At 31.6% G+C, this 135,736-nt stretch overlaps 17 protein-coding genes, 1 non-coding gene and 1 pseudogene across 24 annotated transcripts; 7 read left to right on the plus strand and 12 right to left on the minus strand.

Moving 5' to 3' along the window:
- Window positions 1-6,317: 6,317 nt before the first annotated feature.
- On the minus strand, window positions 6,318-7,056 carry LOC114375509 (basic form of pathogenesis-related protein 1-like). Its single transcript, XM_028333304.1, has one exon. The coding sequence runs from the start codon at window positions 6,987-6,989 to the stop codon at window positions 6,504-6,506; it is 486 nt and encodes a 161-aa protein (XP_028189105.1). The 5' UTR covers window positions 6,990-7,056; the 3' UTR covers window positions 6,318-6,503.
- Window positions 7,057-13,035: 5,979 nt separating this feature from the next.
- Window positions 13,036-17,563, minus strand: LOC114377314 (probable pectin methylesterase CGR3). The gene is made up of 7 exons (XM_028335765.1): window positions 17,407-17,563; window positions 16,562-16,708; window positions 16,278-16,317; window positions 15,227-15,265; window positions 14,104-14,478; window positions 13,735-13,790; window positions 13,036-13,459 (listed from the first exon to the last, which is right to left on the minus strand). Exons 2-7 carry the CDS (start codon window positions 16,682-16,684, stop codon window positions 13,307-13,309), a joined length of 786 nt encoding a protein of 261 aa, XP_028191566.1. The 5' UTR covers window positions 16,685-16,708; window positions 17,407-17,563; the 3' UTR covers window positions 13,036-13,306.
- A 3,416-nt stretch (window positions 17,564-20,979) lies between these two features.
- Window positions 20,980-25,174, plus strand: LOC114374429 (DUF21 domain-containing protein At4g33700-like). The gene is made up of 11 exons (XM_028332065.1): window positions 20,980-21,488; window positions 21,970-22,046; window positions 22,136-22,219; window positions 22,526-22,639; window positions 22,771-22,857; window positions 23,125-23,264; window positions 23,366-23,453; window positions 23,893-23,966; window positions 24,082-24,206; window positions 24,433-24,692; window positions 24,776-25,174. Exons 1-11 carry the CDS (start codon window positions 21,311-21,313, stop codon window positions 24,818-24,820), a joined length of 1,272 nt encoding a protein of 423 aa, XP_028187866.1. The 5' UTR covers window positions 20,980-21,310; the 3' UTR covers window positions 24,821-25,174.
- Window positions 25,175-27,415: 2,241 nt separating this feature from the next.
- LOC114373323 lies at window positions 27,416-30,186 on the plus strand (annotated as a pseudogene).
- Window positions 30,187-30,461: 275 nt separating this feature from the next.
- LOC114373476 (arginine/serine-rich coiled-coil protein 2-like) lies at window positions 30,462-33,222 on the minus strand. Its single transcript, XM_028330938.1, has 4 exons — window positions 33,046-33,222; window positions 32,115-32,291; window positions 31,133-31,535; window positions 30,462-31,022 (listed from the first exon to the last, which is right to left on the minus strand). The coding sequence occupies exons 2-4, from the start codon at window positions 32,281-32,283 to the stop codon at window positions 30,707-30,709; spliced, it is 888 nt and encodes a 295-aa protein (XP_028186739.1). The 5' UTR covers window positions 32,284-32,291; window positions 33,046-33,222; the 3' UTR covers window positions 30,462-30,706.
- Window positions 33,223-34,434: 1,212 nt separating this feature from the next.
- LOC114374663 (squalene monooxygenase-like) lies at window positions 34,435-38,229 on the minus strand. Its single transcript, XM_028332333.1, has 8 exons — window positions 37,831-38,229; window positions 37,190-37,301; window positions 36,855-37,029; window positions 36,566-36,734; window positions 36,076-36,294; window positions 35,707-35,982; window positions 35,168-35,446; window positions 34,435-34,783 (listed from the first exon to the last, which is right to left on the minus strand). The coding sequence occupies exons 1-8, from the start codon at window positions 38,074-38,076 to the stop codon at window positions 34,670-34,672; spliced, it is 1,590 nt and encodes a 529-aa protein (XP_028188134.1). The 5' UTR covers window positions 38,077-38,229; the 3' UTR covers window positions 34,435-34,669.
- Window positions 38,230-43,812: 5,583 nt separating this feature from the next.
- Window positions 43,813-47,674, plus strand: LOC114374786. Its single transcript, XM_028332474.1, has 10 exons — window positions 43,813-44,053; window positions 44,151-44,215; window positions 44,318-44,379; window positions 45,074-46,075; window positions 46,161-46,242; window positions 46,331-46,420; window positions 46,512-46,628; window positions 46,731-46,829; window positions 46,920-47,086; window positions 47,171-47,674. The coding sequence occupies exons 1-10, from the start codon at window positions 43,894-43,896 to the stop codon at window positions 47,424-47,426; spliced, it is 2,100 nt and encodes a 699-aa protein (XP_028188275.1). The 5' UTR covers window positions 43,813-43,893; the 3' UTR covers window positions 47,427-47,674.
- Window positions 47,675-50,141: 2,467 nt separating this feature from the next.
- LOC114376024 (receptor-like protein kinase 7) lies at window positions 50,142-54,223 on the minus strand. The gene is made up of 2 exons (XM_028333921.1): window positions 51,383-54,223; window positions 50,142-50,952 (listed from the first exon to the last, which is right to left on the minus strand). Exons 1-2 carry the CDS (start codon window positions 53,925-53,927, stop codon window positions 50,603-50,605), a joined length of 2,895 nt encoding a protein of 964 aa, XP_028189722.1. The 5' UTR covers window positions 53,928-54,223; the 3' UTR covers window positions 50,142-50,602.
- A 6,856-nt stretch (window positions 54,224-61,079) lies between these two features.
- Window positions 61,080-62,796, minus strand: LOC114377508. The gene is made up of 3 exons (XM_028336050.1): window positions 62,629-62,796; window positions 62,207-62,539; window positions 61,080-62,101 (listed from the first exon to the last, which is right to left on the minus strand). Exons 1-3 carry the CDS (start codon window positions 62,716-62,718, stop codon window positions 61,286-61,288), a joined length of 1,239 nt encoding a protein of 412 aa, XP_028191851.1. The 5' UTR covers window positions 62,719-62,796; the 3' UTR covers window positions 61,080-61,285.
- Window positions 62,797-63,030: 234 nt separating this feature from the next.
- Window positions 63,031-63,104, minus strand: TRNAV-AAC. Its single transcript has one exon. It is a non-coding gene; the product is annotated as a tRNA-Val (tRNA).
- A 3,833-nt stretch (window positions 63,105-66,937) lies between these two features.
- LOC114374688 (transcription factor bHLH25-like) lies at window positions 66,938-70,175 on the minus strand. 2 transcript variants are annotated; one of them, XM_028332362.1, is made up of 5 exons: window positions 69,997-70,175; window positions 69,644-69,736; window positions 68,878-69,426; window positions 67,755-68,126; window positions 66,938-67,490 (listed from the first exon to the last, which is right to left on the minus strand). In XM_028332362.1, exons 2-5 carry the CDS (start codon window positions 69,692-69,694, stop codon window positions 67,416-67,418), a joined length of 1,047 nt encoding a protein of 348 aa, XP_028188163.1. In that variant the 5' UTR covers window positions 69,695-69,736; window positions 69,997-70,175; the 3' UTR covers window positions 66,938-67,415. The 2 variants fall into 2 exon arrangements, with proteins under 2 accessions (XP_028188163.1, XP_028188162.1); XM_028332361.1 differs by lacking the exon at window positions 69,997-70,175 and adding an exon at window positions 69,856-69,958.
- Window positions 70,176-75,634: 5,459 nt separating this feature from the next.
- On the plus strand, window positions 75,635-78,792 carry LOC114376358 (soluble inorganic pyrophosphatase 6, chloroplastic-like). The gene is made up of 6 exons (XM_028334451.1): window positions 75,635-76,137; window positions 76,895-77,055; window positions 77,456-77,556; window positions 77,651-77,832; window positions 77,989-78,087; window positions 78,532-78,792. Exons 1-6 carry the CDS (start codon window positions 75,907-75,909, stop codon window positions 78,622-78,624), a joined length of 867 nt encoding a protein of 288 aa, XP_028190252.1. The 5' UTR covers window positions 75,635-75,906; the 3' UTR covers window positions 78,625-78,792.
- Window positions 78,793-79,243: 451 nt separating this feature from the next.
- LOC114376357 (probable sphingolipid transporter spinster homolog 2) lies at window positions 79,244-86,034 on the minus strand. Its single transcript, XM_028334450.1, has 16 exons — window positions 85,677-86,034; window positions 85,301-85,432; window positions 84,742-84,843; window positions 84,229-84,333; window positions 84,039-84,114; window positions 83,838-83,912; window positions 83,125-83,227; window positions 82,976-83,038; window positions 82,564-82,645; window positions 82,389-82,486; window positions 82,101-82,177; window positions 81,809-81,922; window positions 81,115-81,234; window positions 80,374-80,502; window positions 79,983-80,061; window positions 79,244-79,602 (listed from the first exon to the last, which is right to left on the minus strand). The coding sequence occupies exons 1-16, from the start codon at window positions 85,781-85,783 to the stop codon at window positions 79,466-79,468; spliced, it is 1,599 nt and encodes a 532-aa protein (XP_028190251.1). The 5' UTR covers window positions 85,784-86,034; the 3' UTR covers window positions 79,244-79,465.
- Window positions 86,035-87,470: 1,436 nt separating this feature from the next.
- LOC114377561 (peptide methionine sulfoxide reductase B5-like) lies at window positions 87,471-90,163 on the minus strand. The gene is made up of 3 exons (XM_028336130.1): window positions 89,805-90,163; window positions 88,357-88,513; window positions 87,471-87,869 (listed from the first exon to the last, which is right to left on the minus strand). Exons 1-3 carry the CDS (start codon window positions 90,101-90,103, stop codon window positions 87,717-87,719), a joined length of 609 nt encoding a protein of 202 aa, XP_028191931.1. The 5' UTR covers window positions 90,104-90,163; the 3' UTR covers window positions 87,471-87,716.
- Window positions 90,164-92,137: 1,974 nt separating this feature from the next.
- Window positions 92,138-96,346, plus strand: LOC114376585 (protein RMD5 homolog). 2 transcript variants are annotated; one of them, XM_028334757.1, is made up of 2 exons: window positions 92,138-92,267; window positions 95,015-96,346. In XM_028334757.1, the coding sequence occupies exon 2, from the start codon at window positions 95,038-95,040 to the stop codon at window positions 96,193-96,195; it is 1,158 nt and encodes a 385-aa protein (XP_028190558.1). In that variant the 5' UTR covers window positions 92,138-92,267; window positions 95,015-95,037; the 3' UTR covers window positions 96,196-96,346. The 2 variants fall into 2 exon arrangements, with proteins under 2 accessions (XP_028190558.1, XP_028190559.1); XM_028334758.1 differs by having other exon boundaries at window positions 92,169-92,282.
- Window positions 96,347-96,537: 191 nt separating this feature from the next.
- On the minus strand, window positions 96,538-97,316 carry LOC114376588. Its single transcript, XM_028334762.1, has one exon. It carries the CDS (start codon window positions 97,313-97,315, stop codon window positions 96,713-96,715), a length of 603 nt encoding a protein of 200 aa, XP_028190563.1. The 5' UTR covers window position 97,316; the 3' UTR covers window positions 96,538-96,712.
- Window positions 97,317-97,916: 600 nt separating this feature from the next.
- LOC114376586 (phosphoglycerate mutase-like protein 1) lies at window positions 97,917-102,907 on the plus strand. 4 transcript variants are annotated; one of them, XR_003658998.1, is made up of 11 exons: window positions 97,920-98,170; window positions 98,597-98,682; window positions 98,834-98,941; window positions 99,074-99,153; window positions 100,150-100,312; window positions 101,391-101,465; window positions 101,620-101,708; window positions 101,944-102,063; window positions 102,384-102,425; window positions 102,505-102,610; window positions 102,694-102,907. XR_003658998.1 is itself a non-coding variant. In XM_028334760.1 (10 exons), exons 1-10 carry the CDS (start codon window positions 98,044-98,046, stop codon window positions 102,524-102,526), a joined length of 912 nt encoding a protein of 303 aa, XP_028190561.1. In that variant the 5' UTR covers window positions 97,920-98,043; the 3' UTR covers window positions 102,527-102,842. The 4 variants fall into 4 exon arrangements, 3 of the variants coding, with proteins under 3 accessions (XP_028190562.1, XP_028190561.1, XP_028190560.1); XM_028334760.1 differs by having other exon boundaries at window positions 102,505-102,842; XM_028334759.1 differs by having other exon boundaries at window positions 97,921-98,170; window positions 102,384-102,842.
- Window positions 102,860-111,207, minus strand: LOC114376584 (fatty acid amide hydrolase-like). 2 transcript variants are annotated; one of them, XM_028334756.1, is made up of 21 exons: window positions 111,028-111,207; window positions 110,776-110,902; window positions 110,591-110,700; window positions 110,331-110,391; window positions 109,936-110,123; window positions 109,707-109,836; window positions 109,509-109,586; window positions 109,287-109,434; window positions 108,494-108,606; window positions 108,333-108,408; window positions 106,957-107,028; window positions 106,691-106,742; window positions 105,860-105,940; window positions 105,691-105,774; window positions 105,491-105,594; window positions 105,242-105,334; window positions 105,046-105,114; window positions 104,668-104,732; window positions 103,858-103,919; window positions 103,408-103,503; window positions 102,860-103,253 (listed from the first exon to the last, which is right to left on the minus strand). In XM_028334756.1, exons 2-21 carry the CDS (start codon window positions 110,852-110,854, stop codon window positions 103,191-103,193), a joined length of 1,824 nt encoding a protein of 607 aa, XP_028190557.1. In that variant the 5' UTR covers window positions 110,855-110,902; window positions 111,028-111,207; the 3' UTR covers window positions 102,860-103,190. The 2 variants fall into 2 exon arrangements, 1 of the variants encoding a protein (XP_028190557.1); XR_003658997.1 differs by lacking the exon at window positions 103,858-103,919 and having other exon boundaries at window positions 103,234-103,253.
- A 6,446-nt stretch (window positions 111,208-117,653) lies between these two features.
- Window positions 117,654-119,395, plus strand: LOC114376391 (formin-like protein 20). Its single transcript, XM_028334484.1, has one exon. The coding sequence runs from the start codon at window positions 117,840-117,842 to the stop codon at window positions 119,160-119,162; it is 1,323 nt and encodes a 440-aa protein (XP_028190285.1). The 5' UTR covers window positions 117,654-117,839; the 3' UTR covers window positions 119,163-119,395.
- The last annotated feature ends 16,341 nt before the right edge of the window (window positions 119,396-135,736 follow it).

Raw genomic sequence — 135,736 nt, forward strand, 5'->3', positions numbered from 1 at the left:
ACAAAATTCGTTTAGCTTCATTTTTCTCTCATTTCAAACGAGGAATTATTGAAGTGCACCTCCAGAGATTCAAATTTTCTGTCACATGGAATTTTTTTTCTTCCTTTTCTTAATCTGTTGTTCCAAAACATCCTTTACAGTGAATACCATTAATTAAATTCAAATAGGAAAAAAATTATAAAAACAAATGACAATGTAGAACATCAAATTAATACACATCACATCGTACGTACGTTGAAGACTAAATAACATTATTATTGATTATATGTGAGTTAATTATGAGCTCACATGTATTCCAATACATTGAAAAATTATCATTACGTGAATTTATATAAATTCATGATTTTATTGTTTATTCTTAATATGTATGGTATATAAGTAATCTGAAATGATAACTAGCAGAGCTCGCTGCTACAATGAAACAACTCAGTAGGGTCTTTGGCCAATATAGTTGCCACGAGGAACATGGTTGCTAGTGATGAAAGTGTTGGAGTAAGTATGATGTTAAATTTCATATTGAGTACAAGTGAAAAAATTGAGAATTATATAAATGAGGAGAAGATTCATAATCCTGAGTCTTAAAATTTTATGTTAAAGTGTGATATCAAATTTTTTTATATGATTATTGATGGTTCATATGAGTAAGATGGCGGCGGGATCCTTAGCCACTTAGGTCACCCGTGCTCATTGCAAGATTCTCCCCGTTGGCAATCACCTTTACGTTGATTAGCATAGTTCTGTGCAAAAGCAGCAACAGTATCATCCCATGCCAAGTTTTGAACACCCACCTCTGATCTTGCAGCGTTGTGTGCATTGACGTAGTCTGATGGTGAGTCTAGAGCATAGGCTACGTGACTCACAATCACCAACCCCAACACACACAATACAGAAAATGAAACCTTGCACAACCCCATTTTGATTGATTGATTTCTTGATCAGCTATATAGAAATTAATAATGCCGAAAGGGAGGTGTTAATTTGATGAATAAGGTAGGAGCTCCTGTGAGGTATTTATAGGGTTTTTTTAACATGGAAAATTGTTTGATGAATAAGGTTGAAGTTTTCTCTTTCAACCACTCAATGCTATATATTAATGAAATATTTATACCAATTTAAGAATGAATATATTTTTTCTTATAAAATATGACACATTTTTGTTAATTAATTAAGAATTTACAAAAATCATTTTATCTTATAAATATATTTGATATATATATATATATATATATATATATATATATAATATCGAAACATTTAAAATTGAACACGAAATTTTCAGATAAATTCAAATAGTCTTAATTTTTGGCTTAAAAAACGCTCATCAGACTATCACCATTTTAGATGGTCTATGAAAAAGCTTGTCATTTGCTAGTGCAGATGGAGCACAGGACTCAGTCAAAAAATGAACAAAAAAATCATAGTCGACATCAATCGTAAAATAAACACGACTGATATTTATCGAGAAATCATACCAACAAATCTTTACTCAAGAATAATTATTTTTTGACCGATATTGTGCAATGTTTTCTTTTTAATGTCTGATTGAGACTCACAATATATTGAAATGCTCGATATTGAATAAGGACATTTCAGACAAATTAGTTAATTATTTGCACCTTTCAAAATACCGGTTCAATGATTTAATATATTAATAATAATAACAAATTAATAAAATAATATAATTAAATATAATATTGTAACTTTAATTATAACACTAAAAATTAGATAAAACATCAATTTATAAATTCTTAGCATTCAAAATTCACATAAAAGTCTAAATCAAATTTATAGAATATGATCCAATAATTTAATATTAAGAGTACTTCTCGTGATTGGACCAGTACTTACTGGATTTGGTTCGAGTTTCTACCTAAATAAAATACATAAAAAATAGATAGAATTATAGACATCTTTTTGCAACTTTTTTCAACTAAGATTAATCATCATCTTATTATTAACAACAATTAATCAAGGAATAATGGAGTGAAATATGTATTTTTTTTTTCTTTTTCACCGTGTCTGCCTCCTCTATATTAATAAGACCTTTATAATAAAGTAATACTCCTCTCCAATAAAAGTATGAAATAGTAGTGTCAACCATAGTACTGATGTTAGTAGCGTCGGCCTGACTGACACATAGTGAAAGTAACATCCTTAATATTTTTTAAATATTAAAATAGTTATTTAAAAAACTTATAAACATTACTTGGAATGAATGTTAACAAAAATGTTTACTTTAGCATCGACCTAGCTGACACTGATGGAAAATTAATGAACTTGATTGTTTGATTTAACTTTTTGATTAGCATCAACACAAAATGTTCATTAATGTAATTAACGCAAAAATAGTTTTCAGGAGAAAAAACTAAAATAAGACATAAATTTTTTTGTTAATTAATAATAAGTAAAAATAACTTTGCTGAAGCAGTGCATCTTTGTTTGAATCTGTCTTGCATCTGCTATTCATTCGATGTTTAAAAGAGTTCAAGATATCCAAGTGTTGCCAAGAATTCCAGTGAGTTGTGTCTTTTCTCATATTTTTAGAGAACATAGCCAAGTTGCTGATATTGGCTAAGAAGGCTCTTTCCTCATGTCTCACTTTTCGGTTTTCAGTGCTATTCCAGATTTTATTTTTAGCATGCTGCGTGCTGATGCAACCTGCTGCTTTGTTTCCTAGTTTCTGTTTTGTTTGGGCTTTAGCCCCTTGCATTCGGAAAAAAAAAAAAAAAAAACTTAACAATAAAGGGATGCTTACAATTAGTAAGAATTTTCCTATTAACTTACAACAATAGCAAAATCTTAAAGCAATATTTTAAATGCCACGTACGTATTTATGTCCTATAATGTGAGAAATCTATGAAAAATTAAGAAAAATTCTTTTTCGTATAAGAATATTTAAGTAATTTTACAATAATGGATAATATATAGTGGGTACCTACAGACACAAGTACCATAGTACTTGCCTCTTCCTCCCGACTAGCTATCTCATTAATAAATAAAAAAAACCACAAGTAGTAAAATTATTTATTTAAACTATTTGTAATTAACCATTTTAATTATTTATCTTCTATACATTACAATTGATTTTATCCTCAAATAAGTGCAGAGCATACAAATATTTTTGAATCTCTAATTTTAATCCCATTAATTAAGTAACTTTAAATAAAAAAAATAAAACATTTAATATGTTAGACCTAAAGTGCATAAACAGTGAAAAATAATAAATTATTTAATGAATTTATTAAACATTCTTTAATGATTCCCCTGTGAACTTTAGAAAAACTGAAAAGTAAAATAACATCCTAGCTAGACTACTCTACCTGCAGGCATTAGAAAAGTCAACCTACCCCTTTTCTTAAATAAAGACCTTAAAAAACTATTTCTCAATGGGACCCCAACAGTTAAATACACCCGTCTATCCGTTTTGTTTATGCCCATAAGTCTTGCACTCAGCACAAATTAAGCAGTAAATTCTGCCAACTTACCTGAGTGGATCCCAGCATTTTTGTGTGTGAATGTAGTATTGGAATTTATTATTAAACCATTCAACAAATTAAAAGTGTTACTACTATTATTTATTTGTATTAATGTATTGTACGTTGAAACAACATAAAATGAATTCTAATTCCTTGTGATTATTCTATTTCAATGTGCTCAATCATGGGTTGGTTTGAAAGGTGCAGAACCAATTAAAATCTTGCGAGCCATTGTCAGCCACCGCAAAGAGAGCGAAAGGGAACATGCATGTGTTGCTTAGCACTAAAGTGATTCGTGAACACATTTTGGCATTACTCTAACTTCCATATGCCAAGTGCAGAAGTGTGAAGAAGAGCTTATAAATTATAATTATTTATTTTCTTCTAACATATACATCTTACCATTTTAATATTTTTAGAGAGGTATATTAATTTCTCACCCATGATTGCATATACTCGTCTGATTTCATCATTTCCATTAATGAGCAGGTTCTTTTTCTTTTTCCTTTTTTACAATAGCTATAACATAAAACTTTTGATTTTAATAGTATATGGACTATTTTAAGGAAAATAAAAATATACTCCTGCCACTAAAAATGTCCAGCTATTTTAAGGATAATTGCGACAATAAATTCTTATCTACGCTCTCAAAATAAATTCCAGCAAAATCTTATTATTACGGGCGCAACATAATATACTTATCCTCAAAAAGGCTGATAAAATATTTAAAAAAAAACTTATCCTCAAAAAGAGACAGCCTATATACTTGAATAATCCTCACAGTAGAGGCACTCGATTCTGTATAATTATAAGATAAGATTAAAGAAAAATATGATTATTAATCTGACATAAATAAGATTTCAGATATATTGGATCAAAATATTTAATACATTTATTAAATATTTTGATTTTTGATTATTTAAAAATAAGTACTACTATTAAATACCTTTTTGACAAGACTATTATTTACTTTTATAGTAATGAATAGTATTTATCTTTTTTATTAAATGATTTTTTATTTTCCTTGATCCTTATCCTATGACATTCATTAATATTAGTTTGTCTTATTATATTTAATTTATTTGGTCCAAAATAGGTAAACCTGATTAACGACTAACTCTAATTTTGACTAATACCGATGGGCATTTGGCCAGGCAACAGACACCTACCTAATTTTGAAGTTGGAGAGTAATTTAGGAATTAATTTCAAATTTATTCCGGCTTCCAATAGTGTGTTGTTGTTTCTGCTACTATTTGTCACTTGGGTCTATTGTTATTTGTCGCACTTACAGTTAGGAGAGTTACACAAAATGTAACTGCCCTTACTGCTCTACAATCAATGTTTATTTGTTATTCCTAATGTTAAATGCATAAATTGCCACTTGACAAGTAATTCTGTCCCTTTATTTTTTTTTTCAGAAATCACAAGGATATTTTTTTTTTTACTGGTGATGATCTTATTTGAATCTTGACACTTCCATAAAGTTAATTGTAGTTATGAATATTTAACACATATACATGTTTTAAGACTGAAACTCAAATATTATTTTAAATTGCGTTAAAATTTGAATAATTTAAGAAAAATTAAGCTTTATTATATTTTCATTATCTATAAATTTAGTGTTGTAATAATTTAATATAATTTATTTTGTATTGCTTATTATTTTTTAACTAAACTAATTAATGTATCGACTCAACTAATTTATGAATGTCATATTTTTGTAATATGTGAAAGTATAAATAAAACATAATAAACGGGGATGAATATTTTTCACGAAAGAATGAAAAGAAACACTAAAGTCATGGAATGATCAACTTATCTTAAATTATGTTAATATTTGAATAATTAAAAAAAATATGGATTATTATAATTTTGGTACTTTTAAATTTATTGTTGTAATAATTTTAATATGAATTTAATTTTGTCTTTCTTATCATAAGATTATGTTTGTTTGACTTGCAGAATTTATCAATTAAAAGTGAGTTTCTTGGTTTCCTTCTACTTTTTTGTATTTTTTTCTTTGTTGATTGATTTAAATTTATATATAATAATCATGAATTTCTATTTTAAAATTTTTTCTAACTGAATATTAAGGAGTCAAGAAACTCACTTGAATTGTAATCTCTTGTCTAATTGGACTTTGTAAAGAAAGGAATGGAGTTTTGTTAATCAATGTTTTGAATTGGAGCAACTTTATACACGTGGCAGTTTCACAGTCCTTCTGTTCATTCTCAATTTTTCGAATACCATACCACTTTTAGACAAAATCTTGGCATTTGGGTATTTATCTATTTCTTTATTTTATTAGTCGGAAAAACAAACTAAATGAAGGTGGGACCAACTCAAGTTTCTGATTGTTTTGTATTCATATTTATTTTTTATTTATATTAATATAAATAAATTAATTCTTATATAATTAATTTTTAGATTGAAATGAGACAAATGTCTATCATTTTTGTTGATTCGTCATCTATTAAATAATTTTTGGATAAATTTACTTTTTTTAATATGTTGGTCATCTTTATACAATATAACATGACATTTTTTTTCTATAAAATATATTATAAATCATTCTTAAATAATATTTTAAAAAACCGTGTATTGCTCGGGTGTATATATATACACGAGAAAGTTTTTGCATTGGTAGGCACACACCCAGCAAGTAAGTCTTGGACCCAACAAATCAGGAATCAATACGCATTAAATAAATGAACAAATGAATCCGCATTTCCCTAATTTAGCTTTGTGCTCGTTGAATGCATCCAAGGGTGACAATCCAAGACTTTCTCTATATATATGGTGGTTGCATCATTTATTTTGGAAAGCAATACCATAACCAGTTTTACCCAGTTTATCAAATAAGACCACAAATGGTGATTTCTTTACAAATTATATTGGAAATATCATGCACTCATACTCATGAATATATATTAATATCACACATGGTAATTTCCAAATTAACAATAATAACTCAAAGACAGTACTACTAGTTCATTTTTCTTTAATACTACTAATAAGAAAGAGAATCAATAAGGTCGTTCCCCTTCAATGTTCCCCGGTGGGGAATAGCTGCAAATAACAAACACCCAATCATTGTTACACTTAGCTCTAGCACACCCAAGATGAACAGAATCACGCCACACAATCTGAGTATAATGCAGGCACTCATCATGGACACAAGCGTTGGAGTGGTGGTCATAGTAAGGCTTCTCAGTGAGCCAGAATTTGACAGCATCTGAACCCTTCATTTCGGCGTACCCTTCGGCGATGTTCTCGCCGAAGGGTCCCATGGAGTGTTCGAGGTTGCAGTCTGGGATTCTCTTATTGGCATAACTTTGAGCGTAGGCTTGAAGGGTGTGGTTCCATGAGAGTGGACCCACGCCAACCTCGGCACGAGCCTGATTGTGCACATCAAGAAAGTCTTGAGGGGTGTTCTGGGCTAGGGACAGTAGTGGTGTTCTTGTACACACCAAGAAAAAAATGGATAGGATCACATTGCATGGGGACATCATTTTCTTTTCTTCTTTCTATACTCTATTGTTTTGTTCTTTCTTTTGAAGAATCAATGAGACTGAAGGGGATGTAGGTTAAGCTACGTATTTATAGTGAGAGTGGAGGAGCACTTGAGGCCATACTTAAAAAAATCTCAACAAATAATGTTTTTTAATCAATTTTCTGGTATGAGCCTCTCATGAATCTCACCCCCTTCCTCTGCTTTTCTAGATTCCCTGAAAAGGAAGTATTAACAATAGATAAGTGATAAAAAAAATTAACTTTAAGTTTCATCAGTAAAAATTACATTAACAACCAATTAAAATTCATCTTAAGTGTAATTTTTAAGTTAACTAATCTTATCATTCGTGACAAATAATGATTAAATGACAGTAGTGTTAAAAAATATTTATAATATGAATACATTTTAATTAAAAATAATAATTCTTAAATCGTTGGTATTCAAAGTGAGTTTAATTTTAATATATTTTCAACATAAATATCTTCACACCATCAATTAATTAATAATTACCTTATAAACATAAATTCAAAATAATTATTAAAATATAAAAAACATTACCATACATGTTAATTCATAATTAAATATCAGTTTACTACTAAATTCTTCAAATATGTAAAAGAGAAAAGTAAATTCTTCAAAATTGATATTGGATCCAGTTTATTCAAGCCAAATAATTAAATTAATTACTCAAAGAAAAAACATTTAAATATTTTTTTCATTTATTGAATTCAAGATTTGAAAGAAAATCAAATTCGCTACTTGAACTATGGTAAATAGAATTATATTTGCACACTATAATACTATATCACTTTAGAAATTTTTTATTTTAGGAAATGAAAATCTATATATATATAGGAGATATCTTAAATTATTTTAAAAGTGATGTAAAATTTATATAAAAAATGGTCAATGTCACTGTAAATAAAGAAATATACCTATTTGATGATCTCTCATTACTTTAATTAAATGAAATGATAAGATAAAATAAATCAGCTGAAAAAAGTAAAAGGGGAGAAGGTAAAAGGATAAATTAGTGTATCAGATACCGGATACAGACAAAACGCGCGTGTGATTCTGTATGGCGATAAGTAAAAGTATAATTAAAAACATTATATTTTATTGTCCACTTATATATATATAGTTATCTCTTTTGTCAAGATGCCACTGTTTTTTATTTTTATTTAATGGGCTAAATTAATTATTAATTTTTTTAGTACAGAGATTTAAATTTATGACCTCTTCACTTTTTCTTTTATCATTAATCCAACCTCATATATAACCTTTTCTAGATGCTACTGTACGTAACAACTGGGATTTTCTTTTACTAGTTATTATCTTTCCACTAAATTTAATTCTACAAAGTCTTATATTAGGGAAAGCTATATAATAAATTATAAATTCTCTCCTAAATATTTTCATACAATAATCTTTTTTATTATTATTTTAAGAAGGATTTAAATGTATTATGTTCTTTCAACATTGACTTTGTTTATGAAATAGTAAAAGAAATAATTAAAAAGAAAAGGTGCTTTTATAAAAGTAAAAATATAATATAAAGTGATAAAAAAATATATAAAAAATATAAATGTAATATACATCACATATTTTATCCTTATAAAATTATAGAAAATTGTTTTTATTGGTTTTTCACTCAGTGTATGGCTAAAAATAATTATAGAAAAAATATAAATTTAATATACATCACGTATTTTTTAATATATTTTAAAAAAAAATTAAAGAACACTATTTTGTTTAAAAAAGGCAAAGAAATGATCCTAAATAGCTATTAAAATGATTTTCTTATTTTCTTTATTATGGCAAGAATATAATCCATGCATATATATCACCAGATATGTAGATCAATTGGTGCATATAATAATCATATTATGTTCTAATAACATTGTCGCTAATAAAAAATACATATCGTTTAAACTAAAATGAATATAATGCAAACGTAAAAAAATGTGTTTAAAATTCTAAATATTTTATATATGAAAAACGTTACCATTTAATACTTGCTACATGAATCCATTTTATTAGAAAAATATACATAAGTATTCAGTGGACAATACATACATGTGGTATATACTAAAATGAACATAATGCATACGCGAGAAAATTTGCGTATAAGATTCTATTAATGACAAATATCTGTTTAATACTTGCTGCACGAATCCATTTTACTATTTAATGGTAGTTGACAAAAAGGAATATACATGATAATTCAGCTTTCAAATTAATTTGGATAAGTGTGCGTTTTCTGTAATCAAGAATTCAAATGAATGCTTTATGTGATCAAATTTTGTTAAGTTGAAAATCATGTATGAAATATGATCGTTTTCCATTATGTGTATAACACAAAATTCAATAAACTTAAACAGACAGTACACCTTTTTATCAAAAAAAAAATATTGTTGCATCATATTATTTTTTTATCGGCCTTGTTGCATATAATTAATCTACATTTTGCAATTTTTTAATAATAATAATAATAATATATATTTTGGTTAGTTATTGAAGCAAACGTTTAACAGTAAACTCATGCATGTGACTAACTAGTACTCTCTTCATACTATTGAAAGTAGGACTCAAAATATCACTATCACGTACTTATCACTACATGTAATGTAATTGATACATCACATGTTATGAATCTAGCAATATTATTATGGGGAGAGGAACCCAAGACTTCACTCCATGACTTCTGGCCATAAATTTCGGAAGCCCCTGATCATTTCTATAGACCAGAAAATTAAATTTGGTTACTAATGTCTCAAGGGCGTCTGAACTTTCTTGTTCTCCTTTTGCTTTTGGATTAGGCTTGAGCTTTGAGACATTATATTAAAATGTTGTATGAATTTTTATGGATCTGATTGGAATATACACAAGAATGGATAGGAAAATGGTATGGAATGATTGTCTTTCTTTTGTTAGCAGAAAAAAAAAATCAATGATTAATTGTATATCTCTTACAACTGTTCTTGAATATTTTCTGACTGTTGTTCTTAACTTTCTTATGATAACTTCTGTTTATCAAATAATTAAAGATGCAGATATCACCCACAGAATAATATCACATATTTTATAGTTGTCATATCACGATTCACACTAAATTTATTTATTATAAATAAGAACGGAAATAATATTATACATAGTGTACAAGTTTTCTCAATATAATTTTTTTGTTGCGTGTAAAAAAACAATATCAAATTTAACTTAAAGGTTCAAATTTCATGCTTTCACCGTATAAAGATTTTTATGTCTAAATATATAATTTCGTAGAGGTTATTTTTCATATATTATTAGTGTAAAAAATTATATTATTTATCAATTAGGAGTTGCTCTAAATACGACGTTGTAAATTAATTATAAGAATAATTGTTGGTTGAAGTGATAATATTAAACTTAATTTCTTTAAATAAAATTTTGTGTTTGAATAGTCAGTATCAATGCCATGATAAGAAAAAAGTATTAATGTAAAATATTTTACATTCTTACTAAATTTTAATTAAATTAAATTACAGTTGGCCAATTTGATTTGTCTAATAAATTAACGTATGCCATATACTCTAGTGTAGATTCATAATGTCTATTGCGAGAAGCTAATAGTTAGTTAGTTAATTTTATATATGTAGTTAACTTTCTGTTTTCTTTCTTTTAATTTACGTGTGTATATATGATTCAAAAAATTTCTAGAAATAAGATTAATGTTTTCTTTCACAATTGATTGATAACATAAAATCCTTTTATTCATTGCTTTTGCAGGAAAGAATTAAATTTGAAAGAATTAATCTTCTGTTCATTGCTCTTTCTCAGTCTTTGATCCTTTACTTTCACTTCCCCTCCATCATCTCGTGACCATCTTTGCGGCGGAAGTTAATCCATTAACTTCGTTAAACTTTTCCTTGTCACTTCTGTTTTACGACTAGCTTTAAGGGAATGGTTGTAATCCTTGACAGTAACAGTTTCAATATATATATATATATATATATATATATATATATATATATATATATATATATATATATATATATATATATATATATAGTTTTAACTAATTAAAAATTACAATAAATAATTATTTTCATTTCTAAAAGTTTGTAGTACTGACAAATTTGTTTCTAAAAAATAAAAATAAAAATAAAATTTAGTTCATAAAAATAAAAAAAGTAAAATAAATTCATCTCGATGTTAATTTTCGTTTGTTAATCTTAAGAAACTCATCTCCATGATACATAAAGACGGAAATGTTAAAATTAATGCTCACATAAATATATGAACTAAAGTTACTAACAAAATTGATTTAACAATCTATTGTCATTTTCATCCTTTAATTATATAAATTATTGACAAATATATCCAAGAAATATATAAACTTAATTAGTTGATATCAACAGCAAAATACATGTACTAACAACACATTACACTTAAAAGTTTCTGATTTTGTTATCGTAAATATTTATTATAATGCATTATAATTATATTTATAATTTCAACTTATCACAAAGGAATTAAGACTTAAGTGGAGACAAGACACGAGTAAATGATCACTAATAGAGCGAGAAAACTATAAAGCATTATAATTTTGGTTGATATACCTCTTATGCTTGTTTTATTCTACTTGTAAATGATTTATTTAAGATTTGGTAAATGGATTTTTTATTTGAAAACATATCTCTATTTTGTTTCCTCTTGAGTCTTGATTCTTTTATGATTAGTCGATATTATAAATATAATTATAACTAGCATTGAAACTTATGCCCTACATGGATTTAAAAAAAAAAGAGTAGATAAATGAACAATAAATTAAAAAAAAAAAAACTATCGAGTCTACACATGGAGGTGACTGGACAGTTTTAATAATATTATTGATTATAATATCTTATAATAAATATTTGTAATAATAAAATCAGAAACTTCTAACTCTAATGTGTTGCTGATGCATGTATTTTATTATTGATATCAACTATTTAGGTTTATATATTGTGTGAATATATTTGTCAGTAAGTTATATAATTAAATGATGATGGAAATATCAATAAGTTGTTAAATTTTGGAGCACATTTGTAGTAATTTTAGTCCATATGTCCCTGTGAGCTTCAATTTCATGACATTTTTTTGTTCATGCGGGTAGGCGAGTTCCTTAACATTAACAGAAGAAAATTAATTGTAGGATAAATTTGTCTCACTTTTTACACTTTCGAGAATTAAATTTTGTTTTTTATTTTATCTTTCAGAAACGAATTTGTCAACGTCACACACTTTCAAGGACGAAAATGATTATTTATCCTAAAAATTATTTTAAGATAATTATTATAAAAGTCAAAATAATTACCAAACATAATTTATAATTAAATGACACTAAAAACTTCTATACCATCAATACATATATTATTTATTTTATTAACAAATTTATACTATAACTCAAATTAATAAATTTATACTATAACTCAAAAGATTGGTATAAAATTTTATTGTATTCAAATGAGTAGGAGTGAAAAGGATCAATTTAACAGAAAAACTCATGTTCAATTCCTACTATGTACAAAATTTTCTTACGCCAGCGATTATCATATATCGCAACAGAAATTAATCTCTTACCTAATGGATTAGGAGACACTTATGATCTATCTATATATATATATATATGGTACAGTTTGTGTCATAAATTTGATCATAAAAATCATTGAAATAAATTAAAAACTTATAAAAATCATAAACTATTTTCATGAATTTAAACAACTTTTGTAAACCTTTTGAAACACTTACTAAACAATCAACAAAAGTTCTGCTGGTTTTTCTATGGAATGATGCACCCAGTTAGTGTCCAAATTCTTTTACTCAACTTCGAGGTCTCATGGAATCACAAACAAATAGTCACACACTCACTTATATAGTTTTTTATGTAAGGTCATTATTAATTGTGAAAGTATACGTAATTTCTGGAAAAATATTGAATCAGTGTACAATGAGCTACTACAACTACTATATATAATACGCAAAAGGACTTGAACAAATATGGTTCCCCCATCATATACTATAGATGAATTAAATGTGTCAAATCAGAAAGTTTTCTAAATAATAAATAGCAGTTGTGAATACAAAACATGTGGAACACCATCAAGACAAAAATAGTTTACAATCGGTTGCCAATAAAATACATTAATAATTGAATCTAAATAAAATATGTCATCACCATCGAACTACAATTTCAACAGAATATATGAAACTTTGCCCTTCGGGTGCTGACGATGCCTATCTCATCAGCATGACTTCTATCCATTAAGTGGAGTATACAAATAAGACAGTGAAATTTCAAGGGTATGATTTGAGGTGAAAAACTTGGCATGCTGGCTTGTATGCCTTCTTGGTTGAAGCCTGTTCATACTTCTTTCCAGCAGTATCATTTTCATCTAAACTAATCTGAACGAAAAACCTTATCCACCAAGATGAACTGCGCAATTTGGCCTTCATAAAAAAAGAATATCAAATACCAAAAAGGGAGAAGCTGAATTAATGACATTATTTTGAGTAATACTTAACACTAGTCAATAACTTCCCATTATTACTATGACATGTGCAATATGCTTAGTTCTTGGCCATCCCAAAAAAAATGCACAACGGGTAAATTTGCAATATAGTTGATGATGGAGTCACCCGTCATTAACAACATAATTGCATGTAGTTTAAATGCCCATGTTGTAAAAAAAGCACCAAAATTCAATAAAAAAACAGTCACTTACTGGACGACCAAATTTGGCCACTTCTTCACCTCTAGTTTTCTGCTGACCTGGATAACCTACACATGAAAATGAGAAATGAGGAGACAGAAATCACAAGTGAATCACTGGAGAACTCAATTTTCTATCACATTCAACATGAGTTGTGGTCTTAGGAATGATAGTAAAAGATCATGATTTGTAGACAATAAAAAACTGTTAAGATCTTCAGTTTATCAGGACTGCAATTGCCCACTAGGTCCTGGGGAATATGAACCTAAGCAGCCAAATAAATATGCCCTAATAAATGCTTAAGATAAATCAAGTTTTTTACTAAATTCAAATGAGCAAAAGTTTGAACCAATAGAACAGAAGCTTCATGGGGGAATGTACCTGTAAAGATAACAACACCATCAGCAGACACTCTCACCAACTCTGGCAGGGTTTTATTCAGATATCTTGGAGATAAGTAATCCAATGCATCTGACACAATAACCAGAGAAAATGACTTTGCACGATATGGTAGAGAAAACTTTATATCAGCCACACGCACAATGCCCTTGCGTACAAGATTTTTACACTTTGCACCAACATCATCTAACTCGTATGGTTCTATTCCCCAAGCCTCAGTATCCCCTTCTTCTAACAAACTAGATACCACAGAACAAGAGTCAGGGCCAACATGCAAAACCTTATGCATGCTGTCTCCATATGCTTTCTTCAAAATGGGCAATGCTTGTAGGACTTCCAATGAGCACGATGCGCCACCTGCATAGGCACACTAGAGCTGTTTGAATTGCTAAGAATTGTACCAAATTTTAAATCAACAATTCTATATTAAATATCAATGAATATGCACTGACTTATAGTACAAAAAGATGCTTATAATGTCTAAGATACAAATTGTGATGCAATATCATCCAGTTCCCAGTAAGACTGCAAGAGTATACACAACAACCACACAGATAAAAATGCAGCATCATCAGGTAGCCTAATAATCTTTATTGGCTCATATGTTTAGGACAATAAGAAGCGCTAATTTGGTTTCTGCATTTTCTGTTTCCATTTTCATTAAATATAGAAAATATTGACGAAATTAATGTTATAGGGTTTAAGAGAAAATTTTATATACAAATTTTCTAGATTGGATTGGAAATGGGAAATATAAATTCCATGCCCCTTGCTCTTTGTTGGTTTTATTTCCTCTTGATGTTGACAAAACTTGAATGGATACAAATTTAAGGAAATGATAATTGAACATGTTTCCTAAAATCAAATATACCATAAACCAGCAAAAGTTATTAATAAATTGAAAATGTGCTTGCTGATGGGAGACACCGACAAAAATTAAAAATTAAAAAAATAAAACAGAAAGCATTAATTTTTTTTAAAGGAAATGAGAATTTTCAATAATTCTTTGCAAGTTTGCCATAGTTTCATATAAACATGATGTCTTACATGGAGAATGTTCTGTAAACATATTATTTTTCAATGACAAAAAGACAGTTTTATTTACCTTCAAGTTTTACATCCTTAATACCACCGCTAGCTCCACCTGCCATGTGACCAAACAAATCAGAGTGAATATCAGTATCAATGGAATTTTATAGCGAGTTCACAAAACAGAATATCTTCATTGTTAATTTATGCAGTGACGTCTGCCAATATTCTTTGTATTTTACATAAATATTTTCTTGCTAAAGTTGACAAATTGAGAATGACTGAATGATCAATGACAGGAAGACTAGGTCTAGGATCTATGAGGCAAGTGCAATATGTATTGATCAACATGCCAATGTAACTAGTATCTGTTTGGTTTCCTATTAAGACATAACTTACATTAAAATCTTTACTGAATTATACAAGGTGATAGAGGAATTAACACAGTTCCCTTTACAATTTCTGGCTAATTCACCGAATCTGGTGGATATAAAATAAAAAAAAATAATCAGCAATTCAGCCAAACTCAGAAGAGGATTTGTGTTCACTCTTCCAAACTGGACTACCATGTCCGTTTGCCTTGCTTATGGGCAAGGGTGGCACATAGTTAAACAACGGAAGGGATTTAGCCACCTCAATATTCTTTCAAAATATGAAAGTTTACAAAGAACTTTTATTTATTTTTCACTTTTAAAGCATGGCCTCTGCAAAACTCTACAGTCTTTTCCCCCTCTAACTCTGCTACTGCTTATGGGTAAGTTGTTTTATCACTCCTTGTGTATAGCCTGAGGCCAGAGCTGCTATACATATGTTCATTTGTATTGCTCATTTTTTTCAGTTACAATGTTACATTGACTGTATTCATTTTGGGTACTCCACTGTGCTGTTTGGTTGTTCCTTGACTGTAGCATTCTCTTAATACACATAGTCTGGATTCAAACTTCTTAAACCCAATGAAGTTGTAGGTCTAAAAGACTATATCCAGAGTCCGAAGTTCACATCATTTGGTATTTTAAACACAATATTTGGATGGTGGCAGATTCAAAATCCTTCTCTTATTATTTGATTAAAGATTTTTTCTTTATGAGGGATTCAGACTTCCAAGTTAATAGAGCTTAGTTACAAACCTGAATTGCTGTAACAATAACCAATCAGGAGGATTGCACCCTGAAAATTTGTAAATATCAATTTATTAAATACATTATGTGTTGACCACAAAGCATTGATGAATATACTAAATAAAGTAAACTGAGTTAGAAACAGAGGGAGGAACAAGTAGGAAATATCTCAAATGCAGGATCTGTCTGGTGCGCACACAGTACATCAAACAAACACAAAGAAACATTGCACATTAAAACAAATGATATCAGACTATTTCCGTATTGAGATACATATTTCAAAGAAAATATACCACAATGACAAGCCCAATAGATAGTAGGGGAGAGTTTTGAGATTTGGACTGGATAGATGCAACAAATGGTATACTTCCACCATCACCTAGCCGACGCGAAGGATTTACTGGCCTCCTTGACATGATAATGGCAATGAGCCTTCAGACCTATCACAAGTTTTGGCAACAAGCTCAGTTGTGGTGCTTCAAATAAATATAATTGTTTCTGGTGCCAAAGTAGTATGACTGTAAGTATCTGCTGCCTAAGCTGTTTTCCAAGAGATAATTTTTTTTATTGAGAAATAACTAATAAGCACCGAATAATAATAAATGCTAAAAGGCTCCACATAGCATGGTCAGTTATTAATCCAATACAAGATACTGTATACTTGTAACAAGAATCTGGGGCTATCTCTCCACAGATCCAATTAAACCGATGCAATTAGCATAAGGAAAAAAGTATATTCTGCAGTGCCAAGTACCAAAGTTACACACAGCAAAATTCGCCTAACAATTCCATCAAACCCTGTATGGCAAAACGTTTTTTAAAAAAAAGGTTTCATATCACTTCCCACAGAACACATAACGAGGGAAGTTGCTAATCCTATTTAACGAACCCATCATTCATGTATTCAGAAGACGAACAAGTAAAAAGCAAATCGATCCAAAGGAACTAAATCCAGAAAAAGGGGTTAAGCTGTAATCGAGTATAGATCGAATTGAGTAAGTGATATACCTCAGAAGGAAGTAACTAAAAAATTGAGCAAGTGTAATCGTTTAGTACATAAGATAAGAGTGCATCATAAGCAAAGTGTGGTAAGCATGGAGAAAGGAGAAGATTGAAGGAAAATAGGAAAAGATGTTACCTAATAATAATAGTGATGAGAAGTGAAAGAGTCACCACTCAGATCTGTGCAGTGTGCTCTTACTCTCTGTCTCTGCTGTGACTGGAAGAGACTCTCAAACCGGTGGATTCGGGTTCATGCACTAATATATAATTTTTCTTTTCCTCTTTTTTATTTGTTTTCTGATTATTTCCCTGTTGGGTTTGTTATTTGTGCACTCGCTACTCGCTAGTTACTAGTTTTCCACAACTTCATTCTGGTTGTAAATCTAGTTATGGTCCTTCGAAGGAACTTTACTTCTTAATTTTATCATATGTTAAAATTGAGTTTCTCAAATCAATTAACAAAAATTATTCATATATATATATATATATTATTTTTACTATCAAAAAGTTTAGCACAAATATAAAAATAAATGCATCAATAAGACATTTAAGATTTTTGAGTTTAAGAATAAGATGATATGTTTGGTAAGTTTTTTTAGAAACACTTCTAAAAAAAATAGGAAGAAAAAAATAAAATGAATTTTTTTATAAATTAAAATAAACTCACAATTAATTAATTTATAGAAATTATTTCATATAATTTTTATAAAAAATAAGAAGATATTTATAAATTAATTAATAATTAACTAATAAAAAAATAATTTTAACTTATAAAAAATATTTGATTTTTCTTTCTCTTATAAGTATTTTTAAAGAAACTTACACCATGCTCGAATATGGGTCTACGCCTTTTAGTTTGTTTTGTTAGCTTCGGCTGGCCTTTTAGCCCGATGGGCTTATGCTATGCAAGTGGCAAACGCGTCTGTTGAGGTGTTGCTAGGTGCACCAGCATTATTGCTGGTGCATCCAACACTTAAGATAAAATGACGAAAATACCCTTTATCTGTAAGCCTTTTAAGTTGATCCGTATCAACCTTATGGATCAACTTGATCCGTACGATTTACGAACCACCCTCACGCATACCTATCACAAATACAAAAATAACACAGGGACAGTTTTGGTATTTTAAAAAATGCTAGGTGCACCTAGCAACACTCCATCTGTTGACAGGCCCCGGTGCATGTTAGTCTGTGACTATGGATTGAGTGATTTAGGATGGAGACAAATTAGAGGCAGTGAAATGAAAATTTGAGCAAGAAAGGAAATAGGAAGGAGAGGTTTTTAAATTTTGGAATGATTTATGGTGCATTTCTTTTTAAAAAAAAAAATATATTTTTAATAATATAAAAAATAAATGATAAATATTTTTTTTGTTAAGAAAAAATAATAGAGTAAATTTTTAATTAATATAAAATATTATTTACATAATTGATGTATTTATTTATTTTTATTCATTCAAACTAACAGAGAGAAATATTTTTACTTTCTTCTACTTATTTCTGTTCATATAAATAACACATTTTTTCCATTCTATTTCTTCTCTGTTCTTCTTCTTCTTTTTTCCCTTTTTATATCACTTCTAATCCAAACAAAAGTTCGAAAACCTACTCCAACAATCATGAACCGTTGTAATGGTAAGAGGAATTCAGGAAAACCTCTTACTATATATATTGATATGAAACTTCGTTCTAAAGTTTTGTTACAGCGATAGGAATAAATCAACAGCAAAATATTTCAAGCCAACTTTTTCAGTATTTAAATCACTTTTCAATGAATAGGTAAGTAAGGCATTAAGTACACATAAACAAAAATAGAGGTCCTACTTGTACTAAGGGGGAAAATGACTCTTTAAATTTGGAAGGGTCATCCACGAAAATATAGAGTACCTAGAAGGGTTAAATATCCAGCAGCAATAAGGTTTTAACTTATATTGTAACTTTGACACTATTTAATATTTTTAGTAAATAATTTTATTAAAATTTCATCATATAAATTATATTATCAAATCTTATACTAATCCAAAACTGTTTAATACTTTATATATATATATATATATATATATATATATATATATATATATATATATATATATTAAAAAGTTGAGGTAACGTATATTTTGAAATTTTATAAAAAATAATTAAGAATCATTTTATTATATTTTTAATTTTATAATTTTGATAAAATTTAACAGAAACATTAAGATAAATATTCTTATACTTCAGTGATTAGATAAATTAAAATATATTTAATATAAAGTTATTGATAATAAGTAGTATAAAAGTTGGTGTAACTTTTAGCGATAAAAGTTAATTTCTTCTTCATCTTTTTTTGACAGAAAGTTAATTTCTTCTTATGTGCATGAGTGCGTACATTTAACTCTTCTTAAGTGAAGAGTAATATGTGTAGTTTATTCAATAACTTTTTTCCAAATGATGATATTTTGTTTTAGATAATAAAGTTTAATTACAACCGTTAATGGTTAAAATTTAATAAAGATATATGTATAACAAACTTTGAAGTTATTAAAAAAAATAAAAGTGAAATTTATATAAATTTTATCTTAACATAAAAATGCATGTTAAGAAAATTGTATGATAGAGAATATTGTTAAAATTTTCTATTCAGAAACATACAGAATAGCCACACACACAACATTTTGAACACTCCGGTGCATCGGAATCAAATAAAACTTTATACGTTTGCATGATTCAAGCTCCACTTTGATAATAAAAAAACAGAAAATATAACTTTCAAAAATATTTCTTTAGAAGTATTTTTTCTTTTAATATATTCTTTTCAGAAAAGTTATTATTTTTTGTCAGTAAAAAAATTATATTGTCTAATTAATTAATTAACAAATTTTTTTAATATGACTTTAAAATAAATATTTTTAAATTAGATTGTATATATTATTTATTCAAAATAAATCTAATCACCTCGAAACATTTTAAACATGTTTTTCAATAGAAAGAACCTATTTCTTTTTTTTTTTCTTAAAAGAAAAGAAAAGAAAAGAAAATGTAGGAAACAAAACAACCCCTCCACACTGCTTGGTTGGAATGTGTATGTATTGTACTCTTGTCTCCTTTTCTCCTTTTCTCTGATTCTCTTTATCTTCTCTCGGACGAGTAGTATCAGGGGGAACATTTATTTACCAAAACAAAAGGACTTATATGATGTAGCATGATTATGATTCGTAAATAACTTTGTTTTTTTTTTATAGTAAAAAGCTAATTTAATCCTTTATTTGTGTATATAGAAATTTAAAAAATTTAAATAGATAATAGTATCTCAAGATCTTGAGCTCCTGACTGCATATCTAAGTTATAAAAGAGAAAAATATTATTTACCAAAAGGGAAGAGAATAAGAATCAAAACTAGAACATTTCTCGTAGTTGTGCTGTGTTGTGTCAGCATGAGAACTAGTAAAGGGCATTATCCGACGCAAAAACACATGGCATCTTTATTAAAATGCCAAGTTGTGGTGGGTCCCTTCTCTCGCAAGCCACATTATCGATTCGATGACTATGATCTCTCACCGACCTAAACAAATAGTACTATACTTGTAGAGTGTTAAGTGTTGAAAAAATAATCTAAATTGTGTTGATTCCTGATTCCTGATTCCTGAATAGAGGAATGTGTTACATGGCGGATAATGGTAGATAAAAAAAATATATTAAGTCTCATATTAATTAAAAATAATAATCATCTTATAAATCAATTTTATGAAATTGAATTAGACTTATAATTTATTTTCTTGACATTATGTTATGTTAGAGCAACGCTAGCATTAGCATTAGCATAGATTTTGCAACGCTGTCTTCATCCGATATCAACCACTCTCAAACAAACCGAACACTCGTCCTCTTTCTATCTCATTTCATTTATTAAACAAAACCATTTTTCAACAACATAATTCGGACACCCTTTATAGCAATGGAGTTGGACCTCTGATTTCTCTAACTCTAGCTAGGATTGAGAAACAAGAACAATATCAACGACAACGAGTTGAAGAGAGTGGTTTTTTCAACTTTTAATAATGGCGGTGGAGTATCAGTGTTGTGAAACTCAGTTTTTCATACGGTTATTGATAATTCTGCTGCTTGTGTTGTTTGCTGGATTGATGTCAGGGCTCACTTTAGGACTCATGTCCTTGAGTCTTGTTGATCTTGAGGTTCTCGCTAAGTCTGGCACCCCTCAGGATCGCAAACATGCTGGTAATTTCTCAACATAATAATCAAAACATGCGTGACTTCCTCAGATTTTTGTTTATTGTTTAAAAGTTTAAGCCATCTACTAACTAAGGTTAGACTTTTGAGCTTTCAACTTTAGATATATTTTTTGGAGGGGGGAGGGGGGTGTCAATTAGTTATGTAATATCTTTTTGATTTCTGTGGAATTCTAAAACTGAAATAAGGTTGCTTTAATCAGCTTTCTTAAAGTGACATTTTAATATTTGGAGAAAACAAGAAGCAGGGTAGAAAATAAAATCAAGGGTACTTGGTGATTTGCAGTTTTAATCCATCAATTTCTTGGATATATGTGAGTATGTGACTGTAGTTTTTTAATCATAATTTAAGCCTTTCCCTTCCCAAGGTAATATGAGAGAGCTTTGTCGCTGTAGAAATAGTAATAACATTGTTATGGATGTTGTTTTTGAATCTTGAGCTGTTTTAACTTGTGTTTTTGTGATTACAGCGAAGATATTACCTGTTGTCAGAAATCAACATTTGTTGCTTTGCACCCTTCTAATTTGTAATGCTGCAGCCATGGAGGTACAACTAAAAATATGTATTAGTGTGCATTTAATCAAATGTTTATGCCAAAACATCCAGCTAATATTGGATATGGGTGCTTTTGTCAGGCACTTCCTATCTTTCTTGATAGTCTTGTTGTGGCGTGGGGTGCTGTCTTGATTTCAGTAACGTTAATTCTTCTATTTGGTGAGGTGAGAAAGCTTTTTCTCCTTATATGTTTAAATAAAGTACATGCATATCACAAGTTAGAAACTGCGTACACTACACCCCTTTCAACAAAAACTGATTGGCAAAGTCAGAAGTTCATGTTCAATCTTGATTCATTAATAATTGGAAATAATTCAGACCAAATTTTGAGAAGTAGTTGATGTTTTGTTTTGTAAATCGGACTTGTTACTGTTCATTTTCCAATCATTGAGAATCATAGGAATATCTTTGGACTCAGTTGCTCTGCTTGCAGTGTAAAATTTCTCTGACTTCTGTTTACTTGTGTGTAGATTATACCACAATCAATTTGTTCTCGGTATGGCTTAGCAATTGGTGCAACGGTGGCTCCATTTGTCCGGGTTCTTGTATGGATATGCTTTCCTGTTGCTTATCCAATTAGCAAGGTGACATAAAATGAGCAGATTTTTTGTTAGTACTTTTTTAGTTTTATGAGTAAAGATGGACCCAATTTAATTGGTTAACTTTTTCTTTTCTTTACTTTCTTGTTTATTTTTACATTTATTTGGGGTTCCAGTTGTTGGATTATTTGCTGGGGCATCGACATGAAGCCCTTTTCCGCAGAGCTGAGTTGAAAACACTTGTAAATCTGCATGGCAATGAGGTCTGTATCAGACCTTTATGATGTTTTTGGATTGAAAGAAAGGCATGCATCAAATATATTGATTCATTGTCTCTTGAAGTTGAAGACTTGTATTGTATCTGTTCTCATCTTGTTTCTTCATCAGTATGCTGCAGTTTACTTTCCAATGTGAATAATGTCACTGAGGGTTATCTTACCTTCTTCTCTTGTGGTTATTTAGACTCCTTCACTATGACACTTATGCTTCCTTATGTTGTTGCTGTTCCATGATGAATTGTATTATATTAGGCTGGAAAAGGTGGAGAACTGACACATGATGAAACCACAATCATTGCTGGAGCGCTTGAACTCTCTGAGAAGACAGCCAGTGATGCCATGACTCCCATAACTGATATATTTTCTATTGATATTAATTCAAAGCTTGATAGGTAAGGACTCTATTTGTGACTCAAAAAAATTACAAGTTCAAACTAGCTTTTGTATCTTATACAGCATTTTGTCATCAAACTGAATGCTTATTATTAAGCAGGGATTTGATGAATCTAATATTGGAGAAAGGGCATAGCAGAGTTCCTGTCTATTATGAGCAGCCTACAAATATTATTGGACTTGTTCTGGTATGTAATTATGTATACAGTCACTTATTTTTCTTTATTCCTTCAGTATTGAACAGTCATTTTCTGCTATGTGAAAACTTATAAAAACCACAAACAGTATTACACTAATTTCTTTAAGCTTCAACCTTTTAACTTTCTTTCCATCAAGATGATTTGCAGAAGTTAATTATTTTTGTCTGTTCGACCAAAACTATGTTGCTAGGTTTTGATAAACCCTAAGGCATCATTTTTCACAAATTTAGAAAATTTTAAAGCAGCTTAAATTGAAATTTAGCCTTGACATGTGACATAACCATTATTTGAGAGTCAGACTAAGATTTGAATTTATATTTCCTTTTCCTTTGCTCTACATATCATTTGTTTTTCTCCACGCCATCTATTTCTGTGATTGTACATTACATTTGCTTTAGATTTAAGCATGCACTCTTATTACTTTCAGGTCAAGAATTTATTGACAATTGACCCAGAAGAAGAAATACCCGTGAAAAATGTGACCATCCGAAGAATTCCAAGGTTTTTTTTTTTTTTTATGTTTTGCAATTTTTATGGATGATGTAATATAACCACCGAAATAAATGAGTATTATATTATCATACATTTATATCTAAATTATTACATATATTAACAGGGTTCCAGAAACGTTGCCACTTTATGATATTTTGAATGAGTTCCAGAAGGGCCATAGCCACATGGCTGTTGTTGTCAGACATTGTGAGAAGACAGGGCAACAGTCTTCCAACAATAATGCCGATGGTAAGCATATGCTGAAAGCGAAATACTAACCTGGAACATTTTCTGACACATTCTTTAAACATAGTATCATGTTAAACTAGTATTTATCTTTGAATTTTTCTACAACATAAATATTGAATCATTTTTGCATGACTGATATTGTATTGAATGAATATCAATTAATGCCATTAAATTCACATCATACTAAATGCTCTCCGTGTCTCTAATACCTGTCAAATGGATTCAGTGAGAGATGTAAAGGTAGATATTGATGGGGAGAAGAATCCCCAAGAGAATATGTTGAAGACCAAGAGGTCACTCCAAAAGTGGAAAAGCTTTCCAAACTCAAATAATTCGAATAGGGGTGGTTCCCGAAGCAGAAAATGGTCAAAAAATATGTACTCGGATATTCTGGAAATAGATGGAAATTCACTTCCAAGTTTGCCCGAAAAAGAAGAAGCTGTTGGAATAATTACAATGGAAGATGTCATTGAAGAGCTTTTACAGGTATTAAATTAATTTAGGTCACTCTAAACAATTTTATTTGCACTTGAACTCCTGTATTGACATCAATATTAATTTCTATGTAGGAGGAGATCTTTGATGAGACGGATCATCATTTTGAAGACTCATGACAATCATGATCTTTCTATATAACTAGGTAGATTAGTATTTCACAATCTTATCTTGGTGTTTAGATTCGTTTCGTAGGTAATTAGATTAGATAAATCAAAACAAAGTATTCGGGGATGTGGAATTAATGTGATTGGAACGCAACAAGCCATGATCCATGGGAGAATCTATTTTTGTTAATACGTTCACATCAAATTTTATTTTACATTTTCTTTATGCTATTTGTATCAACATCGGTATTTTATGTAAGGTAGAGGAGCATGCCAGCAATGCGGTATGAGACATAAATATGTTGATTTTATGATGCTTGTATTGATTGCGTTTGCGTATGAACCGAAAGGCTTTCAGATACAGTATACAATAATACATTTGGGCACATCCTCCATTCCTCCGTAATAATTGAAAAGATTCATGGGTATGTTTCTCAACCAAAAAAAATCATGGTTATGTTTTTTTTTAAAGTGATAATCATGGTTGTGTTGACTGTAATCCAGAATGTGAAATGGTTGAGACTTGGGTAAGTAATTAAGGTGACGAAGGGAGACAGTTTTTTTTTAAGAAATTTTTTAATTAATTGCACCTTTTCTTAAAATTATTTAAATTGCATTTTTCTTCTCCATTTATTTTATTATATATATCAAGATATTGAAGGGAAAAAAAGATGAATTTATTTTCAAATAAGATTGATTGAATCTTTAAAAAGAAGAAGAGGAAGAAGAGAAAATTATAATTTATGATTAAGAGATGTAAGTCGTTGTCACTTATGTTAACTTGATATATAAATAATGACACAAACATTAAATTCGACTTAAAAAATTTAAAATGTTTTTTAACTTAAAATTAAATATTAATCTTATAATAAAAGAGTGTAATTTTCAAAGTTAAAGTTGAATACAACATAATTTAAACATTTCTAGAGGATATGAGGTGTAATTTATTAGAAATAGAAATATGCTCGATAAGAATTGAAGGAAGTCACCATCAATTTTATTTAATTTAAGAAAATAAAATAAAATTTTTGAAGACAAGTTTGTGAAAATAAAATCAAAATTCTCATTCATTTATATAGAGGGAAGGGACTAGAGATTAACCTTCATAGCATTTTTAATGTAATAATCTAAAGAGGGCTACTTTAAAGTTCATGATGTAAGTGATAATAATTTAACATATTAAATTACTCTACAAAGTAAGTAGCGGTAAAAACAAATAATTAAATAAATAGGATTAATTACACTATTAAAGCATTATTAAATATTTATAAGAAAAATAGAAAATAAATTAAAAATTTATGTCTATAAAATAAATGCAAGGAACCCATAAGGTGTAATATAAGTAGCAATTAACTTGACTCCTTTAAACATATGTTGAGAGTTTAACCTCCAAGTATGTGAATAGAATAACACATATAAAGAGAGGAGTTTCTTCTTAGCTTAGACTCTATTTCTTTAAGAGATCAATCTCAGCTCCTGGCTGTGAGATAGCTTACATGAAGTTTAAATTGATACAAGGCGACTCAATTAATTAAATACTTTCTGTTCCAATGGAGTTGAAGACAGTGTACTTTTTTTTTCTTTTTTTGAGTGAAGACAGTATCCGCTATTCAAACTTCATTATCAATTGCCGAGTGGATAATATTATAAGTAAATGTATTAATTGAAAAATTAAATTAACTTATTTATTTTAAAAAAAAATATTTACAATTTTTTGGAAAGATAAAATAAAGTCGTTTGGAATAGAAATCAAAATAGTATTCTAATTCTTAGAATACTGGTTAAGGAATTAATAAATTATTTTTTTTATTACAAAGTTAAGAGTTATTTAAAATTATGGTAAAATTACATTAATAACATTTTTCAATAATTTTTTTTTCATTTTCAAGCATTTACCTATTTTGGGGTCAGGGTTGCAAAGAAAGAAGGCCCAACATAAGTACACGAACAGTGGCCCAAAGTGGATGCACGGCCCAAGAGTGCGTACAGGAACAAATTCGCAGGGGAGCGAAACACTGAGGCGTGAAATACTACAGAGGGGGATCAATTTGATTGGAGAAACATGCAATTATATGTTAAGTATGTGAATTAGTTATTAAGCAGTTTTAGTGATGGAGCAATTGAACTACTGAAGTCACAATATATAAGGACAGTTGCTTATATAAAACTAATTTTTTTAACAACATTATCAGACAAGACAATTATATATATTTTAATAACTGAAGACAAAACTTGTTACTTTCATGTGACATTTTAAGGCCCATTAGAAATTAGTTAAGCAATTATCATGACAATTGTATCATTGAATATGCTCTTGGTGGTGTTACCTTTGTCTTAGAAAAACAAGTACTACTATCTTTGGAATGTCTGTTTGAACAAGTAGTGGTGCTTGCGAGTAACATTCATTTATATGTTTAACCGAAGAAGGGGAACAGAATAAGAATCAAGAATACCATTCGAGAGAACAATTCTTGCACTTCCCTTCCAAGCTACATAATCATCTATAACTATGATCACTCCCCAACCCAAACATATAACCATACTATACATTTGGCAAAAACACCACCACCGAGGACACTGTGTTAGTGTGTGTCCGGAGTGGTTTCAATGGGGGTGGAGTATAAGTGCTGTGATATGGAGTTTTACAAACGCATACTTATAGTTGTGCTGCTTTTGATGTTCGCTGGATTGATGTCAGGGCTCACCTTAGGACTCATGTCATTGAGTCTCGTTGATCTTGAGGTCCTTGCTAAGTCTGGAACCCCTCAGGATCGCAACAATGCCGGTAATTTCTCTCCTTGCCTTATGGAACATCACCATGTAAACATGAGTTCATCTCTGTTGTTTAGAAATTACAAGTTTATGTCATGTATTGAGCTTTGAGTTGAAAGCATTCTAATCTAGTGTTTTGGATTTTACTTTTTACCTTAGGAAACAAAGTTTCTCTTTGAACAGTTAAATGAAGACTAGGTGATTCATATTTTATCTTAACAACAACAAATAAGACATAAAACATACAATTGAGATCTGAGTCATGTAGTCCTCATCATAAAGTTATAATACAATTGAGATCTGAGCCATGCTTTCCTGTTGCATATCTAATTAGTAAGGTGACATACATAAAGCAGAATTTATATTGATACTTCTTCAGTGTTATTTTGAGTAACTTGACCAAATTTAATTTGTTATTTCTTGATTTTCTTTTCCTTGTTGACTTTTTGCGCATTTATTTGGAATTCCAGCTGTTGGACTTTTTGCTGGGGCATCGACATAAAGCCCTTTTCCACAGAGCTGAATTGAAAACACTAGTATATCTGCATGGCCATAAGGTTTGAATCAGATTCAGAGCTACATGATGCTTCTTTGGGTTGAAACAAATGCATGGATCTATAATTCATAAGTTTGTTAGTTCATTTACTCTTGAAATTGAAGACTTGTTTTCAGTGCTCTTCATTTATTTCATCAGTATGCTGCAGTTCACTACATTTTCTTCCTACCTTGATCGAGCAAGATAGTCTCTAGTGAAGTATGTCTATGGTCTATTTTTTTAAAAAAAATAAGTTCACTGCCTTTTCTTTTTCAATGTGAATAATGTCATCATCTTCTCTTCTGGTTACTTAGACTCCATTTGGAAACTCATGTTTCCTTATGTTGTGCACTAATGATGTATTGTTTTAGGCTGGAAAAGGTGGGGAACTGACATATCATGAAACAACCATCATTGCTGGAGCACTGGAACTTGCTGAGAAGACAGCCGGTGATGCCATGACTCCCATAACTGAAACATATTGTATTGACATTCATTCAAAGCTTGATAGGTAACGTGTCTCAAAAAATTATAAATGTAGCTCTAGCTTTTGCATTTTTTACAATTTTCTATCAGCAAGGGTTATTATTAATTAGGTATTTGATGAATCTGATATTGGAGAATGGGCATAGCAGAGTCCCTGTCCATTATAATCAGGTATTTGATGAATCTGATATTGGAGAATGGGCATAGCAGAGTCCCTGTCCATTATGATCAGCCTACGAAATCTTAGTTTAATCCATCAATAACAGCCATTTTGCATTATGTGAAAACGTTAATCCACAAAATAGTTTTGCATCAATTTCATTGAGATTGAGCGTGTCAACTTTCTTCCAAGAGGATTATTATTTCTTATGATTGTACATTACGTTTGCTTTAACCACTTCTTACTTTCAGATCAAGAATGTATGGACAATTGACCCAGAAGATGAAGCACCCGTGAAAAGTGTGACCATATGCAGAATTGCAAGGTATTTTGTTTATGTTTTCCAAATTTAATGAATACTAACATATTATATCCACTGAAATTCAAATTAATGGCATTATATTACCATACATTCATATCTAAAAATTACATATATTAACAGGGTTCCAGAAACGATGCCACTATATGATATTTTGAATGAGTTCCAAAAGGGCCATAGCCACATGGCTATTGTGGTCAAGCACTGTGGCAAGACAGGTTATCAATCTTCCAATAATAATGCCTATGGTAAGCACATGCTGTAATCAAGTTAAACAATGCAAACTGAAAACTTCTTGCACATCACAATAAGTTCTCCATGTGTCTCCAATGCCTGTGAAATAGACTCAGCGAGAGATGCAAAGGTGGATATTGATGGTGAGAAGCCTCCCCGAGAGAAAAAATTGAAAACCAAGATGTCATGCCATAAATGGAAAAGCTTTCCAAACCCAAATAACTTGAAGAAGGGTAGTCCTCAGAGCAGAAAATGGTCAAAGAATATGTACTCAGATATTTTGGAAATAGATTGAAATTCAATTCCAAAGCTACCAGAAAAAGAAGCTGCTGTTGGAATAATTACGATGGAGGATGTCATTGAAGAGCTTTTACAGGTACTAAATTAAGGTCACTCTGAGTAATTTTATTTTGCTCTTGAAATCTTATATTGACATCAATATTTATGTGTAGGAAGAGGTCTTTGATGGGACAGATCATGATTTTGAAGACTCGTGAGTCGTGACAATAATATTTTCATTAGACCAGCCAGCTGTCTTTCACATACTTATCTTAGTGTTTAATAGTTAATAAATACTATTTGACATGGCAAAGTGCTCACGTTTAACAGTATTTCGAACAAAAATGTATATACCATAAGTCCAGAAGATATTCCCCAAAACATAGACAAGGTATATTGTTGCAATGTGCTTGGAGTATCATTTCTGAATATGCGGCTCCCTTAACTACAAAATATTATTTATCATTCGAGAACTTTAACATTGGCCAACAAATCTACTGGTAAATTGGTATTGGTAGGCCAAATGAGACAGTGGCTAAACCTCGACATGTCATCAACAATGGGGGACATTTCGGCCGGGCCCAGATGGTATTGTAGGGCTTTGGAGTATAGAATTTTCTTCACGTTACATAATTTCTGGTTTGTCATTGTGCAAAAATTCCATGACTCATACTATCGTGTGAAAACATCGAAGTGAATGTAATTATAGTGGGGTGAAGATGGAAAGATAAACTTTTAATATGATACGGGTGAAGAAAATCTCCATGCCATTCATGGTAGTGAGGTTGACCAGTTGATGAAACAGAAGGTGATATGCTCAAAACAACGTAATGAGGGTGAAAGCCAAGACAAGCAACCAATGGTGAAGGATTAAGAAACCAAATCAAGTGCAATGATGGATAGTCTTTAGTTAATTTTTAAGTGGGCAAACAACTAGCTTAAATATTCTTCCTTAACACAAGTCAATTGAAATTAATAATTACTTTTGCATCAGATGGCCAACCTGGTTGGTGTTGCATTTGATGTTACACAGTACAAACACGAGTTTCATCCCAATTGCCTGTATCCGCTAGTTATACCCTTCACCTGAGAATATCAAGTTACAGAAGAAACTCAGTGATGACGTTTACTTCTTTTCTCCTCCCTTTTCTTTTTCTTATGCTTAGATTTATCTTTGGACCTGTGCTTCTTTGAACGCTCCTTGTCTGAGTTCTTAGAATGAGACTTTTTACTCTTTTTCCGCCTTTGTTCATGAAGCTCATCCTCATCAGAAGATTTATATGGTCTCAACGACAGCAGCTTCTCTGGACCGTAAATAACACGACGTTCCCTAACATCGGGACTAGTATTAGGCTCCCTGTCTGAATGAGGAAGGTAAGGTCCAGTCTCATCCATCCTTGGACCAACAGCACCTCTGCCTCGTTTGGTCCTGCACCAAAATGGAGTTTTTTCAGTTTAAAATAATCAGTAGAGGGAAATAGATATTACGTGAAGGTATGCATGCTCATAAAACAACAGAAAGCATGAGAGATATAATACCTTGAGTGTAGAAACTCCTCAAGCTCGTCATCCTTTAAACCTTCCAGACCATGCTCATGGGCTCTTTCACTTGAGCTTGAAGTATAGGCAATAGTGCTTTTATCCACTACAGCATGTCTTCCTGGGCTTCTTGATGAGTTTCCATCCCTATGGCTTCTTTCACTACTGCTGTTATCTTTTGATGTGTCTTTAACCCATCTCTCCAGCTCATATTCTCTTTTACTTGAACATGAAGCAGAGGAGGTCCTAGTGCTATTATCAATATCAGCATGTCTTCCTGTGCCTCTAGATGACTTATCATCCCTATGGCTTCTATCTATTGATTTTTCTTTAACCCATTTATCCAGCTCCAGTTCTTTTTGCCGTAATCGCCACATCTCATTCACTTCCACAGCTCGATTTGCTGGTAGAAAACACCAAAAGAAATTCAATTCAGTATAACTCATAAAAATAAACTATCAGCTCAACATATAGACATCCTATTTACTGTACAACATTCACAAACAGAGGAGGATGGTGATCCTGTCACAAACATTTGAGAAATGAAGTTAAATTTCAATATTTGACTTGGGTGAAGTAGTCATGAGGTTCATTTAGTAACAATCATGTTTTGCCAGGAACCACTTGCACTTGAGTAATACTGGCTCATTGCGTAAGTAAATAAGCTGCATTGAACTATATGCATGGAATTTTTTTATCATCTAGCAACAGTAAGTGTTTCCCTCCTTGCTCCTTCCTACCCCCCCAAAAAATAAAGTTCAATAAGAATTGTTTCACACTGATGGGTATACCCAGCATTCACAGAATAGAGAAATTAAAAGAGATATTAACACAATCAGGATAGATCAAACTGTGAAGCAGTAATATAAATATTATTGCCTAATTCCAACAAAAATGACAGAACTCCACGTACCATTAAACATAAGACAATGTAGAATAATAGTAAAGGAGCTCTATCTAAAATAAGTGACTAAGAGATAACCTTGTTGCACTCCACGTACAGTTGCAGTAAGAAAACGTGAATTTGGCCGGGTATGTATATTAGGCTTCCTTAGATAAGCTAGAACTCCTTCCCTTTCAGACTGCCGCCGTAATTCTGCTGCTTCCCTCATGAGCATGGCAGCTAATCTGTTTTCTGTCTCCAAATCCATTTGAGTGGCTGACCATATTACCCAAAAGAAAGAACAGGAATGAGACTTTAATTGAATGAATAACATACACAAAAATAACGAAAACAACTATAGGATGCTGAGCTGCTTTGTACTGGGAAGGGGTAAGACACCAAATAAGCAGGAAAAAGCAAAAATTGAAAGGTTTAATTACTCAATTGGTCCCTACACACACTTTCTAATTATAATATCTGTCAACGAATTAAAAGGTGCGAGTATAGAGACTAAAACAAGTAATTTCTAGGTGTAGGGACTAAAACATAAAGACGAAGTATAGGGATCAAATGAAAAATTAAACCAAAACAAACAAAACTATGAATTCACACATTACAGACGTTGCTAAGTTCCAGAGGCCCTATCAATGCAAAATATTAATCAAAGAACCTAAAATCTTGTGGTTACAACCACAAGTACCATTCAGTCTTTTAATATATTAAACGGCTTGTTGTTGTTAAGTGCAAAACCCTGAAGAAAAGCTTTTTCCATTTCAAAATTGAATCCAAAATTCCCAATCCCAATCCCAAACAGGTTTTAGGGAATAGAAGGTAGCAGTCAAATTATCATTAACGTTGGATCCCTAAAATGCAGAAAACAGTAAAAACAATGTTGCCTGTCTCATCTCACCACATTGGGGAACCATGATCACACAAAAAGTGAACTAAAGCAAAAGCATGTACATGATGGTATTTCAATTCAATGGTGTATAATTGAAAAGAAGATGATGATGGATGCAGCAAAAAGTACCAATTTGTGGCTGCAAGAGGGTTGAATTGCACGTTGGAGGTGGCAGCGGCAGGTTCCTTTGTTGAAGTTTCTCTTCGATCACTGACGGTGGTGCCGCTCGTCGCGATCCCTGTCTTCACGTTCACGATGAGAGAGAGAGAGAGAGGTGTCAGCAATGGATCCTATCCCTAGATGGGGTTAAAGTTATGCACTTTTAATACATTATTAATCTTTAATTTTTAATTCTCATCAGATTAAAAATAAAAATGCATAAGTTCTGTAACTTTTAAAAACCAAAAAAGAATAAAAGTTAATTGGAGATTAATTTAAAAATGTTGTATATTAAAAATTAATTAATTTTTTATGTAATCAGAGCTAGCATTTTAGCTTGTATATATATTGTATAAAATGAATCCTTATTTTTATATAATTAAAACTTATAATAATTAATGTTTTTATTATATAAATTATATTGTAATTAAATTTTATGATAAATAAATATATTTGAATTTATAAATTATTTTAAATTTACAATCAACAATTTAAATTATGATATATAATTATTTTAAAGTTTTCAACTTTTTTTAAAAATGAAATTCAATTTAGAGATAGAAATTAAAGAAATTTAAGTTTGTCAAATTATTTTAAAATGAATGAAATTAAGGATGAAATATTATAAAATTTAGTATAAACTCAATATTCTTGGACATTTTATACTCTTAAGAAAGTAATACTTTCATATTTTCTTACATTGTTAGTCATAGTTCAATCAACTATTTTAATATAAGTATATTTGATATATTTCATTTTTAATTATAATCTCACTAAAAACTGTCAAATTGTGTTATGGATTTAAATGAAAAAAAAAACACATATTATCATACTAATAACAAATAAATATTGCTTAACTTATTTCTTAGTTTTTGTGTATTTTTTCATAGTTAAATAAATCTGTGTACGCAATATTGAGCATATTGTATTTCAGAAGTTTTCGGACATTCAAAGGAGTCTGACTATGACGGGTATTATAATTATAAAATTTATGATCCTACTTAACATTTAGCATCAAAATATTGTACTTTTAGAAGTCTTCCCTCTTCCAATCCCGGATCAGTTGAGTATTACTTACCAACGATTTATTGTCCCCATACTTTTTCTCCACTTAAAATCAAAGTCTTCATTTTCGTTAGAGTCCAGAAGATATTTCCTAAGTTACTCATATTTCTAGTCACTATTGACTCTTTCATTTTGCTGCTTTTATCACGTTACACAATGGCATATCTTTTACATTATATTATTTGTCTTTTTAATAAGTGATAGGCATACAGCAATGATATATACTAATAGCCAAAAATCAAGGACTTGTTATTAAAGCCAAAGCGTACATTTTTTACCTCTGATATTTGGAAGATTGACTTGGAAACTTAGATTTCGTCCTAAAGTAGACAATACGTTTAAAAAGTTTTATTAAAACAAGATAGTAGTATATTGCACACGCACAAAACCAGTGCCCTAATATGTGGAGCCTTTTAACAAAATTCCCCTCTAGGCTCTCTTATTCCTTTTGGTAGGACTAATCACAGTTACAAAGAATGCGGGCACAGATTATGTTATGAATTCATGACTTTCCTTCCAAGAAGTGTACTTAATCATCCAAATTGGTAGGGGGTGTTCTGTAATATGCTGGCACAGTTACTGGGAAGAACATTTGTCTAATTCCTTCAGCCTTGATAATGGGGAAAATGATAGCAGATGCACCCTGAAAATGCCAAGAACAAGATTGATTCAAAATCATAAATTTTGTTGTACCATTAACTGATATTTTGGGAGCAATTCTTGTATGACCACAACACTTACGGACTCAAGTAATCAAAATTCAAAATATAAAGACCGTATTGATTTATTGGAATATTAAACACTCTACGTTTATGTAAGGTTGGTTTGGTGGTGAAGAGAGAAGAGGTGGTGGGTTTGAATCCTCTCTCTAACAAAAATTAACATACACACAATTAATATTTGTTGATAAAAAAAAAACTCTACTCGTGCAAGAATTGTTCATAATTTGTAATACGATATTGTTGCAGCTAAGATTATGATTGATATGTGAAAGATTATGTCTACAAGAAATGCAAGAAATACTCACGGAAATCAATCTAGCTCCAATCCACATGCGTTTTGGAGAAGGGAATGGTATGAGTAAGCGACCAACGCCATATATAGCCACGGCAAAGAAGTGGAGAACCAAGCTTAATGGACGAGGATTTAGACCAGAGAGTAGAGCTATTGGTCCATCTGAGAAAACACCTCCAAGGCTTAAATAATCAAAACATGCCTGGCGCATTTCCTTACTAGCTGGGTCAGGGGATGCACAAAACACCTTGTACAGTGCCCCAGCTAGTGTGTTTATTGTAGATGCCACTGGCTGCAAAACACAATCAGGAACTACATTAAATTTGGTCAAACCAATACTGATAAACCATGACAAAGGTTAAGAAAACAATGTAAAGGTTTCTTACAAGATTATTCAATTAAAATTTGTCAAGTAAAATAAACTTGTTAACTTTTATAATAAATACCAAAGTCGTAGTATATACTAAGGAACTAGGATGTTTTCTAATTAGTTGATAAAATATACTTTTATTCTATCCGTGCGTGCATGACTATTGAACTCTTAATATTCACCTTGCGCAGGGTGTAGAATGATTCAAGATATTTGCAAAGAGCATTAGCATCATGCAGATCATGCAGGGGTCTAAGAAGGTTCCTTAGCAAAACAATGTCAGACAAAGCCACAGTCATTCCCCCTCCGGTTAAAGGGTGACGCATGTTGAAGGCATCTCCCATGAGAAGGGCGCCAGGTGTAGGATAAGGAGATGCAGGCATGCTTCTGTTTGGCATGCTTCTCATGTTTCCTTTCTCAACTGCTGCTATAAAAGACTCACGCAGCTCTGGAGGAACCTGAAACACACAATTTCTTCCATTAGTTGAATTGAAGAATATGTTCCTTGTTTTGAATACTAAGCCAAGCCAAAGACTACGATATATATGTACCTGGGGAGCTACTACTGTTTTCAAATAACGTGCCATGTCACCATTACCAAGGGAAGGTAATTTTTGGCCAGGAACATCAACCAAACACCGAATCTCAGAGCTACTAATTGGATAAAACAAAATGGGAGAAGGATCACTCAAGATAACGTGCCCATGGTTTGCATACGGAAGATTGCAGTTCTCTAGAACCAGACCAACAAAATGAGATGGCACATCAACCTGCATAAATAAATATACAAATAAACCCATTTAAGTACCAGCAAACACAAATAGAAACCAACATTAGTTAGTTTGACTTCAACTCGAATTGGACTGAGAACCTTTAAATAAAGTCTCAACTTGATGTCTTGTGATAGAAAAAAAAAAACATGCTTTGAAGAGGAGACTCTACTAAAGTTGACTAACCAAATTTTTTGACAAAAATTAATCATCAATAAAGTCAAAATCAAATAACAAGGTAATAAATAAAAGAGAGAACTAGCATATTTACCTTTGGGTTACAAAGAGAACGTCTCAAGTTGGAAAAACAGCCATCGCATACTATGGTGAGGGAAGCCTTAGCTGTGACCTCTTGTCCACTCTTGGATTTGTAGTTTACCCCTTTGATGATTCCATTTTCTTCTAGTAGAGATGTGACAGTTCCTTGTTCTAATTTTACACTGCACAAAATTTGGAACAATAAGATCATGTAAAGAAAGGAAAGGATTTTTTTTTTATATAGAAAAAAACCTTTTCAGAAACTTAAAAAAAAAAACAAAAAAGATTATAAGAGTTTGTACTTTGGAAGAGATGAAGCTTTTTCTCGCATCCTTTGTATGAAACGGCCATTGTGAAAGCTTCTTCCAGAAACATCAGAGGCAAATTTTTCCAAGGGGTAAGAAAGCTTAGTATTTTTCCCATCCTTGTAAAGAGCATAGCCAAAGACTTGCTGAGCATCAATCTCATCCACACAATCTGCAACAACTCACAACATTAATCTGTTAATAAGAGCCTTGAATTTAACCAAGCAGAGGCAAGGGAGTTCACACCTAAGATTGATTACTTCAATTCTCACACAATCTTCCATCCATCTACTTATGTGCCATAAAATGTGACACGTTTCTTGCTTGCTTACCTTGGAGACCCAACTCAATTAACTTGAGATAACCCCCAGGTTGTAGCAATTCCCCCACAATCCTGTCTGGTTCAGTCAAGTCCCTTTCAATAACATGCACTCGCCTTCCTTCCTGAAGCAAGAACCAAAGAGCAACATCATTGATCCTCTTATTACCAGAGAGCTTATATATAACTAGAAGTCTGAATCTGACTGCATATGTAGTTTGTGTTGTTTTTCTAAGAACAGATCATGGAAAGGAAGAGATATTGGACTTCCCACAGTTTAACTTTTTATTTTTTGTCTGGTTGCAAGAAAAATATATTCATGAAAATAAAAATATGGGAAATCTATCTCTAGAATAAATGTTCTATGAAGCCTAAATAAACTTATGCGCGCGCGCGCGCGCATATATATATATATATATATCACTTGTATAATTTTATTCAGATTAACACTTAAAAAAGTACTCTTCTTTCTTCCAACCTCTTGAAACTTTCTGGCAATCAAACATGAGTTTCTAACACTATTATTATTTTACCGCAACATAAGTTTTGCATATATCTATGAATCAAAACATATTTGCAGGTTGTAACTAAGAAAAAACATCACATATATGGATTGGATTTCACAAAGTCCTGTCAGGAAAAGGTTTGTTCTACCTTGCCAAGTGTGTAAGCAAGGGCTGCACCAGCAACCCCAGCACCGACAATGATGATGTCCGTAGTTTCTGAGATTTCTTGATGGTGGTTTCTATTTTCTGATGATGTCCGTATAATACTACCACCATTACTTTCTGCATGTACTACTGAACCTTTGGTCATCTTCTTTGAGACAGAACCATATACAACAAACACAAGCACCAAGCTAGAAGCTATAATCCCTCCCAAAAGATACTCATAACCCATGATCTCCAATAGATTGGTGGAACTAAACTTGAAAAGTAAAGGAAAAATGAATGAGAATTGAAGGATATTGGTGATGAATGAAAGAGTTCTCTAGTCTCCCGTTTACGTCTGAGCTTTGACGTGTTAACTTAAATGTGCAACTTAATTGCAAAAATATAGCTATATCTCTTCCACTTTTTTTTTATTTTTTATAGGGGCAACCAGAACCTTTTTGGAGATCATAATTACCACTCAATCACATTCGTTGCCTTTTCTTCAACCCTTTCTAATTAACCGACAATTCTGATCAAGTTATTACTATAATTTTAACATTAATGGACAATTCTTCTAACTAAATTTTAAACAGAGAATTCTTCTAATCATTAATCGTTGCATACATTAAATTTGTTAATTTTATAATAATTATAATTAGTTTGTGATTCTCATTTCTTGTTTAATGAGTTTTATAAACAGTTTTTTTTAATTTTCAATAAATTTAAACTAATAATTAATTTGTTAGGAAAAATTTGTAAAAGAATTTCTTGCTAGCATTACTCTTAGAAAAAATGTATAAAAACTTTTACAATTACCTTACATTAATTGCATGTGTATTAAACTTTTAATCATATTATTAACTCATTATATTAATTTTGATTCTGATTGTTTAATAATCTTATTCTCGTTATTTGTCGCAATAAGTTCTACTGTAAAAAGAGAGAGATATGAAGAGAAAAAATTATTATGAGATAAAATAATTATATAAAAGATATAAAAAAAATTATAAGAATAGGATTATTTTTCTATAAAATAACCAAAACTTAATTAGTTACAACTTATGTTAAATATTTTTAGTTATTTTTCAATTTTTTTATTACTTAAAAAGTTTGTTTGATTAAATTTTATTTTTATGAATTTCATCATTTCACCATTTGAACTAAACAACAAGTTAATAAATTTCGTAAAGTTATTTTACACATTTTTTTAGCAATAAATTTTAATTATATTTTAAACTTTTAGAGTACGTTTAAAATTTATTTATGGATTTCATCATTTCAATTATCAATTTACTTTTCAACTTTTAACTACCTTTATATTCTTTTTCCAAATAACCTTAGTAAAATATCAATTGCATGCGGGGTATTTGTTTTTGGATACCTCATAAATGTTGATCGAGTGATAGCTATCCGTACCCATGCTGGTAGGTAGTAGATAGATACATCATTGTTGACCTTATACGATACGATATCCACGTACCATAGAGTTATTTGACGACAAAGATAAATATACTAGTACTTTTATAAAGAAAGGAATTCAGGATTTATGCTGAGAGATTTTTTAATTTCTATTCATAAACAAAAACATGATTCTATATAAAACAACTATTACATAATAAAAATTTTAAAATTATCTTTATACCATTAAAATTATGTATATATTTGAGTAGTATTGCATCAAATTTTCCTGCAGGAGTTTATATATAATCTATTAATTAATTTTACATTTTTTTCTGTTTTGTTTTTTATATTTAATTTTCAAGTAACACACTTATATTTTTAAATATAAAACTATTTGGTAATTAATTTTCTTCATACAGTTTAAGCTTTATTCTTGCTATGCATACATTACAGTTTAATCGATATCGATCCTAAAGGAATAAGGAACATTAGTTTAGCATTTGTCAAAAAATATTAAAAATTTGTTTCTTAAGCATCCCTGCAACACATTTTTTTTTCTTCTTGGTATTGATGTGAAGTAGTCATACATAAACTTATAGAGTGAAGAGGGGGTCATGGTCACCTTTTTTTTTTAATCTATTTTTTTAATATATACAATGTATAATATTTTGATAATAAATTCATTAATTTTATTTAAAGATTTTAATTGTAAAAAATAATAATATTTAAGTATTACTCATGTATTTTTTTTTAAAAATATTTTTTCCTTTTTATAGTATTCATTGTAAAAATAATGACACGTTTCTGTCTTTTAAGACAAATATACTATTTTTTATAAATATATATTTTTTATAGTCTTCATTATTGAAATAGTTATATTTTTCCTTTTTAAAATAAAATGTTTGAGTGTTATTTATTTTCTTTTTTTAATATTTTTCCTTTTATAATATATTTTAAAGATTATAAATATTTATATTTGTAATCAAATAATTTTAGGCTAAATTATAAATTTGATCCCTTTAATTCATGATTTTGGACCTCTTAGATTTTTAATTGTTAAATTTGATCTTTTTAGTTTTATAAATTTATAATTTTAGTCCTCCTGATAGATTATTAATTATTAATTGTGATTATTAAAGATATTAAATTAATTATAAAATAAAAATTACTAATTATTAAAAACTTTAATAAAATACTATTAATCTTAATATGATGTTATAGACGCTGGAGTCGTGTGCAATGAAGATAGAAAACGTGTTTGCGGAGGAGATGAAGAGCACATTGTTGCAGAAAATTATAATGAATAAATTTTTATTTAATTTTGTTATAAGTAATAGTTTTTATTAATTTATAATTAACTACACAACTCAATTAATCAAAATTATTTATTAATAATCTATCAAGAAGACCAAAATACTAATTTATAAGATTAAGATGACTAAATGTTGCAATTAAAATCTACAAGAACTCAAATGATGAATTTGAAAAATTAGGAAAACCAAATAAAATTACAATTTGGCCGTAATTTTTTTTACCCTTTTCTTTTATATTAATTTGGTAATAATTGATTTGAAGAATTAAATAGTACTACTATTTATTATTAAGATGTGTCTGTAAGATAAGTTTATGAATCCTACGTGAGGAACAACTTAAAATGTTGAGACATTTTTTTCTCTCATCTCTAGTTTGTTCTTCTTGTCAGTATATATTAGTCTTCAATATGTATTTCTGACTTTGAGTATGTGAATCTATGTCTGAATTAATTTATGAATCTAAAAGCCATTGTATATAAACTTTTAAAAATAAATTAAATATTAAGTTGTATCAAACATTCATCAAAATTGATTAAATTTTTGTAACACAATTCATTGGGCATTTTATAAAAAAAAAATAGTTAATATAGATTTTTATAGTATAAATTAAGTTAAATTAATCGTGTAACTTCTTTATCTAAATTCACCTTATAAGTAATTTTAACTGAAAATAGTAATTTTTTTTCAAAGATAAAAGATAATTATTTCATTTTTAATATAATTTATTTCATACCTAAAAATTAATTCTAATTTAAATTTTGGATTATTTAATTAAGAATACTTGTGTCTTGTTATATCAATTTTCATAAACCTCAGTCAATATATTTCTTCTTCCTCTCTCTATGCAAACCACTCTATTGACCTTCACCCTAACTATTGTGGCGTTTCCATATTTGCTACGGCTAAACAAAACCGTACATAACTACTTAAGCATAGAATGACCACTTTTATAACCAAAACAAGACCATTTCGAATATAGCACCCATCTATAGCATATGCATGCATTGCATGCACCAACAGAACCTGCTGCCACCATTATTATTCTACCTTTTTGGATCTCAATCACTCCTAGAGTCCTACCAATAACTACCTACACTACCCGTGCATCAACCACGACCACAACCTCAACAAGTCTTGGAACCAGAAGACGTAAAACCCACCACTTGTAACGTTAGACCGAACAGACAAACAAACAAATCATTTATCGCAAATGTTCCTCGCTCGCCTCTTAAATATTTAACCCTAATTTTATTATATTAAAAATTATTAATTCATTTCTATTATAAACTTTACACACACACACACACACACACACACACACACACACACACACATATATATATATATATATATATATATATATATATATATATATATATATTCTATATGTAAATTTTAATATTATTATTATTTTTAATTCGTTAAGTAATTTGTAATTATAGGATAGTAATTGATTTGTTTTTCATCTAATTTAAAATTGTAAAATGTGGCAACTTCAACATTAAATGAGCAGCGGTCAAACAATGTTGCCCTACGCCTATATTAATTGTAACTGAAGAAAGTAGTTGACAATTAAAAGCTAAATTAGGTTTGAGACAAAAATAGTTTGATGCGGATTTTGAAATGCATTAAATCACATTTGTGTGGTAGGAATTAATTTAGAATAAACTCTTTCTCCGGACTCAAATATAAATTAGAAAAGGATCTCATGAATGGTAGATTAATATAAACAAATTGTAATTAATTTTATCTTATTTAATAATATTATTTCTAAAAATTCTCTTTATTTAATTGAGATTATATTTTTAAATACCTCTTTTTTATTTTAGTATCAAATTTTAATGAAAGATCATCTATGAAAAATTATTTTAAAATGAAATTAGTAGAACCAAATAATGTTAACTAATTTTCTCAATTAGCATGTGAATTAATTATTATTTTTTATGGAGGGAGTATCATTTTGGTCATGTACAAAAAAGGCTACCACAAACAACAATTAAAAGAATAAATTGCATGATGTTTAATTAGTCCTATGCAAAAGAGGAGTGGAATATTAAAAGGAACTTTTAAATAATTAGTTGTCAAGGGAGAGCTCATGGAAAACAATATTCCTAAAACTTTTGCTTTTAATTGTGGCTAATGGACGTGTGTTTGTGAATGCAGCCGATTACCTAATAAGATAAAGCTTTGTTGTTACTATTCGGTCCTTCAATTTGTTTAAACTTGTTGGTTTAGTTCTTAGATTTAAGAAGAAAAAAAAAATCTGAAAAAAAATCATCACTTACATTAGTCCAAAAAATTGTTGGCTGTTTATGATTTTTTTTTTCATTTTCATCTTCTTCTTTGCCTTCATCATTCACATTAGTTAAAAAAAATTGAATGATTGTTAGCTAACTCTGTTACCAACGATAATACTAATAGCAGTATCATACTGTTTTGGCTTAAATTTACTGCTTCATTGTAGAAATATAAACTCTTATGCTGGGTGTTTCTGAGAATGTCAGAGGTGTTTTTATTTCGCGCTTTATAGCGTTGTAGTTTTTGTCTTTCTTTTTCCTAGTTTCCCTGTCATAAAAACAAAAATTCAAACTCATGGCAATGTTACAATTTTCAGCATTCCGTCATACGTAATAATAATTTTTTTACACTTTCATTTACAAGCAAAATGTGATAAATATCATAAGAATATGAAAGGAAATTAAACGATATCAAGAATAAAATGAGATATGAGTAAATTAGAATTCATGCATACGTTCTCATATGTGTTTGTTGTCATTGTTCTTTTATCGGTAGACATTAAAATTCTCCTTAACTTTGTTCTTAAAGTACAACTTTTGTCACCAACATGACTGATTTTAAATAATCTTGTCTCTTAATTAAGCGTGTGATCATGGTTCAGTATATCAGAAAAATAGTCTATGATTTTCAACCAAGAACACCTTTTGTCAAAGAAGAAAGAGACCATGCATGTTATTGGAGGAGAATGAGAACAGCGAATAATGCAAGAGAGATTGAACAAGCGCAATGAATAAATTGGTTAGAATGTTATAGCCTATAGGCCTTCAGAACTAAGTGGGCTTTATCAAAAGAGAGGAGAGGAGGGCTTGGGCCACAAAGTGTTCAGGTGCGGAAAGAAAGAAACAAGCGCAATGACGAAAGGACCCCTTGCATGCCGTTTCTCTCTTACCAGGCTGTCGTAATCGTAACGGCTAGTTACTGAGGATTTTATTTTAAAAATGTCTGCTGGGAAGCCAAAGTCTTAATTCTTACGTTAATATTACAACAAAATACAAACTTTAATCCTACCAAAGCAAAAAAGCAAAAGCAACACGCTCCGAAGAGAAGTGGTTATGGCGGAAACTCGGTGTTTGGCAATTATAGACGAAGAGGAAATAGAAGTAGACGACGATGACATCTACGAGAACATTGAAGCTCCCAAGTTCGTCGACCTCACCGCACCTGATTGTCGCCGCCCCGACCATGACCGCCACTGGTTCTGCTTCCGCGTTGGTAATTTCTTACTTTATACTAACACATTTCACATCTTCTTTCAAATCTTAACTCATTTTCAGCTTCATGATATCAATTATGTCACTTTTTCCAATAGGGTGTGACCAAAAGCATGAGCAAGAGTTGGACTCTGAGGCAATTTACAAGAATTTTGTTCTTCGGGTTCGTTCGCTTTACTCTTTTTTTTCTTCAACTTGCTTTCACTCTCTCTCCCCCCCTTATGGTTATGGACATGACATGAATGAATTGATCTTGGATTTTCAGGTTATGGCAGCTAGAAGTCCAAATGTACGCCTCAGAAAAGCTTTGAATAGAAGAGAAGCAAGGTAGCCATCACGCAACTGATAAGCTAGTATATACACTCACTTTAGATTAATGTAAAATTTTGAACTATAAAACTATATAAGACTTTTTTAAGGTAAGATTTAAGAAGTGAAGGTTTTAAATTGCTGAGAATGTGACTCAGTTGACAACACAATTGAACTTGTGTGAGAGGATTTAGTTTCAAACGCATTATTGGGGAGGAGAAACAATTTTAAGTTTGACTAAGTCCAATCCAAACATCCAGTTTACTTTAAGTGTGTGTTTGAATGGATGTCTACAAAATTGATCTTTGCTAAAATTGACTTTGAAATTATGTAATTTATGTTTGGATGATTATAATTTCACATCAAATGGGTGAGCAATGCGGAACCTCTTTCTTCAGGCTTCAAGCAATGCATGTCCACTTGGTAATGACTCAACCAAACACCCATTTAAAATAACTTTTTTTATTCAATAGTTAGCTAAAGTTATTTCTAACCAAAATCAAATATAAATTCAGAATTAATTACTTAATATGGAATCAAACATTAGAAAATTTACCAAAAATCATGTTAATTGTTATTTCAACGTGGTTATGGAAAATTCAACGTGAAACCAACCATGTAGTAAGCTTATATATTTACTTGCAAGAAGTCTGGTTCAATTATTTTCTTGTGCCATTTTATTTATTATGAGTGCAATTTGGTTGTTTCTCAGTGCAAACTTGAAGTGCCCCCTTACAGCTCCTGCCAAGTCAAGGGTGTCAAGGATGGACTTAATTTCCTCCTTGCCACACAAGATGACTGACAATAACGTGAAAGTTAAACCTCTTTCTATGGTTGCTGCAACCCCGAATGCTAAGGTGAAGCAATCACCTTCGGTGGCCAAGGCCTTGACTACACCAAGGAATCATCAGAAGAAGGTTTCCAAGGTAGAACAATTTAGAAGTGTTCAGAGCAAGAAAGCCTTGACTGTTGGTGTGCCTAAGAGCAGAGTGGTGGCGAAGGCTCTTGTTTTTCACTCACCTAAGAAGGTACTAAAGATCAAGAGTTCTATAGAGTTGAAAACAGCAATGAGAACACTGTGTTCAGCAATGAATAAGCTTGAACTTAATGGAGTGAAGAAGAATGGAAAAGGAGGTAGCAACTCATTGGCAGTGGCTACCTCCAAAAAGCAATTGAGGGGAAGAGAGGTTAAAAGCCGTGTGTTTGATTCCTTGTATTCTAATAATCGCAAGGAACCAGAAACCAACACAAAGACAAGTTTGAAGGAGAAGAAAGTAAAAAAAGGCACGCAGAAATGCCCGGTTGCTGTGCCTCATGAAAATGACACTAGTCATATGGAGATAGATGAGAAATCTAGGTGTGGCTCTCTAGAAGGATGCCATGAATCAGGAACTTCAGGAAGTGGTGGTGAACTGTCTTTTGGAGATGAAAAATCCCATAAATCAACAAGAGGAGAGAGTTCAGTTCCAGTTTTGACAGAAGCTTCTAGAAGTGACATTACCTCGCTTTCGAGTTTGAACAATGAAGAGAACAAGACTACAGAAAGGAGTGAAAATGAAGAGACAAAGAACTCAGTTTCTAATAAGGGAAAAGTATCTGTAGCCAAGAAGAGAAAGGCTGAAGAAAATTCATTGGCTTCTGATGACAGAGAAAATGAGAGGCAACTCACTGAGAATGATGAAAAGGAAAATGTTTCAGCCCCTCATGAGAACATGTAAGGAGTTTGATTTCTCTCAAAATGTCTATCTCTCATGTGTTCCTTAAACTTTGTGAAATCAATGAATTTTTTATGGCTGCAGAGAGATTAGTAACAATGATGACGTGCCCAAAAAAAAGGCTATTCTTGGGAGCAAGCATGAGGATTCTAGAAAAACACAAAAGGTTTGGTCTAGTTTAGATTGATGTTACTTGCAGTCTCACCTGCTTTAATGAATTGACTATAATCTTTATGGGTTTTACCTTGAAACAGAAATTCACATCGACCTCAACTACTCCTCAAGTTCTGAAATTCAGAAAATTAAAGCCCACAAATCCTAAGCCCTTTAAGCTGAGAACTGATGTAAGTAGGGGGGGAGGGGGCGTTCTGTTTTAGTTGACTTATTTGTTTGGAAACAATTTATTTTAATCAAGTGTACCGTTCATGTTGTCAGGAAAGGGGAATTTTAAAAGAAGCAAACTTGGATAGAAAAATTCCCTCATCTTTAAAAGAAACCACAGTTAAAGGTAGTGAGTCCAAGGCAATGAGGAAATATCAGAATGCGAACCGAGTGAGTACAATTCCATTGTGAATCGATCTCAATTTTTACCTCTCAATATTAGCATTGAGTATCTAAAATTTTGTATTTTTTTTGTTTTACTTTTCCTTTCAGTCAAGTGAAACTTGTTCCACAAAAAGTGAACAAGACACTGATAATCATTATAGCAGCTGTGATGAGAAATCAAACCAAACAACACGAGAAAACCAATCTGTAAGTTCATGCACGGAATATACTATCACCTATTGCTGCTTAGAGAATATTTTAGAGACAGTGGCTAAAACTTCCCTCAACGTTATGTAGGGGAGCATTAAAAGTAACAACTCCAACTGCAAGGTGCAACGAAAATTATCTGCTACATCACCTCTTAGAAATCCTCCTGGTCCTAAACTTCAGAAAGTCACTGATCTGGATGACAATTTGAAAAGAAAATCCCGAATGATGCAACGAAAAATTGTAAGGCCTAGAAGGTAAGTAATAATAATGAGATTGCGACGCACATTGTGTTTAATTGAGTATGTTTGATTATAATGGAAGAAGTATCTATTGTGTAGTGCTTTGCCAAGGAAGAAAGAAAGAGTTGTCCTTGCAACCAAACTTAGTGTTATTGTGGAAAAGGCATCAGATATTGTGAAGCCAAAGGAAACAAAGCCACGTAAAAATGACGCAGTTTCTTCACCTACAAGTAAAACTACAGGTTCCATTCACAGGCCTTTTTCACGGGGAAAGAGAGATTTAACTGTTCCCAAGGAACCAAAGTTTCAGAGTCTACATGTGCCAAAGGACTGCACCACCGGGGGACACACATAAGAGCTTTTTTGGGGAGGTTGTTCAATATATTCATTGAATCTTTAGCAGCTTTCGGAAAATGGATAATGTAAAAGGTGTGTTGTTGTAACTTAGCGAGTTTGTCTAGACTGCATGTATCGGCTTCAGCTTTAATTATGACAATCATGAAGAGAGCTTTCTGAGTTTAATTATGCACGGTCACTTGTAAGTTTGAGAGATGAATCATATGTATATTTGAGTTTTTTTATTTATTTGTACTTTATCGGCTTTAGTTTTGATTTGTGTAATAACGTTATATTTTTTTTGGGTGCTATTTGGTTTTCATTAAAAAAAAGGTGCATACTTTTAACCTTTTATTTGATAATCATGGAGGTTGACAGATAAATTTTGATTTTTTTTTAGAGAAAGAACAAGATCATTCCATTATTGTAAATGTGCAAACAAATTTGGTTAATCTGGTGTTTTTATTAAGACAATGATGAAGACACCCTTTGAGTTCACGGTATGTCAGTGTTTTTAAATGCATGGCCACTTGCAGTATTTTTTGCTTGTAGATGAACGTTGCATCATTTGATTTGGGAACTACTTGGGCGTACTTGGGCGCCAGCAGTATTTCAAAATATCGAAAATGTTTTTATGGGTATTTTCAGTTATAAATAGCATATTAACTTCATAAAACTGCACTCTCTTAATATAATTTGTTTTTGTTAGTGTTCTTTTGTGAATGTTTATTGTTGTCGGTGATGTACGTGTGTTTATTTACAGATATATATGGTGATATTCAATGATTTTTGTTATCGGAGAAGAAGAGTGCATTTTTTTACAAAACATATAGATTGGCACCAATCCGTGTGTTTTGAATTTTTTTAAATTATAATTTATTCAGAATTTTTTATATACTATAATATTTATATTTTATAATATTTTAAATTAGAAAAAACAAAAACAAAAAAAAGTTTCAAGTAATATATATTGGAAGTTAAATTATAAAGTAGTATAGATTGAAAAAAAAACATAAGAGAGCAGTTATAGTTTAAATCACTAAAATTGTGTCATCTCTTGTGGTGTCTTTTGTTTGTCACAATCATTTTAAATTTAAATTTGAATCTCTGCCTTGATACAAACAAGGCAATTACGCTTTTATTATATTCATTTTTTTAAGCACCAAATAAAAGCAAGATTGATAAAAAGAATGGCGACATTAATTATAATTTAAAAACTCTATTGTTAATCAATCGGAATAAATACTTATATCCTCATCAACTTTTAACATTAAATCAAATCAAATTAAAATATAGGTTTTACTTGTGTTCGCTAAATTCATGGGTTAAGAAAAAAAATACTTATAAGTTATAATATTTTGCACTCAATTCTTATTCTTATTCCAAATCTCATTAGTAAATTTTGACATCTAATATTTTTTATGCATTTTATCATTGTGTTTTTTCAATTTTAATTCATTTTAAAATTAAAATATACTTATAAATTATAATATTTGACCTTCAATTCTTATTCTTATTCCAAATCTCATTAGTGAATTTTGACATTTAAGTTTTTTTCATGCATTTTACCATTATGTTTTTTCAATTCTCATTCATTTTACTGCTTAAGCTTTTTTTATTTCAGCACATTTTAACATAATATTTTTCACTTTTTTATTTTACTATCATATTTTTTAATTTCTTTGCAACTCACTTTTGGTTTTGGTTTTGGGTTAACTGCAGAAGCAGGGGTAATAAGACATTGGACATCTATTTTACGAAAGGTGTTAGGCACTGGAATGCCTCTTAAAAAAAGACCCAAAAGGGTTCTAAACATGCCACGTCTGCATTACTTTGACATGTGCCATGCATCTATTAAAATGTTTCAGCAGGTTAAACGATAAATTTCATGTCACTCAATATGTTGATTCCTGGCCATTAAGTTAATTTGGACTCACCTATAACAATGCAATACGACTAATTTATTTTTGAGAAGCATAATTGCTAATTGTCATCCATTTTGTTGCTGTTCATCTATCTACTCTATTCTTCATTTTGTGCAATCCATTATCTTTTTGTACAAGGTGATTTCCCTGTTCTTTCATTTTGCAATTAAACTTGTTGCCAAAAGTATTCAGTCCAGTTAAGGAAATTGCTTCAATTTCACAACATACAGCAGAGTATAACAGGAAGCAATCTTGCTGTTTATTTAGTTTCTGTTTTTCTCTCATAAGATCACTCTTCATGATGTATCTGATCTTCCTCCTAGAATCACTCTTGTACATGATTCCTTCCAAGAATTACTCTTCTGTAATTATATGTAGCTATTGCATTGCTGTATATAAATAGTTAAATATGTACTCAACATCAATGAAACGAATCAGCTTCATATCCTCTCAATATTATTCTTTCTAGTCCAGGCTATAGAAATTAGCATCACTATCATTTGGCATTGGAAGATTCCAAATAATTCCAGTATAATTTATCTTGAATTAGAGATAACAGAAGGGCAATAAATTCTGACATAAGTGCCCATGAACTTCACCAAGAACAAAAGAACTTAGATAGGAAATTGCAGCATCATAAAAGCCATTGCCGGTAGAGAGACAGTTTAGAAAAAGAAAATTGAGACGAGGGTGAATCCTCCGTTGCAAACAACCGTTGTTTTTCATCTCTCACTTCAACTTTGTCAAGTAGAGCTTTATTAGCTTCCATACTATTACACCTAATGATTCAAGTAACTTGTTAAAATTAATAATCATAGATCATTATATTATAAATAGCAGCGTTTCATTGATTTGCGTACCCATGGTACAAAACTACAAGCTAATCCGAGAGAAAATACAATTCTATTTGAAGGAAAATTTCATTACTACTACACGTGCTGCAAACCTACAACATACAAGTTAATACTCTTTTGGTTTATCACTAGCAGATGGTTCATAATCACACGTGAGCATTTTTATTTTTTAACAAAAAATTCAGGTAATGGGAGGTAATCCCATTCTCACTGCAAGACATCTTTCAAGTTTCAAGTAGAGGTTACTGCATTGACAAAATTGCACGGAATTGAACCCAAGACCAAGGCATGTTTTCATATTTACTAGTATTTATCACCCCTTCTCAGCCTCACTTTTTGAGCTGCTTAATTACCAAAGTGGAAAACTCAAAAGTCTGCAGTTGAGAGAAAAATTGTCCTTCTTTGGAGCAACTTATTTAAGCATCAATGGTCACAATCATTTTGGTTGTGGTAAATGGATCTGCCTCTTCCAGCATTTGAACCAACATTCTCATTGAGGGTCTTGAAGCTGGAATTTTCCCGGTGCACAGTGTTGCGATTTTCAACACCTTCATGGCATCCTCTTTGACATGCTTTGCAATGGTAGGATCCACCAATTCAAGAGCATCTTCTCTGCTCCTAATATTGTTGCATACCCAATACACAATATCATGATTCTCTCCAAACTCTGGCTCCATAGGCCTCTTCCCCGTTACCAACTCCATCAGCACTACCCCAAAGCTGTAAACATCACTCTTCTCTGTCACCCTACAAGTGTAGGCATACTCTGTCACAACAAAAAATCAACATGATCAATCTTCAAGTACAATAAGCAAACAAGTTAAGAATCCTTAACAATTATAACATACTAATTATTTTAACAGTACTTATTCTATCTCAAACACCAAACTATGAGTACATGATCCTATTTTGGATTCGACTCCTCTAAAGTGAGTAAGCACAAAATAAATAATTTCAATTGTTAATGAGAAATCAATTGTTGATGATATTCTAACACATGTATGATTTGTTATGCATATGTGTGCAATATGAGTCACTAGTTTACTCATCAATGACTAAGATTACTTAACTTACCCTTTAAAGTGAGTTTTACATGTATATATGGATGTGATGAAACAACGACTACTTTAAGCCAAATCCTAACATTTAAAAATGACTTTTTTTCCTAATTCAAAATAAGCTGATTTAAAGCTTACCAGGAGGCATGTATCCAACTGTTCCAGCAATGACATTGGTCCAATTGCCTGCTCCTCCCTGAAGAATCTTTGCAAGGCCAAAATCAGCAATCCTTGGCTTCCATTCCTCATCCAGCAATATGTTACTGGATTTGACATCCCTATGTATAACAGGTCTATCACACCCATGGTGCAGGTACTCCAATCCTCTAGCAGCACCCAAAGCAATGTCATACCTAACCTCCCACCCCATCTCAGACTTATTCTTACACGTGTGTAACCTGTCCCACAAGCTCCCATTTGGTAAAAACTCATAAACAAGCAAACTGCTATCTTCACTTGTGATGCTACAATAGAGCTTCACCACATTCACATGCCTTATTGAGCTAAGAGTGGCCACTTCTGCATCAAATTCAGGTGACCTTGAACTCCTTCTTAGCATAGATGAGGTGCTCCTACAACTTCCCCTCTCACTTAGATTTGAAGTCCATATATGTTTCACTGCAAATTCTGCCCCACTTTTAAGCACAACCCTATAAACATTCCCGGATCCTCCTTTTCCAATCAAATTCTCAGCCTTGATCCCATCAACTATTTCATTCTCATTGAATCTTAGCACATGGTACTGCTTGACATTCCATGAAGTAGTCTTCAGTTGCTTCTCAAACTTGTTCTGCCTTAGTTTTGTGAAGAGGAAACATGCTCCAAGCAGAACCATTACAACAGCAATGAAACAGACTAATAGGTTTCTGAATCGCTTAGAGCTGCTAGATTCCATTGAACATGGTCTGAAACCTTTTAAAGCCTTGCTGCATAAACCAGGGTTTCCCGTGAACCCATCTCTGAAGGCTGAAATAGCCAGTGGTTCTGGTATGGAACCAAACAACTGGTTGTTTGATAAGTCAAGAAGGCTAAGTCTGAGAGATGATAGACTAGATGGAATTTCACCAGAAAGCCTGTTTGAGGACAAGTTCAATGAATTGAGGGTTGGAAGAGAACCAACGCTAGCTGGTATAGCCCCAGAAAGAGAGTTACCAGCAAGGTTTATCTCATTAAGAGAAGTACAAGAACCAATGGAATCTGGTACAATACCAGAAAGATTGTTCCCATTCAAAGTTAGACTAGTTAGTTTCTTCAACTTGCCAATGGTTTCTGGAATGTGACCAGAAAATTGATTTGAACTTAGTTGAATTGACACCAGTGAAGAAGCTTCTGAGATTTCCAATGGCAACTCACCTGAGAACTTATTGTAAGATAACAGCAGTTGAGCCAGAGATTTTGCTTTGGCAATATCAGTTGTCACTGGACCTTCAAACTGGTTCATTGCAAGATCAAATAGTTTCAAATTTGCCAAGCCCCATATGCCTGAAGGAACAACACCAGAAAGTGAATTCCTGCTCAGGCGAAATCGAGCCAAAGATGTGCAGTTTGCATATGTTTCTGGTATAGTTCCACTGAAGCTGTTGTTCAACAGTGCTAGTTCATCGATTTGGTTGTGCTTGCATAGGTGAGGTGGTATAGGACCAGAAAAAGAATTGTCTGAAACATCAAGGTACTGCATGCCAACCCACGAGCCAAGCTTTTGAGGAAGAGGGCCAGTGAAATTGTTACCATAAAGAGAAAGTTCTGTGAGATTCTTGAGATCTCCAATCTCTTTTGGAATTTCTCCAGAGAACTTGTTCCCAAAAAGATGAAGGGATGCAAGTTTTGTCAAGGACCTTAGCTCAGAAAGATCGCCTTCAAGCTGATTATAAGAAGCATCAAAGTTAACAAGACTAGTAAGGTTGCCAAATCCAACAGCGATTTTCCCACTCAAATAGTTATCATACAACTCAAGCTGCCACAGCCTCTGAAGCTTCACAATATCAGGTGGAATCTCACCAGACAAATGGTTGTCAGAAAGCTCAAGATTCTGAAGCCGAGTTAAATTCCCAATCCCCAAAGGAATATTCCCAGTGATGCTGCAATTCGTGAGGTAAAGCCAATACAAATTTTCAAGCTTTAAGACCTCCAAAGGGAAAGGAGTTTTCTCCAACAGGTTATCTCCAAGACTCAGAAACTCGAGACTAGTTAGATTTTCCAATGATTTCCATGGAAACGCCCCAGAAATTCCACTGGAGTTTAAACTCAACAACTCCAACTTGTGCAAACTTGACAGATCAGGAACTTCACCAGTGAATGAATTATTACCCAAGTCCAGCTGCTTCAAGTTGGTGCACTTCCTCAAATCCTCACTGATGCTGCCATGCAAGTAGACGTTGGACCCCAAAGATATCTTCTCAAGCGATTGAAGCTCGCAAAGTGAATCAAAAGGAACAGTACCCTTTAGTTGTTGCTCCGCAAGGTTGATTTCTGAAACAAAGCCTTTGGAGTTGCATACAATCCCGGTGAATTGGCAGGGAGAATTTGCTTGTGTCCATGAACTGAAAACATTAGCGTTGGAACTTTGTATAGAGGACTTGAACTTCATGAGTAGTTGAAGTTCATCTGAGAGGGTGGAAGCAACGAGACAGAGGAATAACAGAGTAGTGGGAGAACCGTACCGGAAAATTCCTCCGGCGAACATGCCGGCGGCGAAAGGTGGGTGGTTGTTAGTGCGAGTAAGTGTAAGAGTGACTTGTGGGATGGGAATGGAATGGAACAGAATGGAGGGGGGCTTGTATGTTGAATTTTGGGTTTGGTTTCAGACGCAGAAAATTATTCACGTGCATGGAAACATGGGCAAATATGGACAAAGAAGGATTCAATGTTGACGGTTCTACTGCTTGCTTATCATGGGACTGATATTGGATTATTGGTTGTGTCTGGTTGGAAGATTTGCGTTCAGCTGTGTGACATATCATGTGGCTGGATTTGCATGATCTTTTCTTCACTTAATAATTAATCACTAATCACGTACACGTCCCCACTTCACAAACAAACAAATTTCTTACCAACTAAATTTAGATGTTTGCAAATGAGATTGGACAATAAAAGCAATTCTTTTTAGCAAATGCAGATTCACACAAGTAGTTAAAATCCAGAATAAACTTTCACTTTTCTCATGAGTGTGAATAATCTTTCTCGGGGATATTTTTAGCACCTAGGAGCTAATTGAGTAATCACAAATCAGATGAAATTGCTTGTAATTCAAGCCTGCATAGTAATTTTTTAGGTGGATCCCTACTGGCAGCGCAAGTCCTAATATGTCATTGGCATCCTAGTAATATTCAGAGCCTTCTACCATTTTTTTGCAGGGAAAAAACAATTTTTTTTTAATAAAAATGGTATTTGAACATCTCATTTTCTTAGAATTATAGTTGTTATCATGGTTGTATTTTATTTCTCTTTGTAACAACTTTTTGAAAACTAAAACTAATTTTGATTTTAAAAAATTTAATAAATAAAAACAAAACCCACCTCAACATGAATAAAATAAAGAGAAAATTATGAAAATAAATATTTAGTTAATATTTATCATGCATCTCTATTGATATAGTATGTCTATTTGAAATTCTAAAATTCATATTCATATAGGGAATGAATAAAATTATAATGACCATAAAATTCATTAAGTATGTTTAAAAAGTCATTTCAACTAAATTGTGATTTCTATGATTGACTTATAAATATATTTGACCAAAATAAAAGTATTTAAGAAATAAAATTTTAAATATTTTTCATTTAATAGCTGGAATAGTATTTCAATTTAATATTTATAATTTATTATTATTCTTTTCATTTGGCAGATTAATTCCTTGAATAAAATTTCCCATTTACCATAATTTGTAATGTTACACTATTTATTCTATAAAAAAATATTTTTCAATATTATACTATTTATTCTAATTATTAAATTATTTATTTTTAGTTTTAATCATATATTTAATTTTTATTATTATTACTTTAAAATATATGTTTATTTAGGAAATAAATAAAATATATAATGCAGAAATGCTGAGGCTAAGCTCCTGTAGTTTTGTGAGCTGTGGCCGCCGAAGTTGACTGCTTAGCACCGGCTTTTCCGCGTTGCCATACCTTTTGCTTTTGGGTCCATTTCATTTGGTCGGTCAGGTCAATCCGTCACCATTATTATTATTATTATTTGTTATGCTTTTATTTTCTTTTCTAATCAAATTGTGTAACATTTGTTATTTGATACCTAATTAATTTTTTATCATGAGATCGATTCATTCTGAGGTAAAGAATATCTTTAATTAAAATTTTATGTTAAAGTTGAAAATCTAATTTCAAATCTTGATTAAGAAACTAAAATGTCGAATAAGAACTAGCAGTAATTTTATTTTATTTTTACCTTCCTTTACAATAGTGATTTCGCTAAAGAACGTTTGCATTTATTTTAATCATTTAATCCTAAGTTTATTACTATTTGTGTTTGCATTTAACTTTTGAGTTATATACTTATACTTGCTTCCTGAGAAGAAAAGAAGAAGAAAAAAGCAATAGCTTAGATTTTAGAAGATAATTTCATTATAAAAACTATAAACTCAAGAAATCTTTTATGAATTTTATTTTAATATATTAGTATTTAAAAAACTTTATATATTGTGAACAAGTTGTTACTTAATGGGCAATTACTTATTGCATCCCCTTTTTTTTTCTTGCACCTCTAAAAAGATATAAATAGACAAAACTATCCATCCACCCAATCACTTTTATATATTAAAAAGTGATTAATATATCAAATATTATAGAAAGTGGGATTTTTTTTATGATGTACCAATGTATAACAGAATTTTGGTAGAAAATTAAAATTCAACTGTTTTGCTATCGTAATTTAGAAAGAAAAAAAAATCCTGAAATATCTTATTAGAAAATTTTCGTACTCCGGTTAGAAGAATGTAATTATTGAAGAAGAAGCAGGAACGATGAAAGTAACGGTTATCTAATCTAGACTATTCATTGACTAACTAATGCTGCTATATATATTTTCATACATGCTTCACTACTATAAGTGTGATTGCGTACACTAGCAAGCAACTCTAGTCATGATAGTAGCTTTGATAGATTAGATTCATTATATATCTCTGTATACCTTAGATGAAAGCAAAAAGGATTAGAAAGAGCGACGAAAAGTTACAATGGGTACAGAAGAAGATGAAGAAGAGTGATTGTAATTTGTAATCGTCTTGTGGACCTTTCCACGCTTTTAGATCATTTGCAACAAAAATAATTGCATAATGAAACAGTAAGTGCATCAAGAAAAATATTAAATTCTCTATCATTTGAATTTTCTTTTTCCTTGATAGTGTCACTTGTGAATAGATACATCATACATCAATTAAAATATATTCTCGACACGTTATATCTAGATTCTAGATATGCCTATTGCCTACCATCTTTGAATTATACGCTAATCATATATAGTTTAAGCTCGAGATGTCATTGTACCAAAAATATTGAAATTTTGTCATCAGTGGTGTTGACGTGAAGTTTCCAAACTCCATCCAAGTTATTATTAAATTTTACACAATTTCCACATTTTGCTTACTATATACTAAAATGACGAGTTTGTTGGAATAATTATAGCAATGCAAGTGGATTATCCATGCTCTTATATATATAGCAACGAGGCCTAAGCCCAAAAGGAAAACAGATTACGAGATATTCATGCTCTTTTTAACCTCCAAATCTATTAAAGGAAAAAGAATGGATTACAAGTTAGACTAAACATCTGTTAAAATTTTACTTCAAAGCAATGTTCATATACCAATCCACCATGCACCGACCCACCTCAAACTAATGGGAAAGAAGTAAGATATGTGATTTTAGGCTGTGTTACAAGTATATATTTTAGGAGTTATTTGATTTAAGAAAGTATTTTATATTTTTATTGTCTATAGTCACTTCATATTTGGATCTTTTTTCAATAAAAATTTGTACAAAAAGAAAAATAAGAAGGTAAATAAATTAAATTTTTCTCATAAGTTAAAATCAACTTATGCACTTTAATATATTTATTATTTATTTATAATAATAGATTATATTTACTATCATATTGTATTTTTTCCATAACATGTTTTATATCAATATTAAATATATTCATAGTTGACGAAATTCATAACAAATGTCTTAGACTTATATTCATTTTTATTTTTAATATGAACATCTAACATAATATAAAAGATTAATCTCCAATAAAGGTCTAAACATGCATGAACAGACTAAATATATGCATGAAAAAAAAAGAGTAAACTACCAATTCGTTATTTAAGAACTACTATTTTTTAAGTAGTTTATTTATCGGCAAATTAAATGTCATTTATTGTTATATTGTTAATTTTTATTAGTAGAGGAAATTAAATATGTGATTTTTTCTCTTTTTTTTCTCTTTTAACTATTCAATTCACTTTATATCTTCATTCATTTTAAGTAGTTATTTAATAATAATAAAAAATAATACTATGCAAGTAATATGAGAAGGAGAAATCAGGTTAACTAGTCTGATAAATAATAATAATATATATATATATATATATATATATATATAATATTTTTTTGTTACCTCTCTTATGACATCTTATACTTATTAATCTTTTCTTTTTCCTCTCACATTGTTATAATATTTTTACAATCTATTGTATAAATAATATTACTCATTAAAAAAGCTTCCAAATTAGTCTATACTCTTTACTAAAATATATTAATTTAGAGATTAAAGTGATAAAATTTCAATATTCTGAGAATTACGTAAATAAGTTTTTGATAATTTCTTAAATAGTTTTATTACTTTAAGAACAAGAAAAAAAAATGAAATTAGTGCTTTACTCGTGAAAAACAAGGGTTCAAGGTCAGTGTGAGTTGGAATTTTGTTCTCGATCATTCAATGTCACATCTGAATATTGAGAACGTAGTCAAACCTCATTGAACTTGTAGGACCATTTGTCCAACAAGGTCTCTGCCTGAGTACCTACCTATCTAAGAATTCATTTGTTTCGGTCATTTATGAAAAATAATTACTTTTATAAGAAACTTTTTTTTTGCTGTATTTATTTGAGTTTTTGAAGAAAAGAAACAACACGACTCTAGAAAAATCAAATTTCTGATTATTTTGATAAACTACCTTGAATTGCTTTTTTAAAAAAATGAAATTATGTTTTTAAAATTGAAGAGATGAGAATAATACTTTTAAAATTGAGAAAAAAAATTACAAAAGTAAATTATTTATGTTGGGACACATTTTTTTATAAATATGTTGTGTCAAATTTAAAATTTAAAATCAAATTTAAATTAAGATTAATAAAATTTACAATAATCTTAATATCTAATTTACCTAAATAAGATATTTTCATTAAAACTGGATTTAATTAAACTTAATTAATAGTATTTAAAATGAATAAAAGTATTACTAAAATTAAATAGTCAATGCGAGAAAAGTCATATGACTAAGAGATTAGTTTTTAAAAATACTCTCAAATTAGAATTTAGAAGTACTCAAGTTATGAAGTGTGTTGGGTTTCACTATGCAGGCTTCTAGGGGCCGTTCATAGCTTTGAGAGTGCACTCACTGTCATGGAATGACTAGTAATTAGGGGCGATTTATTGAACATTGTTGCAAACTTGGAATTGTGAACTTAGTTGGCAATCCAATGAATTCCACAGCTGCAATTGCTGCAAGTAATGTTTTTGGGCTGCCTTGCAAGTAGATATATACAAAAAGTAATGTTTTTGGGATGCCTTCATGTACAGAATTGAGAGAAACCACTAGATTTACTCCACATATAAAAATCAATGCCAAGATATGACCGTCTACTACGTATTCAACATCTCCAGCTTGTGCAACTTGTATGAGAAACCTAATGCAGAAAATATGCATTTTCCAAAAGCAATCTAAAACATTTTCAGAAAACAACAAAATTATTAAACTGAGGCAACTTGAGTGTTACTGAATATAACTGAGACAATGGCAACTTCATCCTCGAAGCTTGAAAGACTGAGAGCCAGAAAACTAACCATCAGCCAACCATACATAAGTTGGTAGTACTAACAACTTACATAAAACTTCAAACTAGGAATCTAGAAAAAATCTAGAAAATAACTGAAGCAAAATTCAAGTCAATTTTTTTATACCATTAACATATTTAAAACAGAATAGTAAAAAAAAACTGGCTTGCATTTTACTCCCTGTTGTCATTTTCCAGAGGAAGACTTCAATAATCAATAATGAGTCCAATCCATGACCACATTATATGTTGCAGGAAGCTTTGGAGCTTCTTTATGTTAAACAATGTCGGACTTAGTATTTCTTGAGTTGCATCACTTGCACGTACAAGGACACTGGTGCAGTGGTATTTTTTTTTTTCTTACGTCATGATCTCAGGATTAGTCTTCAATGCAGGGTAACTCACCTTCCTTCAGACTCTTGTCAACCTGAACCTATCCTCACAAACGTCTCATAGCAGAAACATCTCTGCCTTCAACAACCTGAAGAAACCCTTCTTGTCACTGTGGTAAACTGATTGGAAGTAAAGATCGTGGGGGCTTCACCCTGGTGATCAACAATAGGAAATGCCTCAGCAAAAAATGCTCCTACAGTTTTATTCCACCCATAACGAAGCTGTTCCTATAGTCTTACCCCAACCATAATGAAAAACCAATACCAAAATATGACGTCCTACATCTCCATCGTCCTATATATGGTCATTTTGTATAGACAGCAGGGAGAAGATGTTCCTCTAAATAGACCATACTGCAGAGCAAAAGGTGGCTTATCTGGATCCAAGGTTTCTATCTTAGGTGCTGCTGTGCTGTGCCTGGGAGAATTGGACAACCCCTCACGTTGCTAATCAACTAGTTTCCGTTCTTCTTCATCTTTATGATGCTGTGAACTCCCTTAGTACTGTCAACTATGTTATTCATATTACACTTTCTTGCAGATGCCACGAAGGTGGCCTTTATTAGGAGTTATTTCTTTTGTATATTTAGAATTTCAGATGGACAAAAAATACTGTAAATAGAAATATTTGATACGTGTTGTTATTTATAAACTTACTAACCCAGTAATCCTGAATATGCCAGTAATGTAACAAATGACCTGGCAAAGAGATTCACTTCCCACAGGCCACAACTATGATTAACTACATTTAAACATGGCATAATGTAACAAATTTCTAGTAGCTGGAAAAAAGTATCTAAATTGTGATTAGATGATGAAATTTTGGTTTGCTGTTACACTGTGGTGGTCGATTTATGTCTTTTCCAATTTTTCTTTGCAATGGATTTGACTGTGGTGCATCCAATTGTGATTTTACTAATCCAAGATACCGGAAGTTTTGATGAATCGAGCTCGGGTGCATTTGACAATAACGATGATGGGGAATAAGTGTGGGTTTTTAATACCAAGGTAACTCCTGCTAGACATAGCCTTTAATTTTATTCTGGAAAAAACATACTGACTTTATATATTAATCATGATCGAATGTAGTATAAATTACATCTAACGGTGTAGATAAAAGCAAAGCAAACAAGAACAAAGAATGAAAATGCATGAATAGCAGGATACTCATGCGGCTACATGGTCTCCAATTAATGGGTTATTAGCCTGATAGGCGAAGGTAATTCCGCACAATGTTGTAAATCAAAAGTGCAGTGTTAACCGTACAATAAACATTCATCTAGAAGATGCTACCTTTTTTTCCCAAGTAAATCAACGATGTCACCACCAGTGCGAAGTTAAAATATGTAAAAGCATACCAAAAGTATAACTAGCCGGGCAGCATTGAATCCAGCACTTTATAATAGATGTGCTAAAGTAGTTAAATTTGAATAGTCTAAGAAAGCAAATCTATGATGGAAAAATAAAACAAGTTTCTCATTACTTACAATTTTACATGTATCTTGTTGTGTATATACAGTATTCCAAAATCAAAAGTGAAATAAGAATGTTGCCTCTTCTCTTTAATAATCCCTTTTCCTTTCCACAAATTACAAGTAAAAGGGGTCGGGTGGAGGATGAACTTGTGTCTTGGACATGGACGCATTCCGAGTGAGCAAATTCTCCGCCACACTATCCACCGCAATAACAGGTTTCACCGGCATAACTTTCTCCGGCACAACTTTATCCCCATCAACCTTAGCCAGAACCTCAAAGTGCGTGGTAACAGTCTCAGGCTTAGTCCTCCACGCAGGGTAGTAACCCTCCAATTCCCCTTCCTTCACCTTCTTCTCCGCCTTAAAACCAATTTTCACGTAAGTCTGAGCAGAAACATCAGCCTTCAACAACCTGAATGAACCTTTCTTCTCAGCCTTATCACCCAACACAGAATGCAACAGTTTCTCAAACCCCAACAAGTTTGCATTCGACCCATTAAGCGAAGCAAGAGGCCACAATGTCGCAAACTGGGTCGGAGTAAGAACCGTGGGGGCTTCACCCTCAAGATCAACACTAGAGAATGGTTCAATCTCTTTGCTCTTCATGGGTGATGACAATTCCACAAGACCAGGTGCAAGACGCTTGAGCTTCAACGAGGTTGAGGTAGTCGTGTCGGAAGAAGGCGCGGCTGCGAGCGATGTGGGACCAACGATTCGCAGCGAGAGAATCGGAGAACTCTGGGTTCTAGAAGCATGGCGAAGATGCTCAGCCAAAGTTAAAAGACCGTTAGCAAAACCATTCTCCGTTCGGTTTAACGGAAGAGGGAAATCAAGAGGTTGACGAAGACTAACGGATCTTGCACCTTTCACGGTAACCGCTGCTCCCTCAGCCAACACCACTTTCTTCAACACGCCAGCATCCACGTCATGCTGCACAACCGAATCAAAGTTTCATTAATTATCAGGTTGTGTGAAAGAAATTACAATTACAATCATTATTAATGGAAATTAGGTTGAATTGAAATTAGGGATTACGGGAAGGGAGAGTCTCATGTCGTTGGCGTCGTGAATCCAGAGTTCCATGGGCCCAGCGAGAACGAACGGAGCCAAAACGGGAAGCCCGTCAGCCGAAGCCCGTTTCTGAACCAAGCCAGTTGGGGCCTCGGCCCGGAAAATGGGAAGATCCACGTAATCCCAGCGTTTCACATCTTCGAGAAGCTTGAAGGGAATAACCTTGTGATCGATTTGGAGGTCGAATTGGTACTCCACGGAATGCCCTACCTCGGCGTCTCTCGGATCGAACCCCGTAATCTTAACATCATCTTCCGCCGTAAACCCAAATCCCTTCACAATTGTATCCTTCAAATCCTAGAATAAAACAAAGACGCCAAACATCAGATACAAAACCTAGGATAATGATTTTTAAAAAGGGGAATGAATAAATTAATGGAACATACGGAAATTGCTTTGGGGTAGGGGATGTCGGAAGCAAGAGAGGAATGTAGGAGGAGGAGGAACGCGATTGCGAAGCCGAGAAGAGGTTTCATGGTGTGACGCGAAAAGAAGAAGGTGGAATTGGTTTCAGAATGATGGACTTTGAAATTGAAATGAGTGTGTTCGTTTCTGATTTGGGTTGATAATGATACAGTGGTTTGATTTTGGGATGGAAGGTTCTGGGGTGATGACGTGGACCAATGAGGATGGAGAAAGTTATTTCGGGAGCTAGAATCGTGGGCCGTGGGAAACGGGTTGGGGGATGATTTTCGTTGCTTTTTCCAATTTTAACTGTTGGCTTTAATTACGCCACAAACGACGACGTTTTGCTATCATCAATGACTTGGCCCAAAAGGACACAGAGATGGCGTCGCCCGGACTCGAACCGGAGACCTTCAGTGTGTTAGACTGACGTGATAACCAACTACACCACGACACCTTGTTGTGCAAAGTGTTGAATTAGTGTTATTTGATCTCAATTTTCTCACTATGCAGCATGCAAAAGCTATTAAGTAATGTCTTGCATAAACGAAAAGTAAATCAAATTATCCTATGTTATTGGTTAGTTTGTTATCTTCTATTTTCAAAAGTATACATTTGAAATAAATCTATCACCAAATATGTTGAGTCCGCAAAATTAATTCAACTTAATAATCTCAAATTTAAGTATTAAATATATAGATATGTTATAATAATATTTAATATTGTTTATAATAATTTTACTTGATTTAAATAAAAACTACTTTTCTCTAAAGATACATATGATTCTTTTAAAATAAAGTTTGCAATAAATTTAAGTAAAAATTGGTTAAAAAAGATCTATAGGGATTTTGATCCAAAACTATAAATATGTTTAAATAGTATTTAAGCTCAATAACTTCAATAATAATAATAATAATTTTAGGTTAGAGAGGGGCCAATTAAGTTAAGTTGTTATCAACATAGTCGATCCAAAAAGATTATATTTTACTGCCATGAGTGATGATTGATAGAGTAAGAGAATCGTTTTGGTAGTGAATAAAAGTATTGAACATGTAATATGAATGTTTTTAAAGTCGACAAGGCCCGGGACGGACTCATAAATTTGGTTTCAGGGCTTAAGAAAACAAAAATATAATTTTATAATAAAAATATTACATCATAAGAATATTAAAAAAATTAATATATTATTAAATATATCGATTTTTTGCATAAATAAAAATCTATATAAGTATATTGAGTATAAAAATAATATTATATGATAAAAAATTAGATAGATAAAATAATTAATTTTAGATAATTATATATTGATATTTCAATATTATCAACATTTTATTAATACCTATAATTTATATTTATCTTTCTTAGAAACATTACATAATCTTAATTATCATATTTATATATTTCTCTCTCTTTATCTTTCTAAATATCATCTAACATAATAATTTTTATATATTATTTCCCTATAATTTTATTATAAATTTTAGGGAAGTGATAATAAAATTATATGCATGCCACATGCATATATTTTTACAATAATTTTAGGAAAACATTTTTTCCACTTTTACACTCGATGTGTTTATTAGTTTTATTGTTACCTTTTTAAAATAAATCATGTTATTTTTTTTTTCTATTTTATACTTTTTAACTATTTCAACTATTAATTTTATTTAACACTTTTAATTTAATAAGTTAACTTTTTAATTATTAACTTTCAACTAATTTTTTAGCTAATTTTGTCAAACATATATTAAATAAATTTCAATAAAGATGTGTTTTTCATATTTCTGAGTACAAGTGTATAATTATGGACTATAAGATCCATTGGCCTAAATTATATTCGATAAAACTAACTAAAAACCAAACAAGAGGCTTGAAGCTAGAAGATGAAAGTTAAAATATTTTAAACTAGCTTATTAAATCATAAGTGTTATATTTGGTAAAATTAATTGTTGAAGTAGCTGAAAAATATAAAATGACATAAATGATATATTTAAAAAAGGATAATAAGAAAATTGAATAAATACTTAAAGATAAAAAGAAAATAAAATATAAAAAGATAGAAACTATTATTTTAAAAATACTATTCAAGAAACTTGTTACGTAAAAAATTTGTTTACCAAATAGTTACATAACTTTTTCAGCTAATAAAAAAGACTAAAAGAAACAACTGATTGAATATAACCTTAATTACAAGTAACTATACTTTACTTACGATATGCCCATTTGCAAGTTTTGTGAATGAGGCTAGTGTCATTTATTAGGAGGATTCACTCCTCTACTTAGTTTGATTTTTCATCAAAAAGTTAATTGACCCAAACTTAAAAAACATATGTAATATCATTTGGTTTGATTTTCATTCAAAATAAAATTCAAGTCAAACGAAAATCAATATTTTATTGTGTGTTTTGATTTAATTTTTTTAATTTTTGATAAAATATTATTTCATTAAAATTGATTTACTTTCTTTTCAATTTTTAAATTAAATTACATTAAAAAATGATAAGAACAATGACGAAACTTATTAATATATTAAATCTTCTATAATAAAAATTTGACAAATTTTCATCAATTTTTAAATCAAACATATCTTAAAAAATTGTCTCAAAAAAGTGATATACATTATTTAAATTCATATACATAACAATGTAAAACTCAAGTAGTAAACACATAAAACTCATAAACACTGAAGTAGTATAAAATGCTAGTTTAAGTATAGTGGTTTAGTTTAATTTAAAAGATACAAACCATAAATAAAATAAAACAAATCCGTCGAGAGAAAAAATCATCCAAACATATCTAAAAAGAATCAATTTGATTTAATTTTTAATTTTTTAAATAATTTTTAATTTTTATTTTAGATCGATTTGAATTTGAACATCTTTATCATTTATTGTGTGCCTCGTTGGGAGAAGAGACAAATTCAATTTCTTGAAATTTCATACTAATATTTAAAGTAAATATTATTATGCCACTTCTCTTTCAAGTCATTGATAAATTCAGATTCACACCAAAAAGGAAAATTATATTCTCTCTCTTTTTCACTATATCAACCAAAATATTTAAGCATGATGTACTACTTAGTAGACCCACCAGAACACACAAAAGAACAAAAGTAATGACGAACCATTCAAAAGGCACTAATATTCTAATAAATAAGGATCAGTTTAGATTTTTCAAGAGCAGTATCTTAATTAAAATTCATGGTCAACGACATCAGTACTATTTGTTTTTTTTTTTTCTGGTTACACGTTGGGTGGAAGTCGATTCTACACTTAAAGATAATACATCATATATGATTCAAATTCAAATCTGTCAGAAAAAACTTTAGTATATCAAAGCAAGCGTAAAGATAATATAAACATTAAATAGAGTATTTGAAGTCATATAAATTTTCTTGTGCAAATTTGTTTGGTGGCTGGGTGAGATCTTACGAAAGGTTTTAAATTTTGTAAACACGTGCAAGTATCAAAATTGGAATTTGATTAAAAGGAAAGAGTAAGAGAGGCAAAATATAAGTATTTGAACTGTATCGTAATGTTACATAGGTTTGGTAGCATAAAGGATAAGGTCATGAGGACCTTGAAAACTTAATATCTGTGTTTTCCTTGAATCAAATACGCATATTTTGTGATCGTAAAAAAATGCATATTTTGTGGGACTTTTATTAGAATATTGAAGATCTCTCACGTGCATGCCTAAATAAAAAGCCTAGTTATCAGCTACCAAATACCTTAATAATTATATATACACAAAAGACTAGTAAAGCCTCATAGTAGTGCATAAATACAAGAATGGTTTTTGTGTAAATATGAATCTTTCGGGTAAAAATATGTGAATGAATATTTTTTTTCTTTGGTAAAATGCACATGTACCATTGTAGTCGATGTTAGAAATTGTCCCTAATCGATTTTGTTCGAATCTCTTTCTAGTTATCAAACAACACGCATCAACTTATTAAAGAAAAGTGTTAGTAATACACTAATTTAAGTAGTTTAGACTTTGGACTATAAACAATCTTTAAACATGTAAGATATAAAAAAATGCTAACAACTCATTTTTTAAATATTGAAATTTATTACAAATTACAAAATTGTGTAACTCACTGTTTAATAAACTTTACAATCAATTTTAAGTAATTGTAAAAGCTTAAATGGAATGACGAGAGAGATAAAGCTTAATCCACCACCTACAATTTACATATGCTTAAATTGGTAGCATTATTGGCTTTTGCAGAATATCATGTTGAGGCCATGCAATATGTCGTGTATTGTAACACATATACACAAGATATACAAAAAGTACGATTATTCCATCACTACCAAATTCAACCAAACTTTTACAAGCATATATTTTGTTTCAAATAAGAAAGTAACTCAAGAACACCTGAAAAAAAAGAAAAGATAGCAAGTCACTCAACAAAGGCCTGCTTCTAAAGATTTAGGTAAGAAATAGATGGGAAACAGCTAGTTGAACTTTTCAACTTTCTGCCAAAAAATGCCTAACAAGCTCTACATTCACTCTTGAAACAGTAGGGTGTGTGACAATAACACTGTCAACAAGTTGACCATGCAAAAAGAAAAGATCGCTAGAAAAAACCCTTCTTCATAAATGAACCTCAGAGCAAACATGGTGTAGATGGCAGACATTGCAGACCTTGGAAACATAATTATTATTGAAGAACTTAAACTTGATAATAGTTTATATGAACTGGTATAATTGATTGCACTCCTATTCTTCATGAACCTTTCGGAATGCATAACGAGTTTCTTCACACGAAATATGAAAAGGCTGAGCGTAAACTTCTCACAAGATCCTTCACTGTCATGCAGAATTCCATATCCATCTGCAAATTGCAGAAATAATTCCCTTATTGACAGAAAATTATATTTTAAATGGAACAAAATGATGAAAAACAACAACTCATGATGCGTACCAATTGAGCTTTTTGTATCACACGTGAATACTTATTTTTTTTAATTATTTGAACCACCTTAGGTGTTATTATTGCTATATTGGAACTTAGTTCAATATAAATACATAGATAGATAGATTGGACTTGGTTTGTGTGAACTAAGGTTTCAGCCAATAGAATAAGTGCAGAATTTACCTGAGCAATAATTGTTATATCCAGGATGAAACTCCCAAATGTCAAGGCACTGCTATTGATGACTTTTAGATGGAGTTTCTCAATTTCGCTGATTGTTTTCTCTATGACTCCTTTATTCTTCTCACAATGTATTCTTATGAGGACATTTCTTTCATAAAATCTTGCTTCAATTTCAGGTAGTGCCTCATCAAATGTATCACCGGTTTCTGAAGAAGAAGAGTCTTCAGCATCACTAGATAGCCGGGATTTCTTCACAATTACCACAGATTCCACAGTTCTCTTCCTGTTCTGTTCCTCCTCAAGAGCACTCACTTTCTCTTGCATTTGCTTCAAGTACTTTATAGCTTCTCCAAGAACAGAAGCTTTGTCCATCTGTTGGTAGGGAATTGAAAAGACAAAAGACAGACTTCAAAGATGGTATCAGGTTAAAAGAGTCACAGCCTAATAAGGTTCTGTTTAGATGATTTTCTCCACAACTACGTAGGAAAGAAAAAAAAATAAGAAGGTAAAATAAATTGAGCTTTTCGCATGTGCTAAAATCAACTTATATGTCTCCCATAAGTAATTAGAAGTTTATTCAAGCATATCCTAAACAAATAGCAACAGGATGGACAAAAATAATAACTGCAGCAGCAACAAAAACTATTACTATTACTAGCATACAATATTACATATTTAATTCGAGAGCTTTGCTGTCTTTCATTCAAAAAGGTTTCTGATACTTATCCCAATCAAATTGATGAAAAAACAATAAACGAAGATATCAGAATCTTCTGTAGTTTCTTACGAGGCTAAGATGAAAAATATATGTTTTGACAACATGAATCATGAATAAATCAGTATTACACAACTAGTTAAACAAATGTTTTGATAAACTTGTATTTAGCTGGTTTTTTATGACTGGAAACTCCGACATGTGTTCAACATATAGCTTTACCAAGGAGATATAAGATGGGTTGAGTGGTTAAGGGAGAAAAGGTTATGGATTCGATCCCATACTAACAAAAAACTAACAATTAACAACTAATATTTGCCCATAAAAAAAATATAACTTTATGAAAGACAGAAGCAGTATACTGAGAATCATAATGACAAAAAGAGCAATAACAACATTGTTTGGTACCTTCTTTAGGCCCGGAACAAGAGCAGATAGAGCAATGAACCGTTGGCTGAGCTTCTCTCTTCGCTTCCTTTCAGCTATTATGTGGTCTTGAGGTTGAGAAAGTTTAGGACGTGTTTCAATCTTTTTGGCCTCCTGGCTAGCCTTGAAAAGATAGTTTTGATTTCCTAAGTTTCCTTGAGAGATCAACATGTCTGCGAGAGTGTTGTTGTTGATTTTAGGACACACCATCTCCACCTTAGGTTTCACTAGTCCCAATTCGCTCGTGTAATTCGAATTAACAAATGAAAGAAGATTTGAGCATGAAGCAAATTGTGTTTCTGGTGTCTGTTGTTGACTTTTGTTGTGATTCCAGCTGTTATTTCTGAGCTGTTTTGCAGGTCTTTCAATTCCAGTTGGTGATGTTTCCATGGATGTTTTGGGGTTGAAATTTGAGTTATCAGAGAATGAGTGCTTTTGTAAAATCTCTCCAAAAGGAGCACCTGTTAGGCTAGTTGTATCAATAGAGTTTAACTGCCAGTGATGGAGGAAGTTAGGATCCTCTATTATCCCCTGCAAAATCAGAAAACCTTATACTCTCTAGACAGAAAGAATAAAGTATATCCATGTTTTTCCTAACTAAATATTAATCTCCATAAATTAAATGATTCCAAAATATAGCTAGTCATTGCCAATGTAATAAATGATCCACCATCAAATTCCATAGTGTACATTTTATTTACCTTAGTTCTAATCAAGAAGAATTACTTACAAGAGATATGTATCTTACCATTTCAGGCAACCCTCTGATTGATGAAATCTCCATATGAGAAGTCCTCATGAAATGAAAAACAGCTGAAGCTATCAACCTAATTAATATATCCTTGTAAGAGAAGTCAGAAGCAAAAGCTGGTTAGTTTTGGTACTTACATTTCATCTAGCTAATAGTAATATTTGCTGAATGACCATTATCAAATTCATGGAAGAAGGAAAGCCACATACAAAAAGTACAACATCCCATGTACATGCATTAAAATCAATCATATCTCAACTGAAGTGAGAACAATTCTTTGGAACTTGCATTCATATACTATAACTGTAAAGATCTTAAAAATATAGTTCCAAGATGGAGAAGAAGCTTACTGATTAATAGATGTGACATCTTTCAATCATATTGGTCACCACAGAAGCTGATGATTATATATTTCGTAGTTGTATTTCCTTTTGTATACTCTACCCCACTTTATTCAAACATATAATACAGTTGCACTGTGATGCTCACGGGTTGTTGATGTGAATTGGCTTATACACAACAATAGAAGCCTATTTTCAACCAAGGATAATAGAATTATCCCATTTTATATTTTAGAGACCCCTTCATGCTGACGAATTAATACCCCCACCGATTGTTGTTTTGTGGACTTTGGCGGTGTTATTCACCAACTAGACATTGAAATTTGGATGATAGGTTTGCAAATCAAAGTATACCTCAAAGTATAGTTCATCAGCATGTGGTCCCTTGCCACGTCTTATACCTCAAAGGTTATTTTGCCTAACTCATTTCTACCCTTTTGTTCATTATTTTCTAAGTTACTTTCTTAGACCCTTCCTCTTCAATTACCCATTCTCTGGGTCAAAGATCATTGAAAATCATAACAGATGAGCAAGATCTTCTTAGACAACCCATTAACAATTAAAATAGTGCAAGCATGTGTGATAAATTGTAAGTCGATGCTTGCAATCAATTACTGCCAGTTGGTAAGTTGCCATTTTCCAAATATGAATGAAAAACTTGGTTTCAAAGAACAGTTCTAAATTTATTTATTTTTTTGGTGAAATACAACAAAGTTTCCATTGACTAGAGAAATTTTTAGCCAATTGACAAAGGGCATGTGTGGAGGAGAAAGACTTAAGGTTCAGTGTAGTGTGGGGCCTTGGAACCGGCATATTAAAGAGTCCACACAATAATTAAACGGATATTCAAAATTGTAGAGATTATACCTTTGTCGTTAGCTAAGGAGTGCGAATAGAAGTTAACCAATAATTAGACAAATAAATAGTACCAGTGTTATGATCAAAGGGAATAAAATAATAATGGTGGTGAGAATTTTCAAATAATTCTCCAATTGAGTTGACGTTAATCCTAGAAACTCGGAGCCAGAGTGGCTGGCCAATGCTGATTCCAGTGGGAATGGCTGAGTCCCGTTTTGGGCATGCTGGCTTAGAAATAGTGATGTTATTATGTGTTGGAAGTGAAAACTATTTACGCCACAGTATTTTTTCTAGAAATCCTGCATTACGTGGACTTATTACTCTCGCTTTCTCATCTGGCGGTTCCCACCTCTTAAAATAAAAAAGTAAGTTGAAAATGATAGCTTGTTAATTTCAAAGTAATAATTAAAATGACACATCCCAAGTCTAAACTAAGGAAATTTTTAATATGTTTAGATTCGTTTAATTATTACATAAGGTTTAATCATATCATGGATTAAATAGAAAATCAAGATTATCAGAAAAAAATAATAAAGATCAAAGTTGTATACTTACTTCCAGTGGGAGAGGATTAAAAGCACCTTACCAAGTTGAAAAAAGATATATCTTTGATTTTGATTTTTAAGTGATGAGAAATTTTGTGTCTACTAAAACAAACACTTGAATGAAAGCTAAAAGACAAGTGTGATTTAGGTTTTTCTTCTAACTAGGATTAATGTTCCGACCAGTCCAAAAATATTATAGAATCATCATTCATGTTCGTTTTAGCGTTCATAATTTCGTACTTTCATGATGATTTTATTTTTAGTAAAATGTGTGTTATTGGATTGCACAGAGAGAATGCTTATACATTACTCTTAGTCTTTACTCTATTGGTGACTATTGAAACAATATTAAATGATATGAAATTAGTTCAACTTAATTGTTAATATCATTTCAAATTTAAGACATAAAAAATGATATGTTAATCCTAATACAAAATAAGGAATTGGTTTTCATATGTTAAATCTTTATGTTATATGATTTTTGTGTCTAATTCTCTTTTTATGCATTAAATAAGTAAGAGACTAATCAAAATTTGTAAATATTTATTAAAAGGAAAATAAATACAAAATTATACAAAGTACAATTTATAGTCTTGGAATCTTCTTGAGCTTGTGTGAGACACCAACAGTATTTGTCTAGAATACAATTACACAAATTGAAGACAATTTAAATCCACACTGATCCAGAAATCAGGGATAATTGACAACATAACTAATGCCATCGAATCAAATCCCATGCAAATTGGTTCCACCACATGCAAAACGCCAAAACATATATGTCTACCATTTCATGGTCCACAACCTACTAGTTCGATTTCAATCAAATCATTGGTACCAATTAAATATCATCGTAACCCTGCTTCCGGGGTTCCATCATATGTATCTAAGCACCAGTATCCGTATAATCAGTCACGAATGAACGCTACACTAATCAACAAAGTATATATGTGCTTCGTAGCCTTATCCTAGCTATTAGTGTTAGAAAGCTTAACTTTATGCATATACTCGAAAGAGTGAAAACAAGGTAGAAATAGAAAAATATTTAATAAAACTAGATATCGAGTTATATGCATTAATGCTTCTATACTCTAACTAATACTCTTGAATCTTCCTGTGCTTGGATCAGGGATAAATATTTGTGATTAATGATATGCTGATCTAGTGATCTAGAGTTATATGCATTACGTATTGCTTTTGAATGTGAGAAATTGAAACCATATGTGTGTAATGCTTGTACGTTATGTACGTTTAAAAGATATTAATGGATTTCAATCTTCTCCTTATAAGATACATGATTGTTTCCACAGAGAGAAAGACAAACATGCAATTCTTGTATATCTGGACCTTTGCAAGCACAAGACTAAGCAACAAAAGAAAGATTAACCAACCTAACGAGAAGCAAACATGTGCACCAAATTAATTTTCAAGATAAGTGATAAACAAGTTTAAGCTAATGCAGATGTAGGATATGACGATGTGGTCAACGTAGATCTGCTTGATCTATTGCTTGGCCAAAATCATACACAATTTCGTAAGCTTTTGGACAATAAACCCTGCCAGTATAAGTTGCAATCTTAGAATAAAAAATGAACATAACTACTTTGCTGCCAAGAAACTTGAATGATTCGAATTGTGTGACTTCGGTTAAGTATTCACAATGGAAGAGCCCGTATTCTTGTCATGGTTGAAGAAGCAAACGTAAAAAATAACATCCATCCCCAAAAATGCAATAAACAACGTCCTTAAAATTTGTGTGCAGCTCATTGATAATTGGATTCATGGCTTGCTTGCTTTATGCTCATTACTTAATGTGGGACATGTTCTCTAACATTTCCCCTTAACTCCAACTAGTTTGATCCAATTACATTAAACCTATCTTTAATCTTTATCTGTGTGAACTTGTGATTCAAGTTTAGATCTTAGAGGTTTATTGTCCGAGTGTATTTCTTTCGTGAGATTTATAAAGGTCTTAGAGTGTTTAACTTTATTTATTGAGTCCTTTTCTCTTTTTCTCAGTATTCTCTGTTTTCTTGTTGGGCTTTTTTGTCTTTCGAATTTGGGCTTCAAACCCCCCTTTAACCCTGAAGGAGAAGGAATTGAGAGTGTTTTTTTTTTTCTTCACTTTCGAAATTGTTTCCTGCATTTCTTATATTACTTTCGGAATAATCATTCCGGAAACAATTTCGGGTATGCAGAAAGCAATTGAAATTGATGTGTTGTAGCTTAAATGGCTTATTTGTTTAAAAACACTTTAAATACATTATATTTATAACCCTTTTGCCCTGCATATATTTTATTTATTCTATCACATTAAACTAGAATTAATTTGTTCTCTAACAACGTCTACATGTCTTGCTGGCAAATGGTGGATCCATATTTCTCCGATAGCAAGGTTGGTGCTTATATATATGTTCAAATAAATGGTGCAATGTAACTCCCTTATGTACAGAGTGCAGGATGAGCTCATAAAAAAAATACACACTTTGAATTGCACGCAGCAGCAACACCAATGAAGAAATCAAAGTTGCGCTAATATGTAAATAGAAATGAAGAAATCCCTTTTATTCCGCTGTATATACATAACCATTACTATATGATTCATTTGTTGCTGAAAAACACCAAAGCATAAAATTCAATTTTCGTCACCTATTTTTTTTAAATGTTTTTAATTATTTTATTTTTTTAATTGAGATAATTCATCTTTTATTTTTAAGAAGTTAATAATTTTAGCTCTGTATTTTTTAATTGAGACATTTCAGAGTCTCAAATAAAAAATAAAAAAATTAAAATTACATATTAAAAAAATAGAAAAACAAAAATTAGATTTTAACCTGCACGAATGAACTGATAAACTGTGTAACAACATGAGTGTTTTCAGTGCATTGAAAACTAGAAAACCGTCATATTATTTTCAGTAATGTGCAATAAATTTGATATAATAAAGATATTTAACCGAAAGTCATAAGTAACTAATATGCTTAAAAATGGTAATAAATTGCTATTAAAGCTAAACGTTTAAAATAACAAGGAAAATTAATGTATGACATATAAGATAAATACCACAATAACAAAAAAAAATACCTAAGAATTCTAATAATTTTTTGTTAAGCTTTAAATTTTAAAAAATCGAAAAATATTTACAAAATGTAAAAAAAAAGTGTTAAATAAAGATTAATTCACTTATTGCAAACTGAAATGAAGTAAGCGAATATGTTTTCATATTAAAAAGTTATGGCTTAAATTTATAACACAAGCTTCATAATTCTTACACTCTTCTGTTTGATTTTTTTTTTTAATATGCAAATGAGTTAACGTCTCTATAATTCTTTTAGTTTATATATGTATACGATCGATGACAAATTTTATTAAAAAAATATATGGTACGGCAAAATGTAAAATAAGGTTATTTTCAACACGTCAAATTGGTATTATTAAAAACTAAAAAATCTCATCAGTATTATTAAAATCTAAAATCATGTCTTGTTTACACGGATCCCAGTAATCCTTATAACATTATTATTTTCTGGTTTTCATATATATATTTTTTCCTTATAGAAACAATTTTATTTAACTTAAAAAAAGAAAATTTATGACATAATGTTGTCATCTTTTTTTTTTAATAGTTTCATTAATTTTTTTGACTTAATTATTATTTTAATCCTTGAATTTGAAATATGTATTTTTTTTAGTTTTTGAAATTTAAAAATATTTTTTTAATTCTTAAATTTGAAAATTACATTTTTTTAATCATTAACATAATAAATTGATATTTTATAACGATTTTTAATTATATATTAAATTAATTTTTATTTTTTAATCACTTAAATTTATATTTAAAAATTATCACAAATTGTTAAAAAATTTATCACAAATTACTTAAAAAATTGTCATAAAATATTAATTTATTATGTTAGGAATTAAAAAAATAATTTTTCAATAAAAAAATATTTTTAAATTTCAGGATTAAAAAATATATATATATCCAAATTCATTGACTAAAATAATAAATAAATCAATTGTTTTTTTGAGCTTGTGGATATGGCTAATAATTATGCATGATCGAAAAAGTATAGACTATGGATGAAGCCAATAATGTAGGTCAGATTCCAACTTACATAAGCATATACCTTTTGAAGAACAGTGTCCCTCACGCGCTTGAACCCAAACGTGGTATTGGCGTATTGCACAATTTGTAAATGGACATCCAATAACAAAAGTTGAACCAGAAAAAAAATAATAAATAAAAACCCAACACAGACACAAATTGTCCTCTCTTTTTTTCAATTGTCCCGATGGTGTTTAGTTAGTTTGTATTAATATTTAATTTTATTAATATTTAATTTTATCATTCAATGTAAAATTGTGTGATTTTTAAGTGACGGGAACAACTGAAAAAAGAATAAGCCAGATCCAGACAGACACTGCCAGTGCGAGAAGCCTATCAGCAAACAGAGTCTTCTTCTTTTCTTTTTCTTTTTTCTCTACACACAGTGAAGGAAGGAAGAGAGTATCATCCATGGCGGCCACCAGAGCAGTAACCATTGCCAGCAACTCCACATGCTCTCTGCTTGCAAAGAAAACCTTTGTGGGTGGCACTGCTCTTTCCCTCAACAACCTCAAATTTTGTCGTACTAGGAGGTCTTACACCTGCAGAGCCATCTACAATCCCCTGGTTGTCGTCAAGGAAGAAGGCCAACCCGAAACCTTTGATTATAGAGTTTTCTTTGTTGACAAATCTGGCAAGAAGGTACCCTTTTGTATTTTTTTATTGGGTCAGTTTTGTTTTTCTAATTTGTTATTAAACGGGCATTGAAATTTTAGCTTCTCTTTTTTTGTGTGTGTGGGTTTTGCTTTCAACTAGAAAAAAAAAATGCGATTTTGGGTCTTCAAAGTTTTTTCCTATTCGCATCATTGCAGTGGAAAGAGGATGGTGGTGGCCTCTGTATTTGATTAATGGAAATGTGGAATTGAAATGTAATGATTTTCAGTTCCTCTGTATTTGCTTGTTATTTGTTTGATGGAAGTGTTAAATAGAGTAATGTACTATGGTGTAATCGTTGTGTTTTCTTTGATGTATCAATAGCTTGCTAAGTTGGTATGGATAGTGTTCTGGCTGAAGTTAACTAATTCTGAATATTTGTTATACTACTTCACAAGCTGATTGTGAGATATTCTGTTTCGTTTCTCTGTGTGTGTTTTCCCTTTTTTGTTGACATTTCTTCTGCTTTTATAAAAGAAATGTAGGGCAGGTGTCGAGTGAGCTGTTACTTTCAACATGTTACAATGTTTTCTGGGGACTCTGGATTTAGATTTGCTCAATATGTTGGAAGCTAAGTACTGGGTAGTTATGTAATAATACTCGGTTTACAATGAGATATTGGCCTTTTCAACAAGGAAAAATAAAAGTAATGTTGAATGAATGAGATTCCTGCTATGTGGGCTACCTGTAACGATTAAGATCCTGTATACTTGTACCTAATGAAAGTAATTTGTAAAATATGTAGGTTTCTCCCTGGCATGATATTCCCTTGCGGTTAGGTGATGATATCTTTAACTTCATTGTCGAGATTCCTAAAGAATCCAGTGCAAAGATGGAGGTTGCCACTGATGAGTCTTTCACTCCCATAAAACAAGATACAAAAAAGGGGAAGCTCCGATATTATCCGTGAGATTCAAAGCTCATACTGTTCCTTTTTTTTTCCTCAATTACATTATTTATCTTTGGCAGTTCACTTTTAACATAATTTTTTCTTCTAATTACATTATTTTATTGATGGTACATTGTTGGTATAAATGTCCTGTGGTATGTCTCCTTCGCTGTTGTCTATTTATAGCATAAATCTATCTGGGAGCAGGGAGCTTCAGTACCCATTGCTGGCCTTCGATGATTACCCTTCCTTCCTTGATGTCATCTTCATGTTATTTTACCTATAACAATTGAAGCATTTTGCACATCTCATTCAACAGTTCTCTGGCTTTTTCCCTTTTGGTTTGGTTGATGTAGCTAGATTGATTTAGTTCCATATTTAGCCTATTCTGAAACATATCTTATGCTTGTTCTCCAGCTATAATATACACTGGAACTATGGCTTACTTCCACAAACATGGGAAGATCCATCTTTTGCAAACTCTGAAGTTGAAGGAGCATTGGGAGATAATGATCCAGGTATTCCAATAATAATGGTTGTAGACTTGCATCTTTTCCATAATGTTATCTCAAGAATGCAACAAACGTGTCTAAAATTCTTATTAATCTGTAGTTGATGTGGTTGAGATTGGTGAAAGACAGAGGAAAATAGGTGAGGTTCTCAAGGTCAAACCCTTGGGTGCATTAGCCATGATTGATGAAGGAGAACTTGATTGGAAAATAGTTGCAATTTCATTAGATGATCCGAAGGCGCCATTTGTAAATGATGTTGATGATGTTGAGAAGCATTTTCCAGTAAGTTCTATCACCTTACTAGTTATCACATGTTTCTCTTTCTCATGAGCAATCTATGTTGAAGCTGCTTTCACTAAGATGTTAATTGTGCTAGATACTCAATTGGTGTCATGATCAGCAACTTTTGTGTGTTATATAATCTTTGGTTGTCTCCAGGGAACTCTAACTGCAATTAGGGACTGGTTTAGAGACTACAAGATACCTGATGGAAAACCTGCTAATAAATTTGGACTTGGCAACAAGGCAGCAAATAAGGTATTTTTACTGCATGAATATCTTGAATCAAGTATCATTCGGAATTCTTTACTCAGTTTGTGTACTTCATGACAGAGTTTAGCAGTTTACATCTTTTAAATTGTTGGTTGATTGTTAAGGTTACTGAGTATAGTGTCTTTCAGGCTGCATTTTTTCTTGAATAAGTTGGTTGCCTTGATTACTGTAGGTGTCAGGGGAATAGGAGACTTTTTTAGGATTATAAGTGATATAACATATTCTTCTTTGTGTATGATCACTGAGTTAGATTCTTGAACTTGGCTGAAAATTTCCATAAATTAATAATGTAAAAGATAAAAGCAATTCGTTAATCTTCTGCAGTGTTATCATTATTGGTGTTTGGTGTTAATGTGTTCTGGTCGTGCCCTCAATTTTTTTCAGTTGATTCTCAACTCTAAACTCTTAAAACTTGTATTTGGTGAACAGGATTATGCGCTTAAGGTCATCACAGAGACCAATGAGTCCTGGAATAAACTTATCAAGAGATCAATTCCTGCAGGAGAGTTGTCACTTGTGTAGAGATGTATTGGGGGAATGTCTATTGTTCATGCCATTGCTTGCATTTTCTACAATTCTATTTATGAAGTAGCAAATTTTTCTATTGAGCTTCCCAGTTATAACTTTGACATCAATGTCCATTTGGCCAGCCATTAGTTCAATAAATCCATCTTGCTTATGTATTCTACATTTTATTTTGTCTTTTTTCAGGTTTATTTCTAATGAAGTAACTCCAGATGATTTTAGGAATGGGAATAGACTAATTAACAGTAAAGAATAAAACTATACACTTGCAGGATTCAAACGGCAATAAGTTAAAACTATTGGCATTATTGGTGTTGGGGGATAAAGCAGAAACAGAGAATTGAATGATAAACTTCCCGTGATATAAATAGTGGATGGATGTATCTGATACAAGTAACTGGTAAAAAAAAATTGTGAGCATGGTAATTTCTTATGATTGTTACATAAGTCGCATTCATTTTTCTTCCTCGAGGAACCTTTTTCAGTAGTTCACAATGAAAATTTTCAACACCAGGGAACTACTGAGTATAACTAACGATCTATACAGTCAAAATGTTCAGAGTTTATTCTCAAATAACCAGAGACCATGTATAAATGAAGAGGGTTTAGCAAAAGGTTTGAAGGATAGCCAGTAGCAATTTTATTCCAAAACTAAAGTTACATATATGTTAAGCACAAGATGATGAAGCATAAAACTGAAATATACTCTTGCCAAATAATTTCCATTAACCAAAAGCAAATACATGTACTCATTGGATGTACAAAAAAAAAAATATTTACTTCATAGTGGTTATCATTGTGTGAAATACTGTGTCTGAACAGGCATAAAAGAAACTCATTATTGGGATTGAGCAGGAAATGCTGATGTTTCTCCAGTCTTCTCTTGAAGCAACGGCATGGTGTTTGACCTTTCAACGTTTGATACTTGATGTTCACTGTCTTCATCAAATCTATCCACAGTATGCAAAAATATTCCTGACATAATATACAAGAATCCAACACATGTTCAAAAAACTTTTCAAACGTTTCTGAGAATTAGACATTTATGATTGGATTATGATTATAGAGATTTCAATGCTACATCTTGAAGATAACTAGACAGTAGACAAGCTAATTTTCATGTAGCCAAGTAACAAACATCACAGGTATAATTTAAAGGTTGCAATTTGCTTTTGTTTTAATGTAAGTAAGTTGGGTTGGACATGATTTCAAGGGTGATTTATTTTATTCATGTCCAGTAGTGCCACTTCTCAATATTAAATTTTCTTGCTCTGACAATAAGTATATGTAAAAAAAATTGCAAACAAGGATTCTTCTTCGTAGTAAATCAACAAGAAATTTCCATGATGACTTACCAATAAACCATATTCCAGCTGCTAGAAACAATATTGATGTTAGAATCAATGCTGTCGTTCTCCAGTTGTTAATGTTATCCTGCATTATCATTATGTATGAACCATTAGAATCTTGTATATCACATAATACATTCTGTGACGGTAATTTTTCTCTGCCTCCACATAATAAATAGGTTTTGAATTATTTGACATTTTTTTTTTCTCACGAACTCAGGCATCATGTGTGGAAAAGTCACAATTTCCACCTTGGTTACTCAAACTAACAACTTAAAAGTAAAAAGGAACATGAAGTGTTCAGCCATGCCACTACAAGTAACTGTTGGCAAAAGAATTGCCATGATACTGATTCCCCATGTTAATGAGCTCAACAAATAAAAGTATAAAGGCTGACCTGGAGAACTCCAACAAGAGGCGAGGAAGGTACATCGCCAAAGATATGAATAACAACAGTAGACATAGCCATAGATAGAGGCCTCAAACTTGGTTTAACACAACGTAGACATACATAATTCACAGGACCCTGAAAAGAAAATTCCAAGCAAAACTTTGAGTGCAAAACTTCCAACTTCTGATCAGGTTACAGAAATTCTTTCCAAGGAACAACAATTTAGATTAGTTCTAATGATCACATTCCATCTCAGCTCAAGTAGAAAATGCAGAAGTCAGGAATTTTCTAATTCACACATGCTGTACAAACTCAAACTCAGTAGTTACTAGTTACTAGTACCATACTACCATTAAATGATTATCTTTCGGGTTTCAGGATAAAGTTATTAAGACGAATAGATATAAAGAAGCAGGGATATACTCTGCATGCTAATAGATACGAAAAAAGGGACAAAAAACATTGTCCCCTGAAACAAGCTAAAATTCAAAAGACAAACCAACCATAGGATTACTCTAAGTTCTTAGAGAGCAAGTTTCATCTAATTTCCAAAACGTAGAAGTGATTTTACTTAAAAACATAATTATTAATAAAGAATTTAACTTGGCAACATCACTATCAAAAGCTTAGCTAACAAATGAAAACTCAGTTGCTAAAATATCCATAGATGATAAGCATGTAAAAAGGGTAGTACTTCAATATAGAAATTAAACATAAAGAGATATTACTTGAATAGAAGGAATGTACCTGAGTGGCAAAAACAAGAAGTTCACCAATAGAGAAAAGAGCAAGGAAGCCATACATGCTTCTGAATAAGAAGGCACCAAAACAAAATGCAGCACCAATAAATGTAGTAATTGAGAGAAGCTGCAGAAGAATTTAGCGTGTTAAGTAGGAAAGAACATGGAGGAATCAAATTATATCGATGTAAATTACATTCACTGAATCACTCTTACACTATTCCATACTTTTTAATTACTATTAGTTTAAAAGTTCCTTTGATATAAACCATGTTTACAAAGTTTTATATTAATCCAAAATTATTTGATATTTCGTTCATGTTCATCAGAACTAACGTATTATATACTTTTAAAATATATAAAAATGTGAACCATTTGATTATGTTATTGTACTGATTCAACGATTGGATCGATAAAAGTCATATTGTATATGGTGCAGTTCAATCATTCATGGGTACACTTTAAGTTAATATATTCAATATTACAAGGCCAATCAAGAATACCAGTATTATAAAACATTTTTTCGAACCTGTCACATACAATTTAAGAATTTCAAAACTGCAACCACGATGTGGTCAAAACTTATTGTCATTACACATGCCTCTCATAAGAGGCTGGTCAGTATCTCAGGTGAAGCAATTTAAATTGAAAAGTGCGGGTAAAAACATAATAAAGAAGTTTATCTGAATTCAAATACCAACCTTAAATGCATTTGATAAGGTGTTACTCATATAATCCAGAACGAAGCCTCCAGCTAAAGTGCCCACTATTCCACATACAATTGTAATTCCTCCAAATATCAAATCTGCATCAGTCTAACAAAGTAATCCAACTTTAATATTACAATAGCATATTATATCTTACATGGAAAGTGTATTTACTGACTAGGCATGTTTAAATTCCATGCAAGAAACAAGATATATAAGAAAGAAGGAACAACTACAATAGTGCAATTATATGCATAAGGGGTCATTGGATGAAGCAAACTCTCACCATGTGATATATATTATAGCCAGCTTTGGGCCCCCAGTATGAGTAAGCACCTATGACAAAGTTGTATGCTATGTAACCTGCAAATAGACATTCAATTAATGGAATTAAATAAACAAAGTAAATTAATATGGCTGCTAAAAATAAAATGCATATAGGATATTAAGAAATGAAAGTTCAAAGGGATGTAAGCTATCCATATAGCAGCCTCTGACATGAATTTACTAACAAAATAGGTAAATAATACAAAATCTGTCAAAGCATACTGTAGTTAGTGGGAGAAAGAAGTACCTAGAACATTGACAACATAAACCTTATCAAGCAAAAGTTCTTTCATATCATTCAAAAATCTCGAGAACTTCTCAAATATTTGGGTTACAGATTTTGACCTAAAATAAGAATCAGCCAGATAGAAATTTTAATATATCAGCCACTAAATGATGGATGTCAGAGTAAGTGTTCTTACTTGGAATGATCATTTGAGCTTTTATCTCTAAGCTCTGCCTTTAAGGACAGTGGCTCATCTTTTCCATTTGAAGCCTCCATAACTTTGAACCAAACAAGTGAATTTTGTTAAGGCTAAAATAAAGAGACATTTTGAATTAGAAACCATTAACCAACAACAAAACGGAAACCTAAATTTTCAGTGCATTGCAATATACTAGATGAGAACTGAGTACTAGACTACCAACTCTACACTCCTAAAAAGAGTATTAATTCCTTTGGGGGTGATAAAGATTCCTCCTAAACAAACAGTATAAGCATAAAAGTAATAAGAAAAAGGGACAGTACTAATAAAATGCTCAAAGGAGCAAACCAATCCCTAATTGTACTCTGAAAAAGATGTTGTGTTTAGGTAATGCATAATTCTTAGATACCTTGAACTCCTGATGCAACTGTTTCAGGTGTCAGTGTCTTTTTTGAATCAGCAGGAACAAAGCCTGGACCCACATGTAGTTAGAGATGAAAAACAGTAATAGGGGATAACAAAGAGTTCACAAGAAATCCATGCAAGACAAATGCACACCTCTCAATTGCAGAGGCTTCATAAAAAGTCCTGAAATAGCAAACGGAACCATAAACAAAGACTCTACCCAGAATGCATAACGCCAACCCAAATGACTTCCAACCTGTTAATAAATACAGAAAGGATTAAATCAGAGAGAGAAATTTATTTTATTTCTTTAAAAGAAAAAGAAAAAAAGAAGCAAAATACACACTAATTGTCTCTGTAGTGTGAGTATCTAAGGGGCAACATGTCACTTGTCATCCTAAGTTTTCTTTTCTTGGAAGACCAATATTTTGTTTCATTATAATAATTGAAAGGGAAGGGGAAAATTGTCGTTTCAACTTAATTATAAATCCACTTCCTAATTTTAAGAAAATCTCTTTTCGAAATGCTTTATCATTTACAGTTTTAAACTCAAAATTTTAAAATTTAGAAAGATAACAGCATGGCTATCCTATATTTAAATTAACACTTTCAAGAGGAGATTAAGAACGAAATATAATTTTCTGGTAGTGAGTACAAGGTGACAAAACAAACATATAGGGAGGCTAATCCTAATATTTATAGGCTATAACACGGAAATAAATCTGTACAGATAAAAACTGGAATAATGAAATAAGGAAAGAATATCATGTGCTCCAACATTAAACTTATATATGTCCACTAAGGCACTAACTACTGGTGATACATTTAGTATTTAAAAATGGCAGGAAAAACAGATGAAGACTTACCAAACCACCGTAGACGTAGCCAAGTGCATAGCCCGATGGTATGCACATGTAAAATATTGCAAGCCATGCTGTTTTCTGATACATACTCCCGCGTGAGACAGAGGTTCCGCCAGGGTAAAAAATCAATCAATCATAATGGCAGATGATATTCCAACTACCAAGAAGGATGCCGAGGATATCATCCAAGGGAAAGGAACAAACCTGAGTAACTGGGGCATTGTCATCAATAAAAGGTGCTGCAAGACTTATAAATGAAGCCTCGCCAACACCAACTAGCCTATAGAGAATATCGAAAGGATATGAAGAATAAGAAAATTATTATATTGTGTGCTTCTGTTTAACTGCACAACCAAAATTGCATAACTTGAAAATAAAGAATTAGACCACTTACATGCGACAGATTGAAATGGACCAGAAATTAAAAGAAAATCCACAACATAGGGTTGCAAGAGTCCAAACTGACAACCCAACACCTATAAGTCTAAATGGGTTTACACTGCAAAATATAAGAGTTGTGTAAGGATTAATACGCAAACTAATGATAGTAATTACATATCACAATAACCATGTGGTACATGAACAAGGCATTATAGCTCAAACATAAGAACTTCAGTTTAACAGACATGATAATTTATGCTGCAAAAAGTATTTAGATACATGATCCCATTGATTTTAAAATTTGAAAGTCATAGCCAAGAAGATTGTCTTAACTACACACTAAATTGCACATTAAGGACTATCTAGAATTCAATACAATGGATCTATGGTGGTTTAAAAGCCTTTTGGATTTCAGAATTTTTCATTTACAATTCATCTTTTGAAGCATTAATGGGTAATATTTGAGATAAATAAAGTACAGCAGTAAGAATAGGTTTCAACTAATTGCAACACAAACAGTTTTTACCTCTTTGCTAGAGAGGCAAATATTGGAGAAGCCACAAGAAGTCCAACCATAAAAGCAGATGATAAAACTCCATCTTCAAAATTGTTCAAGTTAAAATCCCCCCTGAAGAAAAGGAGAAAAATATATTGTCAAAAACTGCTACATAGCTGAAAATTTTCTTCAGCATACTACAGTATTAATGTCATGACATACAACACATGGCGCAACTCGTACAGGCAACAGTAACAGTTATCTAGCAGATTATAAATTTAATTCTACATCTTGCTGGGTGATGCTTCTCCTGCCATGTCATTGAATTAATAAGATAGACAAAAGGAATGTTTTTTCCATCTTCCCAACCTCCTCCTTCACAACCCCTTTTTTGGTTTCGCTTCTCCATCAGTCCATCCCCTTTTCAACTATAATTTCTATTATACTCTTTGAGAGTCTTTAGCTTTAAAATGGAAAACACAACCAAATCCCCTCCTAAAAATTGGAATACACCCAACAATTAAAATCAGTGTATGGAAAATTAAACACCAAGAGGTGAGGGAAATGATCCTTAGAATATATATCTTACTGTATTCCAGAGCCAGAAGTGCAGGTACCACCCTCAGTGCACGTTCCCTTACTTCCATTAACACCATTGCTTGCAATGGCTCCTCGATCCACATAGTTTAACAAGTTAATCACACAAAATATAGCAAGTAGCCTACAAAACAAGGTAAAAGATATAAAGATTAGAAACCATAGCCAAAGAACACAAAACACTTCATAAGAACATAGATTTTCTCAGAAAAAGAAAATTCAAAAAGACCCAGAATTGCTTAAAAGTTTCTTCCCACACCCAAATAACCAAAATTCAAAAAGACTGAATCTTTCTCTCCTTTACTTACCCAGCACGGATCTTGGAGGGTGAAAGGAAACAAAAAAGGTGCATTGCATTCATCATTTACCTTTTGGGTGTAAACCATGAAGCTGTGGGAATCATGGTGGAGATTCGTGGTTCCACAAGCTGAGGGGAAGGCTTTGGTTTTACTTGTGAGTGGTCATCTTGTGCCATACCAATATTATAGTACTTTGAAAACTTGTACTAAAATTGAATACCGTTGAATAGTAGTTAACTTCACCGAATTTCAGAGGTCTTTCTCTTTCCTTCTTCTTAAGCTATGTCAGTTTTTTCTCTCTTACTTTTTACCAAACAGTAAATTGATTCTCATTCTTTCTTTCTTTTAGTTTTTCCGTTAAATTGGAATTTGCATTTTCCGGTGGACAAAGCGCTAAGCACTAAGCTCAAAAGAATCCGGGATCTTTGCCTCGTCTAAAGTATAAACCTTTTCTTCTTTTGACTTTCTTCGGAAACAATTATGCTACTATATGGATTATTTTATGCCACTTTGTTGTAATTCGGATTCCCTGTCACATCCACTACCTTCTTTTACTTTTTGATTTTGTTTTTCTCTTGTGTTTAATTTAGCAACTGTTTTTAAATGAAAATGAATAATTTATGTTTAAAGAGTGAGAAGCCGGAAAAAAAAATAGCAATTAATGTAGTAAATTTAATTTGTCATATGAATTGTTGGATAATGGGTATGAAATCTACACTACATACCTTTTTTAAGTGGAATATATATATATACTCTACATGCTATTTCAATTAATCAAGGTTATCTTTGAAAATACTAGCTAAAAAATTAAGTCAAAATTGAAATTGATAACGGAAAGTTAAAAAATTAATTTATTAAATTATAAATATTCAGTAAAAATAGTTGTTGAAGTAATTAAAAAATATAAATTAATAGAAAAATAATAATATCATGATTTATTTATAAAAGAAGGTAACAATGAAAATATATAAATATATTGATGATAAAAGTAAAATAAAATATAAAAAATTAAAAGTTAATATTTTAAAAAATACTCCTTTAATTAATATGTCAAAAAATACTAAAAATTACTAAAAAACTTTTCAAACTGAAATATGTATTCAATCATAGTCTAAATATTTCCTCTTTTTAAAAGAGACTACTTTAATAATTGGCTAAAATAAAAATTCTTAGTCACTTCAAACTATTCTCTTTTTATCCTTATTTATTTAATCTTTTTAATCATCTATTACTTTCAATCTATTTATTTTTAAATTATATTTCAATAATTTTCTTAAAATAAATTATTAACAATTAAAAATAATCTTTTGTCAATTTAAATTATTCTTTATAAATTTAAAAAATAATGCATATATTTAAAAACATTTATTTATTATCAATTTTAAATATAATATAATATATATTTAAAAATATGCATTTATCATAAAGTTTAACTATATAAAATAACAAACTAAAATATTAGTTAATATTCTATAAAAAAATGTCGTTTGGTGATATAGGAAGAATTGAAATGAATACAAACGGATTAGAAACTCTCTTTTTAATTGAGATGTTTCTGTACATTGCAAGGAGAAAAATTATCATTTTATATTGGAAAACAATATTTGGACACCCAGAATACTAAGTTACACCTAGTGAGAGAGGAAAAAAAATATACATATTATAGGTTTTATAAATCTACAAGCCAATAGGAAGAGACATATACACAGAAATAATAGGTGTAAGTTACGTGTTTTAAAAAAATGGATGTGCAAATATCATTGTCCTTTGGTATTATGGACCATACATTTGTAAGAACAAAAGAGAAACAGGTAGTCATGGACTCATGGCACTTCCATTTTCATGAGCGTATTCACAATATCATTATCACCTTCAATCTACACCATATATATAAACATCCAAGTACGAAAAACAAGCACAAATGAACATAGTAGACTCTAGCACCAAGTGAAGAAGGGAACATAAATCATCAACATAACTCTTTAATTAAAATTGGTATTTAGCCATCATTATATGAACTTCATTCATAATATAAGTACATTGCATAATTTTTTTTTACTAATGTTGGGTACTTAAGCAGTCACGTCCGAACAGCAGACTCAATTTTTATTAAGAATTGGCTGGCGCAAATTTCAGTGAAATGCTATTGACACAATGGCGTTCGTTAGTGGGCGTTGGAAATCCTTCTCCTTTAAAGACGTGACCTAGATGTCCCCCACAAGCAGCACACGTTATTTCTGTCCTCATCCCATCAGGGTCCGGCTGTTGGTACATGACAATCTTATCAAATTTGTATACACTATTTGATGCAACTTAAGATATGACAAAAACACAACCAGTGTCTTCAGATACTTGTCAAGGATTTAAAATAAAATTAAAGTATTAAATGAAAAGTACGGCTTTTCCAACATATTGAACACACAAAAACATAGATGCAGTTCCTTAGGTACTAATCTATATAAATAAATAAATAAATAAGTTCCTTAGGTACTAAATGGTACTATTCTCCCATCAAAATTGATGTTTCACCTCGATAATCCGTGTAATACAGAATTGCATTAAAAGCTAGCATATGTGACCAAAATAAAACTCAAAATTTTGATTGGAGAACGGTATAAAAAATACCTAAGATACTGTATCTAAGTTTAATTCCTTAACAAGGGTTCTCACAGCAAAGGAAAAAAAAAAAAAAAACAAGACACCTTGTTAAAAGGACTATTAAGATAAAACTACGAAAAAGTGAACTTACATTGCGATTTATGGCTCCAGGAATCCCCTCATAGAAGGCTGGCCAGCCACAACCAGAATTGAATTTTGTTAAGGACCTGTAGAGAGGTGTCCCACAACCAGCACAGTTGTAAACTCCCTCATCAAAGAACTTGTCATACTCTCCTGTTCCAGGGAACCTGCATAATACCAAACCATTTTCATACAATAGAAACACAAATTCTTATCACGAATAAAACTATTTACCATCTTCAAACTAACTCTTGCCATAGATTTTGTTAATAAGAAAATCCAGAACCACCAAAAGTTCAGACCAGACTCAAAATTACTCCTACTTGTTAACTCCACACATCATTCTCTCGCATCAGTTTTTCTCTGAACATCTCTAATCATTCAAAGTAACAAGAATCACATATGAGGAATTAGCCACAGCAAATCTTGTGAGGTTGATTCACAATACAGGACCATAAGCATATAGACAACACACAGCTTTTCTCCACCGCAAGCCCACAAACTAACGACCACAGCACACTTGAGAGGAAATTACATAGTAGCCTTTGACCTGGCTGTATTACTATCTCAGTTAAGGGTGGTTAATGGTAGTTAAAAGTCAGTTACTCCTAGTTAAGTTTGTTAACTTGAGTTTTGTCCTATTTTCTGGGTATAAAAAGACAACAACTGTATCATGAAATCAGTTTAATGGAAAATTAATCACTTTCCACTCATCATTCTCTCTTTCGAGAAATACTCCAATTAGCTAGGACAACACATTTTACACATAGCTTTTAACTATTGTGATCATAAAAGCTAATGAGTAATGACCACAATCATGGTTTCTAAAAAATGGTGCACAATCGCAAGCCACATTTTTCTGCAATTTTTCCCAAAGATCATGACAACATGACCATGATGTAAAACCCTAACCACACTTTATGAAGGTTTTATTTGTTGTAGCCTTTAATACACGTCATTACTCGGCAAAATAGTTTACATGGTACATCAGTAAATGAATTTGTGAAATGAAACCTTCCCTTGAAATGACTAAGGTCCTGTTTGCATAAACTTCTGAGTAAAACACTTAGAAAATAAGAAACTAAAATGAGCTTCTCCATAACTACAATCAACTTATGCACCTTAGCTTTAGGAGAACTTAAACGAAAAGAGCTTCTATAAAAATTAGATACATAAGTTAATTAAAACTTTATGCAAAAAGCTCAATTCATTCTAGCTTTTTTATTTTCTTCTCCTGTAAGTGCTCACAAGTTACAATCGCAAAAGAAAAGAAAAAACTATTTCCATGACTTAACTCAATTCTTTGAAATTGCATAGAGAGAAATTCCGGCAAAGGAAATCAAGAATCACAGAAACTTGACATCCCCAATTACCCACAACCAGCCCCGATTAATTAAAGCTTTGGCTAGATTTTGGAAGCTTAATTAATAACAAAGCAAAGAGAAGTAAGAATGTTACTCGGTGCCCTTTTGCCTGAGAATACGAAACTGTTCAGGGGAGAGAACTGCGCGCCACTCTTCCTCTGATTTGCGGAGCGAGCCAGCGGCGGCCATGGCCACAATCCCACCACGAAAGCCGCGCTTGGGTGAGGCGGTGAAGAAGGGGGTGGCAGAAACGAAAAGAGTGGTGGGAGTAACACACTTTGTGGGGGAAATGGAGGCGAAAGATGAACGAACAAGAGTTGAGAAAATGGGTTTGGATTTGGAGGAAGAGATAGGAGTGGAAATGGAAGTGCTTCTCAGAATACTCAATCCCATGGCGATGCTGCCCTGTATTGTGTTCACTGGTCACCCTCACCTTTTACATTATCACTCTTTAATTTATTCATCTTTTTTTACGTATATTGCTGCTTTCATTATCCCAATTGGGTTTTTTTTTTTTTACTCACTTAAATCCAGTCGATAAAAACGCGCCTCCTAAAATTACGTACGAGGGTGTATATTTCAAAGGTATATTAATATGTGTGTTTTGGATGATCAAAAAAATATTATGTGTGTTTGGTATAAAATAAAATAAAATTTTGCTAACAAGTGTTTCATTTAACATATGTTAAAGAATTAGAATGAGTAAATATTTATTATACAGGAGAATACAAAAACGTGTAATCTAATTTTTTGTGTAATACTTTTTTTTATATAATGATCGTACTAAGGTCTAAAGATAAAATTTTATGCATATTATCCTAAATCCTCCACCATTAAGCGGTCCTTAGTGATTCACATATTTATATAATGTTATTATACAAATTTTAATTTTATTTTCTTGATAAAATATATATTTTATAGTATTTATAATTTTAATATTAAATTAATTTTAAACACTGGTAACTTTTTATTTATAAAACATCCAAAAAAATAAAAACTACTGCATTAACTTATTTAATATCACTGTTAATATCATATATATATATATATATATATATATATATATATATATATATATATATATATATATATATATATATATATATATATATAAAATAAAAAGGTAAAAATGAAAAAATCTTATCATATGTAAAAAAGGATAAAAATAAAAAATAAATATTACTTTAAATAAAAAGTAAAAATAAATTATAATAAATGTTAAAAAAATAAATATATAAGATTAAAAATTAAAATATAATATTTTAAAAAATATTACTTCAAATAGTGTTTAAAAATATAAAAAACTACTAAAAATAATTATTTACCACGCAATCAAACAAAATATTTAACTAATAAAAAAAATTAAAAATTAATTGAAATTTAACAAGGAGGTGAAAATATAAATTTTTTAATTAAAAAATAATTTTAATTACAGTTTAAAAATATTACATCACTCTTTTAACATTATTTAATAAGATAAAAATTAAAGATTTTGATAAATATATGATTTTATTTTTTATGTTTTCAGAAAATATTTATGATTAACCAAAAAAATTTAGTAATTTTTAAAAAATATGATTCTTAGATAATTTTTTTCCTTATACCAAACCTTCAAGGGAGTTAGAATTTTCCTAAAAAACTGTGTACCAAATTTATGTGATTGTTCATAAGTATTTTTCAAAATCAAATAACAAAGTGATATTTTTATGAGAAACTTTAATTATTTACTATATTTAATTATATTAAATGATCTAATAATAACAATAATGTAGTATTTTTTCATCCAAGTAAAACTTTTTTTCTAACTCAAAAAAGTTAAGATTTTCAGTCCTTTCCTATATGTACAATTTTTGTGTAAAATATAATTGTTATATGAAAATGTTATTTAAAAACAAAAAAAAAAACTAAACATGAGAAACAACTCAAACAAAAACAAGCATGTTCAAACTTTAGGATAATGAAACACTTTTTTTTTTCTCCTTCATATACATTCTTTTTATTAATTAAAATATATTAAAAATTATAAAATTAAGAGTGAATCATTAAATAAAATATAAATTTCATTAAATTTTATAATTTAAAAAAAATTCAATTAATAAAAAAAGTATTAGAAGGTATGATTCAAACATTTCTTTTATGTTAAAACACCATTGGAGGATAATACACCTATAGATATGAATTATGAAATGAAAAAGACAATTTTTTGTTAAGTGTGAGTCTAATTAAAGAGAGGGGCCAGTTATCGTACGTGTTTGTTTTTAATCGGCACAATTTAGCCACGTGCCATCTTAGTACCCTACAGTCTTTCAGTTTCAGACCCTGAACTCTGAACATTAAGACAAACATGTAATCCAATCCAATCCAATTTCCAAACCCCAAAGGGCTGAAAAGTAAATTCACAACAGAGAAGGGGGCAAATTAGGTCCAGAATCGGATTTTAGTTTTCGCACGTGTGTCTGGTGGCCACCCCGATTTAGTCGCACGCCTAGTTCCTTTCTTCGTCTCGTCTCCCTCACATCGCACACGCTTTCGCTTTCTTTCTCTCACTGTTTCTCTGGTAACACAAATCCTTGTACATCTCTTCTTCATTTTCTTTTCCAGAACACACCACACTCTCTCTCATTTAACTTCTCCATTTTCTTTTCTTCCGTTATTTCATTTCACCGATTCGTAGTTACTTCGACAAAACCGACGACAAATAACTGAGATATATATTTTAATTTCTTTTATGTTTATCTTTATGCGAGTCTTGATTTGTGTTTTCTTCTCCTCTTCCTTCCCTGTGATGTTAATAATTTTGAATTCGCAGTTCATAATTAGTGGGTTGAATAAAATGTTTTTTCTTGTAATTTTCTTTTAAATTTTAGTTGGCAACTAGGGATTCTGATCGAAAAGAAAGACAGTCAGTTATGTACTATTTTGCTGCTTACACCTCTTGATTTTGATTGCTTCCGTTTGAAGAGTTGTGCTATGCTTTCTATTTGACAACCGAGTGTTTTATACACTTATTTCTTTTCATTGTGTTGTTTTTTGTAACTTTCAGTTACTTTGAACATTGTAACCTGCATTTACCAATTCAAATTTTGATACTATCCGTGGTAAAGTTTATTCTTCATAAATATTTTTGTATTAAGCTGGCGTAGTAAATTTTAGATTTGAACATTGTGTTTTGTAGCGGATGCTTTGCAAATTCAGTTATTTTGAACATTGCAATCTACATTCACCATTTTGTTTCTGACTTGTAGGAAAGATTGATCATGCTCTGTATATTTACCATATAGCTTGCTTAGTAAATTGTAGATTTGACAATGATGTGCAACGAGGCTTTGCAAATTTCAGTTTCAGTCAGTCATCACGAACATTGTAATGTACATGTAATGTTGAATTGGAAAGATTTGTTCTATCTAAAAGATATATTTTGATTGTATTTAGCTTGTCTAGTAATTTGTGAAGTCATTGTAGGGAACATCCTGCAGAAAAATAACTTAGTTGTTTTGCTTTCTTTGGATGTTTAACATTAAATCAATTGGTGTTAAGTACTATTACTATTATTGTGTTAGGATGATGGAATTGGAATTATAGTTTAGAATTATTATTGTAACTCCAATTTTATAGATCTCGTGTATGGGTTTTGCAAAGAATTAGACAGAATTAGAATTAAAAATGATAAGATCTAAAGTTTGAAAGTAATTATGATAATGGTGGTAGTGGTAGTAGTGGTTGGTAGCAGTGGGAGTGCTGACAGGGTGGTTGTAGTAAGGATGGTAGTGGTAGCTGCAGTGGTGGTGGCAATAGAAAGAGGGAGAGAGGTTGCACAGTGTGGGGATGAGGAATCAAGAATTTTAGGGTGTTGTTTAGGAATTGGAAATGACTAGTACTATTTTTTTGTAATTCCCTGGACTGATCTTCGAATTTATGATTTGAATTCCAAAAGGACCACCAAACATAAAAATTAGAATTAGAGTTAACAGGCAGAGTTCCAATTTCAAGCTTCAATTCCATGTTTAACTCCAAAACACCAAATAGACACCTATAGATATTTGCTACCACTTAATAATTAATCCAAAAGGAAGGACTATTGCCATTGTTAATTAATTGAACATTTCAGATTATTTGTTTGAGGTTTCTGATTTCTTTGATTAACTTGAATAAGGATTCAATTATTCTTTTTTTACATTTTTTTTATCATTTATGATGTAGGAATACATATCATGGTATAATTTGGGTTTTGGGTTTTAATTTTTGTATAACTGAAAATTCATATAGCATGTCAGAGAAACCACCGATTAATTTGCAAATTAGGGACATGAGGTAATTTCCATAAATAAGAAAAGAGATAAAATATTGTCCAGGAAAAGGCTCTTGTTCATATATTTTGTTGATGATCTTTCAGTTTAGTAGTTGGTCTTGATAAAACCAACTGGTAAAAGGGTGAGAAAAGTGAAGAAGAAGAACACTCAAGAAATTGTAGAACTTTAATTAATTAATTGTATCCCTTAGTCAGTTGGGGCATCCCACAAATAGTGGGATTTAACTTCTAATTCATTTCCTATTCTACTGTGGTTTCTAATGTATATAGCTCACCCGTGGATTTATTATTCAGTATCACTGAAATCTCTATTTTCTAAGTTATTTGAGGATGATATAGCAAAATAAACAGCTATCAAAAGATGGTTGAGGTCATCCATATGTATTTCTGATAATGATTGTGCAACATTTAGCTTAGAGCCTCCTCATTCAGGATTATAAATAAAGATGGACAGTCATCTCAGTAGATTTCAGCTTAGAACCGTAGTTTAAGTGGCCTTTTAACACAACTTAAAGAGAAAGATATATCCAGTTTGAGATTCTCTGATATTCTTATTACAAGACTTGGCTGAGTGCAAAATCAATACAATGGCGTTCAGCTTTGTGTGATTTTTGAATAATAAATAGGGCCTTCAGCATCTTTTATAGGTTCCTTCCATGTATTTTCTTTGTATTGATGTTTTATAATCAGCTTGAAATTATTGTTCCCCTCAAATATCAATTGAGCTAAGGTAAGTTTCTGGTGGAGAAACCAGCTAATAAGCAAAAATAGTTTCAACTTATTGGATTGATTGTGGCTGTAGGTCTTAATAAAGCCTTGTAAGTTGTAACTACTAACAATTGTTAATTGGGGACTATAATGGTTGCTATAGTGTATAGCTCTGTGCTGGTGTAGTGCCTCTTGTGTAATGCTACATTCTTAGCTTTTAGGCTAGAAAAACAGTTTGTTGTGTCTTTCTGAACAGGACTAACCGTTTTTTATAACATTTTCTGTAGGAGTTTGTGATCTGAGTATAAAGATGGAGCTGAGTAGCATCAAAGATGCATTTGATCGTGTAGCCAAGAAGCAAAAATTATCCTCTTCCAAGTCTCAAGAAGTTGTTGACCAGGTGGGGTGTGAAATTGAGCAAGCATTGGCAACAATTCAGTCATCACATGACCCCTCAGCTCCTGTTGACCAGAAATCTGTTCTCACAGAACTTAAGTTTAAGCTTAATGCTATTGGACCACTTCAACAGTTGGAAGGATCAAATAAGGAATTGAACATAAGTCTTACCAAGTATCAAAAACTCCTTGAAAAATTGTTAAACCCTGACATATCAAAGGCATACAGAAATGTGGACTTTGATACTCATATTGTCAATCAGATAATTGCAAACCACTTTTACCATCAAGGTTTGTTTGATCTTGGAGATAGCATCATAAATGAGGCTGGAGAGCCTGATGCAGCTGCACTTAGATCTCAATTTTTGGAAATGCATCAGATTATTGGAGCTATGAGGGAGAGAAACCTTCAGCCTGCTCTCACATGGGTCTCTGCTAATCGAGAGAAACTTGTTCAGATTGGTTCAAATCTTGAGCTTAAGATTCACACGTTGCAGTTTGTAGAGGTCCTGCAAAATGGAACACGAGCTGATGCCTTAAAATATGCCCGAACATACCTTGCTCCTTTTGCTTCTCTCAACAAGGGTGAGTTCCCAAAGCTTATGGGTTGCCTCTTGTATGCAGGAAGGCTAGAGAGCTCCCCTTATTCTGAGCTGTTGTCCCCAATTCATTGGGAGATGACAACTGAAGAGCTCACACGGCAGTTCTGCACTCTCCTGGGTCAGTCCTATGAGAACCCACTGAGTGTAGCAGTTGCAGCAGGAGTTGAGGGGTTGCCTACACTGTTAAAGCTTGCAAATGTAATGGCAGCAAAGAAGCAGGAGTGGCAGGAAATGAAGCAGTTGCCGGTGCCGGTTGAATTGGGTAAGGAGTTTCAGTTCCATTCGATTTTTGTTTGCCCTGTGAGTAGGGATCAAGGAAGTGAAGAAAATCCTCCAATGCTGCTGCCATGCTTACATGTCCTTTGCAAACAATCAATTATGAAGCTATCAAAAAACAGCACCCGAACATTCAAGTGTCCATACTGTCCAGCCGAAGCTACTGTTGCAAACTGCAAACAGCTGTATTTCTGATGATGTTTATGTATTTTATCTCTTCCATACATTTCATTTGTGCAAATACAGCATTTACAGCTTTCTGGTTGTATATAAATATTCTAAAAATCTTTTACATTTTGATAAGACCAACGAGTAAATAAAAATTGAAAGAACCTGTCTATTCTACCGTTCTTGCTTTTCTCCGTCAGGAGAATTATACAGGAGCTTCCATGATCTCACTGTTACAACTACAAACTTCTATGATATGATCGCATACAGCTTTGTATATGTACTATATATATGATTGCGGTTGATATTTTGCTTATTAATCTTTAGATAATTAGAATTTGTTACATAGAGAACTATAATGAACACTAATTCATTGTGAATGTCTCAAAAATTTCTTCTCCAAGATAAACTTAACAGTTAATTTTGTGTATTGTTCTTAAAGAGTAACGATAATGAACACATTCATTGTGAATGTCTAAAAAAATACAAAGATGCAAATTGAAGTTTGAAAAATACAGCAGCGACTAATTGGAGTAATAATATTCTAGGGAAAACCAATAATTCTGTTGAGTCCCTCAAAGAAGAAAGGAGAATTAGTTAACTTGGGAGGTGAGTTCCCTTGTCGCAGATATTCCTCCAACATCTCTTTTGTGGACCTCGCGGACAAGGGGTGAAAATGGGAACCCCACTCTGCAAGAAACGCTTTCACGAGAACCAATTTCTCGTCATCATCCATATAGGTCCATTTGTGTTGGGCCTGGTCTTCGTCGAGGCCCATGTACTCGCAGAGTTCTCCGAAGAGGAGCTTTCTGCTCTTGCGCATGGCCTCCTCCGCCATCACCGAATGCGCATTCATTCTGGCGGCCCTCGCCGCCAACTCCGATGCCAGGGATGCGTCGTTGATGCCGCCCTCTCCGCCGCCGGTGCAGTTGATTCGTCGGATGGTGAGTTTGTGGGTGGAGAGAGCGACGGGGGAGGTGGTGGAGATTGAGAAGAAAGGGGAAATAACGTGAATCCTGAGAGCCATTTGGATGGATTGGATTGGTATCTTTTTTGTTCTGTAATGATCAAATCGGAGGTTGCAGGTATCCCAACCAAGCCTACAACAAAATAGTGAAGGACTGAAGGTTACGTTTCCTTTCTGCATATATACAAACAAATTAGTCTTTACGCACTTTTTAGTTTTCACTTTTTATGACACCATTTCTATATTTATTATTAGTTAAAAATTAGTAGGTAAAAAAATTTCAAAACAGATTTATTGATATTTCTCGGTTAACGGATCTCTTTTATGACTCTATTATTTTAATAAATAAATATTTTAGTAAATAATAAAATGTGTTAAAGAAAAGTATGATACTAATACAGTAATACTGTTTTTTTTTTTTTACTGAATACTAATACTGTTATTAAGTGCATTTTAAAGGATGTGTTATAAAATATACTGTTAATAATTTCTAATATATAATAGTAATAATACATGAATATCATATAAAAATTAGTTAGGACTATATCAACAAAATTATTCATGACATTTTTATAAATTCTTCTAACTTGGTTTTAGTAACTTATGCGATAAAATTTATGAATGTTTACTTCACAAAAAGATATTAATAATGTTCAGTAAAAAAAAAGATATTAATAATATTATAAAAAAATTGAATTAATGCAATTAAACCATTTATCCAAAACATCTTTAAATTTCAGAATGATATTTGAAAACAGTTTAATTTGGATTGTGTTGAGCCTTCAGCCAAGTAAAATTGTTGTTGTATTTTAATAAGTTAATTATGGAAGTTATTAAATTAAACACGTTTATAAATGGTGGGAAACTAAGCTCAAATTTACAAGCTCCTACTAGTCAGCGCCATAAACATGAACATGAGCATGATCACAGTGGCTGTATATTGCAGCATCTCATCTTTTCCCTCTTCTCTACGCTTTCGCCGCCGCGCATTTCCACACCTTTCTCTTTCTCCTCCTTCCGCTCTCTGCTTCTCCGGTACTCACTCACATCTCATTTCCTTTTCCTTTTCTTCCAATGCGGTCGCAAATTTCGCTTTCCGTCGTTTATGTTTGTGTGTGTGAAAAATCACGTTTAGGTTACATTCGTTATAAGAACACAAGATCTACCGAAGCAGCATCCAACGAATTAGGAAAATAAATTGAATAATTGCAACCTATCAATTTGCTTAAACTGTAACAATCTACCGACAATTGATGCACTGTGCGTTGATCTAGACTTCCTGCAATGGTTCTAGTTCTCAATGTGCTTCCCTGTGCATAACTCGTTATTTGGTGAATTATCAGTTCGGATCTTATTATAGCAATTTTTGTTTTTCTATTGTTGCTAACTTGCTATCGTTTGGATTCTGATGCTATATTACTTTTATTTCCCGTTCTGTTCTGTTGCGTGAATGTTTGCTAGGTTTGTCAGAGAATATTGATAGTGGTGGTGGTGGTAGTGGTGGTCCATGTATCTTTCCATTGAACCGTTGCAAAACCATTCACCTGGTTAGTATTGAAATTGAACTCACTTTTTCAGTAAACACACTGTCTGTATCTGGTGTGGACTTGAAGCTGCTATGTTATGTATTTCATTACTAAGCACATTTAAGATTGTATGCAAATCAAGGCATTGCCAACTTATAAGACACGCATCCAGGTGAGGCATGGACAAGGGATCCACAATGTGGAGGGAGATAAGGACTACAATGCATATATGAAGCCTGAATATTTTGATGCACATCTTACGCCACTAGGCTGGCAAGAGGTAGTAAAGCACCGCAGCTTATTGTGTGAAACATGTTTGGAAAGGATAAGCTTACATGAGTCAAGATGTAGTTTAGAGATGGAAAAGACTGTTTAGTCTTGTGAATGTGTGATAATCTTTTGCTTATGATAGGTTGACAGTTTGCGTAAGGATGTTCATGATTCTGGGCTTATGAAGAGGATTGATCTGGTCATAGCATCTCCTTTATTGAGGTATCAATACCTGTGTGCTTCTTTAGTGACTCAAATGCTTTATATGGATTGAGAAACTGTTTGTCTCTATTTCTTGCATGAGTACTTAATTCTAAAATCTTGTACAGAATAACTGCTGAAGATCAGGAAATCATTCTTTTCCCACTTTCACAAATTTCCAATATCAAGTAGATTTGGCATGCTTTTTCTTTCTTTTACTTGTGATTGGCTTTGACCTTCTTCAAGTTTTCTGTGAACTTTTTTGTGTTTGGAAACACTGCTAGTTTGCAATGGCTGATAAAGGTATCCTATGTTTATGTTTGTTGTCTCTTCTTTCTGCAACATGATCAGCTTTTACCGATTGATGAATGTGATAGACTATGGTAGTGTGTCTGATTACTATGAAGCAACATCAGATGGGCAATCTTTAATTTGCACATTTTGAACATTGGTGTGACTTAATCATGTAAATAAAACATGTGCAGCAACTCAGCAAGTCCATGGATCTGGTATATTATCTTTCAGGTAAAAAATATTGCTTAAAAATATAATTGCTAGCTAATAAAATGGAAAATATTTTTGTCTTGGAAACAATTCAATTCAAAAGAGTGTTCTCTATGTATGAGCTATGTTGGTCCGATGGTAAATTAATGTTACCAGGATTTAGATTATCAAATCTGTGAACCCAGTTGTAAGTTGTAAATCATTAAAATGCTAGCTTAAAGTCTCTCCCTGCTCATGGTTCATGGGGGCAATGTGGGTCTCTTTAGTATCAAATCAAAACTATATGCACACTGAAAATTATTTGGATTAGTGACGCTTCATTTATTCAAGTCTATCTATTTACTGCACTAACTTGTTCCTGTTACGTAGTGTCTTCATGAATGAGGTTGCATTAATTGAAAAAAGCTGAGTTGGGAGGGTTTTGCAAGTTATCCATATTCTGGGTTTATGTAGTTTATATTGGAATGTGTTTCTTATGAATTGTTTGAAATAACTTACAACGAAAGGTTTTAGGACTCTACAAACTGCTGTTGGGGTGTTTGGAGGTGAGAGCTACACAGATATAACAGATGTGCTACCTCTTATGGTGGAAAATGCAGGAAACAGCAATCGTGCTGCAATTTCAAGTCTGAATTGCCCTCCAATTGTTGCTGTTGAACTTTGTCGGGAACATTTGGTATGTGATTTTATAATCTGAACATTTTTTTTATCTATTGACACAAAACATTCTTCTAGGAGACAGTTTACATAATTACATATCATATCGCTATGTGTGCAAGAGTGAAACTTAAATTACCTTCACAACATGGGCAAGTGTTAGAAAATGGATATCTTGTAATTAAAAGGAGGCAGGAATTTTAAGACAGCACACAAATGTATAACTTTACACAACTCCACTTTATTTTCATTTTTTTTTTTGCACAGCAAAAATCAAGTAGTATTATATATAAATCAGTACTAGAGGTACTGAGGAAAACAGCATATGATTACAATGGCAAAACTATGCCAAACCCCACTACATTAGAACAAAATACCCAGCAGTTGAAGAAAAAGAACAACAATAACCCCTAGGACATTTCCTCCTGCAAGCTACTAGACCATTGATTAAAATGAATAAGAAAATCTTTGTCTATTCCTTTTAACCAAGACCAAGTATGGAATAGAGCTTCGTCCATGACTTTTTCGGGATTGAAAATCTGGTTTTTAAAAACCAAGAGATTTCTATGCTTCCAAATCGTCATGGAGAGATTTTAAGACATGAATTTCAAATTATTGCTCATCTTCTTCTACTCTTAATGTTTGTCTGCTATAATCCCCTTTGAAAAAACGATAATCCTAATTATATTGTTTTCTAACTCTATTAGTCTGTTTGACGCATAGTTTTAGTCTAGCTAGCTAGGCCACAATTTTGAGGCTTGCAGACATAACGGAAAAGCTTGACAAACTTTAGCCAAATAGCAGTTGTTGTTAGTGGGCATTTTTTTTTATCCATAGGAATTAAACACAATACTAGGAGGTTTACAACACTCACACACCCTGCTCAACCAACTAAGCTGGATCCCTTGGTTAGTAGGCATTTACACAAGTTGAATAAAATGTTTTTTATTTTTTATTTCTAATAAAGACTTGAATGAAACACAAATGTGCAGTATCCTGTACAATAATATGGTCTGAATTCTGAACAGCAATTGTGAAACAATTTTTATATAAGCTTCCTAAGCTTGTTATTGATTTCTTTGTGTTTTCTCATGCAGGGAGTTCGTCCCTGCGACAAAAGGAGAAGCATCAGCGAGTATCAATCCCTATTTCCTGCAATTGATTTTTCACTGGCAAGTACCTAAATTTTATCATGCTACGCACCCTTGTGGTTTATGATTTTGTTGACGACGGCTAACATTTTTCGTTAGCTGTACAAAAAATCGGGTCTAATTATAATTTGTTCTGTTTGGGTTTTTACCAAGTCACTTTTTCTTTTCTTCCCAGATTGATAGTAATGAGGATACTTGGTGGAAGGCCGATGTTAGAGAGACAAAGGAAGAACTTGCAGCCAGAGGGCGGAAGTTCATGAACTGGTATGATTTAGTTACTGGGAAATGTTAGTTTTTATACTTTTTGTTTCCCCTGGGCTTTACTTAGCCCAACCAACTCCTTTAACACCCCCCCCCCCCCCCCCCATTGCTAGATTAGACTTGACTACTAGAATACTAGATCCAACCTAAGAAATATTATCAGCTATACTGGAAATTGGTTTCAAATATGCTGGGTTCATTTCTGAGACTCTTAACTTTATTTTTCACCTCTTCACAGGTTGGGGACAAGAAAAGAGAAGGAGATAGCAATTGTGACGCATAGAGCATTGTTGTTGCATACTCTTAGTGCCTTTGGAAATTACAGCCATCCCTTGGAGAAGAAAGAATTATCAAAGCCGTAAGTTTTCCGATGCCTTGCATGTATATTAACATCCTTTTGAGCCAACAGAGTTGATTATTTATGTGACTCTTTTTAAATGAATACATCTTTCTTCATGAATTATATAAATACAATTTAGTCCATAAAGAAAGTACTTATTACTCCCCGCTGTTTTCGGGTCTTGCATACTGTTTCATGCGGTGCCTAAATTATTAAACTTGGGATTACGTTCTTGTAACTGGCACTGTGATATGTTCAGTGGTATCCTTCCTTTTTTTTTTTTTTTAAGGCAAATATCATATATATTTAATTGACCGGCTCCAATAATATTTTTGCAGCTTTGCCAACTGCGAGCTTCGCTCCATGGTCATCGTTGATTGGTATGAACACAATCTAAACAACTTTAAGAGCTCCCTTGCACCTCAGTCGGGGTTTTTATGATTTATTATCAACTTGTAGTGTGACGGATAGGAGGCGTTAACCATAAAAAATTAGACAAGATGCCTTCATGAAGGACCTCTCCTCTAGTGATGTTGCGCATGAAAACGCCGAGGAAAAATAAAAGGTTCTGTAGATATTTCATCGTGACTCAGGAAATCTAGCATCATTATTTCAAATTTCACAAATTATGCTTCTCGTCTGTTACAGGAAATATTTTATATGGAATACTTGTCCAACAAAGTATTCTCTACTAAGGATACACGAATCTCAGTTATTACAACATACATTGACATGGTCATATGGTATTCGTTCGTGTTTATTAATAATTATAAAGACTGATAGTAGGTTATACTTAACGAACAGCAGAATGTGGTAAATATGGAATATAATTCAATAGATAACAAAAAAAATATTCTCTTTACCAATGCTGAACATTCTGTTTCAGTAGCAAATATTCTTATTTTTGAAGTTATTAAGAAGCTCCTTCTATTGACAATGGGCACGTTACCTTCGCCCATGATTTTCTAAATAGTGTTTCATTTTGTCTTTAAATTATTACTATTCTTATCTGTGAAATCATAAATCCTTTGAAGAACCAAGGATGAAAGCACACAGCATTTGCTAAATGGATAGCGATTTCCAAATGATAAAACAGCAAAGGCTCGGGCCACTTATAAACCGTAACCAGCAAGAATATCTTAGCTTCATTTAGCCTTCAGAACATCATAGTATGACACGGGTTTTTTCTTCGACTCACCACAGAGTTTCTGAATAAATTAGGTAGAACTTTTACCAAAAGAAATGATCATAATAATAATAATAGAAAGAGTGACAAAATAAGTTATATATCAGACATAAACAGTGGTGAGGAACTTTATAGGAGTAGCACTTTTTACATTTATGCAAGACAAATATACGTACCTCCACTTCAGCGGCTACACGCAGAATAGTAGCTTCCGCCCATGGTCGACCCATTATTTGCAAGCCTATTGGAAGTCCTTCTTTATCGTAACCAACCTATAGACAAAACATGCTAATTAAATGAATAAACAGTATAGGATAAGTGTCCAGTTTGGATTAACTTCTAGTTTATCGAAACTTTTCAATTCAGATAAAATATTTGATTCCTAACTTACAAAACAGTCCTTGTAAATTTATTATTAAAAGTTTAAGTTGATTTCAACTTATCTAAGTGTAATTTATTTTACTTTGTTGATTCATTTTTTTTCCTTCTGTAAATACTTGTTGAGAAATTTATTCAAACTTACTAGATATCGTTCTATTAACAGTAACCATGGCATTTAACTCAAGTGCTCTTCAGAACAAAATAACAAACACTATTCGTAACTGATTCACTTCACTCTCACTCACCGGGACAGAAATGGAAGGGAATCCCAAAAGATTTGCAGGAACAACGAACTGCATAAGGTTAGCTGGTAAAGAAGCTTTGAGTTAACATATATGAAGAGATAAGTTATTACATAATAGGAAGAGTTGTAATCATGGCATGACATTTTACTTAAGAGTTAGATCGGTCATGAATGATAATGTTCTAATAAGAAAAAACAAATCAAGAGATCAGGGTCTCGATACAGATCCAATCCAAAACTTTTAACGATGTTTTGTGCTAAGGCTATTTATTGTTAGAAAAATCATCCACATGACATCTTTTGATTTGAAAACTTTATAACAAGGACATAAGCAACTTGATTTGATACTTTTGATATTGTTTTCCAATCAAAATTACAATTTCACCTCAGTAACTTTTAAGGTCCACATTAAAAGTTAGAATTTGAGGGCGAGCCCTGGTGCAGCGGTAAAGTTGTGCCTTGGTGACTTGTTGGTCATGGGTTCGAATCCGGAAACAGCCTCTTTGCATATGCAAGGGTAAGGCTGCGTACAACATCCCTCCCCCATACCTTCGCATAGCGAAGAGCCTCCGGGCAATGGGATACGAAGTTTATTAAAAGTTAGAATTTGTTACTGAGATGAAATATCAATTTTAATTGGAGAACACCGCCAAAAATACTTTAAAAAAATTTACCTTGTCCTTTTATATTATCAGAGTGCACAAGTAACAATTGTATGTGACATTGGATATAATGTTAATTACAAATTTACAATGCTGCACTAAGAAAAATACTCTGAAGCTGCAACTTAAAGGTGAAGCTAATCGATTACCTGTAGTCTGCATATCTGTTTCACCACTTTTAAGAGCACTGGGAGGTATTATAGGTGCTGTCATGCTGTTACAAACAAAGACAGTTCAGGTGCAGTTCCTCCATATCAATTATTCCAGCCAAAACAACAAAACCATACTTCCAAAATAAGATTTGAATTTCGTCAAAATCCATTCCCATAGGCAAAGTAGATTTCATTTCAATAAATTAGTAACAACTGCCAGAAAACATATAAACTGTTTATCCAGACTGTAAAAACTAATTTCAAAGCCATTCAAAGAATTATAAAAGTAACCCACAGTAGATCAACTAAACTGAATTTGGCACAGCGCCGGGGTCCAATACACTAGGGAGTACTCCACCACATTGTTATACATACCCAGTGGTCGGCGTTACTATGACATCCACTTTCTTGAAAATCTCCAAGTGGTAATACATATTCCTTCGTCTGAAACATTTACGATAAATTTTAGAAGCTACATACACAATTTTTTGGTATGGTTTACATTAGACAATCAGTGACATCATTTTCCAAGGTCATCAGTAATTATTTTTATTAGCAACTCTTGTCTCACCTGATACATTGGGCTGCAACATAATCTGCTGCTGTAAATGACCGAAAAAGTGCCAAACTTGTACGAGTATCATATGTCAAATTTACACCTCTCCTATGAAAGCAAAGAAATAAAGGAAATAACCATAAATTTTTATAGCCACCGTCTAATATCAACCACTTTTAATAACATATGAGAAGGATGTCTTTTAAGAATTGGACCACAAAATGAAGTTACCAGTATTAAGTTTTAATATATACTCAAACATACCCGTCTTCACAATCAGGATTCAGTGAACATAAGCATTCAGAGCCAATGGAAACAACATGGGCAGTTCGCATCTCAAGAAGCTCTGGTATAACAATTTCTATCATCTTCAAATAATAGAAATATACACTACTTAGCCCTGTTTAAATCTATCATTCTTATCTAGAAATAAAGTGCATTACGTGATAGAATGATGAACTTACTTCACAACCATGTGCTTTAGACAGCAGATTAAGTGCTTCCTCACATTTATCAGAGATTTCAGTTGAGTGTACATCATTAAACCACTTCACAAGAATAAATATATTATACATAAAAAGTATGTCACATTAAACTGCACAAAAATCTATTTTGAAAGAATAAGGTGATTACCGGGGTGTACTTTCCAATTCTTAAAGATCCCAAGGCATTTGAATTATCATTGGATGACAGAGTTGGCAAACAAGGTGGTGCCTACAATAAACACAAAAATATATGCATCATACTTACTAAAGAATGGCAAAGTTTTGTATAGAGAATACAGAATAGAATAACTGAATAAAAGTTGGTTTAGTAGTTTGTGTTTGTCATATACACCATCCATAAGAGGTCTAAAAGAACCTCTGATTGATAAAGAGTAGCAGTACAAAGGGTTTTTAGAACATAATATGTAATCATGGAGGCAGGCTTACTTTGTTATGGCTGGGATAGGGAAATTGCCAAATGTCAGAGGGTAATTTATTGTCCTAGGTTTGATACATCCCCTTTTTAGTCAGTCCTTTTAAATGACTGATGTCCATGTTCCAAAGTTAGATCCTGGTTTTTCTTGTTGCCAATTTGTTAAAAGATTTTTCCAAGAACTTCTTGGCTTTATTTGATGGAAATTTACTTTGAATAGACTAACTCGACCTCACAAAACCAGTTTTGTAGTTCATTCTTAGAATTTGGGCATAGGGTTCATCCCAACAAAACCTGTTTTTAAGGTGAGAACTACCTAAGTCTTATAAGGATTACATTGGTCATATCTCTTGGCAATTTATGTGGGACTAAACACACCCCCAGAGGTTGCAATTAAGGCAGCCCAAAGAGGCCACAATTACATTAGTCATATTGTCAACATTTTTGGTTTTCAATCTCAACAATTTTCTAATTACTTAGAAGAATATCAACTGTTGGATTAAAGAACTAGATCCCCCCACCCCCACAGCAACAAAAAAAAAATACCGGTTTCAAACTGATTCTATTTGCAGGTGATGCACCCAACATTGCAGAATACCTGAATCATTAGGACCAAAAAGATCTGTTATATAGGTTCAAGAAGCAAGCCATAGTGATAAAGGTTTTATACTAGATATCAACAACTGAATTAACTAAACCAAACAACTAGAAGTGCAAACATGTGCATGTGAAGTTGAGAGCATTCAAGTAAAATGAAAGAGCTGGTAAAAGAGGAAGCGTGAAAGAGAAAGAGAGAAATATGCAGTTCATACACCAGCAAAACATCCTCCACCGTTGAAGCAATGGGTCCAATAATTTCCACGGTCCCAGAATCACACAGTGACCTGTAAATAAAAACAAAAAAAAAATGTAAGTGTTCCAGACATTACAAACTTAGCTAGTCAAGCACTACAATGGTTTACAAATACAACTAAATAGTTTATTCCTATATCTTTTTTAATTATAATCAATAGAATAATGAATATCACAAACTCTGGCATGTCAAAATTTTTGGAGACTTCATACAAGTTCTATTCAGACATGCTGCACTTTGGAATTTGCTAAACAAATGACAAGATCACGCTACCTACTCTCCACCAATGCCTTAGAGGCTTAGACTAAGGTCAAGAATGTGAAACAAAAACAAAATTCAAAGAAACTGTAGAACCGCATTCCGTTATAAAGCCTGCCAGTAAAAGGCAGAACTGTCATAAAAAATAGAAAAAATCTGAACCAAAAAAAAAAAGTTAAACAAGTTCCTTCACCACTCAGAACACCAGATTATTTACCCTATTTTATAAATAGGAGAATTGTCTACTAAGCTCAAATAACTGGCAGCCTTCAGTCACTTAGATTTTAGTCTTTCAGATAAACTGATAAAGTAACCTACTTTCATACCATTGTCATGTGAAGGTATATTGAATAATAATCTTAAAGATGAAAACAGAAGCATTTTAATCATAAGAAATTTAATTGATTTCTTCTCATAGTCATGAGGTATTTGACCCAGATATTTTAAGTCTAATACAACAAATTTTCTTCTATTGGGCCCTAAAGGAATTCCTTCAACATCTTGTCAACTAACAGCATCTTTAATAGGGGTTCTTGAGCTCAAGAATCCCTGTCCACCAGATCTATCATTATTCTTGCTCAAAATTTTTCCATGTTGGAGGGAGGTTGGGTTCTAGGGGGAAGAACTCCCAAGAACTCTTTTTTTCAAAAAACATTTTTTTTCTGTGCAAGTAAAATCCAAGAATTCAAATGGGGCTCTACCACTATAGAAAAAATGGCAAAAGTTCTTGCATCCTATGTGGCATCATGGGACCCACAAAAAGTGGTCCAAGAACCTAAAATGGGTTCTTTCAGTAAAGATGCTCTAAGTTCTCAACCGTAGCTTTCTTCTTCCTTTACCAAACTTCTCAGATTTTTGTCTTTGATATGAATGTCCGGGAAAAAAAATAGTAATTTCATTTGATAGTCACAATAGAAAATGGGCAAATCCTGACCCCAAATAATATAGAATAGGATCACAAAACATAATTGTTCCTACAATGTGGTAAAAGAAGGAAAAAAAACATTTTCTTGAGGAGCAAATAGTACATATAAAGAGCTGGTAATGATTGATCCATTACATAGTGCAAGAAATTACCCTTCCATGCTTGTTCGCCCATAAGTTGTCTTAAATCCCACCACACCACAAAGGGAAGAAGGAATACGGACTGAACCTGCCCTTTTCCAAAATTTTCAAAAATAAGTTATACAGAGAACATAGAGCCAAATAATCAGTTTAATACATTAGATTTGCACAACCTCCACCATCAGTTCCCAGTGCAGCAGAACATAGTCCAGAAGCAACAATTGCAGCTGGACCTGAAGAAGATCCACCAGTATACCTGTCAGGCGCATGAGGATTTCTTGTAGTTCTGCAACTCAAGAAAATTCAGTTGAATAATCAACAAAGCTAGATTCTGATGAGGAACAAGATAATTACAAGCAAACCAAAACAGTTTTCAAGGTTATGTAAGAGATTCACGGCAATTAATGGAGAGAAAAACTCTCCTTTAATTTCCTAAAGACTTATGACACATGTCCCCATGATAGAAACTACTTCTCAAATCACATTGGACCCAGTAATTGCAGAATACTGAGGAAAGAAATAACAGATAACAAAGATGAAAAGACAACACAGGTCATTTGTGAGACCTGTAACCTCACATCTAATCCCACACTCAATTCCTGTTTACCACCCCATCCCCACTCCCTTCCTTCCTTTTATCCCTTTAACAGGTTCCCTTCCCTTCCCCCAGCTGTCACATTGGCAGATCCCCTACTCATGTTCTCTTCATTGTATACAAGAGTGTGCAATCCCCTGCTACTCTTCCATATTCTTTATGCAATAAACCTTTGTTATGGGGAAGAGTCTATTATGCTGCCATATAACAGTTTTTCCTTTCAATAATGGTTCTTATGTTTCTGATCAACAAGATGAATGGAAATACAAATAAATTTGTTAATATCATTCCCCCCCACCCCCCCAACACACACAAAGCAAGCAGAGATGTTGATAGTGACATCAAGATTTAAATTAACAATATAACCTTACCCAAAATTAGGATTATTTCCTGTTGTACCCATGCCTAACTCATGCATATTTGCCTTCCCGATGAATATGACACCACAGGTACGCAGTCTTGATACACAGACTGCATCCTCCTTTACAGTGCGTACCTCATGCATCCATGTAGTTGCACCTGTAATCATCAGAAGAAAATTCAGTTTTTTTTTTCAATTACCAGGACAAAGTAAGATGCTAAGATTTACTTACCCTTAGATGGATGAGGATAACAATCTATGTCATCTTTGATGGCCATGAAAATTCCATCCAATATCGATAATGGATTTCCTACGTAATCAAAGTCCGAGAATATAAATTGGATAATTGTCTATGTCTATTCGTGCCATGTCTCAGTATAATCATGCATGAAAGATTTAGACTGTAAGCATCCGAATCATACAAGATTACCTGCTTCAAACCTCTGAGTAGATGCTGCCGCCTGCTCCCGTACTCCTGCAGCATCAAACGATATCAATAGTGGTGTAGGAGGTTTATTTCTTCCATTGTCCTCTATAATTGAGATAATGCGCTCGGCAACCTATATATTCAAAGTTTAATTGTTTCATTTTACAATTTAATTTGAATAAAGAGAAGACAAATCTGTACAAAGAGTTGCTACCAACTAAATGCTACATACCATAGATGGGGTTACTTTTCTAGATTGATAAGCATGAGCATAGTCACGTATTTTCCAGTACCGAAAGGATGCAGATGAATTTTCCCATGATTCAGCAACATCATAATGTGGAAGACACTTCAGAGCATACTCAACTCGATCTTCAGGTCTCCCATCTTCCTCAAGGACAACAACACCAGGCTCCATTTCTAAATTAATGTTACAGACATCAGGGTGGATTATATAATAAGCAAGCATCCTCAAATGCAATGCAAATGATTTGTTCCTCCTATCCTAATCTAATTATCTCAAAGAACTTCAAATTTTAAGTAAATCCAACATATAAGACCACCTGCAATTTAAACACAGACTACAAATTGACAAGAAGCAATTCACAAATGAGGAGAGGAAACCACCTTGAGGTGGATATTCAGGTTTAAACATGGGTTCCTCAGGTATCATAGTGTGCCGCAATATCTGTGCATAATCATAAGGGAAAAAAACAGACAACATTTAGTCAATTCGTTTTGTTACTGTCGTTCACATGCCACTCATGTATTATTCATAAATCATAATGACACACACAAAAACTGAAGTAAAACACCTGTAGTTAACCATGACATTAGAATAAAGAGTACATCACAGTAGTCACTAATTTCAGCAACAAAACACGCACCTCATCCATTTTATTTTCTTTCTTCAGAATATTCATAATGATAGGGCCTATAACCGGAGCTTCAATTATCCTCACAAATAATCTAAATACAAATCCAGTCAAATGCGGAGCTGCAAAAAACAAATGTCAATAGTAGAAACTGAAAATTCAACTTAATTGCAGAAGAAGCAAGAGAATGAAATTACCTTGCACAATTTCACGTTCGTATTTGATGGAAGATAAGTCAACGTCCTTGGCTGGCGTCATTACACGCTTTTTCCCCATCTTCTTCAGAGGTCTCGAAACACTGAAGATCCTTTTTCTTACAGCTTCCTAATTGAATTCAAATTATAAAAAAGAAAATAAAAAAAAAAACATATAAATTCGAATCGCCGAAGAAAGAAGAAAAACACAAAAGCTAAAAACGAAGTTAGAAATTGCAATTGCGGAGCGCAAACCTAGTGAATTGTGATGTGAGCGATGAAGAAGTAAACTCCTAAGTGGTAATAGTAACGTTTTTCGTTTGTTTGGAAGTGAGAGCGAAGCATGAATGGTAGTGTGAGTCCGGCCCTGTCATTTTCATATGGATTCTTAAATGCGTTTCATCTTCCAAGCTGCTTCTGGTTGCTGAAACCAACAAACTCTCTGACTATCCTTCCCTCCTTTAAAATCTTCTACCTAAGCTAATACATGTGAGTGTAAACACTTATGAGATTCATAACTAACTTTATATTATACTTAAAATTCATATTTCTCTTTCAATATTTTGTTTATCAAAAAATAAATAATGCACCTCATTCAATCACAAGTTCACAACCCACCAACCAAATGCATGCATCACCGTCCAACTTTATATATATATATAGAGAGAGAATTGTAATAGTGAAATTAACAAATTTGGACTCAAATATAGGTTATTAATTTATGTTTATTAAGAAAATTAGTTAATTTAATTGTTGATATTAAATTTATTTATAATTATGTTTTTTAAAATTTGTCGTTAATTTTACTGAAAATTCACTTATTTTCTCATATCTTCATAAGAGAAAAAAAAGAAACAATTCAATATATTTTAATAAAAAATAATTAATACATAAGAAAAAAAATTATAATAAGATATGAAAAAAAGACCAAAAAATTCAATAACTATCTTATAAACAATAACTGAGAAAGTATAATAAAAATATTTTACATAATCAATCAATTCATAATAATTTTAGTAACTTTTACAATAATTATTATAAAAAATTATACTACCAATAAACTTTATTAGTTACCAATGTAAAATTACACTTATAATGTATAGACTATATGTACTTAAAAATGTTAATAAAAAAATCAATTATTCCGAACCAACATAAAATAAATTAAATTTATATTTTAAATTGAAAAAAAAAAGTTGGTTCAGCATGCCAACACTTTAATATATTATTATCGTGATATGTATTTCGCTCTGCTTATTTTTTAAGAAATTGAAAAAAAAATAACACTTCCTAAAATGAATATCAGGTAACTCTTGCTTTGAGATATTTTGTACAAACAAATTAACTTTATAGACTGAGCAAAGTCTATATTTATTAATTTTCATGTTCCCTAATAAGTTGACACGTCAAATTCCATCTTTCTTAATCCATTTGATGCTATGTCGTCAAAAATACAAGGAATATATATTTAATAGGTGTGATAATGCTGCTTATGAGTAATTTTTAAATGCAATAATACATTTTGCAGCTTATGAGTAATTTTGCAACTTATTGAAAATATAAAGAAAATCTAAAATAATTTTATATTTATGATTAAATAACAATATAAAATTATTATATATTATCCCATATAGTCTTTTTCTCTCTTAAAAAGTACAACATATCTTTCAAACACAGTTCCTAAATTTTTATTTTGTTTGATTTTTTATTTCTATCATCGAATCTCTACATTAAAAGATAATATGACGAATATTTTTTAAATATGCATGGTAATTATTTTTTTCTAATGGTTAAAAATTATGAGAAGTTATATCGATAAGGCATTTAATAAGACAAAACAAATTGATTGGTTTAGCTTGGATTGTCAATTTGTTGGTCAGGTTGATTTAAACTTATAAACTTTTTAAAAATCTGCTTTGGTTGGAGAAGGAGTCAAAATAGGAATGATGAATATAAACTAAGAGCATCTAAAATAAATGTATAATCGATTAGATGAGTTGTTTATCTTAAGTTTATAGATTTTATAATTTTACTTAGATTTAAAATATATTATTTATGGTATAAATTTTGTTAAACACGGAGGATTTAATGTTATTGACTAGCCTGGATTTAATGTTATTGACTAGCCTGGTCTCGAGGCTTTAAGAAGCTATGTGTTGAGTCAGATTATAAATATGCTATTTCACTGATGGATGGAGTTTGGGAGCAAACTCATTGCTGTTTTCAGTTGGTGAAATATTGAAATTGATAAAAGAGTTTATTGTACAAGGAGAAATATATTCCTGCAATCAGGCACGGAACCAGGTTTCAAAAACAAGGGGCGATCGCCCCCTGTTGCAGAAAAAGTTTTTAATACATACACTAGTATTGTGTATTTGCCCTCCCTTAAAATTTTCATCTTGCGTTTTTTTTTTTTTTTACTGAAATACAATACTCATTCTTTCACTTGCATGATATATACCTTGCTTTTAGGTTTACAAAAAGTAATCTTAGTAATGGTTCACTTTTTTATATTGTGCCTGATCAAATAATCTTTATTCATTAAAAATGTTTGGGTGTGCCGTGTAAGTTGTCATATTAGCAATATCAAATATTGTATTCTTTTTATTCTCTTATCTCACTTTCTAATTTCTCTTCTTTTTTTTTAGCACTATTTCCTTTTTCTACCTCCAAAGACACTAAAAAGTGAAAATTTAAAATAAGTTAAGCAATATTTTTTTCTTTTTTAACTCCCCCCTCCAACTATTTTTTCTAGTTCCGTCCCGAAATCAATCAATTCACATATGCTCTTGCTAAATTCGGTTTGTCTTTAGAAGGTAATGACAGGATTTTCTATGTTAATCCGGCATTTATTTATCTTCCTAATTTAGTCGATGTTGCTTCTATTTGATTCCTTCGTGGATTTTAATAATATTTCTCTCTGGGAATAGCCCATCTTCTAAAAAAAAATGTTTTTTAAGTAGCTTATAAACTATTTTAACTAATTCTAAGCAAATTTGACCAAATATGTAACAAAATATAGAGGAAAGTTATTTTTTAAAAATGATATTGAAATGTCTTCACCATTTATCTTTAAAAAATTGTTGTCCATTATTAAATTAATATAATGAATGGGGAAACAAATAAAAAAGTTAAATATTACCATCAAATATGTAATCTAACTCACAAAGTTATTTCAACTTAAACAATAGTGGATAAATAGTCAATTTATCTAAAAAGTATAATATGGCGATAAATTGATACGTGAAAAATGAAAAGTAAAAATTTAAATTTAAATGTATAAAAAAAGGCTATAAGTTAATTTTTTTATTAAATTTGTGAGATCATTTTATCATTAAATTATAATGTTTAAAAAATTAATTTGATAATAAGTTATACTTTTCGAGAACTAATTTGGCATTAAATTATAAAATTTAGGAATCAATTTGTCATTAATTATCTATAGACTATTTTATCTCACTTTTTACACATTTAGGTAGGAATGTGCATAAACTAGTTCTTGTAAAAAAAAAAATCAAACTAGTTTCAAATTGTTTTAACCGATTTGATTTTATATCCAAATAGTTAAACTAATTTAAAAACTGGTTCAAAAACGAATTAATTTTTAACTAGTTTTAAACTGATTCTAAGAATCGAACTAGTTTTGAACTAATTTTTGAATTATTTTTTTAAAATAAAAAAATATTCAAGTGAAAATTAATTCGATTAATTGATTTGGTTTTATAAAAACAATTTAATTAACCAATTTGATTTTATAAAAAAGTGTGCTCCTTTTTTTCAAATTAGAGCTTCTCATTTTTGCTCTTTCATAGATAAATTTAACTATCCATCTCACAATTGTTATGAAAGCATAACTACTTCTCATAAATAAATGATACTTGTAATTTAGAAAAAAAAGAAACAAAAAGTATACATATACAAAACTTGTACAACAAAGAAAGATAAAGGGATAAAAGTAAGAAGGGAGATAAAATTTTTAAATATAATAAATGATACGGGAAATAGATAGATATATAAAATAATGTTATATAAATTATTTTAAGAATTTCTATACACGTATCATTTAAAAAAAAAAAAACTTACATGTTATTTCAAATATTTTTTAGTTTGTCAATAAAAAAGCATTTTAGAGAAACAATTACTATAACCTTCAATTTTTCTGATTTTGATTTTAACGTATTATTTATGTATTATTTTATATTTTTAAAAATTATAAAATTAATATTTTTAATTATATGAAAAATTATAATTAAATAAAATATAATATATATTATTATGTAAACATTTATTATACTACATATTTCATAAGACATTTTAGTTAATTTGTAATTTTTTACTAGATGAAAAACTTATTTAATTAACAAATATATTTTGAAGCATTACTTCAATTAACATTATTTAAAATTAATTTCTAATTTTCACCTGTAATTATTTTTTTATTAAATTTCTATATTTATTACATTTCCTTTTTAATCATTTTTTTATAAGGAATTTTTTTTATCAAACACATATAATATAATAATTTAACTTAAATTATTTTTGTCTACCATTTAATTATTTTTAGCTTTTAGCTAATTTTATTAAACAAAGCCATATAATATAATAATTTTGTGTAAGTGTAATATAAAACTAAATTTGAATAAGGGTAAAATGAATTATGAATACAAAAAAAAAGTGTAAAATTCCAAAACTATAGGCATGTTAGTGTGTTTGTTTCGGTGGAAAGAAATAAGTTTGTAAATAATTTTTTTTACTTTATTTTACTATGGAACTCACATATATATCTTATATATACTCTATTTTAATCATAAAAAAAATCTCATTTATTTGTCAGTTCTGAATCAAACACATCATTGATAAGATACACTTTGAGACTCTTTTGCTCCTTGATATTTTCACATGTTATTTCGTATCCTCAGTCCTCCCATGTCTGGCTACCACCGTTTTCTGGCAAGTAAGCTACCACAGCACCAATGACACACCTCTTATTTGCGTCCACGCTGTCATCACCGTTATTGAATCAGAGAGCCATCGCCGCCATCTACGCACATAACAGGTGAGATCATATCTAAATAATTATTTTATATTATTACATGCGTGCGTACGTACGTATTTAATCATAAATCTCACCATTTATTCTTCAATCAAGAATAAATAACTTATTTTCTTGCATTTGGCAGATTCATAACTTTACTTTGACTTCATTTCGGATAGAGTGGTGGAAGTGAAATTATTTAACTAGTGTGCCCCCACCTCCTTTTTATATAATGCAATTTGCAAATAGCAAGTGTTCCCGCTGGAAACGGAAACAGAGACTAAGGACTACACAATAAAGATTTCCTTTTAGCAAAGCAAAGGAGCATATTTATCATGACACCAGTTGGTACGGTCCACAAAACTGCATGCTTAAACGTTAGGAATAAGTCATAATAAATTTAATTTGTAGGTTTATGTAGACTGATTCGCATAATTTATTGGTTAAATGGGTTGAATTTATCACTTCAGAGACCAATCCATTAATTAATAACAATAATTAAATTTCTCAAAAAAATATTTTTTAAATTAGAAGGAACATGTAAAAAGTAGAGTGACAAGAGAAAAAAAAACGCTTGAAAAAATATAATATGTGGACTGACGCAAGGACTAACTCGTTTAACAGGGATATTTAGACAAATTTATTATCAAATACAGACACAGTTAATTTAATTATTGGTCTGTGTGCAGCTGTGTCGTATAGGTTGGGGAAACCCGCATTATCCATTTGTATTTATCAGAAAGGTGAAAGGCCCCTCTTTATTTTTATTTTTTGAGAAGGAAGGGTCCCTTTTTAATAACTAGAGTTTTTCGATTCAATTAATTGAATTAGCTTGAGTTATACAATGAGAAAAATGAGAAACGTTATCAATATGCTCTTTACTCATTATTTTTAACAAGTTTTAAAATGACATGAATTACACTAATTCTTATTTGATACACATTTTCCTAATATTGATAGTTTGAATAATAATAATAATAAATGTGTTAAAAAAATTAAAATTAGATTCCTAAGATGCAATTCTATACGTAGGTTTTCCTATCCAAGAGCACAAAATTTCTACATTTTAACTTCCACTCCATGTAGCCTTCACCTAATAAGTTTAGTAGGCTTCACCTAATGAATACATTGATCATGCACACAACATCAATTATTACCTTCTTCCTATGACTGTGACAATGCACAGGAATATAAAATATTAAATAAATATAAAACATTACTATTACATTTGGACAAAAATATTCTTATTTAATATTCTCTCCATCCTATTCTTTTGACATTTTAGTATCATTTTATTTGTCATTTTATAACATTAATAAAAAAAATTCTATTACATCTTTAACCATGTAATATTTATTATAGAATGAAAAAAAATAAGAGAGAGTGTAATTAAAATGAAAACTAGGAGATGTATTAAAAACTTATGTAGTACTAGTATTTTTTATGAAAAGTAATAGTAATTTCATTTATAAATTTCTACACAGAATCTTAAACCTCAAATAATATTTTATTATTAGTTATTTTGGTCATCATAACTAATAACTAATATTTTTTTGGTGATAATCTCTATCTCCATAAAAAAAGACATACATTTTTAGTTAAATTTTATTTCATAATTATATTTTTTTTTTCATCACCTAATTCAAATTCAAGATTTTTCTTAAAAATACTTAACCTCCAACGAGCAATTTGACTAATTGCAACTCCAATCATGAAGAATGAAGTGAGTTATGCCTAATACAATACAACGTACGTAGAATTGAACTGGATTTCTTATCTTAATTAAATCAACTGGATATCTAATTAGATATTAATTTATCTCACAACCCACTTTCTCCTACATAATAGTATAAACGAGTTTCCAGTATAGTAGAGCAGGATAAAATATCACGGGATCGAATTGAATTAAGATATTTGAAAAGCAAAGCTAAGAAGAAATGAGAAAATAAAAAGGATAGCATATCATATGATATCAGAAGTGAGTGTCTCATAATGGAAGCATAACAGCGAAGTGATCCAAAGAAGAAGAAGGATGCAGGAGAACTACTCATACCAATCGTATCCAGATTCCGGCGAGTCCTCACCACGATCCAGAGAGATAGACTTCGACAACCCTCCTCCATGGGACGACCAAAACTACAAAGCCAAGTTCATGTGCAGCTACGGCGGCAAGATCCTCCCTCGCTCCCACGACAACCAGCTCTCCTACGTCGCCGGCGAGACCAAAATTCTCGCCGTCGACCGCTCCATCAAGTTCTCCGCCATGCTCGCCAAACTCTCCGCCCTCTGCGACGCCCCAGACAACAACAACCTCACCTTCAAGTACCAGCTTCCCGGCGAAGACCTCGACGCCCTCATCTCCGTCACCAACGACGACGACCTCGATCACATGATGCACGAATACGATCGCCTCTATCGCGCTTCCGCTAGACCCTCCCGCATGCGACTATTCCTCTTTCCCTCCGATACTCTTCCTTCCCCTCCACCTGCTGCTTCTGCTCCACACGATTCGGTTATCAAACCTAATAACGTCGATTTTCTCTTCGGTCTCCAGCCTCAGCCACCACCTATTGATGTCAAATTCAATGATCCGCTGCCGGAGCCCGTGGCGCCGCCGCCGGAGCATCCGTTGCGATTCAATTTTAACCCTGCGGTCTCGGATCCGAGCGCGATTCAGCGCCAGTTGCAGCAACTGCAAATTGCGGAGAACGAGCAAGCTGCGCATCGGAGGAAGGGTGAGGATAATTACCCCGCCGGTGATTACTACGTTCAAAAAGTGCCTGAGAAGTTCCCCCCACCGAATTTTCTGGCAAGCTCGCCGGGTTATTGGCCTGAAAAACATGTTTCCGGCGACGTTTATCCTCCGGCTGTGACGGCTACGTCCGGCGGAGGGGAACCGTCGGTTTATATGGTTCCGGCGCCGGGGACGTTCTATCATGCACCGGTTATGCGGCCTCCACCTCCAGCAACTCAGGGATACTACACCGTGCAACGAATGGGTTCCGATAATTACCGTGAAGCGCCGGTGTACGGCGGTGTTCCGCCGCCAAAAGCGGCGGTTCCGGCGAGTATGGCGCCAGCCCAGCAGCCGATTAAGGCTCCCGCGTATACGGAAGGATTCGGAATGGTTCGGCCAGGTGGGATAGTGGATAATACTGGTGTTCCGTACGCGCAGGTGGCGTACGATAGTGGAAGTGGGAGACAGGTTTATTATACTGCGCCCGGTGGTGGTGTAACGCACGCTCCTCCGTACCATGGGGTTTTTCCGCCCGTAACCGCTGATATGAGACTGGGAGGGGTTTCGTTTGGTCAGGATGTTAAAGTCATAAGCAAGCTTACCCAAGGTTCAGTCTGATCATTATCGAACAAAAAAATAAAAATAATAGTTCAGTATGATTATGATTATGGTTATCGCTAAATATGTTTTTTTTTTTTGCTATCTTGTTCGTAATCCTATTTATGTAATAGGAATACTATTAGCTTTTAGTTTTTCGCTTGCTATTGTTGTACACAATGTTGCCGATGATGGTTATAACTTATACCATGTTATTCCTATGGTTTTGTGTAGACTTCTTTCTGTGCTGCTAATTTGTGTCTTGATAATGTTTTTTTTCTTTTTAAGTTTTAACAGTTATACTTGAATTAATTCCCAAGATTTCATTATCTTATATATATGGTGTGTGTGACATCAGAATGCTTGTCCCGCATAATTCGACCGCCATGGATAAGGGCTTGTCAAATGTTGAATCATGCTCTTCCTTCTCTCATCTCTATCTTTAGCAATGATGTTTTCGGTGCTTACTTTCTTGGTACTAGTTGGTATGATCTCCTAGGTTCTTTGGTGCCCCATATTATATATTATATGTACCTTCGATTAACGAAGAAACACTACTAAACATCCTTTAATGATCACGCCGATATCTGGCCATTATTACGCCATCATGTTTAAGAAATCATACCGTAAAAAGAAAAAGAACGTGATAGGCATTTCCACTCTTCTCGCCTATTTACGTCTAATCATACCCTGTCTTTGTTTGGCCTCTAGAGATCTGCTTCAACAATATAATATATGCCGATAACAAATTTTTTTAAGAAAATTGGAAGTTTATCTACCAATAAGATGTTTGGCCTCTACTTATTTTAATTTAATAAAATAAATAAATTTACACTTTTCCACTTTATAAATCTATTCTTTTTATTGTTTGCTACCCTTCAATTGAGTTTAGAATCATATCCCCCTATTAAGACTCTCAAAATTTGATATTGAAGGTCATGATTAAAAGTTTCCTCTTTTCTTTGAAAAACAGTTACCATCATTTGAAGTTCTTTCTATTGAACATTGATCAGTTAAGGTAACTTAGAAGAGCTTTTCGCATATTCAAATGCTATTTGTTGGAGGGTCTTCCTTTTTCTCTTTAAAGCCGTCAATTTATTGTTTTTAACTTTAAAATGACATTTTATTTATTATCATTAATCACAGTAATCAGTATATTAATCAACTTGATCTGTTCTTATGATCGCATGTTAACTTATACTAATTAAGAGGTATCGCTGATATTGAAAAAAGAGTTCAGACAATGTGAAGTTTTAAAAAGATCATTCGGTGAAAACCTATGAAGCATCGAAATGGACACCGGACACGACACGGATACAGACACGTGGACATCTGTAATGTCCAAAATATAGAACGTAGTATGGATGTCATGTCGGTATCGGATACTGACACAGACGCGTGTCAGACACCGGACACGACAAGGAACTGGAGTGTCCGTATTTCATAGGTGAAAATAGATGAATAATCAAAAAGTTGTTCAAAATGACAGAAAGGGCGTTCACATCCGGAAATTAAAGAATTGTCATGGTCTTGGTCCACCTTCTATCCTAGACTTTGAGTGTGCATCAAAGGTTACACAAGGGAACAAAAGTGTTGCAATCACACCTCTGATATTATGGCCAATTAAGATAATTTTGGATAGAACCTTTTTGATTTCCCATATAGATATAGTACCAGCGTTTGACGTGTGCTCCGGGTTTAGTTAGACGCTCACATCCAAAATGATAATTATTTCGCTATGCTAGAAAAAACAAAAAGGGGAGCCATAACAGGTGGAAATTTCGTTTTTCCAATACCATCCATGTGTGCGTTTTCTCGAGAATCAAACGCCCATGATTGCCCCCACCACATCTTCCTTTGAATTTAAGTAGAAGGGTGAGTCTCTTTCACCCCATTTTTTCTTCAACATTCATTATAGCTTCACACTAGCACAAGTCGCTGTTTTGATGACATACTTCGAGGCACCGTGGCGCAGGCGCCAATCTGTGTTGGAAAGGTGGAGGGAGTTGTTACTATATTTTGATTATTTTTTATATAAATAAATGACAACAAGTATCTTATAGAAATTGCTTTAAAAACTAAAAATGCAAAACATTATTAAGAGTTTAATTTTATATACTGTAAGTATAAATATATTTAATAAATATGTGACACAAGCAAAGCAGCTAACTGCTTGTTAGCGTTCCTTACTAAAATACTAAATTCATGACTTAGTGTATGTTTTGGATTGTTGTTTACAAGCACCAAACATCTGTTTACTTTCCATTGTACACAATTGAACATTTTTTTAAACACACCCTTAATCATCTGCTTTATAATTGCACCCACTTATTTAACTTCGCTGTTGTTTTTCTTTTATTTACTAAAATAGTTTAAGAAACTTCACATAAGCGAAAATTTTTGCATAAAGTAAATTACTAAACTTGATCACTAAATTGGCTTTTATATTTATATTTTATCTGGTAAGAAAAAAAAAATGTTCTAAGAATTCATGCCTGTGACAGTTTAGTAACTGTCTATGTTTAATTTGACATTTTTTTCAATCTAATAACTAACCGGTATGATTACATGATGCCATATATAATATATTTATTCTAAAATTGTATGATATGATATTCTTAAAGTACGTGTAAATGTCATGAATATTAAATTTATGCAGTGTAAATAAGACTCTTCTACGTTTAGAACTAAATTTGTCAATTGAATCACACATGATAGTCATCTATTTTCTAATTTAATACAATATTTAACACAAATTTCTGAAGTAAACCAAAACAAAAGCTGTGTATTAATATTCTTTATATTAACGAAGTGAAAAAGAGATGGAAAAATGGGTAGTTACTACTAAGCAAGGTGGGCAAACAATAAAAGAGAAGCATGTTAGCAAATTATATATTTTAAAAGAATAAAGTTATAACTTATTAACACATTTCTTAAAAACAAACAGATATAGACTAGCTAGGAAATTCCAGAAACATGATTTGAAAGAAATGAAAGGTGAGGTTAATAACTACACCATGAGCAGTTGGCTGTTGAACTGCAAAAGGTCTTTATCCATAAATAAGTAATAGATCATTAATTAGTTCAGGATGCCATCCAACTGTCAGAACACAAGGTTATATGGAAATGGGACACATATTGAAGCCATGTTTCTGAATGTAGGAGAGTCATTGCTGAGTAAGATCAAACCAAATTCCAGTTGTCAAGTCAAGCAAGAAGGGAGAAAATAGCTAAATGATTCTCCTTAACCAGGTCAATATAAGAGAAACAGGACTAGTAGTTTCTTGCAAATTACAACTTTGAATTAGACCCTACACCAGGCTTACGCTATACAAGCTTTAAATATAATATGATGATTGAGTTTGTTTCGATTTAATCAGGTTGAAAGTTTTGAATTTCAATATCAAACCAAAAAAAAAAAAAAATCAATTCAATTACTCAACTCATTAACTCAATATCAAATTGATCAGTAGTTTTCTTTCATCTTCCGCCCCTCTCTTATCTAAGGTCGACACAGCGTATCTGGTGTTTTTATTTTTTATTTATATTTTTTTGACGGGGCGTATCTGGTGTCTTTGTTTAAATTATAAAATGTGTTCATCTTTTGTATTTGTTTTTATTTATTTATATATGTCGTTTTTCTATTTTATAATTCTTCATGAAGCTTCCTAGAAGTCTGTGAAGAAATTGTATAAACTTCAAAATATAAACTTGGGGTGATTAGATGTTATTTTAGTAAAAACTTAAAATAATTGAAGTGTTATCAAATTTTAAGGTTATAGCTGTATAAAAAATTTAAAGTTTTTTTTTACAGTAAAAAAAAATTAAGGTTATGCCACACTGCAGAGCTTAATTGACTAATGGCAATAACAAGGACCCTACAGTTGGATTTGAATGCCGCTTTTGTGGGCTTTATAAAAAGCACTATACAGTAAAGACCCTGAATTTGGGCTACTTCAAAACCTCTGGACCAGTTTCGTTTACGTGGAAAACCTTTCAAGTTTGCTATTTGATTCCCCTTTTTACTCTTTGTATTCCAGTTCTTTATATAACTTTTCATATCTAAATTTAGCACGTGTAATTGATAATTAGGAAGCAACACAAGTTATAGGAAAAAAAAAAGAAAGGAAAATGAAATAAATTTTTCCAAAAGCTAAATTAACTTGTACAGAAGCTAATTTGTAAAAACTCTTGCATATTAGCTTCTTCAAAAAATAATTTTTAACTTATGCATATATTACTTTTAATTTCTAGAGAAGTTTATTTTATTTTATTTTTCTTATTTTTTATCTCAAGTGCTTAAGGAGAAATTTATCCCAACATTGGGTAACATGGAATGATTACTTAGGTGAAACCAAAGCTTTAAACTATTTATATATGCTATTTGTGATTATTTACATTCTTGATATTGTTTTCAAATTTGTTTTATCTCTTTCCTTCTTTTCTTTCATCACTTTCTTTATTATTAGTGTAAGATTCATCTCAACATATTGTTTAAATAATTAAGGATTCAGCAATCGTAACACTTGCCGAGTAGTCTCAAGACGATACTTTGGGTTTTAAGAACTCAATTTTCCTATTTGTCAACGAATAAACTTGTTGGATAAACACAACAATTACTTGAGCAAGGGGGTTTCAGAGGACTTGTACCTTAATATCTAGTGCATTGTGAAATTCTCTCTGTTTTAGTAGTTTTTATTTTTCTATTATGATTCTCTACTGTTCTGATTTAGTTTAGCTTAGGCCTTAGTGTAAGGTTGAGCTTAAACACTGAAATTTTAGAAGGTTAAAAGTTAAAAGGAGATACACTTAAAACAGCAATCTCACTTTATATTATGGCACGATTCAGTGTACTTGTCGAATTTGCATCAGACGTCTTATTGCAGCCACTAAGCATCCCCTTTCTGACTTAATCAATAGGCTTCTCAAAACGAGATCTGGATGATCTTAAATCAGTGTACCCTCCGAGTAAATTCTATTCAACTAATCACATAGACTCCTATACATCAAGTATTAACAGAGCACACTGATTTCTGCATAAAAATAATTCGTCAAGAACCAAATAATCTATAAAGGTCTAAAGTTGTGAATAAAAGCAACTAACATTAAAGAAACACAGCCAATTGGCCCGTCCATTATATATCTAAATATCCTTTAATAGTACATAGTATCCGCCCAACTTAGCTTCCTCGGGTAGCTTGATCATTCCGCTGATTAAAGAGGGGCACCCCACAACCTCAATTGATGTATTACTCATTGATGTACAAAATAGCTTCTTTTTTTTGTTGATCAGTTGTATATAGATAGATTTTTTACTCCATGATTCCTTCCTTCCTTCACCAATAGGCAAGGCTATTTGAGGCACGTTATAGCAACCCACCCATTGGCCCCAAATGTGAAAACTTACACAGACAGAACCAATATGTTAATTATGAAATTTGTGTATATATATTAAAGATTAAATAATGACCTGAGCGGGAGCGATTAATTTAGCAAAAAAATTTGTGTTTGATTTTCACCGTATGTAAATTTTCTTGAGTCAACGACACGACAGTCACGTATTGCAAACGAGATCATAATATCTGACCTAGGACAAAAAAAGATTAAATAATCACCTATCTAATTTAATTACTCAAGTTTAAGTAGTTGTTAGATTCTTAAATAATCACTCTAGTTATTGTTATACTAATTAAAGTTTCCATAAAGAAGATACAAGACACAGTAATAGCGTGTGCCACTGTGAAAGGAATATATTCGAGACCTTAAAGCTTATACTAACCCAAAATGCTAAGATAAGTACCATTCCCCACGAATAGCAAGCACCCTCAAAAGAAAATGATTTTAAATAGCGTTCCACAGTTGCAACTGTAATTATCACCGTATTAACCTCAATTTTCCACAATTACCCATAATATAATGGGTTTTTTGACTCACCCCAATCATAACTGCCATTGTAATTTAAAACCATGCTATGGAGTCCGGTCTCAACATGTGAGTGCTTTTTGGACTCAAACTTTGTATTCACATGGGACACCACACAACGCCAAGCCTTTTTTCTAGTTTCTAACCTTTTTATTAATTACTCCGAGTGGTGAAAGAAGCTTCGGAAGAAAGAGAAGCTGCACAAGAGTATTCTTGCCCTCGAATCACGCCACGTGTGAAAAAGGAGGTGCAGACTTTTTGAGATGTTCTTGCAGTTTTATTTAGGAATAGTAATTAAATAGCCATCTTCCTCTGGAATCCATAGCCCAAAAAAAAAGGCAGGAGTTGTTTTTAGATCATATTGTTCAATTATTCTTCTTCTAAGATGGTGGCGGTGGCCGGTGGATATAACTTTTTGCCAAGTAACGCTATAAAGAAAGAAAAGTATAATAGTAGCATCTAATAGTGACTGTGAAGTAACATGCCAACATCCAATTGGGTGTGAAATGAAATGAAATGAAATGCTATTTCTGGATCTTTCTTCTTAATTCTCTCCACCAATTATACTCTCCCTTCCTTCTATTGTGTGTATATAAATATACGTCAAACCCTTGTATTCAAACCTAAATCCAAGTTCTCTGTCTTCCAAGCAATATTTTTTTTTGGGTCTATCTGGTTTTTGCAAAGGGTGTTAATTAATCTTGCTAAGATGAGTGAGATCAAATATGGCTATCCATATCCAGCTCAAGGTAGGTTTCAGTTTTCAGCCTTCAAATTATGCTCAATCCTGGCCTTCTTACCATATGGTCTTTTGAATTTCATTAATCCTCTTTCTTCTTTGTATGGCAGATAATAAAAGAAGTTATTTAGTTGCTAGTTGATCATTTTTTGTCCCCTGCATATGTCATTGCCTGAATATGAAACATTTTTTAATTTGTATTTTTGTCAATTATTACTGAATAGTTGTTGTTGTTGTCCCACACAGGTCCTTATCAGGGGCCGCCTCCGGTGGCAGCACCTCCACAGTACTATGCTGCTCCACCGCCTAGAAGAGAACCAGGTTTCCTTGAGGGATGGTAAGCTATTGCATAGGAAAGGATTTGCTCTTCAAATTAACCAAAAGTAACATTAAGTTTTGGTTTAAATTTTTTTTAGCTCTTCAAATTTGAGCTTAATCTCAAAATTAAAAATGACTATTTTCCTTTTTTTAATTTGAAAATAATTTACTTTTAATTCTTACAATCATTTTTTTATCATTTTAGTCTTAAAATAAGGATCAAAAGTAAACTATTTCTAAATTGAAAATAATTATTTTTAAAATAAACTAGAACCAAATTTAAGAGAGAAAAAGATATTTAACCCTAAGATTTTTACTTTTGATTCTACCATAGATATTCTTTTCTTGTTCAATGCTCCTCTTAACTTTGTCTTTGTTTTTTCCCCAATTGGCAGCCTAGCGGCTTTGTGTTGCTGTTGCCTCTTGGACGAGTGCTGCTGTGACCCAACTATTGTTTTTGCTAGCTAATGCTAATGCTATGACTTTACCATACAGGGAAAGACACTTATTGTAACAATATTTTGATTTAACAGTTGCTATTGTTTAGTGGATCCCATCAAATTATTACGCATGAATGAGTAGTAATCAATATGTTGTTTTTTTCATCTTGTATTGTTATATTTAAATGAGTATTTTCCTTTGGTCATGTCCTTGTTCTTTTTAAAATAAAATACAGCATCATTATTGAACATCTGGTACAATCTTAAAAAAAATAGTACACATAAAATTATGCATAATTATGTTTTGTCATTCACTTGTTTTTTTTATCATATATATATATATAAGAAAAATCTTCTAGCAACAAAGAAAATTAGAAAAACAATCCTCTACTTTAATTATTCAAAAACATTTTCCAATAAAATAAAATGGAAAGACTTGATGGATGAAAGTTTTGGTGATAAAGCTTGAAAAGATAAGTATTGTTAAAAACCTTGTTCTTTTACCCTTTCCTTCCTTGGATACGTGTACATAACAGGGTTGTAAACCTATGTAATGAACGAAAAATATCCAATAAACTTTGTTCTGTTATTGCGTTTGAGGAAGGATTCGCGTGAGACTATTTTTTTAGTTGAGGGTGATAGATGAAATGATCTTCAAAATAGTTATTTCAAGATTTAATGATCTGCTGATGACTTCGAAGAAAATAAAGATTTAAACTGCTGTTATTATAAATTAAATGACTAGAATTACAGTTTATTCATATTATGATCATTTAATATTGAGTAAATCCTCAATGACTAAAGATTGCTAAAAAAATATCAATAATTTTTAAGCGTCGCATCATGGGATGGACAAGTAGTTGTTATTAATTTAAATTAGGAAATACATAATAAACTATATTAAATGTTTTATTGATTTTGATACTTGTTCGTTAACAATGCTATTATTTATTTTGATACTTCTAATAGTCACATTCCCCGCTCCTTCAAGTATTATAATTTTGTTGTCTGCAAACCTTACTTTACTTTTTTTCATTGCATCAAAATTGACAAGTCAGTCCCTATGTCCAATCATATGGTTTGAGCATCCAGAATCTATGTACCAGGCTTCATTATTATGAGTTTCTGAATCGATAACCATCATCAGCGTCAAGGGTTGTTCGTCAGAGTTTGCTTCATTCTCTTTCTTGGCCATATGTGCTTGATAATCATTGTGTGACTGATTCCCCCTGTGATCTATGCTACTTGGTGCGATTACACACTCTGTTGAAAAATGTCCTATCTAATTGCAATTGAAACATTTGATTCTTTTCCTGTCAATTGTCTTTTTCCATTTTTTTCTCTCCTCTCCAGTTACTGAAATTCCTTTTTCTGTTAGAGCTTTTTGGTTGGTCTTCTTCATTCTTTCCTTGTTCTTAATTTTGTGTGTTTCTTTTAAAGCCACTTCTGAAATTTTCCCCACGTCCACGACCTCTAAAATTACCTTTGGAATTATTGCCTACTCTCTTTTATGTATGAGCCTACAACGCCTGATGATCCCCTGGCTTCTCTATTTCTCTGTTCATGTGCTTCAAGAAAACCTTGAAGTTCTTCTACTGTTATTTCCTTAAGTTTCTTGGATTCTTCAATGACTACGACAATGTGATCGAACTTGGGATTAAGAGTTCTCAGGATCTTTTCTACAATTGTTTGGTTTGAAATCTTCTCACCACAGTTCTTCATAGCATTTGTGTGAATGATGATTCTATTGAAGAAATCAGCTATCTTTTCATTGTTCTCCATTTACATCAATTCATATTGATGCCTCATCATTTGTAGTTTCACCTTCTTCAATTGTTCTGCACCCTCATTACATTTCTTCAAGATCTTCCATGCTTCTCGTGAAGTTGCACGCCTGCAATCTTCTCAAAGTGTGCATCATCTACACACTGATGAATCAAAACTGTAGCTTTACAATCTTTCTTCTTGTTTTCTTTGTAAAGGGCTTTCTGTGCTTCTTAGAGCCTTCAGTGATTGTGGGATAACCTTCCTCAACAATTTCAATCACTTCTTGATAACCCAAAGTTACCTTCCCATCGATCCCAATTCTTGCCATTGAGGACGAGAAGATTCGCAGAAAAATTTTCACCAATTGATCCCATTTCTTATGTCCCTTAACCTGCTTTTGATATCACTGTGTTGGAGAAAAAAAGAATGTAACGGAAAAAAATACAAAAAAACTGTTTCTGAATTCTGATGAATAATACTTATACAACGGTGATAACTATCTATTTATAACAATCAATTTTTCGTAAAAATAGAAAAATACAAGTTGTTCTCATTTTCTAATTATAACGGTACTCCCTATTTAACCCCTTAACTATTTGAATCACTTTCTAACAACCACCTCGAGAGCATCATTACTCATGTGCTTGTCTTGGTATTGTTCGTGACTCGGGCGTTGCTTATATCTTGTCTTTCATTATGATACCTGGCATTTGGGGTCTGTAGCGTGGTATAAAGCTCTTTTATTCTTTAAATGTTACCAAACGTCTTGGTTGAAATGGATTCCCAAATTGCTTTGAACTTGGTCTGGTGGGGATGTGAATTTTTCTCACCATTGCTTTTCTCTTGTCAGGCACATCACTTTCTTGCTAAACTATATATGGTCATTCCGTAGACTTTGATGTTCAGGTTTTTTCCTGTCCCGCTGCCTCCTTTGTTCCCATCCCTCGGGGAAGAATCTTATCAAATTCCCCTCCCTTCTATGAATGTGTAATCTGTTTTGTTGGGCTTTTCCGTTTATTTCAATTACAAAAAAACAGTTTCCTCACGGAGGATCACTACTGATATTCACAATATATTATTAATTGGCATGGTTATTTTATTCTGATTGGTGCTATAGAGCGAGATTGGCAGAGGGAGACTACTTTATGTAAAATTGTTATCTAATGAACTTCGATAAGACACAATGAATAAACTAAAGCTTATACCGAAAAGTTTGGAAATTGAACCGCAGAATGGTAAAACAACTAGCATGAATAGACATTTTTGTCTCCATTTAAAATATGTGTGATATGGTGTAAAATTCATCTTAGATGATATACATCCATCTCACTATCAGAAGAAGCTTCAGAATGATCATGACCGGTCTCTGTCTACCCATCTCTCCTGTTTCATTCATTGAATATGTCATCATTATCACTTGGTGTATCTGGATGTATTGAATTTTTCTTAATAACCCACTTGGCCCTATTCCAATACTGGATCTAGCGTCTTTTCCCTTGTCTGGTGACCCTTCAAATATGTTCAATATAGGTTAGAGCCCTAATGTTGGATCGATTGCCTCTCCCCTGTGCTTGGGAGCCCCCGATTCTATCAATATGAGTAAGCTTGAGGAATAAATGGGTAAGCTCTGGATGGATAGTATTGAACTCCAAGATTGGCCATTGTTCAGGGAATGTGAATCTGTAGCTTTCACTTGAGTGTAGGGCTCAATATTCTCATTGGATTTTGTGCTAAGGGTGTGGTTGTTTTGGGAATGAGTTTTGTAAGGATGGTCAACCTTGTAAGAACTATTAAGAAGGACCAGTTCATCTCATGAAGTAAGAAACTTGCTAATTGCATATTGGAGTTGCTTTGTTGATTCTCTTGCCCGTTCTTATAACAATTTATTCTGATGCTTTTAGTCAAGTCCTCGATTCTTATAGTCTTACCCTTGGAGTGAGAAGTAAAGAAACACACTGTACTAAGTTGATTTTTCTTTTGTATTAAGTGAATATATTTAACGGTATATAATTGGAAACTTGTTTCCTAAAATATAAAAGAAATATAACTATCATAAAAAAAAAGTGAATTCCACCCAAAAAAAAAAAGTCATAAAAAATGTGATAAGAAAAAGTTCATTAAATAACTTCTTCGAATAACAAAGACTGACTTTCCATTTATTTGTAAAATGAGCTGTAATACCCTAAAAAGTGACTAGCAGAAAAGGACTATTAAGATTTAAGACTAAAATATAGTAATTGGTTAAGAGCACGAAATAATAGTACTAATTATTAATTAAGACTAAGAGACAGCGGTAGATATGGAGGTGCATTAATATCTGTCTGTCATACCCTTCCACCACGAAATTGGCAAATCCCATACATAATGAGACAGGTAGTTAGAGTCCTAGATATCCAATTTGGGTACTCCTCTCCTCTCTCCTCTCTCCTCCCAACAATTATATTATATATCTTTGTACCGTGAAAGCAAGCAAACTTTGACAGAGTTGTCTGCTACTTTTTCCCCCATATTTTGGATACTATAAAATTCACGGATTTACAATCATAAAACTAGTGACCCGAAACAAGAATTATCAATACAAGTTTTAGTCCAAGCTTGGAAGAGGATGGAAAGAAGTGTGAATGTATTGCCTGAATCGAAGAACCTGAACTTAGTGATCCTCAAATGTTCCTTCTACACTACACATGCCTTGACTTTCTCCATTTGGTGTTGAATATTTAGTTTTAGGTTGTTGGGTTTAATATGAATTGAGTTAAGCTTAAAGAGGAACTGCGCATTCGACATCTTGAAATTACTACATACTTTTGTGCGGGGTTTATGTATAAAAACTTTGAGATCTTAAATGAAATTTATATTTTTATAATTTATAAATATAAATTCTTATTTTTTTTTATTGATGACAAACTTATTAATTTAAGTTATTGTGGGCAAATGCCTCAAAATCAATTTCTCCGAGCCTCTCTTATATCTTGGGCTTTGGTAAAGAGGCTGTATGAGTCTTTTTACTTGTTTTTTTCTTTGTACTCTAACTCAGTCTGTTAAAAAAACAGAGAGGGGAACCCTGAGAAAAATACGAGTCACCAAGAGAAGAGAAAGCAGAGAAATGATTTTGTCCTTGTGCGTAATAAAACCCGTTATAATTTTAGGGATATAATAAAATTAACCTTAAATGATTTTTAGGAATGAAAATAAAATTAACCTTACATATTTTCAAAATATCATAAAAAATACTTTAATAAAATATTTCTACTAAAATGAATTAATATTTCCTAGTTTTAACTGAAAAATAAAGATATTATTCTACCATCATAGTAACAAATCACTAATAGATGAAAAAAAATTATAGAATCAAATCACTAACTAAAAATAATTTATTTCAAAGTTAAATAAAAAAATACTCATACGTATTTGGCGTCAAAATTGTAGAAATCACAAGTATATAGGGAAAAAAAAAACAAAATCTTAAACAATAAATGGTACATACAGAAAATGTTGATCACACATTCCAAATGCAAAACCAAACAAAAGTAAATGACGGAAGAGTAAAACAAAATTGCCACAATATCAAGCAAAGAACTGAAGAAGGACGATAAAGGACCAACCCAGGAAATCTCGTTGTACGAATAATTCATAAGTATAGTATAGGCGTATGTTGTAAAGAGACTGCAGACCAAAAAGAAAATGTTGAAAAGAGAGTTACAAAGTTGTCGAAGATGGTGAACAAGTGACAGAAAATAAATTAACTTGACATTTTTAAAGTTATGCAAATCATATATATATATATAAACCTTTTATGTTATAGTTATCAACATCAGGATAAAATATCTTCAATAAGAATTTTTTACCTTAAGAATCTCTATTCATCATATTTATCACTATTTTTATTCAAACGCTTTTTTTGGTTGGAGGTTGGATTCTAGAAAGAAAAAAATTCATAACCTTCTTTTTTTTCAAAAAAGTGTTTTTTTTTTCAAGTAAAATTCATTTTACTCAGAATAAAAAATAACAAAAGTTATTTGTATTTTATATGATATCATAGGACTCAAAAATTCAAAATGGATTCCTCTATTAAAGATATGGTTCTACTTTTTTTTTTTAAAAAAAAAGGTTATGCTTCTACTGAGGGTTTTAAATATTTTTTATACAATATGACTTGAAATTATATTTTTCTTGTAAATTCGTTATGTATATTTTTTAAAAAAAATTGTAATTTTATGACATTTTCCTATAAAAAATTCTACAAAATTTGCTACAACTATTTTTAGAACAATATGATCAATTCCTTAAATATGGTGAAGAATTTCACATACACTTACAGAGTTTATGTTGAATAATTTTTAAAATGTTTTTTTATTTTTTTTATATAAAAAAAAACTTTACAGATAATTTTTCTAGTGTTGTTGATTCAATAGCAGACAAGGATATAAAAATCATAAAAAATAACCTAAAGATTTTTATTAATATAATTAATAAATATGTTTAATAATTAATTAATATTTAAAAAATATTATTAAATGTTTAAAATTTTGCCCATAAAAATATATTATCCAAAATAATACATTTAATTTATCTAAAATGATATATAACAGTTATAAACCTTTTTGTTCTTCACTTTTCATTAAATTTCTTTGTCCCTCAACTCAATATTATTTTTTTATTTAATTTTTCGTCTCTCTTTGTTTTATTTTTAGAAAATGTTGAGAGGAACGGCTTATTTTTGTGGAAAAATTATGTCATTTTTTATTTTATTTTTTCTCCTATAAGTGTCGATGCAGAAATTTATCCTAACATGTCATAAATAGGTTATATTTCTTTGTTTACAAGCATTTGTTTAAAATTATAGCTGGTTAACTAGATTTACTCTTGTATTTTTTTAAAAAAATCAAAAAATATATTAAAGAATAAATGATATTTTACCTTATTGTTATTTTTAAACATATGAAATTAAAATGAATTTTTCCTTGAAGTTTATAATTTTGGAAAAAAGTTTCTACATTCTTTTACCGGTTGTGTGTGAACATGCTATTTAATCATTTAATGTAGTTGATTCTTTTTTCTAATTGAGTGGTGACAGAATGTCATTCAAGATAGTTACTGATTCTACCTTAGAATTACGAATACTACAAGCATTCCCATTAACTGGGATTCTAGGAATGTCACCAGAGTTGGATGCTATTCTTTTGGACCAAAAATTTGTGTCTAATTAATAAAATGCCAGCAAATTAAGTGTCCAATGTATGGAAGAATCAAATAACATAGTAGAGAGAGAGGTATGCTATGCATGAGCTTAATTGCTTTTCTTTTCTGTTGCCATATGGCTTCCAACTCCGAAACTTAAATGCATCGGCGCATTGATTGCTAGAAACAATTTTTTTTGGTGAAAAAAAAAGGAATAAATTCAAAGCAAAAAGAAAAAATAGTCGGGGAATAAAAAGTCACAGATCTATAAATATTAGAAATATTAGTAATTAGTTTGGATAACAAGTTAATAATTTGCAAATCAGTTAAACCATATCCAAACTATGAGCAACCACGTGGATCGACTCTTTGTGAGCTTGGTATAACTTAATGGAGTACATGTTTGTTTAGACAAAAAAAAAAAAAAAAGATCTAAACTGAATTCTGTATATTATATATTTGTAATATTAATGTAAGTCTCTAGTAGTTAAAATATATGCTTGGTTGAATTGATTTTTTTTCCGGAAATTTAAAAGGGTAGTTGATAGTAAGATGAGTAGGGAATAAATATTGATTTAATGGGAGATTATGACTTTCCAAAAATAAAATATATCTAGGAATAATTATTTTATTTATTTTATTACTTTTTTTAAATAGTTATTTTGATATCATGTAATAAATGTGGGATAAATTTCTTCAGTCTTATATTTCCAAAAATAAATATATAGCACTTGAAATAAAAGTCTCCTAAATATCTAGTGACAATGTAAATACTACTACATAATTTTCTTATTTATCAAAATAAAGATTAAATAGCAGTAAAAAAATAAAGATTAACTCAAAATTGCACTGTTCATTATTATCGTGTTTGAAGAAATTAATGATTTCACATACAGGCTTAAAAGGTTTACACCTAATGACATGAGATTGCATAATCCCATTCAGGGTATCTCTTTTGCGCATTAATACATAATAAAGATAAGTTAAAGAAAGGTCTAATTAACTGTGTTTGTAAGATCAGGCTGAAATATTTTGAATTTAATTATTACTTGTGTCATATCCAAGATTCGAGAATAGGAAAAGTGAAAAATTGACACCTTGAAATTAGTTGAAAATGTGAACAAAGAAGATAAGATCAATCCCCATTTTTTACCATTGTCTTTACTGTATAATAGAGATAATACGTAACTGCAATACATTTATACATCTACAGTTTTTTTATTTATTTATTTAAATACATCATTATATACACCTTTTAACTTCTGTATTCGCCACTGTATCTGCAGATACATAAGAATAAGTTATTAACTTAATTTAGAGATGATAAATAAAAAATGGTTTAATCATAAAATTGATGTAACTGGCAATTTTCATAAAATTGGATTAGAGTTGTATCAATAATCATAATAAGTTCTTAATTAGAAAACAATAAAGCTTTTTCTCAACGAATTAGTCATTCATGATTTTTTTTTATTGATTCTTAGAAAAAAAACGATTTTATGGATTGACCTAACCAATCTTGTTTAGGTGCTTCTAAAAACATATAACCTTTATTGGTTTCTTTGCAATCATGAGACTTGTCGTTGTGTACATTGGTCCAAATGCCTATTTAGACTTTTATTGGTGGAAAACTCAAGTAAGTGGTTCAAAATCAGGTTTAGTTACATGTTTTGTTTTTAAGTGAGTTTTATCTCAATTTTTTAATTTGGTACATTTTACCCTTAACTTTTAAGAATTTTGTGAATTTTATCTTTAGTCATTTTACTATTAACATAATTACTCATTTTACTTCTAACTTATTATTTTTTTGATAATTTTTATCCTTAACTTTTATACTTGTTAACAGATAATGACAAAGGATGAAATTTGCAAGTTTCTTAAAAGTTTAGGATAAAATATGCCAAATTAAAAAATCAAGGATAAAATTCACCAAAAAATAAGAAGTTAGGAATAAAAAATATTCTTTAAGTCTAAAAATTATACCACTTTTGTGTGATACATGGAGAAATTCACATTTAATGAAGCTAAATCCTCGTGCCATATCCCTAATTCTAAATGTGTGTGTCGTATTTAATACATTTGTATTAATTACTTCATTCTTTATTATATATGAGACTTAATTACCTAATTATTAAGATTAAGAAAAATGGTCAATGATAACAATAAATTTGTTTTAAATTTATAATTTTTTTAAAATTATCTTTGTCATTAATATTTCTCTTTTTTCTAAT

This window comes from Glycine soja, chromosome 11 (genome assembly GCF_004193775.1).
Source record: "Glycine soja cultivar W05 chromosome 11, ASM419377v2, whole genome shotgun sequence".
Lineage (NCBI taxonomy): Eukaryota > Viridiplantae > Streptophyta > Magnoliopsida > Fabales > Fabaceae > Glycine > Glycine soja.

Excerpts from the sequence above, each read along its gene's own strand:
- LOC114375509 (XM_028333304.1), bottom strand. The coding sequence starts at position 6,989 with ATGATGTCCCCATGCAATGTGATCCTATCCATTTTTTTCTTGGTGTGT.
- LOC114377314 (XM_028335765.1), bottom strand. The coding sequence starts at position 16,684 with ATGTCAAGGAGGCCAGTAAATCCTTCGCGTCGGCTAGGTGATGGTGGA. Across the intron at positions 16,318-16,561 it reads CTATTGGGCTTGTCATTGTG|GGTGCAATCCTCCTGATTGG; the intron begins GTATATTTTCTT and ends ACAAATTTTCAG. Across the intron at positions 13,460-13,734 it reads TGGCCAAATTTGGTCGTCCA|GCCAAATTGCGCAGTTCATC; the intron begins GTAAGTGACTGT and ends TTTTTTATGAAG.
- LOC114374429 (XM_028332065.1), top strand. The coding sequence starts at position 21,311 with ATGGCGGTGGAGTATCAGTGTTGTGAAACTCAGTTTTTCATACGGTTA. Across the intron at positions 22,858-23,124 it reads TAAATCTGCATGGCAATGAG|GCTGGAAAAGGTGGAGAACT; the intron begins GTCTGTATCAGA and ends GTATTATATTAG. Across the intron at positions 23,967-24,081 it reads ACCATCCGAAGAATTCCAAG|GGTTCCAGAAACGTTGCCAC; the intron begins GTTTTTTTTTTT and ends ATATATTAACAG.
- LOC114373476 (XM_028330938.1), bottom strand. The coding sequence starts at position 32,283 with ATGGATTTGGAGACAGAAAACAGATTAGCTGCCATGCTCATGAGGGAA. Across the intron at positions 31,536-32,114 it reads TGTACGTGGAGTGCAACAAG|CAAATCGAGCTGTGGAAGTG; the intron begins GTTATCTCTTAG and ends GTTTTCTACCAG. Across the intron at positions 31,023-31,132 it reads GAGGAGTTTCTACACTCAAG|GACCAAACGAGGCAGAGGTG; the intron begins GTATTATATCTC and ends ATTTTGGTGCAG.
- LOC114374663 (XM_028332333.1), bottom strand. The coding sequence starts at position 38,076 with ATGGGTTATGAGTATCTTTTGGGAGGGATTATAGCTTCTAGCTTGGTG. Across the intron at positions 37,030-37,189 it reads AATTGAGTTGGGTCTCCAAG|ATTGTGTGGATGAGATTGAT; the intron begins GTAAGCAAGCAA and ends GAGTTGTTGCAG. Across the intron at positions 35,983-36,075 it reads AAACAGTAGTAGCTCCCCAG|GTTCCTCCAGAGCTGCGTGA; the intron begins GTACATATATAT and ends TGTGTGTTTCAG.
- LOC114374786 (XM_028332474.1), top strand. The coding sequence starts at position 43,894 with ATGGCGGAAACTCGGTGTTTGGCAATTATAGACGAAGAGGAAATAGAA. Across the intron at positions 44,380-45,073 it reads TTGAATAGAAGAGAAGCAAG|TGCAAACTTGAAGTGCCCCC; the intron begins GTAGCCATCACG and ends GTTGTTTCTCAG. Across the intron at positions 46,421-46,511 it reads CCTTTAAGCTGAGAACTGAT|GAAAGGGGAATTTTAAAAGA; the intron begins GTAAGTAGGGGG and ends TCATGTTGTCAG.
- LOC114376024 (XM_028333921.1), bottom strand. The coding sequence starts at position 53,927 with ATGTTCGCCGGAGGAATTTTCCGGTACGGTTCTCCCACTACTCTGTTA. Across the intron at positions 50,953-51,382 it reads AGTTGGATACATGCCTCCTG|AGTATGCCTACACTTGTAGG; the intron begins GTAAGCTTTAAA and ends TTGTTGTGACAG.
- LOC114377508 (XM_028336050.1), bottom strand. The coding sequence starts at position 62,718 with ATGAAACCTCTTCTCGGCTTCGCAATCGCGTTCCTCCTCCTCCTACAT. Across the intron at positions 62,540-62,628 it reads CCTACCCCAAAGCAATTTCC|GATTTGAAGGATACAATTGT; the intron begins GTATGTTCCATT and ends GTTTTATTCTAG. Across the intron at positions 62,102-62,206 it reads ACATGAGACTCTCCCTTCCC|CATGACGTGGATGCTGGCGT; the intron begins GTAATCCCTAAT and ends TCGGTTGTGCAG.
- LOC114374688 (XM_028332361.1), bottom strand. The coding sequence starts at position 69,897 with ATGATTGATTTTAATGCATGTACATGGGATGTTGTACTTTTT. Across the intron at positions 69,737-69,855 it reads CATGGGATGTTGTACTTTTT|GATATATTAATTAGGTTGAT; the intron begins GTATGTGGCTTT and ends TTCTCTTACAAG. Across the intron at positions 68,127-68,877 it reads TTGTTCCGGGCCTAAAGAAG|ATGGACAAAGCTTCTGTTCT; the intron begins GTACCAAACAAT and ends CCCTACCAACAG.
- LOC114376358 (XM_028334451.1), top strand. The coding sequence starts at position 75,907 with ATGGCGGCCACCAGAGCAGTAACCATTGCCAGCAACTCCACATGCTCT. Across the intron at positions 77,056-77,455 it reads GGGAAGCTCCGATATTATCC|CTATAATATACACTGGAACT; the intron begins GTGAGATTCAAA and ends CTTGTTCTCCAG. Across the intron at positions 77,833-77,988 it reads ATGTTGAGAAGCATTTTCCA|GGAACTCTAACTGCAATTAG; the intron begins GTAAGTTCTATC and ends GGTTGTCTCCAG.
- LOC114376357 (XM_028334450.1), bottom strand. The coding sequence starts at position 85,783 with ATGGCACAAGATGACCACTCACAAGTAAAACCAAAGCCTTCCCCTCAG. Across the intron at positions 83,913-84,038 it reads ACAATGCCCCAGTTACTCAG|AAAACAGCATGGCTTGCAAT; the intron begins GTTTGTTCCTTT and ends AGTATGTATCAG. Across the intron at positions 82,646-82,975 it reads AGTTGCATCAGGAGTTCAAG|TTATGGAGGCTTCAAATGGA; the intron begins GTATCTAAGAAT and ends TTTGGTTCAAAG.
- LOC114377561 (XM_028336130.1), bottom strand. The coding sequence starts at position 90,103 with ATGGGATTGAGTATTCTGAGAAGCACTTCCATTTCCACTCCTATCTCT. Across the intron at positions 88,514-89,804 it reads CTCAGGCAAAAGGGCACCGA|GTTCCCTGGAACAGGAGAGT; the intron begins GTAACATTCTTA and ends GGTATTATGCAG. Across the intron at positions 87,870-88,356 it reads CTGGAGCCATAAATCGCAAT|CCGGACCCTGATGGGATGAG; the intron begins GTAAGTTCACTT and ends ATGTACCAACAG.
- LOC114376585 (XM_028334757.1), top strand. The coding sequence starts at position 95,038 with ATGGAGCTGAGTAGCATCAAAGATGCATTTGATCGTGTAGCCAAGAAG.
- LOC114376588 (XM_028334762.1), bottom strand. The coding sequence starts at position 97,315 with ATGCAGAAAGGAAACGTAACCTTCAGTCCTTCACTATTTTGTTGTAGG.
- LOC114376586 (XM_028334759.1), top strand. The coding sequence starts at position 98,044 with ATGAACATGAGCATGATCACAGTGGCTGTATATTGCAGCATCTCATCT. Across the intron at positions 99,154-100,149 it reads ATAGCATCTCCTTTATTGAG|GACTCTACAAACTGCTGTTG; the intron begins GTATCAATACCT and ends GAAAGGTTTTAG. Across the intron at positions 101,466-101,619 it reads CTGCAATTGATTTTTCACTG|ATTGATAGTAATGAGGATAC; the intron begins GCAAGTACCTAA and ends TTTTCTTCCCAG.
- LOC114376584 (XM_028334756.1), bottom strand. The coding sequence starts at position 110,854 with ATGGGGAAAAAGCGTGTAATGACGCCAGCCAAGGACGTTGACTTATCT. Across the intron at positions 107,029-108,332 it reads GGGCGAACAAGCATGGAAGG|GTCACTGTGTGATTCTGGGA; the intron begins GTAATTTCTTGC and ends TTTTATTTACAG. Across the intron at positions 105,335-105,490 it reads AATCCTGATTGTGAAGACGG|GAGAGGTGTAAATTTGACAT; the intron begins GTATGTTTGAGT and ends TTGCTTTCATAG.
- LOC114376391 (XM_028334484.1), top strand. The coding sequence starts at position 117,840 with ATGCAGGAGAACTACTCATACCAATCGTATCCAGATTCCGGCGAGTCC.